General features: G+C 43.6%; 18 protein-coding genes across 26 annotated transcripts; 8 read left to right on the top strand and 10 right to left on the bottom strand.

Moving 5' to 3' along the window:
* The first annotated feature begins 276 nt into the window (after nucleotides 1-276).
* On the top strand, nucleotides 277-9,832 carry LOC6548540 (putative fatty acyl-CoA reductase CG8303). Of its 2 annotated transcripts, none has more exons than XM_026980632.1 (6): nucleotides 277-663; nucleotides 6,556-6,912; nucleotides 7,886-8,390; nucleotides 8,450-8,891; nucleotides 8,974-9,231; nucleotides 9,296-9,832. In XM_026980632.1, the coding sequence occupies exons 2-6, from the start codon at nucleotides 6,622-6,624 to the stop codon at nucleotides 9,426-9,428; spliced, it is 1,629 nt and encodes a 542-aa protein (XP_026836433.1). In that variant the 5' UTR covers nucleotides 277-663; nucleotides 6,556-6,621; the 3' UTR covers nucleotides 9,429-9,832. The 2 variants fall into 2 exon arrangements, with proteins under 2 accessions (XP_026836433.1, XP_026836434.1); XM_026980633.1 differs by lacking the exon at nucleotides 277-663 and adding an exon at nucleotides 670-1,058.
* On the bottom strand, nucleotides 4,392-6,111 carry LOC6548539. The gene has a single exon (XM_001975295.3). The coding sequence runs from the start codon at nucleotides 5,849-5,851 to the stop codon at nucleotides 4,556-4,558; it is 1,296 nt and encodes a 431-aa protein (XP_001975331.1). The 5' UTR covers nucleotides 5,852-6,111; the 3' UTR covers nucleotides 4,392-4,555.
* Nucleotides 9,833-10,648: 816 nt separating the features above from the next.
* Nucleotides 10,649-15,892, top strand: LOC6548541 (putative fatty acyl-CoA reductase CG8306). The gene is made up of 6 exons (XM_001975297.3): nucleotides 10,649-11,354; nucleotides 13,996-14,580; nucleotides 14,642-14,751; nucleotides 14,816-15,266; nucleotides 15,340-15,597; nucleotides 15,652-15,892. Exons 1-6 carry the CDS (start codon nucleotides 11,347-11,349, stop codon nucleotides 15,788-15,790), a joined length of 1,551 nt encoding a protein of 516 aa, XP_001975333.1. The 5' UTR covers nucleotides 10,649-11,346; the 3' UTR covers nucleotides 15,791-15,892.
* Nucleotides 15,893-16,098: 206 nt separating this feature from the next.
* LOC6548542 (dolichol kinase) lies at nucleotides 16,099-18,234 on the top strand. Its single transcript, XM_001975298.3, has 4 exons — nucleotides 16,099-16,477; nucleotides 16,559-17,045; nucleotides 17,116-17,767; nucleotides 17,856-18,234. The coding sequence occupies exons 1-4, from the start codon at nucleotides 16,326-16,328 to the stop codon at nucleotides 18,071-18,073; spliced, it is 1,509 nt and encodes a 502-aa protein (XP_001975334.1). The 5' UTR covers nucleotides 16,099-16,325; the 3' UTR covers nucleotides 18,074-18,234.
* A 500-nt stretch (nucleotides 18,235-18,734) lies between these two features.
* LOC6548424 (60S acidic ribosomal protein P2) lies at nucleotides 18,735-19,356 on the bottom strand. Its single transcript, XM_001975299.3, has one exon. The coding sequence runs from the start codon at nucleotides 19,236-19,238 to the stop codon at nucleotides 18,897-18,899; it is 342 nt and encodes a 113-aa protein (XP_001975335.1). The 5' UTR covers nucleotides 19,239-19,356; the 3' UTR covers nucleotides 18,735-18,896.
* Nucleotides 19,357-20,184: 828 nt separating this feature from the next.
* On the bottom strand, nucleotides 20,185-26,323 carry LOC6548425 (cyclin-dependent kinase 4). 5 transcript variants are annotated; one of them, XM_026980449.1, is made up of 7 exons: nucleotides 26,213-26,323; nucleotides 24,764-24,949; nucleotides 22,711-22,876; nucleotides 21,426-21,561; nucleotides 21,030-21,358; nucleotides 20,825-20,960; nucleotides 20,185-20,697 (listed from the first exon to the last, which is right to left on the bottom strand). In XM_026980449.1, exons 2-7 carry the CDS (start codon nucleotides 24,864-24,866, stop codon nucleotides 20,614-20,616), a joined length of 954 nt encoding a protein of 317 aa, XP_026836250.1. In that variant the 5' UTR covers nucleotides 24,867-24,949; nucleotides 26,213-26,323; the 3' UTR covers nucleotides 20,185-20,613. The 5 variants fall into 5 exon arrangements, with proteins under 5 accessions (XP_026836250.1, XP_026836251.1, XP_001975336.2 ...); XM_026980450.1 differs by having other exon boundaries at nucleotides 24,764-24,923; XM_001975300.3 differs by having other exon boundaries at nucleotides 25,854-26,321.
* A 2,668-nt stretch (nucleotides 26,324-28,991) lies between these two features.
* Nucleotides 28,992-30,991, top strand: LOC6548426. Its single transcript, XM_001975301.3, has 2 exons — nucleotides 28,992-29,340; nucleotides 30,275-30,991. The coding sequence occupies exons 1-2, from the start codon at nucleotides 29,320-29,322 to the stop codon at nucleotides 30,674-30,676; spliced, it is 423 nt and encodes a 140-aa protein (XP_001975337.1). The 5' UTR covers nucleotides 28,992-29,319; the 3' UTR covers nucleotides 30,677-30,991.
* A 496-nt stretch (nucleotides 30,992-31,487) lies between these two features.
* On the bottom strand, nucleotides 31,488-33,643 carry LOC6548427 (venom protease). Its single transcript, XM_001975302.2, has 3 exons — nucleotides 33,382-33,643; nucleotides 33,119-33,326; nucleotides 31,488-32,329 (listed from the first exon to the last, which is right to left on the bottom strand). The coding sequence occupies exons 1-3, from the start codon at nucleotides 33,641-33,643 to the stop codon at nucleotides 31,711-31,713; spliced, it is 1,089 nt and encodes a 362-aa protein (XP_001975338.1). The 3' UTR covers nucleotides 31,488-31,710.
* A 689-nt stretch (nucleotides 33,644-34,332) lies between these two features.
* Nucleotides 34,333-35,723, top strand: LOC6548428 (40S ribosomal protein S15). Its single transcript, XM_001975303.3, has 4 exons — nucleotides 34,333-34,443; nucleotides 34,624-34,712; nucleotides 34,780-35,002; nucleotides 35,526-35,723. The coding sequence occupies exons 1-4, from the start codon at nucleotides 34,435-34,437 to the stop codon at nucleotides 35,649-35,651; spliced, it is 447 nt and encodes a 148-aa protein (XP_001975339.1). The 5' UTR covers nucleotides 34,333-34,434; the 3' UTR covers nucleotides 35,652-35,723.
* A 53-nt stretch (nucleotides 35,724-35,776) lies between these two features.
* Nucleotides 35,777-40,251, bottom strand: LOC6548429 (serine/threonine-protein kinase meng-po). Its single transcript, XM_015156237.2, has 7 exons — nucleotides 40,128-40,251; nucleotides 39,281-39,527; nucleotides 38,198-38,459; nucleotides 38,033-38,132; nucleotides 37,770-37,952; nucleotides 37,210-37,696; nucleotides 35,777-36,735 (listed from the first exon to the last, which is right to left on the bottom strand). Exons 2-7 carry the CDS (start codon nucleotides 39,335-39,337, stop codon nucleotides 36,091-36,093), a joined length of 1,734 nt encoding a protein of 577 aa, XP_015011723.1. The 5' UTR covers nucleotides 39,338-39,527; nucleotides 40,128-40,251; the 3' UTR covers nucleotides 35,777-36,090.
* A 933-nt stretch (nucleotides 40,252-41,184) lies between these two features.
* On the top strand, nucleotides 41,185-47,851 carry LOC6548430 (sodium-dependent dopamine transporter). Its single transcript, XM_001975305.3, has 8 exons — nucleotides 41,185-41,436; nucleotides 42,433-42,686; nucleotides 45,055-45,189; nucleotides 45,250-45,404; nucleotides 45,463-45,635; nucleotides 45,694-46,071; nucleotides 46,133-46,370; nucleotides 46,428-47,851. Exons 2-8 carry the CDS (start codon nucleotides 42,500-42,502, stop codon nucleotides 47,055-47,057), a joined length of 1,896 nt encoding a protein of 631 aa, XP_001975341.1. The 5' UTR covers nucleotides 41,185-41,436; nucleotides 42,433-42,499; the 3' UTR covers nucleotides 47,058-47,851.
* Nucleotides 47,852-48,958: 1,107 nt separating this feature from the next.
* Nucleotides 48,959-54,108, bottom strand: LOC6548431 (gamma-1-syntrophin). Of its 2 annotated transcripts, XM_015156235.2 has the most exons (10): nucleotides 53,715-54,108; nucleotides 51,699-51,763; nucleotides 51,484-51,633; nucleotides 51,140-51,425; nucleotides 50,907-51,071; nucleotides 50,604-50,788; nucleotides 50,386-50,544; nucleotides 50,098-50,322; nucleotides 49,837-50,040; nucleotides 48,959-49,773 (listed from the first exon to the last, which is right to left on the bottom strand). In XM_015156235.2, exons 2-10 carry the CDS (start codon nucleotides 51,756-51,758, stop codon nucleotides 49,663-49,665), a joined length of 1,545 nt encoding a protein of 514 aa, XP_015011721.1. In that variant the 5' UTR covers nucleotides 51,759-51,763; nucleotides 53,715-54,108; the 3' UTR covers nucleotides 48,959-49,662. The 2 variants fall into 2 exon arrangements, with proteins under 2 accessions (XP_015011721.1, XP_001975342.2); XM_001975306.3 differs by lacking the exon at nucleotides 53,715-54,108 and having other exon boundaries at nucleotides 51,699-51,773.
* A 9,914-nt stretch (nucleotides 54,109-64,022) lies between these two features.
* On the bottom strand, nucleotides 64,023-66,009 carry LOC6548915 (cytosol aminopeptidase). The gene has a single exon (XM_026980311.1). The coding sequence runs from the start codon at nucleotides 65,780-65,782 to the stop codon at nucleotides 64,202-64,204; it is 1,581 nt and encodes a 526-aa protein (XP_026836112.1). The 5' UTR covers nucleotides 65,783-66,009; the 3' UTR covers nucleotides 64,023-64,201.
* Nucleotides 66,010-68,169: 2,160 nt separating this feature from the next.
* Nucleotides 68,170-100,697, bottom strand: LOC6548916 (semaphorin-2A). Of its 3 annotated transcripts, none has more exons than XM_001975308.3 (15): nucleotides 100,225-100,697; nucleotides 97,245-97,371; nucleotides 75,627-75,714; nucleotides 75,371-75,422; nucleotides 73,461-73,529; nucleotides 72,441-72,548; nucleotides 72,045-72,182; nucleotides 71,841-71,973; nucleotides 71,323-71,679; nucleotides 70,564-70,792; nucleotides 69,936-70,272; nucleotides 69,593-69,756; nucleotides 69,377-69,529; nucleotides 69,064-69,172; nucleotides 68,170-68,647 (listed from the first exon to the last, which is right to left on the bottom strand). In XM_001975308.3, exons 2-15 carry the CDS (start codon nucleotides 97,327-97,329, stop codon nucleotides 68,576-68,578), a joined length of 2,094 nt encoding a protein of 697 aa, XP_001975344.1. In that variant the 5' UTR covers nucleotides 97,330-97,371; nucleotides 100,225-100,697; the 3' UTR covers nucleotides 68,170-68,575. The 3 variants fall into 3 exon arrangements, with proteins under 3 accessions (XP_001975344.1, XP_015011720.1, XP_015011719.1); XM_015156234.2 differs by lacking the exons at nucleotides 97,245-97,371; nucleotides 100,225-100,697 and adding exons at nucleotides 83,908-84,292; nucleotides 84,951-85,112; XM_015156233.2 differs by lacking the exons at nucleotides 97,245-97,371; nucleotides 100,225-100,697 and adding exons at nucleotides 83,908-84,225; nucleotides 84,951-85,112.
* A 426-nt stretch (nucleotides 100,698-101,123) lies between these two features.
* Nucleotides 101,124-103,905, top strand: LOC6548918 (lens epithelium-derived growth factor). The gene is made up of 2 exons (XM_001975310.3): nucleotides 101,124-101,572; nucleotides 101,765-103,905. The coding sequence occupies exons 1-2, from the start codon at nucleotides 101,409-101,411 to the stop codon at nucleotides 103,812-103,814; spliced, it is 2,214 nt and encodes a 737-aa protein (XP_001975346.1). The 5' UTR covers nucleotides 101,124-101,408; the 3' UTR covers nucleotides 103,815-103,905.
* A 5,931-nt stretch (nucleotides 103,906-109,836) lies between these two features.
* On the bottom strand, nucleotides 109,837-111,966 carry LOC6548919 (cytosol aminopeptidase). Its single transcript, XM_001975311.3, has 2 exons — nucleotides 111,631-111,966; nucleotides 109,837-111,565 (listed from the first exon to the last, which is right to left on the bottom strand). Exons 1-2 carry the CDS (start codon nucleotides 111,730-111,732, stop codon nucleotides 110,063-110,065), a joined length of 1,605 nt encoding a protein of 534 aa, XP_001975347.1. The 5' UTR covers nucleotides 111,733-111,966; the 3' UTR covers nucleotides 109,837-110,062.
* A 2,223-nt stretch (nucleotides 111,967-114,189) lies between these two features.
* Nucleotides 114,190-115,259, bottom strand: LOC6548920 (serine protease grass). Its single transcript, XM_001975312.1, has 4 exons — nucleotides 115,043-115,259; nucleotides 114,917-114,959; nucleotides 114,660-114,835; nucleotides 114,190-114,599 (listed from the first exon to the last, which is right to left on the bottom strand). Exons 1-4 carry the CDS (start codon nucleotides 115,257-115,259, stop codon nucleotides 114,190-114,192), a joined length of 846 nt encoding a protein of 281 aa, XP_001975348.1.
* Nucleotides 115,260-116,344: 1,085 nt separating this feature from the next.
* On the top strand, nucleotides 116,345-117,051 carry LOC6548921. Its single transcript, XM_001975313.2, has 2 exons — nucleotides 116,345-116,881; nucleotides 116,938-117,051. Exons 1-2 carry the CDS (start codon nucleotides 116,351-116,353, stop codon nucleotides 117,049-117,051), a joined length of 645 nt encoding a protein of 214 aa, XP_001975349.1. The 5' UTR covers nucleotides 116,345-116,350.
* Nucleotides 117,052-118,489: the final 1,438 nt, after the last annotated feature.

Here is a 118,489-nt window from a genome sequence, read left to right as displayed (position 1 = left end):
GTGCAAACGAAGAAAATTACCGAGCACATAGATATTTTAAAAATATTTTTAAAAGTGATCGTACTAATTCATTTAACATGAAATTTTCTTAATTGTTCTATATCCATAGCATAGTATTTTTGGTTCCTTGAAGTACTTTTAGCCAGTATTTTCGCTCAAGTAGCGTAGCTCCACTCACTCCGAACCAAGTCGGCGAAGCAATGGCATTGCCAGATCCACTCAACAGATACCACGCACTCGTAATAGATCCAATTTGGAGAGCCAGCTTTCTCAGTTACCAAAAAGTCAGACATCGCTGGCCACTCAAAGCTCTCTCAGTCTTCTTTTATGAATATTTTTTTCGCTGGGTGCTGAGTTCGCGGGTTTTTGTTTCTCGAGCTGGCTCTTGATTATTTTCTGTTCCGATTTTCATTACGTGCCCCGAAGTCTTGGCGAACTGAACTCGGAAACGCTGAAACTCAGAAGCTCAGAAACTGTGAAACTCAGAAACTCAGGAACTGGCGAGTGAGTGCTTTTCAGCACTAGCTGCGATCGCATTACTTTCAGAGCCACCAATCAGTCTTAAGTGAGCGTGCGTCGGCATTGGCAGCAAGTTGGCTAAAAGCGGATCCTCCTCAGTGACCAACTTATCCCCCGATCTCTCTTTCGCCCCCGACACTATTGGTTAGTTTGCACTTCGCCTTAACATCTGCCTCAAGTCGTGCTCTGAAACTTTGAAATCAAGTGCAAAGTGAAACGCCCCACTGGGTGGTGCAATCAATAATATAAAATAATAATATTAATCGCGGTAATTCCAAATCATCGATTGCCAAACAATCCAAACGGAAGTGATGAAATAATTCTGATTTGTTAGAAAAGTGCGAAGTAAACCTTTGTTATTTTGTTGGACTCGGCTTGCGGAAAAACCATTGGAAAAGCTGCTGACTTAGCTCTTTGATTTTCACTTAAATGTTTGTTTTCATAGCTTTTCCAGTTTCCTCGCTCTCAGCCGTTCTCTTTGCGTGAGTTTACTTGTGTATGTGTTTCGAGTTGGTTTAGATTTTCGCGACACCGATTGAGTAAGTTTTTCCATGCGGTTTTTCCAGCGCTTGCTGGAAAATTCATGGGCAGCAAAACAAACAAAAATCTTTGTAATGGTTATGCGTTGAACAATTTAATTTGGTAAACGCAAGAAGATCTTATTAATGTTTAGTTTTAATGTCTCTGGATTTGACGCGTGGCTAATTTCAGCCAGGCACTTCTTTCATAATTTATTATGTTTTTTTTAGTGGCTGACATCGAATGTTTTGCCGCAAACCGGTTTCCCAAACTCCTGGAATCACAAATAATTTGTACAATAGTGGTGTAGAATTTCTTAATGGGCATAACAAATAAGACGAGCAAAATGTCAATTGTCCAAATTTGTAAGCAAAGTAACAAGCGCAGATGAAGTTCGTTTCTTCAGTCATTTGATTGAAAGTCTCCACGCATGTTCGTTTCTTCATTCTTTTGATTGATGCTCTACTCCCAAGTTCGTTGCTTGAATCTTTGGATTGCCTTTCATTGGAATTTCAATTTTTAAAATTATCTACCGAAAAGAGGTTCAATCAGCTTGCTTTGTTTCTGTTTATTTTGTGCAACTTTCAATGTTAAGGTCTACACAGCCATTTAATGCTAATGCCCAGCACAAGTGCGACTTGTTCGACGATTTTTTTTTATTCGGTTTTTTATGGCGCATTGAATGGAATTCCCGCGATCACTCCTCCGTCGCCAAATGTTCATGCCTAGCATAAACAAAACAGAATTATTGTTACACATTTGGTTGCCAAGGCGGAAATCAAATAAAGCAAAAAGGCTGTCAAATAAAATCGATTTGAATGGAATAAAATCATAACAGCACATGAAGAGAAATCAATGGCGCGAACCGAGATGAGAGAGATCTGTTCGTCGTAAAATAGAAAGTGACCAAAATGGATCTTAGCTCATAAACAAAACCCAAAAATTCGTCACAGTTAGAGGATACCCTCACATCAAAGCCAGAGTTGCTCAGCTAACTTGCCAAATTTATTATAGTTTGTTCATTAGGGCTTAGCTTAGTTTTTGTTTTAGCCTAGGGCTCGAAATTTGATATTTGCCATTTTAGGACTGAAAAAGAAATTGCCAAATATTTAATATGCAGAAACAGTTTGTATATACTGCGGCAAACACAGATACTCATCCATACGGGGGGAACTAAAGACCCAGCTGGGTTTCAGTCATTTGTCTAAACAGAAATTACGAACAAAGCAAAACGCAGACGTAGCAAAATTATGCAAATCTTAGGGCACATACAGCCACAGCTACCTCTGTAAATATTTATATATACTGTTTATCTATATATATAGTATTATCCATGTGCTTCTCCATCAAAAATGCAAAATAGGAAATGAGCAATGGGCAAACGCCATAACAACAAGCATTTTTCTAAGTGCCCTATTGCATTCTTCTTTGCGGATCCATACGGATGAGATAAAGAAAATACATATAAAAATGCAAAAATTAGTTAGTAAAGTTAATAACAACAAGGCGTACTTATTTAAATTTAATATAAATTCCAAATCATTGAACAATTTCTGGCTGTGCTTATTGGTGCGAATCATTTGTCTACAAGAATTATTGTTTTTAAGAGCATTATATATGAGAAGAAATACATTTTTTATTTACTAGCTATTTCATTTTTGTGTCACGGTAAGGTCTTGTTCAAGGTCCCAAAAACCTTTTTAAGATATATGTTCTTAACAAATTAGTTGTCCCATTTTATATAAGCCAAAAAAAAAATGTCAAGTTCAACGATCTGTTAGCCCTACCACAGACCATCAATAAATCAAGCCGTCAATCCCAAATGCACGATCTAAAAACCTGTTGGCCCAATCTAGCGAAGAACTTTAGGAAATCAAACAAAGGTTTTACCAATCAGCGTTGAAAATATGACAAAAATGTTGCTGGGCCAGGGCAAAAAAGCGATGAATCTCTGTGAGATTCATGGTTTCGAGGAAACCAAATGCAAATCATTCGGATGGGGGCCAGGCCAAGAGCAACCGAAACCAGTTAACTCCGATCAATTCAATGTTGGCCAAGCTGGCGGCATTCTGTCTCTGATCCGGAGAACTTAATTTGCATAATTCTGGGTTTCGGATCGGGCCACATGGCATAATGTTTTCGAAAGCGAAATGCCATTGAGCAAAATGTGTTGAGTCAGGAAAAGCCAGTGCGGATTTTTGGAGGTTGTCCGATCTGTCAGTTGGTCAATTACAAGCGAATCAATTAGCACCCGGGTGTTAGACGCCGAAAAACACTGAAATCGCGGCATTTTAACCACAGATACAAATCTGTATCCGAGAGATCTGTTCCATGTTCGATCCATTGGATTCATATGCATACGAAGACAATGCAGCACGACGATCTCTAGAGATCAACAGAGATTTGACCGTGACCGTGCATTTTGATTGAGCTGAGTTTTTTTGTTTAGCTGGCCAAACTCCGAATATTAATGGTATTTGTGGGCCTATAGATCTCCAGCTCCTAACCAGACAACACAACTCCACTCGAGATCTCCGCCTGGGCGGCCTTGACACAAATTTGGTATCGCACGAAAATGTTCGAAATTATCTCTCCGCCAACAAATTGTTACGCATTTCGTTAATTATGTTTTCCACCTGTACTCGCAGCTTGGGCAATGTGCCGTGTGAGATCTAACTACATCGGTTATACTCGTACCTTGGTTTGATTTCTTTTTAAACTTGTCGAGGCTTTTCGGTTTCTTTTTTTCGGATATACGCGTCATTTGCCATTAATTAGTCGAGCTATTGATGGTCTCGAATGGAGCGAACAAAAGGCGGCTTTGTGAATGGTTTTGCAGTTGGCCGGGAAAGTACAGTTAGCAGTGTTGGGCAACGGCCATGATTCCGATTGCGGTAGTGTGACAAGTCGAAAGTTTGGGGATATTAATTAACGTATGTTTAGCCACTCTAATCCAGTTGGTGATTAAAGTAAAAGGTTAATGGTGCTTAAGTGTGGGAAATTTGTAAGGTTAAATTAACCCACGAATTCTGCAGCTGGTTTTCTAGCCAGTGCTAGGCAACGTTGGAATATAAATGCTATAAATAACTCTTCAGAAGGATTGAAACCCCAATAAGACTATTTTAGCTTTTATCTCATGTTAAAAAACAGTTAGTTTGCTATTACTAGTCGGAATTAATTGCTTGATTTATAAGAGCAGGTTGCTTATATGTTTCATGTTGTCCATAGCACCTACTATTGCATTAATTGGTTTATTTAATGCGAAAATTAGTTTTTCTGTACATTCCCGAGTGTAATTTTCTTAGCAAACCAGTTTCATTACTTTAGCCACCCACCCAATTGTGATTCACTTATTCGGTTACAGAATTCATTCAACGTCAATTATATTAAATTTTACTATAATATCCCAGAACTCGGCCAGGAGCTCAGCAAGTATTCATTTTCAAAAAATTAACTCTGGATAAAAAGGCAATTCACAACGCTGTCCTAGCCTCCGGCCATTTAAAATGAGCTCCATTTAAGAGCTGCCGGCGCTGGAGAAGTTTCGCCAGGTTTCTCCCACAGATTTGCGAAGAGACCCCATGTAGGCACTGGGTCCGGCGATGGCGGGCGGGATTTCCATCAGTTTGGAGTCACTGAACACGGGAGTCGACGGGCGGTTAGCCGGAGCACGGGTTTTGACCACCATTCGGAAACGGGGCGGCTCCACGGACCGACGCTCCTCCTTCTTCTTGGTCTTCTTATCCTCCTTCTTGGGCAGCAGTCCTGGTTGCGCGTTGTCCTGGGGCTCGAGGAAGCCCTGTTGCCACAGAGCCGCCTGTTTCCTGGCAAACTTGTGGTACTGCTTATCGATGCCCGAGGGTCGCCGCTTTGGCAACAGCACTACCGTCTTGGCTTTCAGCGCATACGCAGGTGGCGATATCTGATGGTAGCCGCGTCGTTGGTAATCCCTTGGATATGCAGGTGGAATACCCACGACCTTCTTGCGCTTCAGGTGGGGTTTCACCTCTTCTGTGGTCTCCGATTCGCGCGAACACGGGCATGTTTGCCACGAATGCCAGTACTCTGCCTCGTTCTCCTCCTGACGCTTCCGTAACCACTCGGCAGAGGGACGATTAGGATCGTAGATCACTGTCTGGCTTTTTTGAGCTTCCTCCGATTTCTCCGGCTTGCGTCTCATGCGCTGGTAGTCCTCCGATTCCCTTTGCATTTTCTCCTCCATATACTTTTCCTTTCGTTTATCCGTACGATAGGTAATGCCCGTGGTATTAGTTTCCCTCCTAGATTCCGGGCGATTTAGCCACCTACGCCGATTCTGCTCGATGATCGCCTCCTGGCGCCTCTGGTGATCGGCCGGATCCTGAGAAATGGTACGCCGGCGCATTGTGTCCGGTTCCGCCTGACCGTCACCGAAGTGACTACTGATCCTTTTTTGGGCCTCCTTGCGACGCTCCTCACGTTCCAACTCATATTTTTGTTGCCTGTGACGGAATTTGTTCTTCGCTATATACAGGCGATCGTTGCAGTGAGACTCGTAGCCCAACTCATCCAAACGCTCGGGAAAATCGGGAGTCCACTCGCTGTCCCGCCAAGGAGACTCCTTGGGCACGTCAGCCATGTCCTTCATCTTATTGATGCCCTGTATTTGTGCCTGAGTCTGGTCGTCGAAGGTATATCGATCGGCGTAACGACGCTTTTGGCCGGAAACTGCAGGTAATCGTCGCAAACTGGAAAACTCACCCTTGGCTTTATTACTAACAAATCGCCAAGAATGATTCAGGCTCATTCGAGCCACTTTAAAAGTGGTATTCATCTTGCAATGGATTCGTCTATGATTGAACTCCCTTTTCAGAACTAATAATTTTGATGCGTGCACGAGATGATGTCTGAAAATAAAATTCCGGACTGAATTTTTGAATTTTCAATTTTGAAAGCTACAAATTTTCAACTCCGAAAATAAAAGACCAAAAATTTTGTGAACTGAACGCTTCGCAAACTGGGAATATTATGAGAACGCTAATGACTTTTCCCAGGAAGTAAAAGGCAATGCTGCCCCAGCTAAACACTAAATTCAAGCGGGTACTCATGGCCTACTTAGCGTTTAACGAAATAAACCTTTTTTTCCAAACAATCTTTGAAATGCACATAGGAAATGTGTGTTCATTTAGAAGTTCCCTGACCATGCAAGCGGTTAACCTTTGAAGTACCTATCCATTCGGTTTCACACCCAAATGGGAAAGTGTGGAGAGTTGAAATACTTAGCATTTGCCTTCGTTGAAGGTTGTCTGCCTTCCGCATCGTGCAGTCCACTTCCATCTTATTTTGATAACAGATTTATGATGCACATCCGCCGCATGCTAAACTTGACACACTGAGAAGTCCGTCTGGTTTCTGCTTTCTGGTTTTCGTTTTTCGATCGTCGTCTTTGGCTTCCTTATCGCACCGATCCAGTTGGACTAATGAACTTGAACTAACCGATGTCACGGCGCGTTTCCTTGTTTCATTCCTCTTTCACAGCTTGCCGCACCGACTTCGAATCTCAGCAGCAAATTGGCGCCGCCGACGAATCTTGAGCCCTACACCATGGCTGTCATCACGGAACATGGCGGCACCACCTCTCCCCCGGAAAACAACAACAGCATCGGCAACGGAAAACTCCGGGTCAACGGCCACCAGCTGAGCACCTCGCTGACCATACCGGAGTTCTTTGCCCACAAGAACATCTTCGTCACCGGTGGCACCGGATTTCTGGGCACCGTTCTCATCGAGGCTCTGCTGGACACACATCCCGACATTGGAACCATCTACGTGTTGGTCCGGGGCAAGCGCAAGTTCGATCCGAACGAGCGGATCCGTCGACTGCTCCAGAAGCCGGTAAGTCTGGTGGCATTTGCTTTAGATTGTTTGACCGCGCGTCGGGGTGCAGCACCCGGCCACGCCCCCTGACACGAACCTGCCCTCGACGCGCCGGCTGCAAGGTATATCATTAAAGCCAATTACGAGTCTCTTTATGGAGCGTTAATTTGTCAAAGTCGTAACCTAGCCGACCTCTTCCGCTTGGAGCCGCCATCCATGGGGCTTTCATTTTCTAGTTTTCATCATTTTATTTACTAGCAGTATGCAATACTCTTTTAGGAATTTGAAAAAATATGAAAATATTTTTCTATAATTAAAAAGTTTGGGAAAGCTTCATTTATTGTATTAAATTATCTGGTATTTTTTTTAACTGCAATATTGCATTTTTTTTAATTCAAAATAATTTGTCTAGCAGTCATACATTTTAATCATATAAATTATATTTAAAGAGTAATACATTTTCGGTCCAACAAAAAAGTGTTTAATTTTTCTTTGCTCTTTCTTTCTTTTTTTTTTGTTCGGGCCTCTACACATCTCGTAATTTTTTTATTTTTAAACTTATTTTTAATGGCCCAACAAAAAGCAGCTAACATGAAATGTGTTTTGCTTTAGAAATTGCTTACTTACGAGTGTTCCCCAAAAAAGTAAAAGTACCGAAAAAAGCACTCATCGCTAACAATCATAATTGTTTTTGGCCATAATGTGGGCGTGTATAGTTAGCAACCCGACCTCCAAACAGTAGTGAAATTAATTTTCAACATCCGTCTTTAGAGGGGAAGAAATGGGTCTCCTACTGGCTTAAAAATGTTAAGTAGTACATGTGTATATAAAACTTTGATCCGCTGCGATTGCAAGTCATAAAGCTTTTAATACTTCCAAATTATGACCCCCTGCTATTAGTTAGAGTTACGCTTCATAAAATTATGTTCGAAAAAATGTTCGTTTAATATTGCGAATATATATTTTTCAATTTATGGTATACTTTTTTCAGATTTTCGAGAAGTACTCGGAGAAGACTCTATCGAAGGTCGTCCCAGTAGTTGGCGAACTGAGCGAACCGAACTTCGGCTTTGACCCCGAACTCCTGCAGGAGCTGATCGAGCGGGTCAATGTGATCTACCACAGTGCGGCCACCATCAAGTTCAGCTCCCCGCTGCGCACCGCCATTCGCACCAATCTCACGGGAACGATGCGCACCATTGAGCTGGCCAAGCAATTGAAGCAACTGGCCGCCTACATCTATTGCTCCACGGCCTTCTGCAATAGCAACAATCGTGGTCTGATTGCCGAGGAGGTGTACAAGTCACAGTTCGACCCGTACGAGATGATGAAGATGGCCGAAGACGACGCCGCCTGGGAGGACTTCACCGATCAGAAGTGCAAGGGCTATATCCGGGATCATCCCAATACGTATACGTTCACCAAGAATCTGTCGGAGAATCTGCTGATGGCCGAAATGTCCGGACTGCCAGCAGCCATAGTTAGGCCATCGATTGGTGAGATTCCATTGGGAAAGCGACTGGAAAATGTCCTTTTAATTGCTTTTGGTTTCTAGTTTATGGAACCTTGGAGCACCCGATGAAGGGTTGGGTGGGCAATGCAAACTCTGGTCACCTGGGCTTTCTGGCCGGCTTCGTGAAGGGAATTTTCCGCACCATGTGCGGGAATGCTAGTGCTGTGATCGACATCATACCATGCGACTATGTGATCAACTCATCACTGGTTATGGGCTGGTATGTGGGCACCCGGAAGCTGGAGCAGCCGGAGATCATCCATTGCACCTCGGGAGAGGTTAATCCTCTGAATCTCGCCGAGTTCTGCACGATCATCAACGACAGTGTGGAGCGGCATCCACCAAATAGTTTTGTTTGGAAACCGGTGACAAAGTTGCGCAACGGATGGCGTTACAATCTGTTCTTCTATCTGTTTCATTTGCTGCCAGCGATGGTCTTCATCATACCAGAGAAGCTATTCGGAATCGGAATGCCCCAGCACACGTAAGTATCTTAAATGACGTTAAGTCTTCGCACAAAAAGCTGGGTCAACTTAGTTTCTAACCACAATATTTGTCTTCTGCAGAGCCTACGAGTACATGCGGGTGTTCCAAAAAGGAACCAAGGCCTTTGACTACTTCCTGGACAAGGACTTCCGCTACTCCTTGAAGAATGCGCTGCGTATATCAGCATTAATACCGGAGAGCGATCGGAGGCGCTATAACTTCGATGCCAGTCAGTGCGATTGGTCGGAGTTCATCGATCGGTGTCTGATCGGAATCCGGCGTTTCTACTTCAAGGAGTCGGCAGTGACCACGGAGTGGCATCGCAACTACTGGAAGGTGTAAGTGCCTGACACCACTGATCTAAAGCACGCGAATTCAATTTCATTTATACCCTGTCTTTAGCTTTAACTTCCTGTACTACGCGGGCTTTGTGGTCATCTTTGCCGTCCTGTACTTTGCCCTCACTTTAACGCTGGGCCTGCAGATCGGTCTTACGTTGGCGGTCCTGATCTGGGGATTCCTGGTTTGGTTGTAGCCTGTTTTCTGGATCGCAGACCGTGGGATTGTGCAATATTCCCGCCTCAAGTCCGGTCCTACCACACATGGTTGTTCGTTTCCATCCGTAGTTTGTTCTAGTAGGGTATCGTGTATTTTACTTTTAAGTCCTTTCACACAAGCCAAGTACAAGTCAGCGAAATGTATCATATGAATTAACAATCGAAGCAACACTAGACACGAATCTATTCACACAGCAATGCAAAAGTAACCCAAAACTTAGTCACTTTAAATAAACACGTAATGTAAAAGTAATGACAATTTTAGATTGTTGTAATAATCAACCGGTTTATAGTCAAATAGTCGAAGAATACGAGAACTAAACATTAATTGATTAAATATGTAACTATTATTCAAATAAATATGATTTTTATATTAAGGAAAGATAATGTGTTCTTATTAAGTGTATTAAAGTGGGGACGGATTTGGTATTTGAATTTTGGTCAAAAAAATTAAGAAATGTCCCAAGGCTGAAGTTCTATACTCCATAACTCAACTTACCTTAATCGGATTTTGATGTGGCATACCTCTAAATGTTTCTGGCGCAATTCTCTACAAATCTGCATTCAAATTTAGAAATATATTTTTTTTCAATTTTTTTTTAATTTTCTTGATTTTATGATGTTGCGGAAATTCAAAAAGTTAAAAAATGTCCCAAGGCTGAAGTTGTATACTCCATAACTCAACTTATCTTAATCGGATTTTGATGCGGCATACCTCTAAATGTTTCTGGAGCAATTCTCTACAAATCTGCTTTCAAATTTAGAAATATATTTTTTTTCAATTTTTTTTTAATTTTCTTGATGTTATGATCTTGCGGAAATTCAAAAAGTTAAAAAATGTCCCAAGGCTGAAGTTGTATACTCCATAACTCAACTTATCTTTATCGGATTTTGAAGTGGCATACCTCTAAACGTTTCTGGCGCAATTCTCTACAAATCTGCATTCAAACTTATATTTTTTTTTTTTAATTTTTTTGTAATTTATTTGATGTTTTAAGCGTTTTAAGCTCCATATCTTATCTTAATCGGATTTTGAAGTGGCATAATTCGTTTTGGACAATGTACAGTGGCGACACCTGCAACTATTTTTACATACAGTTTCTACATTGTATATAATAAATACATGCTTTGGTTCCGCAATATTCCGACAGGGGCGCTGTCTGACGAGAAGAGAAAACATATGCCGCTGAAATAATGAAATAAGTATCTGTAAGATAGCAAAAAATGTATCCGTAGAGCTCGCTCTCATTGTATCTGCTGTCTCGCAAACTCAGTGATTAAACCACATTGTATGTGATGAGATAAGAAGGTGAATATAGGGGGGCCAAGCCGAGCAAACACTCCCCATTGAGACGCCACTGGCTAACTGGTTTGGCCGACGATCGTGATCGCTATTATGACGATCCGCGGAGCGTAGTTAATGATCATCTACGATCCGTCGGCTTGCGGCCGAGCACATTTCGGTGGCCATTGACGGCATAAGATTCAGTTGAAGTTTTACTGTTGCCGGCTAACGTTCGAGAATCGGAGGATCGGAGAAACGCAGATAAAGATAAACTCGCCCATTCAGCTGCCTTGCTCACACTCACACTCGCGCACTCGCACACACCGACACACACACACACACACACACGTTCGTTGTGGCACACACGTGCAGTTGCACTGGTGTTGGTAATTTGTTTACAGTCGCATCGCAACAACAATAAAAGCAGTGGAGTAAAAGATAGAAAGACGAAATAAATGCGAAGAGGAGGGCGATAAAAAGAAAGAGAGCTACGTGGAAAAGAGAAATTTCGACGTTCTAAGCCGAGTTTTAGCCTTAAACAAATAATCAGAACGAGCGGATAGACTGCAACTGGCATTATTATTGGCAATTACCACAGCTGCTGAGAAACCATGGCCAGGTAAGTCCACCTCGATTTGGCTCTAAGCAACGGCTTCTGCTCAATTTTGGTCGTATTTAATTTTGGTAGCACGTTTGACAACTTTCGACCTGTTTTTGTCCCGCTTTCGAGCGCCTTTGTGAGGTTAGAAAGACGGAGCAAAGTTCGAAGTGCGACAAAAATCTGGTGTAAAGAACACAAGCCGAGCTAAAGATTTACTTAGCAAATAGGTGGAACCAAAATAGATATTTTAACTTTTATAGACAAAATCATCCATATAAGGCTGAAGCTCAGTAATGCACTCTAACATTAAATGCCAACTTCCCCAAACTTGAACTTCAAACTCTGCTCAGAGTAGATCATCATTAAAAGCACACTCATAATTTTCACTTTTAGTGGATAGGTTAAAATCCATGATCTGTAATCCCACATAGCCTTTGGATTTGGGACTCAATACAAATGTTTTTGGACATAATATAGTTGATGCTATTGAGGTCACACTGTACTATAATTAACACTTGCGTTGGCGGCTAATTCTACATCATTACGAACTGACAGTGGGTCATTTGGCCGGACACTTTCGCCAGCGAGAATCGAGAATCCATCACCTGAGAGTCACCTGCAATGGGAGAACAATAAAATTTTTCATTAACCTGTTAGAGGTGGCTGTGCACTATTAGCCAGATGAAGAGGGAAATGCGAACAGGGCTAGGCATTTCATTTAAACGCTGAATCTTTGACCTGTTTGAAAAGCCCTTTTGGAAATCGCAAGTTGCCTTTTCAGCCGCATGACGTCAATGTGCCGGAAATCAAGCGAAAATTACAGGTTTTAAAATCAAAGGGAACCGCAGGGAAACAAGATCATTACATATAGTGGCCACCGCATCCTGACAGGTTGCACAAAACGTTTTCGGGACGAATATTAATAATAATATGCCGGAGATTTATGGCCCATCACAAGGTTGACTGCAGTTGGCAGGGTCAGTTACCCAAAGTCGAGTGGCTTAATTGCCGAGGTGGGCATGGCAATCATTTAAGTTGATGTGCAAGCTAATGATATGGGGGTTCTTAACGCCAGTGTCCAAACGGAATGCGGTAAACTGTGGCAAATGCTTGCGTATTATGCAAGGCATTAGGGTACTAAGCTGGATTTTTCGAATAACACTACTTTATTACTTACTTCCTCACTTGTAGCTGCGTTCCATTAAATACAATATTCGTGTAGTTATCTCAATTCCAAGGCAAAGCAAAACCTTAATTTGAAACAAATTTCAAGTAGCACTGCCACCATAAATCGGCTTACTTAATTAACCCAGATAAGCAGCAAACTGGCCAACACAAAAATCTAATCTCAGAAGTTGATTTACAGCTGATAAGAAAGTTAATTTAAAAGAGTTGGCCAAAGAAAGGAGTGAATTGGAAACCCTAAGCAAAACGCTCCGTGAGTTATTAGCCATTTGTGTTGATTGGGTCACCTGTCCCTACCGTTTTCGCCCTTTTCCCCCCAAATTCGCTGGTCCACGAAGTGAAAGCTCAACTTGGCTTACAAGCGAGCGTTCAAACTGTGAGCCTGGTTGGGATGATGACTTGCCTTTTCGGGTGTGCAAATATGAGCACCTGCAAAGGCTTCAACTGCACTTTATTTACTTGCGACGGGTCTGCCATCTCGAGGGTCTCCTTTAATTGCTAAAAAGAAAATTTGCATATCGTTTTGTTTCTTTTTTTTGCCTATTCAAATATGGGAAATGTAAATGCAACACATATGCCGCCATCCAAATCACATTTGTTATGCAGAAATTATATCACGCATCGTTAGAGGGGAGTAAAAAGCAAAGAAATCATCTTCAATGTTCGTCATTATAAAATCATTTGGCCTAGCAAAAAAAGTGGAGACAGCACACTGCGATGGAGGTCATTAAAAGAGAAATGCGCCAGACTTGACTAATTGAATGAACGTGTTGCGTGTTTGCTGGAGCCCCAATACGTTTTGTAATTTGATCGAAATTGTTCAAAAATTAGTCGATAGCAAGCTGGAAATGGGAATTCCCCTAAGCTAAAGAGCTTGAGTAAACTGTTTTGCAGCGAAAACCACTTAAATGTATTGTTAAAAGGACCCTAAGCACTTTCGAGTTGCTTAGATATGGTTAATAGTTCGGCTATATGACTCGGACGAATAATAACGGGAAGAGTAGACTAATATGAAATTTATTGATAATTCGTGAGATACCGAAAACCATGTCAAACCATTTCATTTATCAGTTTGAACGCGCGACTACTTTCCATTCGATTGCCCATTTCGAAGTACCAAGAAAACAGCGACACCCACGAGATTGTTTTGCATTCCGGCATTGAACTGCCAGTCGACACCTGCTAGGTAATCATTAGCTAAACCAATATTAGAGGACATACAATGGGCACTTAGAACTCGGAGTCCATGAGAAAAACGGGTTTTTAGCGGGACAAAGAGCCAAGATGCCCTGCCTTGGAGGTTTTACGGGTGAACGAGTGTCGTAAGCAATGGTGGCTCCAGTCGACCGTTTGAATGGGCGGCGAGAGAAAGTTCGGTTCATCTTTTATGACGTCTGTATATTTGGTCGTAGCAGTCGTATTATATAAGCACTATAGACGCACCGAACTGATTGGTAAACCCCTAATGTTTCAGCTCGCCCGTCACAGACTTCTATGCGGGTCGCAATGTCTTCATCACGGGAGCCACGGGCTTCGTGGGCGTCACCATTGTGGAGAAACTGCTGCGCGATGTTCCCAACGTGGGCACACTGTACCTGCTGATGCGGGCCAAGAAGGGCAAGAATGTCCAGGAGCGGCTGGAGGAGCTGAAGAAGAACTCCGTGTTCGACAAGTTCAAGGAGCTGCAGCTGGAGGCGCGTCTCTCCAAGATCGTTCCCATCGAGGGCGATGTGGGCCTGGAGCATCTGGGCATCTCGCCAAAGGATCGCCAGATCCTGATCGACAACGTGAACGTCGTCTTTCACTCGGCTGCCACCTTGGACTTCTTCCAGTCCCTGAAGGAGACCACCAACATCAACTTGCGCGGCACTAGGCGAGTGATGGAGCTGTGCCAGCAGATAACGAACCTGGATGCTTTGGTCCATGTGTCCAGCGCCTATGTGAATGCCTATTTGACCAAGGTCGAGGAGAGGCTATATCCCTCGCCCGATGATCCCGAGAAGATCATCCAGCTCTCGGAGACCCTCAACGACGAGGCCCTCAAGGAACTGGAACCAAAGTGAGTGATCGTTATAAACTAATATGTTTGTGTTTATAAATAATGAATTATCATCATTCAGACTTCTGAAGGATCACCCCAACACCTATACCTTTACCAAGCATCTGGCGGAGCACGAGGTGGCCAATGTGGCCAGTAAATTCCCCTGCGGCATCGTCCGCCCCAGTATGAGTGAGTATTAAATTGTTAGTTAGCTATTTCGCAGAAACTAACGAATCATTTAAACATCATAAAGTCACTGCCGCTTGGAAGGAACCTCTTCCTGGATGGACCATTTCGAAGAACGGTCCCCAGGGCTTCTTCATGGGCGCCTCCAAGGGCGTGCTGCGTCGCCTTCCCCTGGATCCCAGCATCATCATGGACTACATACCCATCGATGTGGTGGTCAATGGCATCATAACCACTGGCTACTATGTGAACTCGCTGCAGGCGAAAAACGGAGGACGCCCAGCCGATCTGCAGATCTTCCACCTGACCTCCAGCACATACAAGCCCTTCCGATTCGAGCTGATGACGGACAAGATCAACAGCTACCTACACGACTATCCCCTGAACAGTGCCGTCTGGTATCCCAACCTGCGCCTGGTCAAGAGCCTCTGGGTCTTCCGGCTGAGCGCCATTCTGTTCCACTTCATACCTGCTATTATCCTGGATCTGGTCACCAAAATCGGAGGCGGCAGGCCCATGTAAGCATACATTGCTCTAACATATTGGTGAATCAGTTTCCTGATAACCTGCATAATTTCAATACATTTTCAGCTTGGTTCGTCTGCACAAGAACGTATGGAACTCACTGAATACCCTGGAAAAGTTCATCTTCACGGAGTGGCACTTTGACAGCAAGCGTCTATTGGCGCTGTCGAAAACCCAGAATCTAGTGGACAAAAAGAAGTTCTTCATCGACATCGGGGAGCTGACGTGGGATGAGTACTTCGCCAACACGATCCTGGGTGTGCGCCAGTACCTCAGCAAGGAGCCGCCCAAGAACCTGGAGAAGGCGCGCCGCAAGGACAAAATGTAAATATAAATATATAAATGTAAAAGTGCCATACTTACCCTTGTCCATTCCAGTCTCCTGGGACTTCATGTGGCGCTGCAGCTCTCATTCTGGTACGGAGTCTTCAAGTTGATCGTGTGCCTCACCGGAATCTCGTCGGCTAAAGCAGCTCTGGTCCTGCCCGTCCTTTACTACCTGTTTGGACTGCTTTAAGAAGCTGAGCAATTTCCCCCGTAGCTCAACATTTTCTCAATGTTATTTATGCTTAATGCACTTTGTATGAGGTTTGGTTTTACAATATAAATACAAAAACAACAGGCACATTTTTGATTTGAGCGCTACTCCGCCACCGAGAAATCTGATCTAGAATTAGAATTACCCTGAGTTGAGGATCTTTTTTTAAATAACTAAAATATTTTGCTTTTAAGCGTGTTAAATAATGAAGAAATTAAAGCTTTTAAGTTTTTGACTTCCCACCGAACTGCCTAAGAGACCTGGTCACATCGACTCTCGCGTTTAGTGTGACCACAGCAATGGACGCCTGGAAATACCCAAGTGCATCTCAAACCCGAATCAACAGTTCCCCAACAAAAACAAGAGCGCGACCAGCTGGTCCAGTGCATCCAAAACACCTCCAATTGGCCGAAGTGTGCAGGAAAAGCGAGGGCTTTTCTCCGCACCCTGACCCATTTGCGGACACACAAACGCTTTCCCAGTGCAGAGAAGTCATGTATTGAGCCGCCCGAGAATGCGGAGCCCAGAAACGGACAGTGAGCACTCGGAATCGGACTCCGTCGCCTGCTCCACGGACAGCCAGTCCAGCGGATTGGGGGCGGTGCGCCATCAGCGACGGAGCACCCATCGTACGGATGCCCTCAGCCTCAAGGCCATGGCGCCTAGGTGAGTCAGTGGCTGAGTATGAGTCTGGAAGGAGAGTCCAAAGTGCCAGCTTATCAGTAATCTAATCTGACCCTTCTGAAGGCCCAATGCCGGACCCGGCGGCTGGTTATGTCTACTGCTGCCGCTGGCCTTCAGCGTGCGCCTGTTGCACGCTACGCCGGAATGCAAGGAGCAGGAGAGGATGCAGTGGCTCCTCACCGTGGCCGCCGGCGGGATGGCCATCGAAACTCTGTGTTTCTTCATCTACGCCTTTGTGAAGACGGGCATCCTGGTTAAGTGCCTGGTGAGCCTCCTGCCCGGAGTGGCCACCAGCTTGGGCTTCTATCTGCTGGTGGACACCTCGCTGACCTTCGCCATAGTCGTCGGATTCGTGATGACCTCTACGTATCAGCAAATCTACATTTATACGCTGCGTGGCTTCCAGCGTTCCTTCACCTACGGAGAAGCCTCCGTTTTTGTCCAGGGGCTGGTGCTCTTCGCTTTGAGCGCCATCCACCGCCTGGGTGGATTCTTCTGCGGCGGTTCCTGGCCAAGCGATGAATTCGAGACGCTCGACATGATCATGGTGGTATGCAAGGCTATGAGTGTTAAACAGAATGCACTTAACTTTCATTAACCCGCTTGTCTTTGATCTACAGAATGCCCTATTTTGCCTGCTGCTGTTCTGCGTGGCACTCATCCTGTTTCCATCGCTGAGGAAGCCGCTCCGCTTCTACATGTGGACGGCGGTGCTCCTTTTGGCCGTCACCTGTATGCCGGTGACGCGACCTCTTCCTCTGCTAGCACTCGTGCAGTTCCTGCTCCGGGATCGCGAAAGACTGGCCATCCTGGTCTTCTATATGCTGCTGGTTGTGCTCACCTGCCTCACTGTCGCCTGGCAAATTGGAAGCTCCGCGAAGGCCAATACACGAGTGCGCAAGATCTTCCACCTGCTGATTGTCATGGTCTATATCCCCGGCCTGGTCTTCGAGTGCGCCCTACTCTACTTGGCCACTGGCGTGGCATTGGCCGCTTTTGTGGTCCTGGAGCTGGTGCGTCTGCTGAAGATTCCGCCATTCGCCGACAGACTGGCTGTGGCTTTCAGCACATTCAAGGACGAAAAGGACGCCGGAGAGCTGGCTTTGACTCCGTTCTGCTTGCTCATCGGCTGCTCAATGCCCATTTGGATGACCCCATGTCCGTGCTCCGGCGGCAATACCCTGGCCTTGCTTTCGGGGATCCTAGCAGTCGGCGTAGGAGACACTGCTGCCAGTGTACTGGGTTCAAAGCTGGGACGCCACAAGTGGGCAAGTAAGTAAACCTTTGAGATACGCCGACCTTCCAACAGGTTCATCCGCATATATAAGATTCTATTTTAATACATGTGTCATACCCTTAGGATCTTCCCGATCCCTGGAGGGCACCATTGCTTTCGTCGTCTCCATTCTAACAGCCGTCTGGCTGCTGGAGGCTACCGGCTTGGTGGCCATGAGCCAGGCCAAGTGGTTCGCCACCATTTTCGCAGCACTGAACTCGGCTCTGTTGGAAGCATTCACCGACCAGGTGGACAACCTGGTGCTGCCCCTGATATTCTATACCATTGTGGGCCTGGCCTAATTGGATGCATATGGATACAAATTAGTTCTAATGCTTGCATTCCTCGGTGTATTTATTTATAAAATTGCGCGGTTTAACCAAGTGTAGAGAGCCCATTGGTTCAGTAAGAACCAATCAAATTGTTTAATAAGAAAGTTTATAAAACTATATTCCTTATCACATTTCGCGGTCCTTTTTTATGGGATTGAGAAATTAATTATTTGAATATGCCTGTACACCTTTCTAATCGAACACATTAGCAATAAGGGATTAGCAATAAAAGGTCTTAGATTGATTTTAGAATTCGAGATTTGTATTATCGGGCAGCAGGTGAGATTAATTTATATATTACTTATATGTTCATCCATGCCACTTGACATCTCTTACTCTTGAATGGTAAAGTTACTAATTTTTAATAATTATATACTTTTGAAGTCCGACATCTATTTTGTTTACTTACAAGGACTAAAACTTATTTTGCGTTTTCTAGTAAGTTTGATCGCATGAATCCAATAAGAATGCGCTGGCTTAACAGGGCACCCCGACGGCTGTTATGTTAACATAATCCACTCCGCGGCCGTCTAGCAGAATGTTAGCCAACACGTGGGGCCACTGTTATGGGGAAAAGCTGAACAAAAACTATGAAAATAACCGCGCAAACGGCTCATAAACAGAATTCCACTTGGTTTATATAAAGTGCAAACACTGCAGATTTTTATTACGTAGAAAAGATCAACGGATGGCTGCTGCTAGACTAGTGTGTAGACCGTCCGTGCTGCTCCAGAACGACGCTGCTTTCCCGCCTCGCAAGTGTGTTGCACAGAATATTCGTCCATTCAACCGCTTATTCGAAGAGAGCGAAGCCCATGTCGTCATCCTCGGACTCGGACTCCTCCTTCTTCTCCTCCTTCTTGGCCTCCTTCTTGTCGCCACCGGCGGCGGCAGCGGGTGCGGCTTCGGCGGCTGCGACGGCGCCACCGCCGCCCACCGGCATCGAGGAGAGCTTCTCGCGTCCCTCCTTGATGAGGTCCTCGATGCTCTTGCCAGCCAGCTCCTTGATGACCTTGGTCAGGCGCTCGGTGTCGACCTCGATGCCCACAGAGCTGAGGATCTTCTCCAGGTCGGCGTTGGCGGGGGAGTCCTTGCCACCGAGGACGGCCAGAAGGTAAGCAGCCACGTAACGCATGTTTAAGTCTTGGGTTCTTGACACGAAACGTGAATTGGCAAAATGTACGAAAAACACAACTTTCCTTTGCAAGTTGTCGTCGAAAAAGAGGCGGAAGTCAGTGTGGCCGCGCGCTCAAGGCTCGAAAATACCAGCTGAGGCGTAAATACCAAAATATACCATGTCGCATGCTCGCAATACCCCTAACGAACCATTTATCGATAAGTAATTATCATTTTTGCCTTTTATTTTTATTTGTATTTACAAGTTATAGCAACGCAATTTGGTTGAAATATTTTTGTGCTGTTTTCTTGATACTTATAAAACCAAAAAGTGTTTGTATTACCAAAAGAATGTGACCGTTTTCACAGCATGGGAATCCTATCATTTGCAACCGTGGGTTTGTAACTTGGATATCGTAACAGTGGGATTCGCTTCTCGTTTACAGTTTGCTTAACAAAAATGTATCTAAGCAATAACTCGTTGTCTAAATAAATTACAATAAATCAAAATAATAAATAAAATAAATTAATCACAATAAATAATTAAAGATTTTAATGTTACTTCCAAGGCGGTTTATGTTACATTTAGCCGCGACTCACACCGGTTGAATCGGTTAACTGTTAAGTGCGGGAAAGAGAGCACGATGAGAGATCGCAAGTTAAGAGACGGAACTAAGGATGCGCAAGACTTAACATGGTGCGATCTGGTGTAATCGATAGTTAACATTACGAAGTTCTTAACAGCAGATTTTAGCTGTAATTTATATACATACATATAACTATCAAAAAATTCGAATAGTTTGAAGCTAGAAAACTGTCTAATAAAAAGTTTAAATTTAATTACTTCTCGAGATATCAATCATTCTTAAATATTCAAATGTTAACAAATATCAATTACTCTTTAAGAGCCCTTTAAATTAAAGTCGCACCCCCGAATAAATTGCAGAAATAAAATTAAACACCACTCTATTTGTATGCTGTATATATAATTGCATATATAAATGATTGTTGTTGTACAAAATTTTGAAATTGTATAATGCATTCCTGAACTTTGTGTATCACATTTCGATTTTGAGGGCCTCAAAACGCCTTCAAGAATCGTTTCACATGTAATGGTCATCAGTTAGTTGATCGGCAGTATTGATTTTTACACTTAGCTTACGACTACAAACATATTAAGGTATTCTTTACTCCGGATCCGGATTCGGTTCCTTATCCGTATCCGACAAAATAACTGGACTGTCGCGAAAAAATAAACAAAGTGCTTCACTACACTTAAAGGAACATTGTAACAAGAACGAAGCGCGGCCGCAATGATCAGTCCACTTCCACTATCCATTCTCCACTCTCCACTATCCTTTATCCTTTATCCATTATCCTTGGGGGTTCCAGGACTATAGGGGTTCCTGCTGGAAGTAGTCGTGCTCCAAGCAGGCCAAAGCGGATGGTCGCAGATGGAGGTCGTAGGAAAGCATTTTCTGGGGAGGAACGGAGGGTATGCGTTAGTTAAATTAAATTCTATTTTTGGGGCGGGGAGAGAGCAATTATTGCCGCCACCAAGAAGTGGCTGAATACTTCACCAGGCTGTCGCCCCTGCATACTCACATTCAACAGATCATCGGCGTACTTGCACAGGTGCGGGCAAAAGTCTTTTGGTCTCTTTGGATGCCGCTGGGGAAAGTGTTCCAGGGCCACGGAAATGGTCTGTGGCCACTGCTGCTCGGTGGGTCTGCCAGTGAGTCTGCGAGAGATCCAAATAAATATAATCAGAATTCAGGTTTCAATGGGCGGAAGAGGAAGGAGCACCCACTCGAAGATGCGGTCCAGCTGATTCTTCTCGGAGGTGCCCGGAAACAGAGCGCGGCGGTTGAACATCTCGAAGATGATGCAGGCGGCGCTCCAGATGTCCACGGTGCTGTTGTAGGGCTGGGCGAGGAGAACTTCGGGTGCGCGGTACCACAAGGTGACCACCACGGAGGTGAGCTTCATCTCCGATCCGTAGGTCTTGGCCAGGCCAAAGTCGGCGATCTTGAGGTGGCCCTGCGAGGAGACCAGCAGGTTCTGCGGCTTCAGATCCCGATGGATGATGCGATGTGAGTGTAAAAAGTCCACACCGGTCAGCAGTTCCCTCGAAAGGCGCTGCAAGAATAACAAGTTGTGCATTTTATACCATCATTATACTTTTATACTCATCATTGGGACGCACCTGAATTGTGGGTAGCGACATGCCCGATTTGGGCAGCCTATCTATCAGATCCGACAGATCCTGCTCCACATGCTCGAAAACCAGCAGAATCAGCAGTTGGCCATCGCGCTCCAGGAACTGGCATACTTCGTACAGTCTGAAAAGGAGGGGAAGAGCATTTGTATGTATGGACTGTGTGCGACAGAGGCAGATGGCTGAGGGGAAATGTTGAGGTATAGACAAAGTGATATAAAATGCTGCTGGCTCGGTGGCGTCATCGGCCATGCTTTGTTCGTTTCGGGAACTATGCGAAGCACTCAAAAAACACATGCGCACACTTACGATATAGCAATCGAAGAGCCAAAGAGAGTGCAGTAAGAGTGAGAGAGGCTGTAGATCATTTTCTGTCAGAGGCATAACGTAAAAGTTAGCAGAGCAGTTAGCAGCCAGTTAGCAGAGCAGTTAGCATTATGTTAAAGCATTTCGGGCAGTTATTTTAACATTGCCTTTGAATTGCTTAAAACTGCGCACTTTTATTAAAACCTTCGACAGCTACACTTTCTGCACCAACTGGCACGCTGGACTTGATAAATTCAGTTGAATACAAGAAGGTAATTTTACCACTAAGTTCTTTGTTTTTGCCAGTCTCTTCCCCTGCAACCGCTGAAAAATACTTTCAGCTCCAAGCAAAATAACAGCTGCAACATTGTAGGCGTCTGCAACTTAACGTAACATTCTGTTGCGCGAGATCTCTCTCTCTCTCTCTGTCTCTGTCTTGGACATACGACATTCGGATCACTGTCGCTCCCCAGCTGCTAAAGCGCTCTCCCGCTGCTAACTGCGGCGCACATCGAGAGCGCACATCGATAACGGCGACAGCAACATGTGGTTATCGACCTGTTAACCCCGCGCTCTGTTAATTCAAATTGCTTACGGCCCCCGCAAATAACTGCATGCCAATAGAAAATCGTCGAGTTCGCGGACTGCAGTGTCGCCGGCGTTATCAGCGGGAGCAGAGTGGCGCCGCTCCAGAATTGATTGATTGGCATATGCCAGAAACGGCCCCCGCTTCGCCCGGCAAATCGGCGAAATATAGCGGCTATAGCGTGCAAAGATAAACAGAGGCGGCTCGTTCTAAATTACTTTGGCAAGCAGTCGGGGCGCCACTTGGTCCCAATGGCGCGTGATAACACACCACGAACACCCCCTATATATAGCAATATGCATGCAATCTGATCTACAACAAGTACAAGCTCCATGGCACGCCCAAAGCCCATTGCCCTTGGGGCAACTCACTCATACTCACTTGACAATATTCGCATGATTGCTGGCATTCAGCTGCTTCAGCAGCGAGATTTCCCGCAGCGTGGACATGGGCACTCCGTTCTCGTTCAGGGATATCCGCACCTTCTTCAGCGCCACAATGTTGCCGGTGATCACGTCCCGGGCTCTGTAGACCGTTCCATAGGCACCTGATGAGTACACAAAGACCGGATCAGAATCGAAGGGAATCGGACGCGAATCGAGGGCCAAAAACGGAGGAAGAGAAACGCACAAGCGGGGCCAAATAACAGCACCTAAAACCTGGCGAAGATTCGCACAAAACAAAATTCCTACGAAATAAAAGACTAGGCAGCCGGCCTAAGTCAGCTGTGCCGATAAGGCTGGTGAAATGCCAGAAGTGCTGGCTGATTGGAGATATCTGGCCACTAATCTGATAGCAGAAATCAGAGAGGAACTTGTGTCGTCAATTTGGCCTCGATTGGCATAACCAAGGAGCCACCACTTAGTTACGACATATCACTGTGACATATTTATACTTATGCCATTCATCATCGTATTTTTAGCCTTACGATCGAAGCGGTTTGTATGCGGTGATAGCTGATTAACTCCACCAAATACACCATCATGCCTTCATATTATGACCCATAGACTGCATAAGCAAAAGCATTTTGCCTCAGCAATGGGTGCTAATATGGTGGCACTGCATGCATAAACTAGGAGGCTATATCTATATGCCCTCAAAATGAGTCAAAATATTGCTCGAAATTCAGACTACTTATCTCATAAAAGATGCGTGTGCATGTGACACGAAATACTGCTGTTATGTTATGCCATGTACAAAGTGATCTTTATTTTCTCCAAGTGCACGGGAGGAGAAAGGCAGAATCAAATGCCAGCGACTAAATGTTGCCACCGGAAATTTATCACCCGTGCGGACAGAAAGACGGACGGAGACGTGTGTGGGGGAGAAAAGCGAGAAGACTATTTGGCTATTTCGGTTGACACTGACATACAGATACAGATACAGCAGATACGTATGCAGATACCTGAAATAAATGGAACTGGAGAGGTGGGGAGGTGGCAGGTGGGCGGTGGGAGGCTTCCCTGGGGTCTCTGGCTCCAGACCACCTGGCTTGTGAACTGTGCCGCTGTTGCGACAACCGCGCACAAGGCCGAGAGCTCGACTTTGCGATCGACTCGTTTTGACGTCGGCTACCCAGTACCTCCAGTTCCCCCAGTACCTCCAGTTCCCCCAGTAGCTCTGCATTTGGAATTGTCAAAAAACACACAAATGTAAACGAAGAATTGCGCACTGAAAACAACAATGAGAGCTTGGAGCGAAAGCGAATGGCGTTCATTGAATGAATGTGCCCAGAAGCGGACAGCCGAAAGTGCGAGTGTGCGTGTGTTGTATAACAGATGAAATCGCTTTGTTCGCCCGGAGGGGCGGGTAGGGTGAAGGGCCTTCCGGCATTTAGCTCCCCCCCAAAACAACGCCTCTGCCTGAGCCCATGACTCGCGTTAATACCAAACCATTAACAATAACCATCATTAGCATTCGCTCGGTGACGTAATTGATTGGGGCTTCACTTACAGAAAACAAGCCACCGTAATTGCTGGCCAAAAAGACCATGGACCACTTGTCAGATCATCGATCTGGGTCTGGGATTGATTTCCCCACATGATGGTGCAGAAACACGTGGTCCGCCGAGTGGGAACCCAAAAGTATGCAGGGAAAAGGTGAAAGGGCTACAACTGGAAAGTTTTTCATGGTGACATCCGATATTGCCCCTTTTTACCGATTTTCCACGCTCAATTTAACTTTGCTTCAAAAGCGTTCGGTCAAGTGCGCTTCGGTCAATGCGCTACGAACAATCAGCTAACATGATTGTTTTAGCCTCATAATAAGGTCGGCACTCCGAATAGGTCATAAATAAATGTGAGGAGTAGTAAAACCAAATAGCCCAAGGTTTGTAAGCAAATTAAAGTGAAATCGTTAACTAGCCGCCAGCACGGAGCCGACGTATCCCAACAAGAAGCATCCACTACCACAAAACACTGGGAAAACCGCTCACCTTCGCCGATGATGTTCAGCTCCTGGTAGTTGAACGGATCGCCATCGCCGAACTTCTTCCCCTGGGACATTTTCTGCCGCTTCAGCTGGCGTGAAAGTGACATGTAGCTGGTTTTCCACGGGTAATTCCGTATGGCTGTGATATTCCGGTTATGTGACACCTATGGTTCACCGTTAATTGCACCTACTGTGAGTTATCGATTCTTTGGTTATCGATCTGTGCGGCGCGTATCGATATGTTCTTGTGCACCGAGCGATAGTTCACACAGGGAAAGAGCGAGACAGGGAGAGGGTGCGAGCGATAAGGAGCGAGTGCCTTACCTGATTCCATACCTGTTCCTTTTTTCTAGATAGCCCCAAAACTGGCGATAAAGACTGGTGTGACAGGTGCTAATGGGCCCGAAGAAAAAAAAACAAAAAAACAACAAAAAGTCTGGCTATATGCTCTGCTATGCTTTTCTATCTCCGAGAACCGAGAACCAAGAACCCAGAACCGAAATCCGAAAACCGAGTAGCGACAAACATGGACAACTATGTGTGAATGTAGATGGAGGCGGTCGTTGAACCGCGTTGTATGTTTTTGTTCATTTGTACACACTGTAGTTTAATGTGTAACCAATCGCAGAACACCAACACTAGCACTAGTTATGGTTTATTCATGTTCGCCTCTCTTCGTGCTGCTGCTCGCCGTCTCCCCTTTGCGGCTTCGTTCGTGCATCCTGTTACTCTTGCTTGCTTGGGGATGACGGTGAAGGCCGAACTGCTGCCGGTGCTACCACTTTTCTCCAAGTGCACCTTTCTGCCCGTATCGGACAAGTATTGGCACCGCAAAAAAGAACCGGAATATTTTGGTGCTGCTATTTGCCAATTAATTCTAATCGCGAGACAGGCGAAGCAACGAAACTGAAAAAAGTTATGGCACTTATTAAGAGAGTGGGTAGATTTCGAGGAAAACATCGGAATTGGAATTACATATGAGGTTTATAATCTGAAATGGTTATTGTTGCACTAGTCTTCGCCCCCTCTCTCTCGCTCTCCCTCTCCATCACTCGTTCACTGTGTGCATTCTGCTGAAAAAGGCTTCACTTTACGTTTTTTTCCGGTGTACTCAATGCCAATGTTGCCGTTTTTCCGTCGGCCTTTGTGCAAAATATTAGTTAAATATTAAAAAATGTGTTTTTTATTTGCCCAGAGACTCGCACACACACGCACACGCCGCTAAGTGATCTTCACACACACGCACACACACACCGGGTGGTACACACACAGACGCAGCTCTATTATGCATATACAATTTTTATTGGCCTTGACGAAATTTTGACATTTGTTGATAATCCACAAATTGTTGATAATCAGAGCACCGTGACACGAATTTCTGTGCGAGCACGGTCAGTTGCGCACCAGCTGCACTGTAATTAAGTTTTTAAAGCAGCGTTTTATAAAATTTTACCAATAGTCGTAAGAACCGAGTGGCTTTTGCTTCAAAACAGTTTTAGCGATTACGATATTCACAGCGGCCTAACAGCGGTTTCTCTTCGCCTGCTATCGCCCGCTGTTTGGACAACAGACGGCGGCTAACAGTGGTGTAGCCGCAGATCTGTTAACCGTTAAATTCGAAATTGTTAGCGACCGCTGTTCAATCAAATTGTTGCAATCATTTTGTTCATCTCGAAATGTTGTTTCATTGTGGACAACTACTGTTATTGAGATCTGGTAGCATGGCCATTCTTTTGATTTTCAGGTGAATGAAAAATAAATACAAAATTTGTGTCATATTTTTTATTTATAGAAAATTGTCATTTATTATGAAGAAATCTTTAAGGAATACATTTAGGTAACACTAAACGTGTGTGTCATTGACTTCTAACTGTTTTTATTATTTCTGTTGGTTTGGTAAACTTCAATTCTGATTACCTTGCAAAATATTAAAATATTCTGAAATTAAGTGCAGTTTGGCAGCATAAATTAATTTGTCACTCAACCCGGCGATAAAGTACCTCTTTGAATGTATAATTTATTGACATTAGTTGAATGTCGAAAGTTACTCAAGCTGCTTGAGTGAAAGCGTTGGCAATGAATTCCAGCAGTCTGGCAGCGCCGCGAGTTTCGAGTTCGAATAAAGCTCGATCGGTGGCCCGCGTAAATTTGAAAACAATGTTGCGAAAAACTTTGTAAAACTCACAACCGCATTTAACACCGCCTATCAATAATGCTACCAATTGGATTGGCGAAAATTTCCATGGTTTTGGGGAAAAAGCGGCATTAATTAGTGGCTAAATCAAATTAGAGCACAGTGACGAAGTCAGACAAGTGTTAATTACCACCAGCGAGTATCAGGCACCTAAATTATGCATGACGTACGCCAGTCCGGCTCAAAGTGAAAGGGCAAACAGCGAATGCGAATTCGAATGCGAATGCTCAGGATGGACGTCGTGGCTGGTGGGAAATGGAAATATCACTTTCCCAAGCAGGCGGAACGTGCCCCTTTCTCACCTTTGGAGGCGCCAGTCGGCGATTGGGATTGTGGATGGTGATTCAATTGCTGCAGCCCATCTTGGCCACTTAGCACCTCGATGAGTCGTGCTCCTCCGCGGAAGTCAACGCCCAGCCGTGGAACATAGCTCTCCCAATTAGAACACCTGCATTTCCGAATCGAGCCCAGCTGATTCATTCGCCTTTCCCAGAAAACATGGATATACAATGTTTTTTCATGAATGAATAATTAATGCTATGGGGGTTTCGGGGAATCATAATCATCTTTGATTTTCAGCCACTTAACAACTAATTCTCGAGGAAGCTGCCGTCGGATTGGCTAGCTAATCTGCATAAGTTTTGCGTACGGAACGTTGCCGGAATAATGGGATTATGTGTACCGTTAGGATCCGGTCGGATCCGAAATGCACCAATTACCGAATAGACGCAAGTCGCTGATAAGTATTTTTATTTTGTTTTTCACTCTCTGACATTTTGTCGGCCCGTGACTACGGCGCTTATCGGCTGTCGATTAATCTTATTGCGTTTCAAACCGGCTGGGAGCCAAGAAACTAATTAAATGATATTTATTGTACAAATATTATGGGCAAAATGGTTTGGTTCTGGCTAAAAATACGCAAGAAAATGCCAAATCGTAAGCTGAAAACAAACAAAGAGCCGAAAAGAACGTCGTTCTGAGCCCGTTTTTCGGGGGTGTTGACGGGCAATTTGGCTAAATGTTAGCCAATTGAATAAATCAGCCAGCAGTCTGCCGAAGCAACCGGTTGGCCATTGACACGGCCAAGACGGGTCTTGAAATCGAAAGCTAATGCCACTTGGCCAACAACGTCACTGGCTCTTCGAACCGAGCAGTCCAAAACCGAACACCATCGATCGGAGATGAAGATGGAGATGGAGATCTGAGATCTGAGATCTGAGATCTGAAATCCAAGATCTGATCTACTGATCACGTGCGGCAAGAAGGGGCTTTGGGGGGTATCCGGAGATCCGATCCAGTCGAGCGCCGCTCATTACCATTGGCATTAAACAAGAACCATCGGCCTTGGGATTACGGGTTCCCCTCAAGCATGAAAGCCAAGCTCAAGTGCCTCGCCGTTTGGCGCTGGGTTGACAGTTTTCCAAGCATCCAAGCATCCAAACATGCGTCACCGCCCAGCGATTTGCATAACTTGGCCGCATAATGATCTCCAAATTGGTTCCGATCCGATACGATGCCGTGATCTCTGTGAGGGATCTCGCGATCTTTGGAGCTATAGAGCTATAGATCTCGAAAAAGTTTACGACCAGCCAGCGGCTTCCGTGTCTGAGGCGCCAGTTCCTCATCCTGTAATGCCTGTCCGATGTTTATCCGATCTCCGGGGGATTAGTGTCTTCTTGATTAGTAAGTGCGTCATGGAAAAAGTTTAATTAGTTCCCGCAGAAGATCGGAGATCGTATTTTGTAGATCGCTTGATGCCAAACGCAAACAAACACGGCTTATGTGACGCATATGTGATTCGATTCGATTTGATACCCCTGGGAGGCGCAGAAGCGTTAATTACGTGGCCAGCTGGAGCGGCCAAGATGCAGCCAGTGCCAGTTGCCAATTTGGCAACTTGGCAACTTGGCCACAAAGCCCTCGAACTGGACCCCCGATTTTTGGCGGCAGGGGGCTACGCACGCCGCGATATCGGCAATATTTAGCGAAACCCGGGTCCAAACCTGTTCGGCTGGCGAAGGCGTCGACCGGGCCGTATAAAAGTGAATTGTGACAAAAATTCTGAACAGTTGAGGCGTACGCTCAGCGGCGACAGCATCGAGAATCAGAGCCACAAAAGCACATCCAAGCCCCGGGGGCCAACAAGGTGTTAAGCGATCGCTGATAACAAGCTAACGATCGATAAGAACGGTTTCGACTTTCGCGAGTGCGCACAGCCAACAAATTGATCAGATACAAATTGATTCGATCTGCAATCGGAATCGGAATCGGAACAAGTGACAAGTGCAAGCAGACTCCAAACAGGATACTCCACTTACTCCAATTAGGCAATTAAACGCAACCCGAATACCGCATACCCATCGAAGATGTTTGCGTACACTTGGCAAGTAAGTATTTCAATCAATTTGTCAGCCAAACAGCACACAGGCCAACAAAGAAACGTGTTTCGCCGATTAACATTAACATTTCCAACCAAAAATTCACAAATTAAGGCTGCAAACGGACAGCGTACTCTGATTTTTTCGCCGCCGGACAAGGTCGAACGCATTATCGAATCAAGTTATTCTATTTCTATTCCTATTTCTTTATCAAATTCCATCGTGACTCGATCTTGTGATCATCTTGATGAGGAAGTGTCGTAAACAGAGTGGGCACCTTGATCTTGGGCTCATCCGCAGATCATCCATCCTGCTGGGAGCCTTGATACCGTTTACAAAGTCGAGCTCTTAGCCCTGAACCACATGAGACGCAACCGGTTACAGTCGCAGTCGCAGTCTCGATCTCGATCACCATCTCCATTTCCATCTCCATCTCCACCTTAATCTTCTCCTTCAGCCCACTGCTGATTGTAATTAATTTGTTTTGACTGCGGTTAAGGTTTTACATAATTCAAAAACCAGCGAAAACATAGCACAATTACTTAGCCAATCGGGTGATTCAGAGGTGGGCTTTCCAGGAATAGTTATGAAAACTCCTCTACTATATTGTGGATTGTGGGCAGCAATGCATCCGGTTGGATGGCGCCTAGCGATCAGCTGGACTCGAATTCATGCTGGATGACGCCTACCAAACTCGAGACGTGCTCATGAATATTTTACGTGCGAGACTATAAATTAGATTTGATTGCGGTTATATCATTGATCCCATCCCCTTCTCCGCCAGTTGGTTAATTTAAATTAATTATTGTATGCTAATTCACAGCATAAGCGCTAAGAGCAGACAGGTTCTGGTTCTCTGGCACCGCTTGGCCCAGCCACTGGCCTCCACCAGCCATTCACACCTTTGACTGATCGGTGCCCTTCCTTCCTTGTTCCCTTGCAGCTTGCTCCACTGGCCACCCTGGTTATCCTGGCGGCGACGACGATGACGACGATGGCCGCGCCCCAGCAGCAGGAGGTGCCCCACGCCCTGCTGGACATCGAGACGCCCAACCAGTTCAACTACAGTCCATCGCCACTGGCCCAGCCGGACAGCCTGCGCTCCAAGCCGTACTTCGACTTCCTGAGCACTCTGTACGCCCACGACACGGCCAAGTCGAACCTGTTCCGGCCGTACTCGGTGCGCCAGCGCAGGGATGCGGGTGCCCAGGTGCTGAGTCGTCCTCGCAGGGCCATCGTCTTCCGGCCCCTGTTCGTGTACAAGCAGCAGGAGATCCGCAAGCAGGAGATCAAGGACAGGAACGCACAGAGGCGCCACGATCTGAACCGTCTGCAGCGGCTGTAGTACCGAAGCCCCATCCCAGCCAGTCCAAGCCAGTCCAATCCAGTCCAGTGTCTATCCAGCCAGCCCGGGACGGGTTGGCCTTCTACAGGGTCCTCTAGCACTTAGCCACTTAGCCACTTTCGATGCGTCCTAGCCCTAAGTCAAATGCACTGCAGCACGAAGAGAGAGCACTCATCTATATAATATTATATAATAATTACCCATTCGCACCGCCACCACAGCACACCACCCACATCCCCGTAGAATAAGCCCAAATGTTTGTTATGCCACCTGTTATCGCGACGTTTGATTAAAGCTAACAAATCGGATATGAAAGTGCAGGTGCTTCTTCCTTTCTTTGTGGGCGTGCTGTTATCAGAATCAGCGAATCACCGAATCAGCGAATCACAGACTAAATGAACCCATGTGACCGGCTGGGTATCTAGTTTTGGTGCGAAGGTACTTGAAAGGCTATTAACCGGATCTTCAGTGGCTCTTAATCACGCTGCTCGTTCAGGTTTTAGTTTATGAATTCATTTAGCATATGAAACTGGCACTCTTGATGTCATAAGTTTTTCAATCCTTTGATATATTGGGGGCTTTCGCTTTGCTGTTGTTGATCATTGCAACTAGTGAATAAAACAGTACAAATCGAAATCATGCAGTACATGTTGAGTTGTGGCAACTAATGGCGAAATAGATGGACAGATCCGATAAAAGGTTTTGTTGTTCTGGTAGCCAAAGTTTATAATTATGCACTTCAAAGCCGAAGCAAAAGTATTTTGTCGAATAAAACACGGAAGTGAGTTGTGAGCTGCCACATGGCACAGCCATAACTCACCATAAATATTTATGATCCAATGATCCACACGTTTACTTGCAACCAATCACTGCATATCTTGATTGAATGTCTGGGCAAATTAGCAGGCGACTGGCTAGAATGTATATTCATTAAATATCTTCATTCGCATCGAATCTCCATTAAGTAGAAGTCCAAACAGAAGTTGGCACCTGTCAGTGGAAGCTGCGAATGAGCTGCGCAAACATTTGGCCGCCTACTCGCCCCACACGATGTTCTCGATCCAGTCGGTGTACAGATGGACCTTGGTGTACACACTGGGCAATCCCTGGACGCCGCAGACCCGTCCATACGAGGTGATGCCAATCACCTGCTTCAGGCAGGAGTATGTGGGGTGCTGCACGAAGACCGGGCCGCCCGAGTCGCCATAACAAGTATCCGCACTGGTGTTCCGCGATCCCGCGCACAGCTGGGTGCGCACGTCGATCTTGAGCTCCAGCCGCTGGCTGCATTGGGGCACGTCGAATCTCTGCAGGATCACCTTGAGCAGATGCGACGAGGAGTGTCCTGCCTCCGAGGTGGCGCCCCATCCGGCGGCTGTCACCTGCAGGTGCTCATTTCCGCCGTCGAGGGGCAGGCAGGCAGGCGCCACATACTCGCTGAAGGTCGCCTCCCTCTCCAGCTCCACCACGGCAATGTCGTTCCTGCGACTGCCCGTGTCATCGTCCTCGCCGTACGCCGGATGCACCACATAGTTGACCACCCGGAAGTCCTGCGGCTGTGCGTCATCCGTGGTGCTCAGGTAGTCCAGTTCGCCCACTCTAACCACGTACTTGGGGCAATCGTAGTTGGGATCCAGACGCTGCTCCTTGGTCCTAGAGTTCATCAGCAAAAGGTATTAATATTGGAAGAAACTAAAAGTAGATGGGGAAGTCGCTGATTTTGTATACATTTGATTGATAAAGTGTCAAAACTTGATTATTCCGCAATCCGATTTCCACGTAGGAAAGATTTTGGGAAATAGTATGTTTAAAACATGATGCTGTGATAAAATATTTAGACAATACCATTATACAAATTAATTTATGCCGCAAACGCATTAGCAGTGACGAATAGATTGGCTAATAAGATGCGAACTTATGCTGATTTTTGTTTTTCTGAACTAAATTCCAAGCAACAAATCAAAGGCAGCTCTAAATAAATTAGGTGTATATGCTTGGCTACTTGTACAAATTAGTTAGGAAATTCAACTAAAGGGGTCAAGCCTTAAATTATTAAAGGTTGATATCTGAAAGTGATTGTATTTTAGAGTTCTTACAAATTGTAAAACATATCAGTCACAAGTTATTCACATATCATAAATATGTTGAAACATTAAACATTTCATTAATTATTTAGAGCATATAAACGTTCGAAGCAATGTTCCTAAGTATAAAAGAGTTGGAACTATTCAACTATTTACTTTTGCTTTGATGCTTCTAGTTTGGTTTGGCTACATGTTTTGATTACACTGTTGTTTTTAGCAAACTTCCTATCACTTGGAAGTTGAATTACTATTTGAATACAGCTTGATGCTTCTAGCTTTGATTACACTGTTGTTTTTAGCAAACTGCCAAGTGATGAGACATGGTTCTGGTTGCTGGGGCATTTGGAATTCCACTTACTCGCTGGTTTCCAGGCAGTGGGCGGCGGTCAGCACGAACTTGGGATGGATGATGGTGGCCCCGCAGTCCCACTCGATTTGGGAGGAGCTCTTCCCACGCTGACCCAGCAGCGCCATGAAGGGGAATTCCCGGCCAGCGGCCTTGGCTCCACCCACAATGAAGGGGGTGGCGCGGCAGGAAGCTCTTATCTCGTTGTAGCGACGGCATTCTGTGGGATGCACATGTTTCTTAGTTCACGGTTTGCAGTGCAGCCCGAAACCGACCCTTTTCGAATCTCCTGAGGCCCGTATCTGCGGAGAACTGCTGCGATTGAGCTTGCCTATCGAGGGGCAGGGGACAGCAAACAACGTCGTTGAACTCGTCGCAAAATTTCACAAGTCTTCCGATCAGGGCCAGGTTGAAGAACACCGCCGGGCAGTCAGTGGCACTCAGATCCTTGCACTCCCCAGTTCCATTATCGCAGAATTCGGATGCAACACTGCGTGGTGCTGCCCAGATCAGCAGGATCCAAAACTTCACTTGCATTGCAGCCGCCGACTAATTCGAAACTGAGCTTCGAAAATATATAGTTCGGAAGTAACTGATAAGCGGAAAAGTGCTTATAAGACTTGGGAATCGAGACTTGGGAATGCTATTTTTTGTTTGTGTAGAGATTAATTTGTTCAGTTTTATGTTTAATCTTTTTACTGAATTAAAAATCAGCTAATGCAATAATATAGATATTAAAGAAGCAAGAAATATATATTTCAATTTAAATAGTGTTAAGATAATTTATTCAAAGCTGATACGTTGTCTGTGAGTAAGTATTCAATGTTTTATTACTATTATTATTGCTGTGTTATTTGGCAATTTAAAAATATGTTCAAACTTTTTCGTTAGCGAATTCAGACTCCTTATCAGTGATGCCACCTTTCTGCCTTGCCAGCCGAATGGTTGGAAACATCGATAACATTGAACGCATACATTTTTGGTCCACCCTACCCTAACATTAGGCAGACCGTTTGTGGCACATTTAAAAATTTGCGATAAATATACAATATCTAGAAGACATTCGAGCAGCGCTAGAAATCTTGGTTATTAATTAGGTGATCACCCAATATGATCGGTTTTTGTATTTTATTTGATAAAACTATTTAATAAATTTGTAAATGAACAAACAGTCTTAATTGTATGTAGTCGGTATGCTTGGTATGAATGTTTAATATATGCTGGTATATAAAGTATATTTCTTGCTTGTCCAGCCGGTATTTTTTGCGTACGTTTGCGCGGTCACACTGCCTTAAATCTCTTTCCGTTTTTGTGCGCAACCAAAAAAGATGGCCGATGTAAATATCTGTTCAAAATCCAATGAAAAACTCGGCATCCGTGCGGGAATCGAACAAAATGCCATGCGAAACACAACTAAAAGACATTGCCGCACGGCTGCTGATGTTATTCCGGAGTTTCCCAGCGAGATTTTCCGGCTAAATGGAAACTAATGTCGGTGTTTTTCTCGTTTTATTCAGCAAGTCGATGAAAATCTGAAGAAGAAGCGTACCTTCAAGAAGTTCACCTACCGTGGTGTCGACTTGGACCAGCTTCTGGACATGCCCAAGTGAGTTGGATAGCCCCACATCCCCCAGTGCAATCCCCAATAAACGTGATTTTTCCGCCCAAAATAGCAACCAGCTGGTGGAGCTGATGCACAGCCGTGCCCGCAGGCGTTTCTCCCGCGGATTGAAGCGCAAGCCAATGGCCCTGATCAAGAAGCTGCGCAAGGCCAAGAAGGAGGCGCCTCCAAATGAGAAGCCCGAGATTGTCAAGACCCACCTGAGGAACATGATCATCGTCCCCGAGATGACCGGCTCCATCATTGGCGTCTACAACGGCAAGGACTTCGGACAGGTAAGCACCACACGGAGGAGGACCTGTTTGTGGAACAGTAGTGTGTCAATCCCTAGTCAGTGAAGTGGACATAGATCGCTGCTTTCACCAAGTTGCTCGAGTCTTTATCAACGAGCTCCTTTACGAAACCCATTATTCTGAAGAATAGAGAGCATAAAGATTATCATTTGAAAGTTGAAAAAACCAGTGAAAAGCGCGCCTTACTATTTATTGTACTTAAATGTCCTCATAGAGGGAAGTCTAACAAAGCCTTCAGCTTAAGATCTATCAATAGTATTCCTTGAACTTAGATATAGTATGAAACTACATTCCATAAAATCTTAAAGTGGATGAAGTCCATGTTAAAAATATCTCAATTGATTCTGGTTGTTGCCATTTAGATTTTTGTTCAAGTCAAGTGGTTTTCACAGACTAGGATTATTAGACTAGTGATTGACAAACTAGGTAGCCAGGTCTGAAACAGTCCTCCCCTCAATGTCCCCATCTAGATCCACACAACTAACTCCATGATCCCCTTCCACAGGTGGAGGTCAAGCCCGAGATGATCGGTCACTACCTGGGCGAGTTCGCTCTGACCTACAAGCCCGTCAAGCACGGTCGTCCCGGTATCGGTGCCACCCACAGCTCCCGTTTCATTCCTCTGAAGTGAGCGTTGCTCGTCTTCTGGGCTGTTGAGATGATGCGTGAATAAATGAAACGTACTTTTATAAGAACACCCGGCTGCATTGCGTTTTCCCTCTAATCCTGTACCAAAAGTAAAGGAGTGGTCGCCACTTAAGAAATGTACGTTAACTATTTATTGGAACTTTTAAATCAGTGGCTGCTTGCTGTTCCCCCTGGGGAGCTATCTGCGCTGTCGCCGGGCGATGTTGTGGCTGCTGGAGCTGGTGGTGCGATCGTAGGCGGTGTCCTTCATCAGCGAGGGACTCCTGCTGGACGCCGCCATCTCGCTGACATCGACCGATCCGTAGGCACTGTCTTTAACTTGAGAAGCATATGGGAGATTAGCGTAGCTCGAGTGCCGGGCATCGCGAAGCTCTGAAAGTGCGGCAAGGATGACTATTAGTGACAATTAGTCGGCGGTGTTGTCATCGCCGGAAGAAGGAGCTCTTGCTGGGAGTTAGGCCCGTGGATGTTTGGAGGTGTTGGTTCAGCTGCTGCAGGCTGTGGCTCTGGCCGTGGTTAAAAGCGCCCAAAGCGGGATAAGCGGCGGTGGCTATGGAGGATTTGAGGATGCTGCGGCTGGAGCCGCGGGTGCCCACTCCAATCGAGTTCTTGGCGGCGGGATTGGTGTTCACATCGAAGGTGGTTAGCAGGGGATTGTTGCTCTGGGTGCGCTGGTTCAGCCGAGGATCAGCCTCACCTAGACGATTCAGTTCGGTCTCCATGGAGGTGTACATGGTCAGGTTGCTGGCCAGCAGATCCTGCCGCGAGCCCAGCGTCAGCAGGCTGTCTGCGTTGTTCAGTGTGGACGCTGTGGTGCTGTAGTTGGAGGCGGGACTGGCCGACTTGGAATACGCCATGGCCACCTGACCCATCTCGCTGGGTCCCTGCTGCAGTGCCCCCGTGCGCGGATCGAAGTGCTTCTGGGTGGCGTCCTTCAGGGTGCTGTTGATCTCCTTGGCGCTTTCCGCCGGACTTGTGGGCTTGCGCAGCGAGGATATGTGCCCGGGAAGCGGCTCCCGCGAGACCGACGAGGATGGGGATGCCGAGTTGGTCTCCTCGTTCTCCTCCTGCAACCAAGTTGGCAGCCATTAGCATTGATCTAATTGGTTTGCTATAATACTTAGTATCAAGGGTTGTGATCTGTTTACTGTGGGCAATGTATGTCAATAAAGTTTTTGGTTAATCCGAGAACAATTTAGTTGTTCTTAAGACAATTAAATTTCACTTGGCGGTTTGCCAGCAAATTAAAATGAAGGTATTTCTGCCAAGGCTTCAAGAACAATTGCCTATAAAATACAAAAGAGGCTCTCAAGGAAATGATGGTTTATTATGAGATTATGTTGTGTTTCTTTTGGTTTTTCCTATAAGTACGATTAGTAAGTAAGATTGGTTTCAAGGTACTTGCTGAGGTTAGAAGAAACCTTTAGTATAAGAACTATGAATACCTGTGTGGTTCTGAATATAAAATATATTTTGGTCTGCGGATTCATTAGTTTGTTCCTCTCCCCAATGAGAAACCCATTTCCTTTGCCAACTCTCACCTCGTCCTCCTCCGTAATGATGGACGACTCAATCCAGTCTTTGATGCGGTTCTTCTTCTGCTGCCGGTCCACGTTGGTCTCGATTCCGCAGTCGGCCAAGGTGTAGAGCAGCTTGTTCTTCTCATCCGGGCTGCTGTGGAAGGAGTACATGGAGGGGCACAGCTCGTCGGTCTCGTACTCGGCCATCTCCTTCTGGGCGGTCTTGGCCAGCCAGCGGTCGTCTAGGAACTTGGTAACGTCGGCCAGGCTCTTCGGGCGATTGGAGATCCTGGCAAAGAAACGCTTGAACATCCGCTGCGCATTCGAAGTGAGCAGCTTGAAGAGTCGTGGAGTTCGCCGCAGAGGCATCATCATAAGTCCGCCCTGCCAGGCCAAATAGCGCACATAGCGCGGATCATCGGAGGCAGCTTTCTGCCAGGGCAAACAGCCAGTTAGACACACAAAGATCACAATGCCAAACTGCCAAACATCGTGGCTCGGATCGGCTCTGCAAATGGGTAAATATGTGTTAATACGTATAATATTTGTCGAAACATTTTTGAAAAGATTGTGGTTATTACTTGTAACTGCCCTCTGGCTTGATTTCTAATACTTCTGGCGGACTGTAGGGCAACCACTCGTTGCGTCGCTCTACAGTGGAGCCTGTGGGAAAGGACTCGCCGAAATCGCAGAGCTTGATGCGCTGGAAGTCCGAGCGATAGATGAGCACATTGTCCAACTTTATGTCCCGATGCACTATGTCTCTGTGGAATGGTGCATTTTATTAGCGTTATATGATGCTTAAGGAGGAGGGTAAAGTGGGACTTTAAGCAGTAATACTTACTTTGAATGCATGTAGTCAATGGCCGAGGCCAACTGTTTCGCCACCCGCTTGCTATAAACTTCGCCCACACCCGAATCGGTCACGTTCGATGTGAGATCCCCTGCAATTTAGAGATATCAGATGTTAGATACACTACATATTAGATTAGGGTTTTAGGACACCCACCTAGTGGAGCATATTCTTGGGTAAAAACGTAGAAGCCCGCCGTCTCAAAGGCCACATCATAGGTGGTCACAATGTGTCGGTGAACGCCGAGGTGGAGTCCGTAGTGGAATTCCCGGTAGAAGTCGCGCAGGGTCACATATGGTTTGGGTACAGCTTTAAGGACCATCTCCGTCTGGGATCCGCGATGCTCCACCAGTAAAATCTTCCCGAACCATCCTTCGCCAACGATCTGTATGATATCAAACTCGTCCACAAGCTGGATCTATATATAGATGGCATATTAAAACAGCTGCGATTGCAAGGGGAACTGTGCATAGATGTATTCAATGTGGGTAAAGAAACTTCTCGGAACCATTAAATCTTTTTAATTGAAGAGAAAATATATTGCACACATAGTTTGTGATAGAAAATTGGTTTTGTAAAAGATATACATATATACCAAATTATAACCTTTAAATACTCAAAAACTTTACAAATTCAGTTCCAGAACTCGAAGTCTATGTACTAGATTACATGAGTTTGTCGACTTCTGACTGCGACACGTGTTCCTAAACGGATCTCCATTAATAACGAACTAATTGAGTCACCTATAATTTGCTTTCTATGCGGAAAAATCAAAGAAAGCTTCTTGTGAAGTGTAACGCCTCGTTAAAGACCCACCTCAACTATATCTGAACAATTAAATGTGCAAATTCACTGGGCGACATGTGTGTACATAGTATATAAAGTATGCGTTACCTAGACCTATTAAACATTACTGTATTCGAGATCGAGATCGAGACGCTGCCCAGTGCTGTTTGTGTTTAATGATCAGAAATCTAATCGTTAACATGGCATTTTCCCAGTTGTGTTGTAGACGATTTCCCGGGAAGAGACAATTGGCAGATTGCCCATCATTCCTATAAAGACGCGACTGGGCCAAGTCGAACTCTTAATACCTTTCTCTATCTGCATATTTGTTTATGGCTGCCGGTTGAACCATAAAATAATAATGGATCACAAGTCGCGCCGAAAGTAATGAGTATTGTATTTATATTACGATCCGATATCCGATTACGGACTGAATCAATTCCGATCACTCACCTTCTCCAATTCGAACTCTCGTATCTTGTGAATGTTTCCACGTGGTTTCTTAGACATTTTGGCTGTTTACATAGGCGATTTTTGGCTTCGAAAATGTGGTTGCAACTCAGTTTTTATTTACTGAACAGTTCATAGCACTTGATTCACTTTCAATTCTGCGCAGCTTTGTCCATGAGCGGGCCAATAAGACAATTGAAACAGTTTATGTACGCGAATGTATCTACCAGATTGTATCTACATATTTACACTTTGTATACAAGGCGGGCGTTGTAAATATTTATAGCGACAGCAGCAGAAACAGCAACAGAAACACCAAATGAACACATTTCTACATCTGTGCGATTCCTTTATTTTATACACGCTAGTATCTGCATTTATGTATCTTTTGTTGCTGTTCCTGCACGCGGCTAAAGTAAATTAAGAGATTAATTGATCGGCTGAATTGGGATTTGTATATTCGCTTCCTGGTAAACGGACATATGTAAATATGTATAGGGACTGTGCCTGGTGGAAATTCACCAAACAAATAATCCGAGGAGCGTGTGCGCGTATAAATATTTTGACACGTACACACACGAGCGGAATTTGAGGAAAAAAGATTTTAGAACCAGGCCGTAGAATTCTTCTCGCCACTCTCCCGGCTTCGCTGATTCTATTCTGTTTTGATGTTTGTTTTCTCTCTTCGCTTTATGCATAATATCAACAGCTAAATTAAAAATAATGCCCGCTTGCCTATTATATAAAAACCTCTGCGATAGTGTCGGAATTTTTCTCGCCACCGTAGATTCGCGTAGAATTTGTCCAGCGAAACGTAGCCACACGCACTTTCGCAAAAATCCTTAAGTACCCTGGCTTTCCACATACATATGTAACTTTCTATGTATGTATTTATACCGCTGCACTTTTAGACTAGATACGCGGATTGGTGCTTCACGCATCCGTAGTACACGACCGCTCGTTGCCAACTGCTCTCGGTTGGGATTTAAAAAAAGATATTCTGAGCAATGCACGCGAGCGTTTTCGAAAAGTTTTCGAAATATGTTTGCGAGTCAGATGTGGGAATATTGGGAAAGAGTGTGAACCAGAGAAGGGGATTGCACAAGATGAATGCCAAAGTAGAGTACGCCCAACAGAAGCGGTCCTAACAGTGCTTAACCCTCTGGTTGCCCTTGGAAAAGTCGTACCCGAAAAGATATTTATTTTACTCAAAAGCAAACTTGGATATTTTTGTGGTTACATATTATACGCTTTTTTACAACGAAGAATGTTAACTTGAAGTCATAATTTGTTGTAATTACTTAAATAGTTACGATAGTCCATGTCTACAAATATGAACCTTTATGAAAACGGATTTAGGAAGCCTGTTAGCCTTTTCAGACAGAAAAAAATAATATGTAATTACCTTATAAGAATTAAAAAGGCTCGCAACCAACCTTGTTCAACAATTCAAAGTAAGCAACGGGTTAACATCGCCGTGCAGAAAAGTCTTCAAGTTAACAGCAGCACCCCCAGTTAACAGCGCACACGTACAGTGAGCGCTCTCGCACACAGAGACAGGCTGCACCAGTACACGCACATCGCGTATACGCCACGTTGTCGATGTATATATAAGGCAACTCTAATTGGTCACTTCCGTTCCGGTTCCGTCGACGTTTCCTTGGCGCATGCGACTTCTGGCTTTCAGAATTCGGATTTCAGCTCTAGAGGTTCAACTTCACCGCTGCGCTTGACACACACACAAAACTTTTCCGCACATAAGTGGGGCTGGTATGTGTGTTGGCGAGTGTTGGGGTGTGTGCGGCTGTGTGCGGGTGTGTATTTGTGTGTGTGTGATAAGAGATGCAGCCGACGTAATGGTAACCACTTGTCGCGGGCTATAAAAGCAGCCGCTGGCCAGCAGCCACTTGCAAACGCTCGCATGTCACCGAAGGCGCAACAACTCCGATTTTGAAATTCCCAACACGGCCCTCAAGTTGAAAGTTTTCCAAAAATTTATAACGCATCCGCCCATGTATGTGAAGTGAAATTCGGGTTTGGCATTCGGCATTGGTTGTGTGGAGCTTTTTTCTAAGTTTTCTGGATATTTTTCAAAAGTCTCAAGGATTATTTTACAATGGATTGGAGCAACTACATGATTTGAGCTTGGTATTTGTTAGGTAAGTAAGCATAAAAACCAGTTTTTAGTTATATATACAAAAACCTACGATAGAAATTATTAAATCGAACGAAGTGAATAACTGAATAATTCAAAGCGAGCGACAAATAAACAACATAATATCTTTAAGAACCAAGTTTTCAAGTGCAGCTGGCTTAAACAGATTGAAAATTAAGTATTTATTAGCTGAATCATATTAATAAAAAATCGTTGTAAAATGAAAAATTTAAAAGGTGAAAGATTACAGATGAAAATACTGACATCATTCAATTGTGTTGAAATCAAACAAATGTGTTGTAAGTTTGATAAGAAAGCCATAAAGAACGAGTGTTATATCATACGTGCATTTAAAGTAGTTCATGTAGTAGTTCATATTGAAATAAAAACGATTATTATTTTTTGTTACTTATACAAAATTCTGTCTTTCTGATATTCTGTAATACTTTGTAATCTGGCCAACTTTGGTTGCCATCAAATCTGAAATAAAAAGATAGATAAATTCTGGATATAAATAAGCCCAGCGCAGTTCCGAGCACTTTAAACACTCAATCTGCATTTCGCTTAATTGATCGCAACTCAGGGCAATTAAAGTCAGTGGGGAGGCATAAAGTAGATCAGATTAATTGCTTGACGTGTTTGTGGTTTCATTACACGCAAAGATACCCGAGAGTTGGGCACATATATGGGGATTTATGTGCCTGTTCTGTGGTGTGGATGGTCAAGTGTTTGCTGCCCAGTGTGTTTGAACATGCCACCTGTCGTATGCGTAATGTGCCAACGAGCTCTTCAAGGGCTGGGTAAGCACATGTCGTTGCCAAACAGGTTTCAAGTGCCCTGGACACCCACTCATTGAAGCCCATTGATTGGTGAAGGGTTTTGAATTTGGAGGGAATGGAAATGGGACTTAAATCATTGAATATGGTTCATATTTCTTGCATACGAGTGTATGCACATCTGAGCTCTGAGTTGACCCATTGAAGTGCTACGATTTTCACAGATTTCAAAGTGCGGCGGCGGGATCTCCACATTTTGGGTCAAGGACACGACGGGTTATATAGTCGCAGATGTCACCAACCGGACATATATCCAAATCAAAGACGCCCACGCCACACGATAACGATAACAATAGCATCAGCGACGAGCGCGAAACATGGAGCGGCAAAGTGGATTTTTTATTATCGGTTATTGGATTCGCCGTCGATTTAGCAAACGTCTGGAGATTTCCCTATTTGTGCTACAAAAATGGCGGTGGTAAGTCGGTTCTTTTAGATCCTACATCATTATTTTACACAAACAATAATGGTCTCCAAAAGTATGCACTAATATTTCTAGGTTTTCTACGATAATCTTGAAATTCCTTTTAAATCCAAATAGATACTTCCAGTAGAGATACTTTCGATGGCCAATGCTGGTGATTTTTCTCCGTGTGAACTGGCCAATTAGGGGATAAAGACATTTCGTCAATCGCTCTGGCTGAGTGAAAATAATTTATATGGCTTTACACATCATTGGGCTCGCCACAGAACCCGTCGCTTTCCGCTTTCCGCGTTCCTCTTTCCGCTTCTGAATTTCCCTTTCGGCCTTGTTAACACTTTGTCAAAGTGGTGCGAAGTGCTGTCGGTGCGAGGAGAAGGGGCGGGAATGGTTCCTTTGTCAAATTGCAGGGCTTTCCCCGCTAAAAGAGCGGCAAAGGACACACACTCGAACACTTACTTCGCTTCCTGATCCTCATCGCCAACGCCATCATTCAAAACAATTCCAAAAGTTAAGTGCTTCTGTATGACAACTAAATCTGGCAGTCATAATCGCATTTGGCCTGCTTACCCTCTGTCACTCTTTTCACCCCCTTTCTGGGCAATATGTCAGCCTGCTTTTGTGGAGTTCTCTAGGCTTTTGTTGCTGGAGCACTTTCCACCATTTCCACGCATTGTGGGAAATTCATGTGCGAAACATGTCTCCATCTCCATCGCCATCTCCATCTCCACCTCCTTGCCCCCATTTTCCCTCTGATTGCGGCACTTTCCCGCTGATGCCTCGTGAATGGATGTGGCTCACAAGGCCTTCGATATAGTTATTACTATTTTATGAGTTTTTTCCTCCTGCTCCCGCTCCCGCTCGCTGCTGCTTTAAAATCATAATAATAAATTGTTATATTTATACGCTTCATTGCGTTCAATCAGTGGTTCCCAGCTCCATCTGCAGCTTAGGTTCCACTTTATGTCCGTTGCCAGGGGCAGCAACTCGCTCAGGTTGCGATTATTACCACAGCTTAGTCGGTATTATTTATTCTGTTTCCCATTTTCCTGCTGCCTGCAACTCGGAAGTGGAAGCTTTGGTGGCAGCAACAGGCTGTGCCATCCACATTGTCCTGGATTAGGGCTAAAGCCCAAGGAGCTGCCTCCTTTCGCGCTAAGATCGCGCATACGCGCCGCGTGATTGTACTTAAGTTAACAATGCATTTCGTTAAAGTATACACTTGATTCCTAAACTTTTTCAAGATATCTAGATTCCTATTAAACGAAGTTCATAGTTTGTATGTATCGAAAGTTATGCTTTGTGAAAATCAACTTATTGTATAACTGCAGTGAAATCATCCCAGGGATACTATGCTAATAATGGGCATATTTTCTTTGTTAATTGCACATTTGAAATGCTCTTATCTTCAAGCATTTAAGTAGGCATAACTTTCAATAATTCAATATAACATCAATTTGCTAGTCAAGCCCTAATCAACACTTGGCGTCTAAAATTGGACAAGTTTTGACCGAATTAGGGAATGGGAATCGAATTAGAGGCACATATTTCCACAGTGTCCCTGACGAGCTGTTGGAAAATGGGGGAAATGCACTTGAAGCAACGGAAATTATGGCTTCAACAACAGTGACGGCCGTCAGGGATGCTCCGACTTTATTTTAGACGGTTTTGTTTTAAATTTCCGACATAATTGACACGCCAGAAGGAAGCACCGTAGCTGGCAGACCCTTTGTAGATACACTTTGCATATAGACCCACCCACCCACCGACCAACCGAACGCCCTTGCATACAGTGGGTATATGTAGGTTTTGGCCCTAGACGACTTTGTCGGCCACTTTGCCTGCTAATAGACATAATCAAATCATAGAACATCATCCCCTGCCACTCGACAAAGTATCGATGGCACTCTACCAATTGTCTGGCCCAAAAGGGGGTGTAACTTTGGCTCGGCTTTTCCGGAGGTGACGTAGATGATGGAGATGACTGCAGGAGACAGCCGCGCCGGGCTTTCCCCGCTTTCCCCGCTTTTCCGCCTTGCCCCCGCCAGCTTGCTGCTGCTGTTAATGTTTTTAAAATGTCCTTAGAGTGGCACTTGTAAAACAATTTGATTTTGTGTGCCATCGAACATACATAAAGGTCGGGTGTCTACGTAGCAAGTGTGTGTGTAATTATGTTTGTCGACGGGGGCAGGGCGAACAATGCAGAGATTGTGACACGGGTCAGTCTCAATATGTGGCGGTTATGCAATCATTATCACACCAACTATATTGATCGTTTCTATAGCTGAAACATAAGTTGGCAAAGAGTTGGCCCAGTTCCTGAGCCCAGTGTTGACTGCAAAATATTTCAACTCCGCAATTTTAGGCGCTTTTCTTGTGCCCTACGGCATTATGTTGGTGGTCGGTGGCATTCCCCTCTTCTATATGGAATTGGCCCTGGGTCAGCACAATCGTAAGGGAGCCATAACCTGCTGGGGTCGCCTGGTGCCACTCTTCAAAGGTAATTACTAAATTACACTACTCCAAGAATTTCATGGCACCCAAGCACTTTGACTTCCAGGAATTGGATATGCCGTGGTGCTGATTGCCTTCTATGTGGACTTCTACTACAATGTGATTATTGCCTGGTCGTTGCGCTTCTTTTTTGCATCCTTCACCAGCTCGTTGCCTTGGACGTCGTGCAATAATATTTGGAACACCCCGAACTGCAGACCGGTAACTTGAGATTTAACCAATCATTTCAACTTTATCAAAAACTATAACTTCCTATCAGTTCGAGAGCCAAAATGCATCTCGTGTTCCGGTTATTGGTAGCTATAGTGACTTGTATGTCCTGGGAAATCAAAGCCTGCTCTACAATGAGACTTATTTGAATGGTTCAAGCTTGGATACGTCGGCTGTTGGCCATGTGGAGGGTTTCCAGTCCGCAGCATCAGAATATTTTAAGTGAGTTTTCTGTATACTAATCATCAGGACATGTAGTTACATTTAATTTCCCGTGCAGCCGCTACATTTTGGAGCTGAACCGCAGCGAGGGAATCCATGACTTGGGCGCCATCAAGTGGGACATGGCGCTGTGCCTTCTGATTGTCTACTTAATCTGCTACTTCTCCCTGTGGAAGGGCATCAGCACTTCGGGCAAAGTGGTGTGGTTTACTGCCCTCTTCCCCTATGCCGTGCTGCTGATTCTCCTGATCAGGGGTCTCACACTGCCCGGATCTTTTCTGGGCATTCAGTATTATCTCACGCCCAACTTCAGTGCCATCTATAAGGCTGAGGTTTGGGTGGATGCCGCCACCCAGGTGTTTTTCTCCTTGGGCCCAGGATTCGGAGTGCTGCTGGCCTATGCATCGTATAATAAATACCATAATAATGTATACAAGTAGGTTGCAACTCGTATTCTTCTAAAGTCCCTAATTAAATCCTTGGCTAACTTGTTACAGGGATGCTTTGTTAACCAGTTTCATCAACTCGGCTACCAGCTTCATAGCCGGCTTTGTGATATTCTCCGTGCTGGGTTACATGGCCCACACCTTGGGTGTAAGAATTGAAGATGTTGCCACAGAAGGACCTGGTCTGGTTTTCGTAGTCTATCCAGCTGCCATTGCCACCATGCCGGCCAGCACTTTCTGGGCCCTAATATTCTTCATGATGCTGCTCACTTTGGGCTTGGATAGTTCGGTAGGTATTGCCTATACGCGATATGAAAGATAACACCTAAGTGTTCCATTCCTTCAGTTTGGCGGTTCAGAGGCTATAATCACGGCTTTGAGCGACGAGTTTCCCAAGATCAAAAGGAACCGGGAGCTGTTTGTAGCTGGACTGTTTTCGCTGTACTTTGTGGTCGGCTTGGCCAGTTGCACCCAAGGTGGCTTCTACTTTTTCCATCTGCTGGATCGTTACGCAGCTGGCTACTCGATTCTCGTAGCCGTCTTCTTCGAGGCGATCGCGGTGTCCTGGATCTACGGAACCAATCGATTTAGCGAGGACATAAGAGACATGATTGGCTTTCCACCCGGAAGATACTGGCAGGTGTGCTGGCGCTTTGTGGCACCGATTTTCCTGCTCTTCATCACGGTGTACGGTCTGATCGGCTACGAGCCATTGACTTATGCCGACTACGTGTATCCCAGTTGGGCCAATGCCCTGGGATGGTGCATAGCTGGGTCCTCGGTTGTGATGATTCCTGCCGTGGCGATATTCAAACTCCTTTCCACGCCGGGCAGTCTGCGCCAGCGGTTCACCATTTTGACCACACCCTGGCGGGATCAGCAATCGATGGCAATGGTGCTGAACGGGGTCACCACCGAGGTCACCGTGGTGCGCCTAACCGATACGGAAACCGCCAAGGAACCCGTCGATGTCTGAGTTCGACCAGTGGCCCGTTTTCAAATTTACTACGTTTAGATTTGGAAATTTACCAACAACCGATGTTCACGTACATTTGTAATTGCGGCATTGCAGGAGACTTTGTGTTTTTGGTTAGACATTTGGCGCAGGTCCTGGAGGATCGGCAAATTTCGCAAACAACGTACTTAGGTTTCGGCACCGAAAGATAAAACCAAACAGGCAAACGCAGCTTCAAACCATAAGTTCTAAGTTAAGATTAGCTTGTAGTTCGTATGGTTAATGCCAGTTATAGCATACTCATATATACGATGCTGTGTAGATAATACCAAGTCCGAAAGTGCGAAACACTCGTCAGTTAATCCACCAAGAACTCCTTGAAAGAATGTTTGCATATGCCAATGGAATTAACGACACGATCGCGGCTCAAATTGGGCACAGAATCTGTACATACACAAGTCGATGATGTAAAAGCTTTAAACACGTTATAGGATATCTCATGGAACTGAAGCAAAAGCTGCCAGAGTTGAACTACAAAATCCCCTCAAACAGCCATGGGGGGATTTTGTCATATGCAAAGGTTTGTTCTAGACTAATTTACCCCGTCCACAAAAACTACGATTGCTTGCTTAAAGCAGTCATTTTAAGCAATCAATGGGCAGTTATCGACCGCATTCCCTTTTATAAACTGATTTCTGTATATAGATATATGATATTTTAGATTGTTTTAAGAGTTTCTTTCACGCTGAAGCAGAACTAACAGCCATGAGTTCTGTTTCAATTGGTTGAAATAAATTATTATACTTTCAGTTACTAAGAAAGCAAAGTTTAATTGGCTAACTGGCTTGTGGGTGGAAAAAACTCTAACTATATTGGTCTGAAAACAAAGAAGTTGAACTCAAGCACAGCTTGGTATTCTTGATTAGATATTCAGATTTTATTCCAATTCGAATGCTTTGGTTTTCTTTGGTTTACAATAATTTCAATTAGCAACGCATAAAAGTAAAGAGGGAATCATAACTAAATGGTTTTAAAGATCTGAATCATTGAATATTATCAAGTAGCGCAGTTCCGGATAAATATTGAACTTTATTACAGAATCGCAGTTTTTGAGTAGTATCCTTAGTTCGGGGAACATATGTATGTGTGTGGCATATATATATTTGTATGTCGTGTACCTCATACAGCACTATGTAAGCTTCGCATTAAAAATATATGTATGGTATGTAGGTTAGTTTTGATGAGGGAGCTCTAACTTCCTGGTAATTGATACTCGTACTCGTATAACATGTTGCGGTGTTTGCAGATTACGTATGTTGGTCGGGTTTTGGGTTAGGATTGCGATTAGGGTGCATCTAGGTTCGGTTTGTCGTGTGGACTGTATGCAAATATTATTTCAGCGGCTATGGCATATGGCTTATATGGTATATACTTTCTGGAGCTAGGAGCGGACTCTAACCCAATACAGCTAAGCATATGTACAGTAAATACTTTTGAATCTGTTATCAGCTTTGGTATGTGGATTATAGATATATTCATATTTTTAGAGATATTCGGTTTATGCTTCTGGGGATTTTGCGTATGCGCCAACTTGATATTTGTGTGTGTACTCGTACATATATGATCTTTTGTGCTCGTCGATGATTCGCTAACTAATTCGATAATATGTAGATGTGTAGATGTATGTTGTGCAATAACGCCTAAAATCAATAAGTACAATGCAATATGCTAGCAACAAATACGATCTTGCCACCGAAAGACACTTTCTGAATTGACAAATGAGCTAAGTGAGTGTCCGATGAAATCACTTAACTGGCTCTGAGTAAATGTATAACAGTTATAAAATCTAGTTCATGTTACGTCTGTGCATTGAGATTTGTTCGGTGGATGTTATATATATTTTATAAGGTATTTATATATATATATAATATATATATATATATTATGACATCAGCTATTACTTCAGTAGAAAATAACAGTTAATCCGACCTTAAAGCATTCGTTTTTCGAAAATTAAATTTTCATTAGAGCGCACACAAAACCAGGTTTTCATATTTCGATCAATTTTCGTTAAACCTTCGGAGAAATATTTCTAGAGGATACAGCACGGGATCAAGCCTTTAAGGCCACTCATTATAATCCTTTCGGTTCATAGCAAAGCGATTAGTTTCTGACATTCAGAATCGGCAGACCTATGTGGTTATAACAATCCGTAAGTAAGGTAAGGGTAAGTAATTTAACTTTAAAGGCTAAATTTGGAAACGATCGATTACAAACAATATAAATTTGTTGTCAATTTGTAAGTACCAAGTCTACGTAATAGGAAAAATGCCTAAAGTAATTGCCTTATGTATGCTTAAAATTTACTGTAATGCACCAAGAGATTTCACTTTCAGTTTTATCAGCGCTATAAATATACCCATATCCAAGTATCCAAGTATCCAATTACAATCATTCAGATCAACATACATATTTTCGCGTACTTGCTTATAATAACACCAAGCAGACAATCATGTATGCGATACCTAGTCCAACATTCATATTCGAATTATTTGCTATGCACTTTACGAATATTCTATATATCATTTGGGTGTGAGTCCATGTGAATTCTTGTCCATATTTTGATTTAGGTCTGCTGGATTGAGCTCAAAAATGCTGGATCCACCGATGCCACCTTCGCTGTGAGAAAGGCGTGCATGCAGAACAGCAGACTTTGCAGTACCTGGCATTCCAGTTCCTGCAGGACATTCAATGTGATATATTATATAATTTTCCAAAGTGCATATTGTATCATATATACCTTGGTTTCTATTGCACGACTATCGTGGTCCTGAAAATGCAGCTTCAGCTTCGATTTACCATCATCACTGGAGCCCCTCAGCTGGGAGAATTTATACTGCCAAATTGTAGCGGACTCGGCTCCTTCAGTTAGTGAAAATCCAGCCTGCCAGTCCAGCGTGAGTCCACCGCTTTTCCCATGGTGCGACACGGCAAAGGTCTTACGCTGAGGAAAACGACATACTTATAGAGCCATTATATTTAGGATGCGAGTGAGACCTACGCCCAGCTTGATGACACTTGTCACTATGGCCGCGTTCCAGCTGTTTTCGATCCTCAAGAGCTCCTGACGGGTTTCCACGCTCAAATAGCGCGGTTCATGGCCCGAACTTTGCAGCAGGAAACAATGCTGGCGACTATCCACGGTCTCGGATTCCTTGACAATGCGGAACATGGTCTGGTACACCTTGTAGACCACCAAAGCCTTGCTAATGCCAGCCACATTCAGCTATTAATTTGGTAAGGAAAACTTATAGACAAGTGGAATATATCGTTATTTATTTCAACTCACTGGTGGCGTCTCGAAGAGCATCACTTCGGTGCCCTTGAGCAGCAGAAACCTGGGCTTGTAACTCTGCCACGATATGTTGTTGTTTATGACACCTTCATTCACCCAGCCCATGTATTCAATGCGCTCGCCCACAGCAAAGTTTCTATTGTACAGCTTCATCTATTAGGTAAGCAAATTATTAGCAAATTAAACAAATGATGTGCATTTAACTACCCTACCTGCAAGTGCGTTAGGCCCACAACATTGTCTGTTATCAACTTCAGCCACTGACTAAGTATGGCCAGTTCGTCGCAGTGTATGACACCTGTGGAAATGCCATTCAAGCCCCGAACTTCGAAGGCATTTTGGCGCAGCTTGTCAGTGCCATAGATGTACCTCGTCACATATGCCATCATTAGAGGTACTGCAAGAAAAACATATCCATTCATTAGGGTTTCCGTGCAGGAGTTTTTCGATGCACATCTGTTGTCTTGGGATAAATCAAAGAACAATTTGTTAACCTATTTATAAAATGGGCTCACCCGCAACCACGTCGGTCCAACGCTTCTCGGGCTCCGAGCAAATCGACATGGGGCGACTACAACTGCGACTGATGGTTCCACTATTGACGGATGACTTGTAGCCCTCGTCAGCCTTCAGTTCGGCACACGTGACATCGTTGTCAGAGTCGGGCGTGTCCTTGGTCACTGGGATGAAGAGGGTTATTCAATCCCTATTTATTTCCCTTACCGAGGTGTGTAATCCCACTACTCACGTTGCTTTTGGAGGAAAGGCGTGGCTGCGCGATAATGCTTGACCGTGAGCACAACTATATCTCCGGCGTTTCTCAATATGTTGACGGCATCATCGTGAGGACATGCCGTGATGTACTCTCCATTGACCTTGATGATGGCATCGCCCACAAATAGCTGGCCCGTAATGTCCGCAGCTTGGTCCTTATAGATGCGCGATATCAAGATGGGTAGCTTGTGCTCGGCCCCGCCTTTTATGCTCAGTCCTAGGCCGCCTTGTTTTTGGCGCGTTATTTGAACCATGCGTTCCTGAAAGATTCATTATTTTATCTATGAGCTAAATGCTGTGGGGGATAATGTAACAAACCTTTGATTCCATGGGTGGTCCGTTGGGATGGCAACTAGTTGGGGTAACCACTTCCAGCTTCTGCAGCGAAAGCAGCTCCATAGTAAGATTAAGTCGTAGGGGTTCTGGTCTACTCTTGCCATCGCTCACGTGGACCATGCCAGTTCGCACCTGAAATAATTAAGTTTAATCTCTTACAGTCGCACATTAATAAATATGGAGTATCTTTGCGTTACCTTCAGGTTCTGATCGAGTTTTTCTTCTATAGGCGTGGCCATGGTGTCAGAGAGCTTCATAATTCCTAAAATCATTTAGAGAAGAGGGATCTTGCATGTGATTTACGATCTTAAATGGGGATGGTGCTTAAAGTTGTGGGACTTTGAAGTGAATTATGAACCATAATAATATCTAATCCAGGGGCTCTTGAGATTAGTATGCTGTCTTAAAAACGAAATGTACCTACAACATATACATATTTAATAACTTGGAGCTTTGTCAATATTTTTAGAAGCGTTAAATTAGATGCGCTGATTGATTTCTGGGAATGAATAATTCGGAGCAAAAGGTCTGAAAAGGTTGAAGTGTTGCCTGATGTGTGGCAATAACGGGATGTCTACCCTTGTTACCAAATCGGCTGGCCGCCAATCAAGTAGGCCCAGTAAACAGGCGATTCTGAGAACTTTGACTATTTTTTTTTAACATAATCGTGGCCATGGCAATGGACTGTGAAACAACTGCAATCAAATCGGGAAGTCGGCTCCACGGCCCTTATCGATTGCCATTTTATTTTTCCAGGCAGCAGACAGCAGTAAGGCGAAACCAGCGAATTACGTTCGCACACTGGCCCACCGATGGTTCATCGATAGTTCAAGGTGAACTGTGCAATTGCCTTAATTAAATTACACATGCAATTAGAAACAATTAAGCGTAATCAGTCAGCGCAAAGTGTAATAGAAGGCATCTAGATGGCAGCGATCCATGGGCATACCTTAGCCAAGTGCGTTTTCCACGAACTGATGCCTTGGCATATGTTTTCCATTAAAGTGGAAAATAAATATGCTACCGGAAAACTAGATATGAGTGAAAACACATTGAAGTGTGCCCCATCTGCAGACGTTGTTTGTGGTTTTCCTGGTGCTGAGTGCCGAAGTGTGGCCCCAACTGCTCCGCGGGAATGGGAGGGCGCAATATGTATTTTGGATAACCACTTGTGCTCCATAAATAGGTGTTTTGCCTGGGGGGTTGAGAGTTATTGGAGGGGGTTCGATTTGAGCGCCAAATATGTGCATATGGTGCCAGCTGAATTGCCATCTGAGATTGAGAAATTCCTAATTCGAAGGGAAACACTTTCACTTCGATCGTGATTCATTGTCAAAGTTAATTCAATTGCCATGATTGTTAATGTCAGCAAAATAAAGAAAATATTTATATTTGACAGAACAATGTTCTATTAAAATAATATTATTGTGCACGGAATACTTTGAGGGTTGAGTTAATGTGTCAACAACAAGGACTTTTCGAAATTAGTGTAAAAAAAAAGAGCAATCTTAGTTACTTCACTTATAGCAACATAAAGTAATAGAATATCTATTCTCGCCACCAATATTTATAGAAGGAATGGGAATAACATTTGTGCAACCCAGAATGTTCCGTGCCTGCAATAGTTTCTCAAAGTGCAAAAGTGTCGAGTATGCGGCCCATCAATCCCTGAATCCTTGGCATTCCGCGTGTCGTAGCAATTAGCTGCTGGTCAGGCCACCGACCTGGCGGAACACGCATACGCTCCGTTGTCCCGGGTTACCTTTGATTATGGCTCCATTATTACGTGTGCACGCTGCGCTGCCCTTTTGGGTGCGTGCTTCAGAGCCGTAAAACCGTAATGCCTGGCCCAGAGTACTCTGGTTTTTTCGGTGGGCGGTTGGGGGGCTGGCGGCTGGGCTTGGAGAAGTGCAGGTCCTCGGCTTCAAACCAAACAAGCCAACATGTTCGGCGTGGGGCCTTGGACAATCAGCTGTGCCTCGAAAAAGAGCAGCAGCAGCAGGCGGAGCGTTTCGGGCTGTGGGCTGTTTTGCCTGAAGTATCAGCGATTGAACTTTTTTGCAGCTCTGGCAGTGGAGTTAAACAAACACACGCACACCCGCTCGCATAACCGATACTTTGTGCCCGAGGCACAAAAACGTTGATTATTAATTTATGTGTGTTTGCTAAACAACTCTACCGCACCCAGTATATCGGATCGACTTGGGAATTACCTTCTTGTATTGACAGATGTACTTATGCTCGCTAGCCCATGTATGTGTGTACAAATATGTGCAGTTTATGTGTAGCTGCGACCCGTTTTCGCGTTTTCAATTGGGTCACATTTTCACATATTCGATTTTCTGAATAGAGGCGCTTGAACTCGCGATTTGCCCAAATTGTCACTCACAAAAGTATGCTAACTTTCCGTTCTGTTTGTCACACTTTTGCCCACTTCAGGCCAAATGTACATGTACATGTATGTATATATATAAACTGGCTGGCTGTACTGCCAGCGTGGAGCTGCTCCTTCGGCGGTCCAGAGCACAACGTTCCCAGAGCCTGAGCGCGAGCGAACTGAGAGTTCCGTTATAAACACTTCGCCAGCGGACAACAAACAGCGAAGCGGTACGCAGTTTCCTCTCGCCGCGCTCTCAGCAGCGCAGCTTTGTGCAGCCTGGCGGGACATATGTTTTGGGTCGCAGGGTTGCCCCAGATGGGGAGCTTCAGCCGCTGCCTCGTTCTTTCCAAGTTCCAACCCAAAAGCTTTGTGCAACCCTCTTGTGGGAATGCTCTGTGTTAGTCACGCTTATGTGTTCCAGGTGGCGCTCGCTTGCGGGTTGATAGCTCATAGTTCTCACAGCAGACGTATACTTGATGTGTGGCGCCTGATGTAGAATTGTTGTAAAATTATCTAGAACACATTGCAGTACTTATTATATAATATAAACAAGGAGTATTAAATTCAGCGCAAACGTGGCATGGTTCAAAACAGAAAAGAGTATCCATCCTTTGAAAAATGGTAGTCCGGTAAATCCCATTTCCTTTGTTGAATCTTCTTACATAATACAAATTGTATATATATAATATTATTTCTTGAAACAGCTGAGAATAAAATTGTATGTCAAGAATCCAAAGGCGATTATAAGCCGGAAGTCTATGTAAGGTATAGACGAGAATCATTAGTTTGTTGTCAAACAAATAATTCAGCCAAAAATGATCTCATAAATCTAGCAAATGGACGCCAAAATTGAATAATTCCCAGGAGCCTCGCATTCAGCACAAAATCTGTTGCTTCACCTGCAAATAGTATGAAGTAAGGTCGACGTATTAAGTCCCATTTCTGTGAAAGTGGGACGGAGTGCTCGTTAAATGTTAATTAGAACGCTGAATCAGCGGCGTTAGCTCATTAAAAGTTTTGCGCGCCCATTTTTGTTGTGATTGTTAACCAAAATACATGGGGTCAGGGTAACGTTTGAGTATTTGTTTTTCACCCCCACCCTTCGCCTGGCTCAATGATAAGCCCACGAATAAGTGGTGTTCAAACACAATGGTCGGAGGTAAAGTTAATTAATGTATTAGCCAAGTTAAAGCAGCGCTGGATAGTTCTTACGAGATGCCCTCGATGCCCTTAATTTGCCTTGGCTTTAAGTTGAAGTTACTAATACATCTATTAATTTCGATTTATTATCATCCGGCTCATAGGACCAAACATTACATTGGCCCCCAGTTTCTGAAAATTCTGGCAAATTAACATTTCCATTTAAATAGCTGTTATAAAAACGTTTTACATAAAGAAGTATTTTAATCTTTATTCGCTAATATGGTTTTTCAAAATGGCGAGTTCTTCCGCTTCTCATCCGCGTATTTCCGACTCCAGACAGAGAGGCTGATTGTATAACTGGTTTCCAAGGCGAAAGGTGAGGCAGCTGCACCGGATCATTCGCTGTTGGCCAGGTAGTGTCTAAGCCACGACCCCAAACCACCGATTGTCACTGCCACTCAGCACAATCAGTTGGGACTTAAGACATTGGAGGCGATGGCAACTGCAATAAGAAAGGCAGCCGGGACAACAAGGAAAACTGAGGCCACAACAACGTCGTCGGCATTATTGACAAAAGTTTTCTGTTTGTTTTTGGCGCTTTTCCACAGTTTCCATCTTGCTCGCTCTGCGGTTGCGGGAAAGGGGCAGCAAGCACATTTTTGTTAGCTGATTGAAATTAGTTGATGCATAAAAAAGTTTGTTTGCTAACAATTTCGTTCGAAAATATTTCGGTTCTAAAGTAAAATTATGACTGCTTTGCATATTTTTCGGTTACCAATGTAAAACTTTAGACCCCGGCCCCAACTTATTGGCATTGGCGAATGTTGGGAATTTATGGCCTGTGCAAATGTTGGTCTACCATTCACAATTTTGCCAAGAGTTTGCCCTTTTCGTTCTGCGAATATCCGCCTGGATTCCTGTAATTGCATTAGCCGTTTGCTTGTTGATTTTGGTCGTAGCGATTACGTTCCTAGGCGTCTTACGGAATTTCCTTTTTTTTTTGTTTAAACTCAACCGAAATCAACAAGCAACTACGTATAATTGAATAATTATGTTATTGTGTGGCTGAATGAACTTGCGAGATTTCCGTCTGACAGCTGCCACGACTGGCCAGATTGAGCGTGGTATCTGCAAGATACTTGTACACGATACAGATACAAGATGTGCGCGTCTGCCAGAGCCTTAAGGCTACACATACACACAATCTACTGAAGCGGCAGCAACACAAAAATTTAATTAAGCCTGATTCTGGTCTTAGCACCTCCGGAACATTAGCAAATCAATTGAGTTAGGCGAAGGCAAGTCTCATAGTATGTGCACGTAGAAAAAAGTCGCACCAAAGAGTTATCAATAGAGTTTGAGATTATTTCATTTATTATTGATTGCAATCTCAGTTTTCTTAGTTTGCAGATAGATGATTTGATAGTTTCCCCATGCATGAATACTTATAGCCATGCAGATTGTACTTGGTTTTGCCAGGTGTACGCATAAATGACATGTCTGTATGTTGCGATTGATTGGATGGTTGTCACCTACAGGATAACCAATTTTAATGCAGTTTCACACTCTGCGCGGCGATGAGATGAGCTGAGCTGAGCTGAGCTGAGCAAGCAAACAAATCGCACAGCCTGCTGGCGCCAAGGATAAGGAGGCCGAGGATCTGCGGAGGGCGTGGCAGGGGGCGTGGCAGAGGCACTGCCATTGGATGCAGACCACGCATGCAACACGCCAGCGACAACTTCCGTTCTTTCTCCGGTTTCTGCAAAAATGCATTTTTTGTTGTTGTTGTTGTTGTTTTTTGCTGCTGGCAACCGAGATTCACGGCACGGAAAATGCTTTCAATTTAGCAACGAGCACGATTCGGTCGAATGCATGGCAATCAAAATGCGGTTAGTTGCGTGTGGCAGCAGCAACATCGCGGGCTGGGAAAAAGCTGGGGAGAAGCTGGGGAAAAGCCTGGCGAAAATACGACAGTGGGCGGCTTGAGCCGCAACAACCGCGGTAACAATGCTGACAACACAATGACAACAACAGCAATGCGAAAAAAAATGACAATTGTCAACAATTTTAATTTTCATATGCACGCAATCGCAACAAGGACCTCTACAACAGCAGCAACAACAAGCATTAAAATACAACGTCCCACACCGGAAATGAACTCACACTCACACTGACAGACACGGACACACACGCACACAAATAGAGTTGTGCTTCGGTGTTTGTGCAGCATGTTTGCATTTGTATTGCTAATAAAGAGTGGACAACCAATGCCACGCCCACCGCACAGTGGCGGTCGGAATATTGTTAAGACTCGCTTATGAAAGAAATTAGATTCTGTTTGCATATATTGGGCATTTGCACAACGCTGCGGTTTGCTAATAAAACATGAATATTGACTATACATTTCATTTCAGAATATATTTTAACGTCAATTCGATCGGAATAATCAGGGTTTAATAATTTCGCTACATTTTACTACAATCTACTATTTAACTACAATCATATTGCCATCACTTATAGTGCAAGTACCGCACCCAATGTAATTTTTATCCAGAGCAGTGTTAAATCAATTATCAGTTGAGTTGAATGCATTTATCTTGGAAAGATTTAATTGAATATGCCCACTTACACTGGCACCCAGCCTGATTTACGATCCATAGAAATAGTTTCTGTAATAAGCACTGAAAAAGGTTATTATTACAGCAGGCATCCATCGCCAATTGATTTACGCACTTTGCCATTAAACAGCATTTTGGGCTTCCCGCCACTCCAGAGCAAAGCTTATAAATTAATTAAAAAATCAGTATAAATACATAAATCAATTACCCGCCTCAATGAGACGCGCAGCACTCTTTGGCGTTGGGAAAATTACTTGGCAGCTGCAATGACAAGAGGTCCTGAAAGGCGGCAGGGAGCACAAGGCACAAGGACGAGGAAGGATGAGAAGAACCACAGCGATAAAAACGGCAACATGGCGTTCAAAGTGCACAAAATGGCGGTAATTCGCGCTTTGGTGCTGTGCTTCAACGACTCAGCTTACAGTGAAAAATATTTAATTAGTAAATATAGATAATTGATAATTAGGGTATAGCTTTACTTTACTTTACGAAGTATTATTTTCAATGACCAAGCCTATCACACCTCCCAAATAATCATATAGTTCCTTAACTTACCAGATTTAAACCTGATTTTTCCTCAGTGTAGCTGCCTACACAGTGCCATGCAATGCAAGCATAACCACAACAAGAGCGCGAAAAGGAGCGAGCAAAAAATGGAAAAAGGCAAACAAGAACGCTGCTAATAAGAGCGCGGGCGGTGGCTAGTCAGAGGGACGGGGGCGAGGGGGCGGTTAGGTTGGGCGGATGCTGCTGCTGCACTTGCCGAAGAAAATTTATTGTTCAGCTTAATTTCCTCCTTGCACTTGCACTTCCAACCGACTAAACTTTGTTCTCTTCTTGGTAGCAAAAGCGTGAATTGTTCATAAAATGCGATGCAAGGCGGCGACTCCCAATCCTCCCATTTGCAGCACCCCCTCGACCACCGCGGCGGTATGTCATTAATGATTTCCTTTCATGCGGCCAATGCAATTACGTTCTATTCCCCATCGCACCGATGAATTGATGGCAAGTCGGAGAGTTCGCTAAAGTTAGCATAAAGTTCCTCTTATTGTCCGGGATTCCCTCATTATCTAACTTTCTCATAAGTTTGCCCAGGAATTATGATGCCGCAGTCCGAGAGACATATGGACGTTTGTCTAACTATGACAATTTGATTAAATATTGCTAATCAAATAATGTAAGCAAAAGGAAGCGCCAGACCACTCGGTCTAAGTGTATAAAAACTCTGACAAATAGATGTTCACATTGCCACATTTTATAGCAGGGAGTTCATCCACTGACCGCAGGAAAAGTGGACAGTATGTCGAGATGGAAAATAAACTTTTCCGTTGGACCATCAAAATCATGAAGTACCATATGCCCCGAGATGTACGAACATCGTTATGGGAATTGCAACTACTACCGGGGGGCGTCGGTGGCACCAGCTGGCCGAGTGGGCGTGGCAGGCAGTGAGCGATCCTTTGGCCAACCGAGTGTCCGACGATTTGCCGCATTCGTGATAACTGAAAGTGTGATAACACAGACACTTGGCCAGAGTGTTTTGAGTGTCTAGATGGGTGAAAACCTTAATGACTGGAGGTATTTTCCAGTTAAAGGCAATCTCGGGTTTGGCCGTTATGGTTTGTTTAACTAATTTTATTATATGTGTTAGAACAAATTTCTACATTTCCTTTATGATTATTTTTAAAGTGAAAGTTACGCATATTGTCGCATATTTGACTAGATAAGAGCCAATGGGTAGCTTACAGTAGCATTTGACTAATTTCCAGTTTACTGATATCTGACACCATCTTCTTAACTAACCGACTAAAGGCTTAATGGAATTCCACAAATCAGCTTGGGGCGAGGCAAACGTGGAGTCCTCTGGATTTCGGCCTGCTCCTCGAGTGGCTCCTACCAACTTTTCAATTACTGCTGGCCGGGCGAAAGTAATGGCTGAAACTGAAACAGGGGCGAGCAACAACAACCACTGCCAGCTGGCAAATGGCACATTTTGTGCTTAATTTCATTTCCGTTTAGGTGCCGCTCCAAATGCCATTCGTTTTGCACGGGCGAGATGGGGAGATGAGGAGAGACAGGGACAGGGACAGGGACAGGAAACGCGGTCCATACTGCGCAACAATGAAGCGCTTGGGTAACGCTAAATTTCATTTTAAAAGCATTTTCATTTACATTTTGTCCATTTGATTTTGCCATTGAAATTTCGAAGCGAAAAACTTTTCCGCCGGCAAATTTTATTGTTTCGCCATTATTACAGGTGCGAGTGTGTCTGTGTGCGGACCCCCAAACAGTTTTATGACCCCAACGGTAGGGCAATCCGCCCAGGATTCTCCGTCTCGGCTCCTGATGGGTTTCCTAATCCGTTTGTGCTTTTAGTGGCGGCCAAATTTTAACGACGCATCTTCGGAATTTGTTTAAGAAATCTATAAGAGCGCAGCGCATTTTCTTATTGCTTTTGGGCTGCCCTTTACAGCCATTCGAGTGCACCGTACAAAATTAGTGATCATTGCTGCCTAAAATAATACACAGATGCAAACTTTCTTGGATGGGAGTTCCACTTTGTAGGTGTCCTAAGTAATGCAACTCAAACCCCCTGCCCATATCAAATGTGTAGCATACTTTTTTAGGTTTATGTATGAAGATATAAAATCTACAGGTATTCAAGCTATTTAAAATAATATTTTAACTGGCTTGGAATAAAGATAATAGAAAGTGTATCTGTCAGTGGAATTATTTAAAAATAACTGCCTGGGAAAACTTTTTTATCTCAGAATATTCAAAATAACATTTGTTATTTTCTGTAGTCAGAATGTTTTATAGTATTATTGTTTGAAGAGTTCAGGCATATAAAATGTATGAACATTTATAATATACTCGTATATTATTTTTTCCAGTGCCAGTGATTTTTCACTTTGTCTGCAGCCATTGTTTGTGTTTCGTTTTGCCAGTTTGTTGGTGTTGGTGTTGCCTTTCTTTTTCGGTTTTTATGCGCGACGCTGGTTGAACGCTTCGCTGCTTTGATTTGCCTTGCTTAGCCGACTAATACTCCCCTTTCCGCCGGGAACGGGATCCCCTGACCTTTATCTTGGCCACTGCAGGACACTCCAACCAGAGTCGTTGGAGTTGGCAGAGAAGGCTAACTGAAACTGAAGCAGAAACAGAAACAGGAACAGAAACAGGAGCAGCACTCGTGCGCACTTCGTGCTACAAAGCAACAAATCGAGTTTGCGAATAAATGAAATTACTTTTCGGTCTAATGACCATCATCTGCTGATTTTATTAGATTTGTTTCCTTTGGCCCTGTGTTTGTTTACGGCTTCTGCTGCCGTTTCTCCAGCATTTTCCCGCCACTGTTGCAGCATCGAACTGTTTGGCAAACTTTAAATGACTTTTGTGCCCAATCGCAGTGAGCGAAATGTTTGATAAGAGACGTGTTACCTTTCGAATGGCAGCTATCCCCAAAATGTATTTAGGTATAAGTCATAAGTAGACTGGCCCCATCGTCTCGGTGTGGCTCATTCTTGGGTCCTTGGAATTTCTTATCTTTGTGTTTCGTTGCACAGAAGTAAAATATGAACTGAACATCCTTTTAGTATTTTTCGGATTTTTATACCTTACTTTGACAAACAAATGCAAAATTAAACATATATTTCTTTTATACAAGTATTTATTTTTTAATGTTTAATAAACTTTCAAGCTTTATCTTTTAATTTCACTGTGGGTATAGATGCGTTTTTTATTCATATTTTATGTTACTTTTTAGTAATAATAGGAAGTACTGTCTAAATTTGTTCCAAGTGTTCAATTTGAATACGGCATATTTTCGTGAGGTTCGGCAGCATACTTTCCCTACCCTGTCACCTGTTGTTGTTGATGATTTCCCTGCTGTGCTGGGCCTCGGCTTTCCCCACTTTTATTTCGCCTTAGCTTCCCCCAAAACTGACATTTCATTTTTATGAAACATCTTATTTTTCTAATTTGCAACAGCAGGTGTCGCCATTTTCTGCAATTTCGTGTTTATATGAGAAAAGTGCTGCTGCCTTTCCAGCTTTCCCAGCTTTTCCGCCACACCCACGACCTGATGTTCAGCGGGCGTAAATTCAGTTTACTGTAAAATTTAATAGAAAGCGAATTTTTCCCCACAACAGCTGCGTATGTGTGAGTTGGGGGCCAACAGTGCGTATGTGTGTGCGTGCAAATTGGGGTCCTTTGTTTATAGTGTTTCACATGTTTGCATATAAAGTGAGAATTCCTGCAAAGCATGCTGTAAAAATACGTTTAATAAGCTACAAGACGGCTTGTATTATCCCACTCGCATTATGTTTTCGAGTTCCGGGTGTTTAAGGGGTATAGACTAGGTGGTACAGCGACTTCTCACCGACCTGACGTCTTTATTAATTCATAAAACGACAAACGCCAGGTGCCGTTGACGATATGTCTGAGCTTGGGATTTCTTTTTTATGTTCTTCAAAGTCAAGCAGCGAAATTTGAAATTTCGAAATTTTTGCCCCAAATTACCAATAAAAACAATAGCAGAGCAGAAAAACGCACACACACAAAGCCAAATGCATATGTATATGTGTATGCAGGGAAAAGTCCCTCCACCTAGGATAATTCGTTATCTCTGGGGCGTATCAAAATCACGCTTGATTAACTTTTTCGAGCCATTTAACAAATAAGCAATAAAATCCGTGCATTTCCTTAGTCTGTGTCCAAGTCCTTGCCCCGCCCATTTAACCCCCGGCCGCCCACGGGGGCAGCCTTTTCTGTGTTGTCTTGAGCAAATTGCCATTTTGTGTTCAAATGAGACGTTTATGTTTTTTAATTTTTTTCTGCTCCCGATAATGGCCAATGTCAATGGGTTCAGCTGAGGGCAATCTGGCCATCTGGGACTTGGAGCTGGATGGCACTGAATGGCTTTTGTTTTCATGGGGGAATTGCGAAATCAGATGTCCTTTTATTGGCTTAAAACAAATACTTTTGGCATGTTAATTGCAGGCAAATTAAATGCATATTGAAAGCAACTAACGGTGAAACAACCACTTCATTTTATTAATTTATTTCGCGTAACATTTAAATGGGGCAAACATAAATTAGTTGCATATTATATGCGATTTCTTAATACTTTTTTAAAGCCATTACATTTGTAAGCTTTGTGTTCAGAACAATTAGAAATTAAGTGAAATAATTAGAATTAAAATAATGGCGTAAATATACTAAAAATCGCAATATTAAAATAAACATGAATGAAATTATTTGTGCAATATTTTCATAATAATTTATCTGTTTAATGTGCGGTGAATCCACAGATTTTATAAAATATTTGCCCACCTAACTGAATACGGAATTCAATCGCGTTTCGGCATTACATTTGCTGCACACAATCAGCACTTCAAACACAAATACAAGCCGAGGCATAAATAAACAAGCAGAGGAAATTGCAAATCCCCAAATTAGCATTAGCTAATCAAGGTAACAAATGGCAAGAAGAAGGGCCAAGACGGGGCAGGTGGGTGGGGCAAATCCTTGGGCAAATAGGACATTGTGCGCAGCTGTATGCGTTAAGTGCAGTGCTAAGGTTCTGAACCGAGGCCCCAGGGACACTGTGTGTGTGTGTGTGTGTGTGCGTGTGTGTGTAATATATAATCCAGAAGTATGCCATTCCGCATTCGAGGGGGCAAAATTAAATTTGACTGGCCAAACGCCCGCAAACAATCCGAGTCAAAGGCACAAACACACACACGCATAAAACAGCATCGTTTTGCCAACATTTGCCAACTGCAGTTACATGGCTTGCAGTCAAATGCTCATGTTCACCTGGTCCTTGGCAGGACGAAAAGGACGCCGTTGAGCATCTAATCCTGGCAGGGACCAATTAAATATTGAGAGACACATTTGCCATTTCGTTCTCCGTTTGCAATTAGCAATAACATGTTGCCGGATAAATGCTGGCACGTAAGTGCTTCGTGCAACCGTATGAATAAGTATATGTGGACAATCAAGTCAACCTCATAATGCCATTTGCCGAATTCCATTGATTGGCACCCCCGCACCTCAGACTTCAAAGGCAATTTTCCCGTCACTCCAGTCAAAAGGTAAATATTTTATAGTCAACATAATAACATCGCACATCAAAGCCAGGAAAATCCGCAATGCTGCCATCAATCGAGTTGGAAAATCAGACCATATTTATGCGATTGGAAATCAAATTTCGATTCGACAGGTTCCAAAGGTAGCTGCTCGAAACCGACGTCAAATTACTCAAGTTTCAATATTTGCTTGATTAAATACTTTAGTCGGAGAATTGAGTTTAGGCATCTAGCATCTTGCATATTTGGTACTACGTTATAATTTTTTATATCAAATACCTAATTTACAACTTGAAATTCTCATAGTTTATACAATTTATTGCCAACGATATTAAAGTGCACATTTACGAGGATGCCTCATCCAGGCTAGGATGTGTTTCTGTGCAAACACTGTACCAAAGAATCAAATATCGAATACATGGGCCCACATGCAGGCCCACAAGCAAGGTGTCCACATGGCAAGGATTCTACTAGCCAGAGCAGGCCATCTGGTACATGAACTGGATAACTGTGCGCGTCGGGCGTCCGGTCATCGAGTCCTTCAGGAGGTACGGCCTGGTGTTAATCCTGGTGAGCATGCCGGTGCCACGGATGTCCAGATGGGCCCACTCGGCGCAGGGTACCAGGGTGTGCAGGATGGCGGCCGCCAAGCAGGAGCTGGCAGGACCTCTGCCCGTGTTGCACAGATCGTAGGTGATGTTCTTGTTCACGATCTGCTTGTAGTACTTGAACAGCGGGAAACGCCAGACGCGATCGCCAGTGAGACCGCCGGACTTGCGGAAGTTTTGCCACACCGACTTGGAGGTGGTCCACAAGCCGCTGGCGCCGCCGCCGACGGCATAGTTAACACCCATGGCCACGGTGCCGATATCGATGACCAGTTTGGGCTTGTACGTCGCCTGGGCGTAGAGCAGCGGATCGGCCAGTTGCACCACCGGTGCCTTGTCCACGTTCTTGATGCCCATTGTGGTGCCATTGAGCAGGGTCACCACATCGCCGCACTTCACGGCCATTCCAGAGGGCATGTGCTCGCAGAGCGGCATCACGGCCGTGATGTTCATCGGGAGCGACAGGGCGGCGGCGGCACGGAGAACACCCACACAAACAGCAGCTCCGGCCATGGCACCGCGATACTGGTCCATACCCTTCTTGGGCTTCAGGCACAAGCCACCACTGTGGAAGGTCAGACCCTGGCCGAGCAGCAAAACGGGTCGGTCCTCGGGCGTGGTGCCGCAGTAGCTGCACTCCAGCAGCAGAGGTGGCTCACACGATCCCTTGGCGATCATCAGGAAGGAGTTGAGGTTCATGTCCTCGATCCAGTCCATGGAACGCACCTCCACGGAAACACCGCAGGGGCACAGGGCGTCCACGGCGGCCTGTGCGAATATCGAGGGCGTCATCATGTTGGCAGGCGTGTCGGACAAACGCCTGGCCAGATTCTGCGATTCCGCTTTGAACAGGCCACGCACCCAGGCATCCCGGTCGCCCTTGCCGTACATATCCAGCTTGGGGGTCTGAATGCGGTTCTTCTTCCTCTTGTTGGCATTGTAGCGCCACACGGCCAGCGCGGCTCCCTCGGCCGCCTGCTCCGGATAGTCCATGGCGTCCACGTGGACCTCGTACATGCCCTGGAGCTGCAGGGCCCGGGCTCCAGTGCCCGCCGCCACTCGCACATTCTCCATGCCCTCGTCCAGCTCCTCGTTTTCGTTGTACGCTGCTCCCTGTTTGCCAACTCCGACGACGGCAACCGCCTGGTATTCGCCCTCGAAGCCACTGAAGAGCAGCCCCTTTCCGGGAGTTCCGTCCATTCCACGTTCGCGGATCAGGGTCAACAGCTTGCCACCCAGCGCATCGTCCAAGGACACTGCATTTGCGGTGGTCTTCGGTGGCTTGTCGCCATCCTTGGAGTAAACTCCCACCACAACGCCCTTGGGACTCTTGCAGGAAGTCGCATAGCGGCGATATGCCGGTACCACAGATTTGCCACAACCATTTTGACCCACCAGCCGCAGGCCAGCGCGCACCAAAGACATATCCTTGTACGAAGGCATTCTTCAGTATCAATCAAATTGAGAATTATAATGGAACACGGGAGAGAATTTTGTCCAACTCGCAATGTTTCTATGATTTTTGGTCACCGAGCCACGTAACTTCAAAATTTTGGTCACGCGTATTTTTCTACGATTTTTTGTTAACACTGAGAATTTTGTTTCGTATTTCTATTGCCAGCTCATCTGTGACCCGTACGACATGCTAAATTAAACTGAACTTTTCCTAGAACCGAGCCCGTGACTTGGATTGACAGCTCCTTAGCCGGAAATCATGGATTACCTAGATCGGTTATTTTCATGTATTCGTATAAAAGGTAAATTTGCGAACAAGCTGGCTTTGGAATTCAGGAGAGTCCCGTGAATTTAAAAATTTAATTAATTACTGCTGCATCATTACCACTAGCTCTTAACATGTGGAATACAAAAATTAAAAGTTCTGTTATAAAAAATAGTTTTTCTAGTTTCTTAAGTATTTATCGTATTTTTGATGAATGAGGGGTCATAGTTCAACTTGAAGTATGCTTAGTTTTGTTTAAGCTGGGGTAATATAATTTAATTTCATCTCGCCGTTAAATGGCTCAACCGAAGCCCACTAATATGCATTAATTTCATTTAAACAACAGACCCAAGCAGCGAGTTTGAGCCTCGCAAGGAATCCTGTCAACGACCACCAGCGACCAGCGACCAACGACCCCAACTCCCAGCGTTCTGGCCAGGATTATAGCACCCTCAACGCTATTTAAATGATAATGACAAAAGTGGAGGAGAGTGCAAAGCAAAAAAAGGAAAAAATCATATGAATTTCAATTAAGTAGTCAACAAGCGGGTCCGGAAGCTGGGCCCTGATGCTTCGGCCAAGTGCACAGCGATAATAATAACGGCGAGTGGAAATAATTAATTTTCCAAACCAGTGAGTCAACGCTAATTAAGCTTAATTTTTGGTGCTGCATAACTAATTAAGGTGCGAACAGTCGCCGGCAGCAGGCGCATTTTACAAGCAAGATATTATGCAAAAATGTTGCACTTTAATTCTATTTGTCTGCGGGCAGGCCATCTATAATTGGAAAGTATGCTCACGCTTATCTCTCGACTATTTGAATATGGAATTCAATTTAATGTTGCCCCGGCGCAGAAATATGCAAATCTTTTCCCTGCCAACACACACACACACACACAGCTCAAATGTTTGCCTTTTGGCTTTCAGCAAGGTGAACCGAAGGGTCGGCAAACACACAGCCCGAAAACCAAATTGGAAATTTGGTTATTTCTCGCCTTTGCGCTTGACCTGACCGAAAGGCCGAAGTCCCAAGCACGACAAACTTTGTCTCCAACAACCTGGCTAACAACACACAGATACTCCCACACACACATACACACACACGCAGACGGGGGCGGCTAACTTTGCCCGATGTCCGGCTTGGGTGTCCTCGTTATAAAATATTTGTCCAAGTTGAATAGTTCAAAGTATTTGATTTAAAATTAACATTTGTCTTTGCGCACTCGGCTGGAATTATGCAATGTGTTCAGAGATAAGCTGAAATGCAATGAAATTGAAATTATTATTTGGACAGGACTTCTCACACCTTTGATTCACATTCTATTATTCCTAAGTGTTTGCATACCTGCCTATCATGTCCTTACATAAGGACAGCCAATGATAGCATAGGTTTAAGATTTGAAAAAAAATGTAAAGCAATAGAAAAAAACATCTATGCAGTAAATAACACGAACATTGTTTTTAATTTTAGATATTTTTTATTAAAATGGTTTTTGTCTCATTTTATTATAACTAAACGCTTAAGAACTAAAGATTTTGCAGATTACCTTAAGTACATTTAGTCTGAAGAGAGTGCAAGTCACTAAAAATCATAATCGAAATACTTTTTTCCATCGAAATTGTTTTGTGGGCAAGATGGGAATGGGTTTTACAATAATATAAACTGGCATTTGAGTACACATACATATTACATATAACTGAACACTGTTAGATATCGTGTAGTATATAAGCTATGGACCGATTCGAGTTATTTATGTAGATGCACGTTAGGCGAGTATTGCTTGTGATTGAGGTTTATCTAAGGATCGCTCCTGTAAGTTTAGAATTAGATTCGATTTAGGGCTGATTCATATATCCGTATGGGGTGCATGCATGTGTACAATCTTTATAATTGCGTCGCTATAGTACATTTAAACCGAGTTCATCGCGATTATGTAGTTAGGCTGTTAATAAATTTATCAAAACTTAACATCACATTGCTTCTTCGATTACATTTAGGTTGCCATATTTATAAGTAAGCCTTGAAAGTTCAAAGTTTGGATATATGCTTATATACGTTGTTATGCTGAAACTGATCAAAGTCTAGATTCAATTAACGATATGAATGTGCGATTCTGCGGCAGTTGTTTAAGTATCTCCATTGTTCAATTGTCGTAACTAACTATGGGTCGTGGCTTTTGTTATTGTATTTAATGCGAATGGATTTAGGTCGGTCAATTGCACCGTATGGGAGGAGCTGTGTCATGCGATAATACCCTAATGTCTAAGTCTAAGTCAATGGATGCATTGAAAATGCCTCGGTAAATGCATAATCCTTTAGGAAGAGTTTTCTGTTCATTGCTGAAGAAAGTATGTCTATGATGATGTCGCTGATAATAATGATTATAATGAGTTCTTCTCGTCCTTTCTCCCTGCTGGACTTCCTATTCCGCACTGTAATTATCCTCTTCGCTTTTGATTTACTAAAACTGATTGGACGATGACGGCATTTTGAGGGCGATACTCTGTTCGTGATATCAGACATTGGGCTTGCGGAAAATCTCATTCGGATGCTGATTGCTGCTGAAGTTCTGCCGTGTCGAGCATTGCTGGAAGGGATCGTAAAAAGAAGGACATAAGACACACACAATTAGTAAATATGATTGCGAGGGTACTTATACACCCCAAAGTGATTGCATTTTAATTACATTTCCATTGCATCTCCCACCCAGGTGGGCAATTACCTTGCATTTGGGTCACACCACAGGTGGGCTCCTTGGATAATGACAACTTAACTACCTTACACCGCTTTTATTATTATTTTCCCTTTGATTTGACGCTGCGGTGTCAGCTTGGACAGCCGCCCGGCTCGAAGGCTATTAAAATAATTGCCATTCAAATCGTTTATTATGGTGTGTGTCTGCCCCGGCCCACCGGAACCACCAACACCACCATTCCACCATTACACCAACCTCATTTTACCACAAATCCACCCCATAGGGTGTTGGCCCTCATTATCACTTACCGCTTGCTTCTTTTCCCAGGACTTCATTGCTGTTTTGTACTTTTCGAACTCGTGGCACCAGTCCGAGTAGATTTTCTGATAGTCATTACTCTTGTTCGGCGGAGTGCATCTGTTCCAAAATAAAACATTGTTTCCGAGTTATTATTATCTATGTGTAATTGAGTAGTAGTGGGTTCACTATGCTAATCAATAAAGCTAAATGCATTAAACTTGTATTCACTGAAACTGTAGCTCAGGCAATAAAACGCCTTAGAGTAATATAGTGTGGTGGTTGTGAGTTAGACTTTAATATCAACAGAGTGTATTGGCTTACCTGTGGGCATCCACCGTAATATTGTAGCTGCACAAAAGCGAGCCGCCCAAATGGCAATCGTACCGACCACCATCGGCTTCGTTTACGGAAACCACAACCAGGCCACGTTCGGTGGTCTCAATGTACTTGGTCGGCGAGTAACGAATCTCGTAGCTGTTAAAGAAATACAGGCGATTGGTTGTCGGTGAATCAAAGCAAATAATAAATTCCACTCACCGTCCCTTGTCCTTGGAGTGATGGTACCAGGTCACCTGTTCATTCTTCAGCACTTCGGGGATTTTGACGAAACAGCCCAGATGAACACTCTGGCCATAGGTCACCACAATCTTCTTTTTCAGCACACTCGAATCGCAAATGTCGCTCGTTTCATTGGCCACATCCTGCAGATGGAAAAGTGAAATTAGTCCATCCGTTTCAGCTTTGATTTTGAGTCAATTGAAATAATATGGAGATGGGTTTGTGGTATCCTTACATATTAAGTTGATATGGAAGCCTTGGCTTGCCACTTGTTTGCTGAACTTAATAGCATACACTCGTGTGTTGGCTTTAAATCACCCACCTGCAGTAAATCCAGCTCGTATGGTCGGCACGTATTGGCCTCCTTATCCCAGCCGCAGTAGGGATCACGGACGCAGCGGAAGCAGTTGTCGTAACGGCGATTGCACATGGCCAGGTCGATTTGCTTGATGCGATGATCGGTGCCAATGTAGAGGCTCTTACGTGTCTGGCTGATTTCCATCACTTGGATGGCCTCGTTGGGAGCCACCTCGAAGATATCCAGCAGCTTGGACAGCGACTCTCCGTTGCGGTAATACTGTACGATTTTGTAAATGCGACCCAGATTGGTGCCCACATAGTACACAATGTATTCCTGATTGAGGATGTCAATGCGGATTCTGAAAAAGGATGTTTAATATGCATATGAGGAGGCTTGAATTAACCTTGTATTTTAAAAGCGGATTACGTGATAAAGTAGAATGTTTTCATTATAAATGCATTCTTTTTAATGAGCTTACAATTTGCATCTGTGGTACTAAATGTCATTTAAAAGTTGAATTGAATTGGGGAATATTCCGCCAAAATGTTACTATATTTTTCTCGCTTACATTTCTGAATTACGAACGGATTAAACTAGTAAAACAAACAGTCACACGTGCAAATAGAAAATATATTTGTTTCCAACTCACTTGTCAACGACGAGCTTGGTGAAGACCAAATCCCTTTTATAATATACTGGATTGTTGTGCTCGTGATTTACGGCTTTGTCCATAAGTGGATGGGATCTGATGAAATTCAGCACGGTATCGGGCAGGTTTGATGTATCGTTGACACATGTACCCGGCCGTGGTTCCGGCACCCGGGAGTTAAGCACCGGCAGCCATGCGGAATTCGATGAAGATTGCTCCTTGAATTTGCCTGTGCGCGCGGGATAAAAAGTAAAAGAGCACAAAAACAATTGCTCATATGAGATGGCAGGGAATGGAAAAAAGTTTATCAAGCTCTCGGTGCTGAGCTGCAATTGAAGACTTAAATCTACGACCAAAGGTGTCAGCTGGTTCTCCTCTAAGCTGTCAGCCGGTGGAAAATAAAAAGAGCCACCAAGTAAGTGTGAGTGTGTGTGGCCATAATCCATTCAAATGGATTTTCTAATGCGATTTATGTTGCGCACGGCAACGAATCGAACGGAACCCAACTGAACTGAACTGAACTGGACTGAAATTACAAAACACTCAACACACAGTGGGGCAGCGAACTATCGAATGGATAAAACAAATGTATAGGTAGCAAATAAAATTTGCCAATAAGTTGCATGCGCCATTTCCATTCTCGTTTCCGTTTCCAATTTCAAGTCAGTGCCACCCAATCCACTTGGGGGACAATGGACGAGCACGGAAAATTGCATGTCAACGGGATGTGCGGATCGCCCCGAAAGGCGGCGGGCTTACCATTGAAGGCAGCCTGAATCTCGTTAATGTGGAAACTGCATACGGCAGATCCAATCAGGCCATTAGTGCTCGTCGTGAATGTGGCGAAGAATCGGCTCTTATCGGAGGGCAGCTGGTAGACCGATTGGATCTCGTTGAAATAGAACGGAAATTCGCCGGAGATGCTGCAATTGAGTCTGGCCTTCAGGTAGGTGGCCCAGTTGTGGGCTAGCAGATTCTTTCCACCCACATCCTTCTTGCACACTCGTGCAATGCGTGAATAGACGGCCTTGCCGCAGTTGATGTATTCCACAGCGGTTTCTCTGAAAAAGAAGTACACGTACTCCCCGATGTCGAAGGACCCGACAAAGTTTGGTTCTGTGAAATGGAAAAACGAAAATTGAACGTTAGCGAGGACTAATAAATAGGAGTAAATAAAATTCTTTCGAATCGTTTAATGTGCTTAGCCCATTACTTACATCTCCATAAAAGTGCAAAAGTAAATTGTACTCAGAAGAATATGCTTATTTCATACTTACTGTCCAACCACTTGGAGTCGTATTTCAGAGTCCTCTTGAATTTATATTCCAAGCGTTTAGCCGAAGTATTATACAGATCAGTGCGGAAAATAACCGTATCCGCCTTGGTGAACTCCGCATTGGTGCCGGAGTACTGCGGAGGAGCAATTTACAGCCTCAGTTAAGGTCCGAGAAAGTTTTAGTTTATGCGAGCAATTTGCTTACCAGGCCGGGCAGACCACCCGGATTGCCATTCTCCACATAAATCGCAGTTGAGTTGTCGAGGGGATCGTAGGGGCACTTGGCAATGCCCAGACCCACGCCAATCACATATTCCGAGCGCGGCAGGTGGGTAAGATTCGCCTTAAGGATGGAGAAAAGGGTGAATAAGTGAAATGCTGAGCACAAAAGATTCCCCTTCGAGTGTTTGACTTTAGTTTAGGTGCTTTATCTATGAACAGATGTCAAAGGCTGAATGAGCAACTGTTGATTGGCATCTAAAGTCAACTGTCGGTGGCAATCTTTTCATGGGCGACATGAATGGTGGATGGCAATGGTAAATGGCAAAAGGCATATGGCGTATGGCGAATGGCGAATGGCTTCCCAATCTGGCCAACTTACGTAGATAACATAATCCTTGGGATTGTGGGCGTTGGTGCCGCACACATAGAGCCTATCCCCCTGGTCCATTGACTGGATGACACGCACATGGTTCTTGCAGTCGAATATCTGCAAAAACACATATCGATTATAGAGGCGAAGATACATGAAAAACAAAAGAACGCCGGGATGACAATGTTGTGGTCGTTCTTTTTCCATTTATGGTACTGCGAACGGCATCATCTGTTTTGCTCCCCAAACACAGCGAAATCGAAATAGTTTCGAGTGTGTTCCGTAATGCTGCAGCGAATTTGTGGCAGAAATGTGGACAAATTGCAATAGCACGCGTCGCTGCCGAAGCTAAATCAATTGGCAACAATGCAACGAAACGCTGCAGAAATTACTGCCAGCGCACCAGTGGCACACAGGCAGCTTTATGATGACTTAAGCAGGATGCCCATGTGGCCCCCATGTTGCTCGTGTGTGTGCAACATGCAACATGCTGCTGCTGCTGCTGCTGCTGCTCCTGCCACGAATAACTTGAAATTGATTTCGAATGAAAGGATTTGCTGTCACATTATAAACGAGTTGCAACAGAAGCGTCTGCCACATTGCCAGTCGATGGGATTTTCTTGGTTTTAAACTGCAATCGAGTTACTGAAATACCTCCACAGGGATGTGATTTATTTGAGAGTATATATGTAGAATACATAAAGTAGTTGCAGATGCACAGAGGAATTTAACAGGAGAAGGTAAAACAATTGTGGGTAAGATATTCGGAAAATTTATTATGAAATCAGGATAAAAAAAAAGCGTTTTTATGAATTTCATCTGCCACTGAAGTACATTGGGTAAGTGGGTCTAAATTTCGGGTGAAAATAATTTAAGAATTGTTGTTTGAAAACTTAGTGAGTTGCAAGACAACAATTTAAGGAATCTCCTTTGGAATTTTGTGTACAAAAATCGATAAAGGATGCTTGTAATAAGGTTTCCTTTTGGAGAATTAATATATAAAATTTAAGTTTTAAGTTTTGTACTCACCTGACTTTTTCCTTTGGAGACGCAGCTAACCACATCATCCCGTGTTGGCTCCAAGTTGATCACATCCCGCTGGAAGGAAGAGAACACCCAGGATAAATTAGCTAAATATATACCAAATCAAAACGCGTGCACCTGGCAACCATTAACCATTAGGTTAAAAGCTCACGTGCCGTGGCTTCTATCAATTCAAAAATTCAATTTACTCAAAAAAGCCGAAATACAAAAATTGTATATTGCAAATGCTGAAGGGAGAGGCTGCGTCTGCCGCATGCGGCATAAACTACAACTAGCGTTCGTCCGTGGCACCTTCAGAATGCTTTCAACTAAATTTATTTATAAATCACGTAATGTTACCCAAGCACACACGAAATATTTTCACGCACCAACCTCCATTGCTCCATTGCCGTCGCAGCCACCCACAGGCCACCACCCACCCAGCAGCCAAGCCACCTTCACCAAACGGGCTTCCAACCCAACCACCCAGCCACCCAACCACCTACCCCCGCCCACCTGGGAGGCAGGCAGTCGCAGCAGAGCGTTCATATAAAACCAAAATCATGTATTATTTAGCTGAATTTGCATTTGGCGCATAAAGCAGCGGGAGCAGTGCTACGAGGAGCAGAGACGCCGGAGGAGGAACAGGTGGAGGAGTTGGGAGCGAACGAGGCGCACGGATGCACTGCGCCAAAATCAAGAAGGTTAAACTATGAGAAACTAAATAAGGAAGAAATTGATAAAGTATCCCTATATGAACATATAGCAAGTTCGGGTATTTAACTATTGACTATTGATGGAGCTTCCAGTCTCAAAGCTTTCTTGCCCGCATTTTGCACAGTGTAGCTCCATGTGTATAGGCCAGAACCAAATGATGCCCACGGCGAATGTATTCGCACTTAACCGCATAAAATATATTGACGTATCCTGGCTGGCGAGCATGCTACAAGATAATATAACCTCTTAGACTTTTACGATTCGGCTCGGAGATGCGTTGCAGGGCTGGAAATGGAATGGAAATGGTATGGTGTGCAATAGAGGACGCGTCCTGTGAGGAGCACACCAAGTCAGGTGTGTGGCGCTCATAAAACAAACTTTTGCAAGTCATAAATTCATAAACAGCCCAGAACCGAGCCCGAGACTGAGGCCGAGCCCAAGCTGGAAACCCAAGACACGGGGTAGCACTTCCTGTAATCGAATTGCCTCGCAAATGTTGTGGCAAGTTCGCGTATGTGGCGCCTCCCAAAAATTTATATCTGGGCAACGCATAAACCTGAGCCTGCAGATTCGAACCAGTTCGGGGAATACGCCAGGACCATAATGTCCGGACAAGAGAGTGCATATTAAATATGCTTTTTGGCCCCTTTTTTTGTCGTGCTGGAAGTTTGGCGGGGGCAGAACCTTTGGGTTAACTAAAATAAACATTTTTTTTCAGCCGCTGCGCCGTGGGAATCGAAGATTTGTGGCTGTCGACGTCGTTGTTGCCATTTGAAGTGCGCCTAAAAGGCTGCTAAGCCGGTGTATTGTGCTGACAACGTTTAGATGGCGCTTTATGGCCACAAAAGGCTGCAAGAAGCTTAGCGGCCATTTGGAAACTATGGCAAACACATACACAACAACACCCCACCGCTCGCACCACTGGCAACGTGGCGTATAATGAATTTTTAACAATATGCCACAGAGCACCAACAGCAACGGCCGCAAGCAAAGTTGTTTAGCCCAAAAGCTTTTCACGATTTTTTCCCCTTACTGTCAGCTAGATTTGTGGCCCGACTCTGGACAACCAGCCACATTCTCCTCCATCCCCATTGGCGACCTTTGGCGACGAAAGGACTTAGCCTAAAAGCGTGCTCTAGGATTATCATATTTAAGGCATTTAGCACATCCAGAGCCGAAGTCCTGGCAGCCATACTTACATTACAATTGGATGAGGAGATATTCTGCAGGCTAACACGGAATACGCGATCCCTGAAATACGAAAGTATTTAATTTATTGTTATTCTGTTGATGGGCATTATTGAGTTACAGCTAAGAGGATGTGTTTCTAACAGGAATTGTGTTAGTGTAATAATTTTCAATCAAAATCCTTTTTCATGAAGTTGAATTGTAACTCCGTGTTAATATAAGAATCACAGAACTAAATGCCAACATATATGTTTGATATGTACTTACATGGCTCCCACATAGAGCGTATCTCGATCTTCGTTCATATGGAATGTACGGTAGTACAGCTTGCCGCAGTTGAACTCCCGCACATGATCTGAAAAGGAAAATATTTCCGTTAAGTAAACTCAATATTTGCACAAGAAATTTTCCCTAAGTGAACCGAGTTGCAGACGCCGGACATAGCGTCTAGATAGTGTCAACAAAGTTTCCATTCCCGCACAGAATGGCGGACAGTTTTGGCCAACGGACAAACAGGAGCACGAAGCCCAGTCGGGGACCCAAAGATACAGATACAGATATCCCATTTCAATCAAACGGCGTTTTTGTGCAAAAAAAGAAAGAGACGGCGCTTGAAAATGGTCCTGTTTATTTACATTAAAGTTTTCCGCGTGGCAAAGCAGAAAATAAGGAGGGTTTAGGACACGAAATGCCTTTCCAAAGCTCCACGACAAACAAGAGTCATTAATTATAAGTATTGTATTATGTTAATTTCAGTGACGTCGCTTTGTCTGCAAATTGTTTGCCCAGCGGGATGATGTGTATGTACATGTGTGGTTACTATGTGGCTATTGCTAAATGCTGAGCACACAATTCTTTAATTAAACTAATTTGTATTTGCCGGCTGTCACTCATCACTGCTTCAATAACATCAGCAATTAATTTTGCCGCCAAGGAGCTGCTGATGGGAATTATGAATTGCAAGGGGACGGGAAGCTGTGGCAGCCAAAAGTGTCAAATGTCGTTCAAGTAATATGGATGACCGAGGCATTATCCCCCTCAGCAGAAGCCGGACAATGGGCAAAAGTATGACAGAGGTCAGCAATGTGGCAAACAAAGGACAGGTCACCCAAAACTCAAACTCGGGTCCAGGCCCAACCAACCCAAACAAAACCCAAACTGGCATCCGATTTATGCTCATGCTCAACAATGGGATATGTAAATACGGAAAGGAAACCGAAGACCCCACCGGCAGAAATGTAGCTATTTTTGATTTCCGATTTCCAGAGAACATTTTTTTGGGGAAAGGGGGGAAAACAACGAGCAACCTATTGGGCCAACTACAATAGAAGTGCGCAGATACACACACTCACGCGTATACTTGTTTGCATGCACATTTCGAATAGAATGTCCTTGCCAAACAGGAAGTCGACTTGTGTACGCTTGAAATGCTTTTGTACATATTTTTATTGTGAATGCCTGTCGAACTTTCCTGCTTTTTCTTCGAGTTTTCCCTTTGCCTTTTTTTTTTGGCACAGCCTTTAGAAAGTTTTTTTTTTCTCGCATCTTCAAGCGAGAAAAACATACTCTTTAAGGCTCAGAAAGAACGGGTAGAATTAACTAATAAATAATTTGCATATACGCCACTTAATTGACCGCATTGATTTGCGAGCTCTGGAGTCCATATTCGATATTTGGCCTTTGAGCCAGAGCCAGAAAACTATAAATGTTTCATGGAGTCTGCGGAAATGGTTAAATCTCTCCGGCGCACAGCCATTTGCGAAATTGTTTATGGGGCCAATTGTCATCGGCAGCCAGTAAAAACATATTGCCACCATTTCATGACTGGATTAAGCCAATAAAAATATGGCAAATATTAACATAAAATTGATGGCACTAAAGAACTCGAGCGAAACGAGGTCGTCCAATTCGTTTTTGCACTTTGTCTGACTGGGTGAAGAAAGCCTTTTAAGTTGTTGGTAAAAATAAATGGAAATTTGCATTTTAAGTTGCGTTTACTAATGTTCCGAATATCAAGATAACAGTCTCTATATCCACACAATTTACACTAAGTAGCTGATTCTAAAAATTTCTTTATACGACTTTTGTAAAATATATCACCATATTTGTAACTCGAAATTCCCCACCGTTTTGGCTAAAGTTTACCCAGAGGCAACTGTAAAATCCTTTTCAAATTTGACATTTAAGATGTGAACTTTATTTGCTTTTAATCCAAGTCCAATCAAAATCAAATTGCATTTACGAGCTGCCTTTGAGTAACGTAAAAAAAAATAACAACAAACGGCAAATTTTATATTCCTTTTTTTTAGCTTGGCAATTTTCTTTGGGGATTTTCACTGGGCGGAGTAGGAGAGTGCTTATGGGTATGAGCATTTATGACTCCGCCATATATGTCAATAATTTTTATGCTCTTCATAAATATGCGTTTGGCTTTTACGACCAACCCCACGTGGCAAAACGGATCGAAAAGCGCCAAGATGAGGCAGTCAAATCAATTTCTGGAAGGGAGAAAATGACATTTCCGAAAACGTTATTATCAAATCAAATGCGAGTGCTGGCCACGAGGGGAAGTCGAAGGGATTGCAATGAGCATATTGTACATTTAATGTTGTGCCACCCACTCAAGCCGCCCATTTGACCGTGCCCCGGGCAGATGTAGGTACCACATATGCAAACGTATAGGTACATATATACATAGAGTATACGCAAATATACACGGCATGTCAGTTGCAGGTGCACGGGCCCCTGGCTGACATTTACCTTTGAAATGTTAAGGTATATTCCAAATTTGTCGCAAAAGATGACACACAAACTGGAAAGTGTACTCAAGGCTTTCATGTCGAATCAATGCCCTGCAGCTGCTTTTAAGTTCATCCAGCTGGCTATGCAAATGGCCTTTAAACTAGCAAAACCCAAATTTCCTTTGATAATTCTCAGCTCTTTTTCAGCTAAGCATTCCAAGAAGAGTCTAGACAATAAAGAGATTGCAAGGATGTGAGAAAAAGGGGAGAGCACATTAATCGGCAGAAATGGAAATAAAAAATAAAGAAGACGTCTACTGGGAGTTGGTCCCCGAAAAATTAAGTTCGTAGAATAAAAGCCAAATGTAGAAAACTTAGCTTAAGGAATACCATCAAGACACTCTTGAAATAAATATATTTTATATTTATTTTGAGTAAAATAAAAGCAAACCACTCAGTTAATTTCCCTGCTTGCAATGCCCATCCAGAATTTCCCTCGCGAAAATTCCCAGTTATTTCAGTGCTCTGCTAATTATGAGAAATTCACGTCGGCTCTAAGCACTCGAAAGCCGTCTAGACGTCTGCACCTGTGCTGCAAACTGAATGTGAAAAGGGCGGCAGGGGGTGTGGCTGAGAAAGCCAAAGAAGAATAGGAAGTGCATGGTGGAGCATGGCAGGGGAGTGGAGTGTGGGGAGTAAGCCAAAATGCTTAGCCAAAGCGGTTACCATTTCATTTGCACAAGACAACACAATGGCCCCACACCCAGAGGTTGTCTCCTTTTGATTGTGTTTGTGTGTGTGGGTGTGTGTGTGTATAATTAAAACGCATATGCATGGTAAATACACTTATTGTCAGCACTGTAAGCCGTCTGAATGCCCCGGGGCATCGGGATGCAGCTTTAATTCCACACTGTAGCCATGAAATGCAGGGATGGTTTAGACCGTAGAGGAAGTTCGGAACGGAGGCGGGGCGGTGTGCAAAACATTTTCAACTCAATTTAGTTCATTTTATGGCAGTAGCAATGCGCTGCGCAAGTTCATTTTGTTGCAAAATAGCGAAATACAAAAAACCCGAGAGCGCACTCATAAAAAAGCATCAAAAGAGCAGTCAAAACACCACTAGACGGACGAGCACAAACTGCAATGGCAACATCCGAGCATCCTTGCATCCGAATATCCGAATATCCTAGTCACATGGCCTGGACATTGCCCAAAAGCTGCCAGCAAAAACGCAACAAAATGCGGATGCGGTAACTGTTTCATTTTTGGTTAACAACGAGGTGGAAGTAGAGGTAGTTCCCCAGTGCAACTTCATTTGATGGCTCATGTGTGAGTGCGCCACATAAACGCTCCAAATAGTTTTAAGCCCCCACTTTTTATACCCTTGCACAGGCTACATTTTCATATTCAACTGAAGTTTAATGAGCGTATAAAAGTGGGCAGGTGAAACAAAACAACTGAATAAATAAGTGGGTATTTAATAAAATATCGTAATCGAACACCAAGCCGTATAGAAAATTGTTTTTATTGACTGATAATATCTGCCATTTCCATTTTTATCGTAATAAAAATGTTTGGCTTTTATAAAAGATGAAAAAGATATTCGGATGAAAAAGATTTATTTGTAAACTGCCAAACACCAGGATCTGATTATATTTCCTTTATTATAAGTGTACAATTACGTAAGAGTATTTACAGCTCTATTAACGTCAGCCATTTTTCCCAGTAGGTATCTAAATTTTCTTGTTTTTTTTTAACCACCTTCATGGGAAGAGTGCCCAGAAACTAAAACATTCTGCGGCTCGCTTAATTTTCCATGAATTCACAAAGTCCAGCTGCACGTCTTGTTGCCACTTAATTGCGCACAAAGCCGCAAGTTCCTTCCCATATGCAACATATTTTGGCCAGACAAAAGGGAATGCAAATCCTGGCCTTTAGCTTGCTTAGCCTGAGTCAATTAGGCCAGCACAAATACGAACTAGCACACATACGAACGGCAGCAAGGCAATGAATGAAAATTTAATTAAATTTCACCTTAAAATGATGGGCAAATTGAAATTAACGTTAAGCGAGTTGTTTGCATCAATTTAAGGTGATTGAATTATGGCTAACGACAAAATCTGTGGCCTAACTGCATTTGCAGTTGATTGATTGCATTTGGCCCGTTGCCTGTGCTAATTGCTTTTGCAACATTTTGCGACACTTTGCTATCGGCCACAGTTTGCCTTTCCCGCTACTCTCCTATCTTTTCTCTCTGTTCTCGGCGTTTTTCCATCACCCTGCCAGCGATAAGCGCACTTCCTTAGCTGTAATCGGCAACGCCTACATTAAGTGGGTTCTATCAATCGGATGTTACATAACTATGCACATATTTGCCAGGGCACTGCGACAAAAAATGCGAACCTATATTTTGTTATTCATTGATTGGGTGGGTACCTAGAAAAGCTGTTTATATAAGCAAATAAATATGAAATAAATAAAGAACTTAAAAACCCTTGGTGCCTCCTCTATGTACTCAAGTAGCTTAATTTTAATTACCTAAAAGTATCTCAGAAATAACGTAGAGCACGCTTACTTGTACTTCTCACACTTAACATTAAATATTAATAATTACATTCGGGGCACTCGTTTGCTGACTATAAAAAGTTTTTATTTCAGATTCTATTCTATTCCATTCTATTTCCAGAATGCCCCTTTCTCCAAGTGGACTTGGCAAAGTTGTCCAAGGCGAAACGTGATTTTCTCTCCGTTCTCGCTGGCCAACTAAAACTTGGCCAAAAGGGTCCGCTTTAAACACACTTTTAATGATGTTGCTGCCGCCGCTTGTAGCTTGGCAATGCCAACGTTTCGATCCCCTTTCGCAGGCAAGCAATATTAAGCCGCACTTGCAACTGGAGGTGTCGGGAACTGCACTGCACTGCACTGCACTGCACTGTGTTGCATTGAAATTCAATTTCGCGGCAAAGTTTCCATTGTGAGCAGCTCCTCGGTGCTCGGTGCTCCCGTGCTGACATGCTTTGGGTGGTGCCCCGGTGCCCGGTGCTCGGTGCTCGGCTAGATTCCCATTCCCGGCACCAAACCAAGCCAGGTAAATCCCCACCCACCAAACCATCCAGCCGGCTCAACAGGAAAGGGGTGGACTCCATGGTACCCGCTATGTGAACAGCTTTTGACATTGCCGTCATGATGAAGTGGAACGCACAGCTGAAGCCCCACCCCAGCTACTGGCTGTGAAGGAAAGAAAGAAATATAAAAGCCGGGGGCAAGAACTCGGCTATCCCTTTATCGCTTTTGTCGTTTTAATGGGTCAGCAGTGTGCCTACAGTTTGACAAAAACCACGAGCGAGTGCGAAGCTCTTAAAGCTGTTGCATTTGGTTGGGAATCAGACAATGCGGAAGCCATTACTCCCACACTCCATACTCTATATTTGTGGCAATAAAAAATTAGACCGAGTTGAAAATAAACAAGAAATGACTGCTATAATTCTAAACTGTCTCACTGGGCCATTCGCTGCTAAGTTTTATTTGCTGCGCTTTTTGCTGGGCTAAGAGCTAATAGCAAATGAGTTCATTACTCTGGCTTTGTATATTTGATTTGTGTTTTGAACATATAGCAAACTATTTAAAGTATTGCTTGCAATGCGTTTGCGATTTCTTTCGAAAGGATGCATTACAATCTAGTGCATATTCTACAGCGTTACTTGGTTGTAACTGGATTAAATACCCATAATTGCTGTGATATGTGTGAATGTAGCAGCCAGTTACTATTTTCCCTCCACTTTTTTGTCAGTCGCATCGGTAAAAATTGTTCTTGTAGCCGTTAAGAGCTCAACCTTTGGCTACCTGCCGGTCAAATGAGTCCGTAATCAGGGGTTTGGCCTTAATAATGAAGTTGTAGCACCTTATGTGAGACAGCAGGCCAACTTTGTATCTTTTGAGTGAGAAAACAAGGGAAGAGCTATCCGGCAGACACAGCGCCAACGTATAAATAGCATTTAAGGGAGTGGAGTGGTGGAAACATCTGTCAAACCGCTGAGTCAACCAATTGAAGTGGCGGAGGTGGCGAAAGAGGACGGCGCGGCAGTGGGACTGAGAAATGCCATAGAGAGTCATAAATTGTGTATTCCCCCGAAAATAAAGTGCAATTAATTTCATTTAATCAATGAAAATAGTGCTTTTCCATTTACGGACGAGTAAAAAAACATGCAATAAATATTCCGCATCAACGGGGGAATTTATAGTTGACATTTTAGAGTTTTGTTGTTATTCAGTTCGGTGGCTTTTGTGGTTTAGGTATGTACATATGTACCTTAATTTATGGCCCGCCGATCAGTTTATATAGTGCATCTGGTGCACTGACCAACCTTCAAACTTTGTAGCTCTTTCTGCATGTATTTCGGATTTTTCGCATATAGATTTTTCTATATAACTCCTGGAAAAGTATGCGCGAGCAGCTTAAACGAAACGATTCCCTAATCGTCTCACGTTTTCCTTTAGGGCAAGTGCTTAGGTATTGAGTTTACAGCGCAACATGCGGCAAGGACCAAAAGTTGTTGTCGGCACGTGAAGTTTTATGCTGCACTTATGGCTTATAGTTAAAGATATAGTGGAGACAAGGGGGCACATGCCCGGCATTCCGGAACGTGGACTATTAGAAAATGTTTACTGGTCTTGACCCGAAGTTGTTGTTGGCCCGCCTGGCTAAATGAGATTTAAATTTTTTATACAACATTTTCTGCGTTCTTTTCTTGATGGCTTTCTGCTGTAACCTCATTCAATGGATTCTGTGGAACTTTTCAATCAACCGCACGATGATAAATTAATGCTGCCCAAAATTATTAGGCAAAATCCAACATGGCTCGGTCGTTATGAAGTGAATAACCAGTTTTTGGCCGCTCATAGCTGAATTTTAAATACTTTTAGGCCTTAATGACTCAATAAAGCTGGCCAAGACTTCGAAACAGAGAGCTTGGGAAAAAATGCAGAGGGAAATCAAGGTAGATGGAACATTTAAATGGTAAAGTATTCGCATTCTTTTGGGAGCGGGAATTAAGGGAACCGAGTCAATTATATATCATTCAGGATTTATCTCTGTGGATTATGGGGCTGCATATGGTTAAAATATGATTACATTATTGGTATTTGTTTAAACATGAAATATGCATATGAATAGCAACAATTCACAATTGCACGGACCAGCAATATTCACTATGAATGCAACGCATTAATATGCAAATTATAAAAAACAACAACAATAACAATGCTCCGAGCCAGAAATGGAAAATGGCCCAAGCGGACACAAAAAAATATAGTTGCAATTGAAATCGAACCAATCGAGATAAATAATAAAGGCACAAAGAACATGTGCGAATATTATGGCAAATAAATTACAAATTTGTTGTTGCCTGAAAGATTGAAAAATAATATTGGCCGCAGTTAAAAAACGGAAAGGCTGTCTTGTTCATGTAAGCCGAAGCTTTGAATACTCTATACCCAAAAGAAAGATAATGCTTGTGCCAATTAGCAATACTTTTCAGTTTAGAGTGTCATTATATAATAATACAAACTAAAAATAAAAAATAAATAAATCTGGATACCAACATCAAATAATTTTGTATTCTTCAGATTCAAGTGTGTATAACATTAACATTCATTTCCCAAAAACTTTACGTAGGTGTTAGTTATTTGTTAATTTTTGTAGATCTTTTAAGCATTCTGAGAAAGAGCCACAAAAAGTGAAAATTGATGTAACAAGTGTGTTTTAATCCATGTTTCGGCTCTTTTTATCCCGTTAGTTGGCTAGTTACCTGCGCCGTGCTTCCCATAATTGTTGTTTCCCTGATCGTTTCCAGTGCAACAGGGACGTTCGTAGTAGAAGTTCCAGGTGTTCTCGTAGTCCGCGGCCGTCTCGCTCACGCTGCTGGAGAGCAGTAGCAGGAGTGCGAGGAGAGGCGATATCTGCAGAAGCGGCATTGCGAGGGCGGTGCGAGAGAGAGGTGGACTGGCGGGGCGAAAGCGACCCTCCAACCTCAATTGGATTAAAGTGCAAGTGCGAGCGAGAGGCGATTGCTTGTTGATTTTACCGTTTGTTGAATAAAAACCGGGACGTTTTTTCCCACGAATAACTGTTAACACATTTAACTTGTATTATTTTTACACACTTTTGCGGCAATTGCAATGGAATTGATTTCACTGGCAAATGGATTTTAAAATAAACTTCTTTCCTCGGGCGATTTATAGCACCCCCCTGCTATTTTTTTCCCGTGTTTTTCGTTTTATTTTTTGGACCCGCAGTCGTAGTGCCAATTTCGTTTCGGATTAATTATGTATGCGTTGCAGGCGCATAAAGGCGTAATGCATTTTACACAGTTCTGTGTTCAATTCGGTTTTCGATTCGATTTCAACGCATTTAGCCATCGGAAAGCATGTGCGATATAAAGATAAAGGCAAAAGGAAACTTTAAACTGGTTTGTTATATGCCCACGCATCAAAAAAAATAACAAAAATAATTGGGAAACAATGAAAATCCCGCAACTCTAGAGAGTATGTAAGGTACATGAAACGTTTTTTCAAAGTTTAAACAATTTACAAGGCGCTGCCTCAATAAATAAATGATTAATCTGCAAATATTTCCTTTCTTTCAATTCAAAATTTGCCTTTAACCTACACACACACTTGCTCACGCACTCACACACACATACACATGCACAACAACAAAGCCAGAGATACACACTTGAGTTGTTGTTGGGAGTTTTGGTTTATTGGAATTTCGAAAATCGAACTCCGAATTGAATGAACTGCAAAACGCCAATTAGATAGTTGCGAGCACTGTGCATTGTAAATATTTTACCGATGCGAAACAAGTTTCGCCCCGAAAGTGAACACTTGTAAAATGCCCAAGAATCTCGAGCGGAAACACCAAACACAAACGAACACCGACAACAAGTAGAAGCGAGAAAAACAACAACAATGCGCGATCGCTCCGATCACGAAGATGTGAGAAACGCACTAGCGCGTTTAAGGCGCGCGAGTGTCGCATTCACAGTTTTGGTATTTAGTATATACCAACAGTGATGATCGTTTTGAAAATATATATTCATCTACAAAATATGTGAGTTTAATTAAAAATTTAATGCTGAATAGGAAACCGAATAGGAAATGCATTTCTTACAACATCAAAACATGCATACTAATTTTGTGTCCTTTATACCCGCATGCATATTAATTCATTTCATTGAATTAAAAAATATTTTCCTTGACTTATCCAAGCCGAATTTTCGTTAACCATTTGCTAAGTACCTCCGACGAAAAGGTCAAAACCATTGACACAAAACTTTGTTTAATATTCGAGGAGCGTCGTGGATTTTCCTTTTTCGAAATAATCCTTGCTCCTTGCCACAAAATGCCGTTGCAGAGTGGCGGCATTCAATTTTCCTACTTCACCGTGCGGAAGCAACAAAGTGATTTTTAGCAAGGACAACGACAATTTTGGCAATAGGCAAACATTTGCCGAGCCAGACAAACAAAACGGGCGGCAGGATGGATGGATGGCAGGTATGCAGACGAATCCTTGCATTTAGCAGCCTCGAGCGGCAATTAAACGCAGTTTGCTAGTGTCTCTGGCATTTGAGTGTCTGCTTGGCAAAATATTTAATTAAAAAGCAAGTCGGTTATGTTTTCGCATCTCCTTGATATTTTCTATTGTATGGGTGCCACCTGTGCGTGCTCTCCGTTCCATCAGCGGCGTACGGAGGGGATTTTGGTAATTTACTCAGCATAGATGTTAATGATGATTGTTTGACGTACTGATCGGCGAAGTTGGTACGTGCTCATCGAAAGGATATGTCTTGCTGTTTGCAATAAAATAAACATTGATATCATCTCAAGTTTAGAAAATTCTATATAACTAAGTGAAAAGCGAAGGGTATTTAAACATGTTAGCCTCTGGGAAAATGCCATTAGTAAAGGTATTTTGTGTTGTACGACCCCCTTAAGAAATCCTTGCGCACGCCACTGGTTGATTGTCTGCCTAGCCTCTTCACTCTGTTTGCCTGCTAATGAGTTTTCGCAGAATCAGCACACTAGTCGTATCCCTCGCACACAGCCGTGCGCCCAAAAGAGTGCTTGCATCATGATACTGTTGAAAATTTTTGACACATGTTCACTCACTCCAACCCCCCCTTTCCTCCTCACTCTTTTTCTATCCCGCATTGTTGTTGCCGCTTTGTAGTTGCTTTGATGCTGGGTGCCATTTTTGGGTTTTTTCCCCTTTTTCCGGGGGATAGCCTTTCAAGTGCAGCAGCGACAACGTGGCCATTGTCATTTGTTTTCGCAAACGTTTCTTTCACACAATGTCAACTTTCAACAAAGGACTTTAATTAAGTCCTTAATGACAGCTTAATTTAGCGCACTTTGCACAGCGCGTATGCCCCAACACGTACACAAACAAAGGCACAACGCACACACACGTAGCACACACCCACACACGGCAGTGTGCGAAAGGGATGGGGTGTGTTGTGTTTAGTTCTTGCGCTTTCTTCATCTCGGGATCCTTTAGTTGCGGTCCATTAAACAATAATTGAAAATCGGGAAAGGACATTTTATTCATTAAAAAGTCAGAATATTAATTGTAAGGAAAAAACGAAATTCGAGTAAAATGAAAGAGCTGCCGATTTTGATAAATAAATCATATGAAATCCATAATTATTACTGCATTTCGATGTTCCAGAAATGTAATAACTAATATTATTTTCTCTTATTAATTTGTGATGCAATTTATTACCAAATATGTAGTAGTACTAAGGAGGAGGGTTGACAGCGTGGGAGAGTGCCTAAATAGCATTTTGATTATGCCAAATAATACATAGAACTTGTCTCGCCAAACATTGTTGGTCGCTCAACTTGTCAGCGGCCGGCAACTTTCAAGCATTATATAAAAAGTTGGCCAAATAACCAGCAGCGAACCACGCCAACACACACACACATACACAGCTTGGGAAAGCGATAAAAACCATTTGTTGTGAATGTCCTGTTTTGTTATTTGTTATTCTGCTGCTTGTCCTTTGTTGTGTTGTTGTCGTCCCAAGTTGGCTTACTCAAGTTACTTACAAAGATTTCAATGCACTTTCTTCCTACCAACTTGTTCGCGCAGAAAGCCAAAAAGCCAAAAGAAAAATAAAAACTGGACTGACCGACAAGAGCAGCAACAACACCTACAGTGGAACAGGCCTATCGAGGAAATAGTAATTTTCATTTGAAATCTTATTAGTTTTTTAGTCTTTGAAATCCAGTGAATTGGCTCGTATGTTCTAGCATAAAACTGAAACCAATTTGGAGATGCATTTTTAGTGAGAAACGGATTTTTGGTTCAAGCATTGAGGGTGTCCTTTTATTAACTTCAGAACATTTGCCGTCTACGTAGGTGCTCGTGCCAAAGGGCAACCTGGTTTCTGTTAACGTGTTTTGACTGTGCAAAGGCAGTGGCATCGGCGACCAACAAGAACAAGAACGATTTGACTTCTGGAAACTGTCAGAGCAAGCAAATGGCACTAAATATTAAGTTTGCCGTTGGAACTTGACCAGAAAAAGTAAACTACGAGGAAAACTTGGCCGGCCAGAACTAATGAAAGCTTTCTGCAAGTGTGAGGCGTGATGGTGTGTGTGTGTGTGTGTGTGTGGGCTAAAAGTTTTTGCCTTTTGGCTCGACCACAGAATTTCTCATGAGTTGGCGCTGCGGCTGCGGCTGCACTTGTTTCAAGTTCAATTAATTTTAAGTGCGGCAGCAATTGTGTTGCACATTGTTGTGCCTCCACTCGTTTGTTTACAGCGACTCTGCACTCGGTGTGTTTTTCCTGCCTTGGGCCAAGTTGCAGTTTTTGCCTTTTTACGGCATTCGGATTCAACTTTTGGCCTGACATGCAATGTCAGCGCCTGTGTTTATACCATAAATAATGCAGCATATTTTGCATAATGACAAGTTATCGCACACAAAACATAATTGCATGTATTCGTATCGCAGACATTATGACGTCACCCTAACAATGGCGGACAGGCTTTTCCTTTTGCCCTTGTTGATCGCAAATGTATCTACAAGTAGCACACTTTGTATCTTCAAGATGTTCTCGGCGCCATCTTACCTAAGCTCGAACGTAGATCCCTTGAATCAGATCACATACCTTGCAAGTAGGTGCCGCAGAAGTCAGCTGGGATTTTCCGGGATTAGTGTCACATCAAACAGACAGATTGCGGCAAAATGCAGCAACAAGAGTTGCAGAGCAAGTGGAGAAAGAGCCAGATAAACAAATCTGGTCTAGCCGGAGCAAGTCAGCGGGATAAGGGAGTGGGAATGGGGCATATGGGCGGTATCAGTGGCAGTAGTGCTACCAGGATGGAGGACGACGACGAGGATAAGAGCCAGGGACAGACTTCAGACTAGTCAGGAAGTTGGCTTGGCAGCTTCAAAGTCTAACTCGTCGGCAAACAAAACTTGCCGGCAGTTTTTGCTGCTCCGTTCTCCGTTTGTCTCCCTTCCATGTGCATAATTAAAAAAGCATTTTGGTCGCCAGCGAGACGGGGTTCAACTACTTTCGGATTTATATTGTGTCACTCAATGCGACTGCGAAGTACGACTGCGAAATGCGAATGCGAATGCAAATGCGAATGCAGCAGACGGTGCAGAATTCGTTGCATTTTGAATTGGGGAAAACAAAGCGGGAAGCCTTTTGATCGCGTGCAACAGACTAGAAGAAGTGCTTGCCGAACTGGGGACGAAATTAAGCACTTTAAAGTGTGGCCACACCTACACTTTGACCCCCTCCCCCACCCCACACCTCTCTTCACAAGCAATGCACAAAAAGAAAAACTTCATCAAAATAGTTAACTACCAAAAACTGGACAGACTGCGGAGCAAGTTATTCCCTGCATGAGCTGGGTTGTCATACTAAAATTGTATCTATTGGCATTTATAAATACTTTTTTAGTCAAAAAGGAAACGCAACTACTTCAAGTTAATTTTGCAAGTGCTGTGCGATGTCAGCTGCCATTTGTCGGGGGCAAAAGGCTTAAAAAAGGTGGATAATTTTATCGCTTAGCTACGGTGAGACCGCAGCAAAGCTGAGTTTTCTGATGGGTCAGAAGCCGCAGCTTCCAGCCGCATGTCAGCAAAGTCTGGGAAAATCCGGCTCGAAGTTTTCCCCCCCACCGCACCGCAACGCACTCGCTGTCAGCTCTTTTGGCCCAGAGTTTTCCACCGCCCTTTCTCGTTGGCGACATCAGGTGCAGAACCACACAACAATTAACAGACTTTTGGATGGGGAACTGGCTTTTGATTCGGCTGGAGCGGATTGCAGCCGCCCGCCCATCGAAGGCACGGGAGGCATAAGTCGGCTCGTCGAGGAGAAATTTTAATTCCAGCTGTCGGTTGGAAACATCACAAAGCCCTGTCGATGCCACACAGATGAAGCACATGCAGCACATGCAGCACATGGAGCTTCAGTTATGGCAACTCTTTTCCGATTGCCACTCGTTTGTCATTGGAGGCTTTCTGATTTTTTCTCCAGCCTTTTCGGCTGACCTCAGGAAAATGCTTGGCAAATGTGCTTGTCAGAATCGGGATAATTGAATTTCAAAAGTTGCCACTGCTGTGGGGCAGAGGGCAAAACAACATGGCAACAACTGGAAAATGTCAGTTTAATAATTTATCAATGTCGCAAGTTTATTGAAATAGATTTCCGCCCTTGTGAGACATTTGCATTTCCTGTTTCCGCTGAGCCATTGTTGTTCATGTTTGCCTGGATTGCATGTGCAGTAGTTGCATTTATGCAAATCTATTCGAAATACATATTCCAGCATGCATACTTAAGTTTATTACATTTGCGTGCACAGAACGAAATTGAGGTTTTCCTTACACTTGGCGCTCATATAACATGGAGAATTTAATGAAGATTTTTTTGCTGTGCAGCCCACCCAAGCCCGATCCCTAATTGATTGAGATGAATCTACCATTTCTGCAGCTAACTCCTCACCCACTTCATTTTCATTATGTCAGATTAGAGCAAAAGTTAAACATCTCCACATTTCCAGCTACGAGCTGCACATTTGTATTAGCCAAGAATTGAGTTTAGTTTTGCATATTTGAGATGCTCTCAACTAGATAACTGACCATTGTCTGCCCCCATTCGCCCACCTCATTAAGGGAAAAAGTCGGAAAATGATGAAAAGTCCTTGCATAAATTTGGGGGGCAGAGGCGATGGCGCTTCCTTTCAGACTTGCCATTATTAATTGCACAAACACAAATACTAAGTGCAAACAGGCTGTGATTCAGACCCAGAGGAGTTCCTTCGCCGACTGTTATTGTTGGTGCTAGACTGAATGCTGCCACGCCCCCTGCGCCCGTCTGATTGCGCCTTTGAACAAACAAAGGATTGCTCCTTTGTTGCCATTAAGTAAGTAGGCTTACTAAGTTGCAGCCACTGCCATCTCGCAGCATTTGGTCCTTTTGTTCAAAATTAAGCGCATTAGAATTGGTTCGATGTGAAGGTGGGATTTTGGCTGCCAAAGACAAAGAACGCACTTTCAGCCCCAAGTGCAGCCAGTATTTGATCTCGAATGGAAGAAAACTCCTAAGCCCACATTTTTGTAGACTGCTTGTAAAACAATATTGACAACCATCTTGGCAAATACTTTTTTAAGGAAGAGGGTAGGTAATATGATATTTGCGGATATTTTTGACAACAGTTTGTATATTTTTCACAACACATATTTAAAGATAAGCTCATGTAATCGTAATCGTGCCATTCATGCCGCACTTTATACCAGCAGAGGTTAAAAATGCAATTTTAAACGATGTTGCGTGCCTCAAGTGGCTGTACTGCTCGACACTACTGCTTGCCACTGCAAAGTCAAGTGCAAATAAGCAAGTGGATGGGGTGCAAACTGGGGGCATGCTGGGGGTGATGGGGAAAGGGGGAAATGCGCTGCACGTTAAGTATTATCAATTTACAGCTAACATCGCCTGATTGCCGAACAGCACACAAAAGGTGAGAGGCAAGGCAACGCAAGGTGCAACCTGAATCGAAAATGGAACTCAACTCCCTGGGAAGGACACACTTGGTCCAATTGGCCACTTGAGCTGCCGTTTGCCAGGATCTTTTTTCCGGCTCATTGCATTCGCATATACGTTTGTATACGTCCAACGTCTGTTTGCTCAGTTGTTTGGCTGTGTGCTGTGCATTTTTCATATATGTAATTCAGCTTGCAAAGGCACAGCAAAAAACTATACTATATAAACAAATGAATAAATTAGGGCACGCATTACATGCTGATAACTGATTAATATTTTCACAAGCATCGCATTTATTTTGTTTGTTTTGTGCATATTATAAAGTATAGTAGTATAGTTGTTTTACACAGCTAAACTTTTAGAACCTCTTGATGATGGTATACAAAATATTGATATGCAATAATGGGCCTTTCTAACAATTTAATAATGTTTGTTTTGGGAGCCCTATGGTGCCATTGTTCACTGTGCACAAATCCCATGCTTTGAAGTTGAAGTTCGAGACCGGGCTTTTGGCTTTTCCTCTTCCTTTTGCTTTTCCGGCTGGCAAGGCCACTTGGGAGCGCATATCCACATGCCACATGCAATTGACGTGCTAAGTAACTGTGTCTATGCCACCCAGTTGCCACCCAGTTGCCACCCCCACCCTTGCATCCCAATATATCCCCATATCCTCTACGTGTCTCTGGCTCATTTGCCTCCGCTTTCGGAGCTCCTCTAATTTTGCAAAGCTATAGTACACACTTCTTTCCTTTTTCGGATGTCTCTCAAACGAAAAGACATATGCACTTGTCGGCCGTATCTGTGTGTGTTGTTTGCTTTGGTGTTGATTCCCAAAAGTATTTTGTATTTTCCATTGTTGCTGGCTTGTTCTTGCCTAACAATTTCCATCAAACTGTCTGTGTCTCTGTCTCTGTCCCCGTTTCCCGCTCTTCCCCATTCTCACAATTTTCCCCATTTTCCCCATCCCAAGTGGCTTTCTGCAGCCTTTGTTTATTTGGAGTATTTGTTACCAGTACAAAACCTCTTTTGGGGAGAGGGCGCACTTCTGCTTCAGTTTTAGAATGCTTAAGAGGAGAAATGTGTCCTGCAATAAGAATTTTGATTTCAAGGCATTTTCCCGAAAACGAATCTTTGAGATTTATGCGCTATTCGCAATCAGAAATCACTGCCTATAGCCAGTCTACTATCCAGAAGTCCAACTGAGTAAATTCATAGAGAGTTGCTGAAAACGATTTTTAAAATCGCTTTAAAATTTAAAATCCTTTTGGCGTGGGAGTTTTTATTAAAACAATGCATATAACCGTTGATTATCAACTATGAATAATTATGAACCCGCAGTGAGGAGGAACCAAAATCAAAATAATTATTATTTCGGCCTGGCCTGGAGCATTTCCAAAGTTCAAATTGAAATCCAGCTGGGTTCGCTTTGAAGTGCAAGGGCAAAAGCCTGAGGAGCTGGGAAAAACTTTTTACTCGCTCGTTTCTACCGGAAATTTCAAGCCTCCGGGCGTAGCTCAAATGACTCATTAAATTCTGGCTTTTTTTCCAGCGTATTTTTTTTCTGAAACACTTTTCTCTATGCAAAAATGTTCACTTTATTTCGCTTTCAATTTATTTCCTTGCACGGGACAGATGCCAGCGACAATTTAAAGGACTGTGGGCACCGGAAAAGCCGAGTGGGGTGGGGGTGGGGGTGGGAAAACCAGTGGGGCGGCGGGGGTTAGGGTTTACGGTGGTCCAGGCACTCCGTGCCGTAATAAAACGCTCACTAACACAATTAAACGGGCTTTGCCGGGGTAAAAATGAATGTTAAGCAAACATGACAAGGCTTTTAAGTTTATGGAGCTACCCACCATAGAGCCCAGCCATTTCCATCTGTGGGGTAGACTAACATGCTCTCGTTTTTCCTGTGGAAAACTGCTGCACTTACTGTCACTTTTCATATGCAAAGCGCTGAACGTCTGCCGTTAATTTAATAACATGTAACATTTTGCCAGGATCAGGTCCTGAGTTGGTCTACAAAGTGCCCAATTAGGGGGCGGAGTTTGGGGCTGTGTGTTGATGTTTTACCCCAGTCTGGTTTAGCCCCCACCCCTTCCACGACGCTTTTACAGTCACTGCATTTTGCAATAAATATCCAAAATTGCAATTGGCAAACACACATACACGGATGCGAACGATTTGGCAAGCATTTTTGGCTTTTGCGGAAGTTCGGCGAAAAATCGTTGACAAGCGACAAAACACTTGACAACGTCAGCAGAGCCAACAAAATAAAAAAGTGCGAGAAAGTGGGAAAAAAGGTGGAAAATCGGGGAAAGGTGGGCTAGAAAATACCAACAACAAATAGAATCACAGCTTCCAACAGGAGAAACACCAAGAGAAGTTAAATCGAAACAAAAGATAAACACGCAAGGAAAGTTTTCGCTGATCAAAACTTTAATACCCCTCCAACTGGGATTTGTGGTTTATGGCTTGGAGATTATTTTTAAACTTAGAGAAAGTTGGCAAGTGTGGGCATAAAATATTTTCTTAGAAATTAGTGTGTTCTATCTTCAGACACCTCGAAAAGAAAAACTCCAAATGAGTTGCGAGTTATACAAAACAACAGCCATTGCGGCAGCTTAAATTTTTATTTCAAGTGGTATGATGTTGCCCCGTAGCTTGATGCTATTACCATTTCCTAACGTATATACTAACAATATACCCGAAATGCGACAGGGTAGCGACACGTTCGAAATTTTGTGGTGCAAGCAAGCCCGAGTGCAAAAAGTGGGAAAAGCTGGACCGATGGCAAATAAAAAACAAACAACAAAAATGTGTAAATGTGCAATCAAATGAAAGAAAACCAATAATCGAAAAATGCCAATGCAGCGTACACACACAAAGCGCCAACAAAAAAAGAGGGAAGATGGAGCGGATGGCCTGGGAATTATTGGCTCAGGTGGAGGGGTACAGGTGTAACTGGGGGGCTGGGAGGCGGCAGTGGAAAATGCACTAAATAAAACATGAAATTGCGAAAAATTCGACCATGTGAGCGGCACAAGGATGTCAGGTGCCGGCCCAGCCCACCTCGCCGATTTTCCGCCCTCAATCTTGCTAGCCAAGAATTTGCAGCTATAAATTGTTGTCGCAAAATAAACAAAAAAAAGGGCAAAGGGGAGAGGGAAGTGTATAGAAGACTTCCAACCGGGAATAATTGTGCACACAATAAATCAACTTGAGCAGCGGCAAATGGCGAACAAAAGGATTTTTTCAATTTGCTAACGAAACATCAGAGCACAGCGCAGAAAATAAATGATAATAGCCCGGCCAACTATTGTTGGCCAAGTGTTTTTGCGACAGCGAAAGCCGCAAGCCAAAAGACCAAAATGTCAAAATACTAAATATTAATCATCATTATTTCAATCAACATTTATTAACATGGACTTTGCATTAGCACATAATGTATTTTTGACCTTTTGTCATTCTGCTCCAGAGGGTTATATCCCTTGCACAATCCACACCCGAGCCACAACGCACAGACCACATTTTCAATTTTGACACAAGGGTCAGAAGTAAAAGGAGCCAAGTTTGCGTCACAAAGGCCAGGATCCATTCGTTTGTCTTTGCGGCCTGTCCATGTGCGTGTGTGTGTGTGTGTGTGTTTGCCCCCTTGGCACTTGTTTGTAAGCCCACTCCCCCAACCCCCATCAGCCATAACCAACCGATGCCAACCCGAAAGGCCCCACACTCCAGCGAAACCATTCCAGAGTCATTTCAAACTCGATTTCAGTCATTTGTCTTTTGTCATATTAATAATTCCCTTTTATTATTGCCACCGTGATAATAAGCTGTCTGCTATGACCGCTCCACTCGAGCAGCCCCATCATCCCGAAACATTTTCCATTATCCCCGACTTTTATAATTTCCCATTGCTGCAAAAAGGTGCGCGTTCACCTTTTTTGCCCCGCTCATTAATAATAATATAAGGGAAATGGCTGGGGGATGCGTATATACCCTTTCCCAATTGGGAGATGTTCGAGTGCTGCATTGTCCACTGGAACAAAACTCGCAGTCCCTTTCTACACTGCGAAAAATGCACCCTTTCATTTCTTTGGGTTTTCCCATTCATTCTTGAAACTTTCTAGTTGTCAAGGAAAAAGCGAAAAAACGAATTCATTTAATCTGCCATAATTTTGTTTTACAAAAGCCAAATGTGCCATCATTAATCAGCTTATGTAATTAATGTAGCAACCTATTTTTGCGCAGTGCATGGCCCTTCACTTGCTCTCTTTAAGTCATTAATTTTCATCTGTTGTTTCTGGTGCTGCCCTGCGCTGCGTGCATCCCTCTTTTTGCAGGCAAATAATCTTAAGTATTTGCTCGTTGCGGTTCGCTTTGTAATAGATCATTAATAAGGAGTAAAAAATTCCACAAATGCTGGCAAAGTAATATTAATGCAGTCAAGTGAGTTATTTACTAATTTGATAGATAACCGCAAAACTTCTGAACGAAAGAAGCGCTCACAACTTCTAACACCGCATTCAATGTTCAGTTTTCTGTTTGCGGAGTGTGTGGAGTGTGTGGTGTGTGTGGGTTTTTGGTTGTGAGCTGAGCACAAAGGTGTAGAACTCCAAGTTGTCAGCTTGTTAGGGCGAGTTCTAAGCCTTTGCTGGCTAAGACAAAAAGTGCTTGTTTGCAGGCTGAATGTGAAAATCCAAACAAAGTGCGAAAGTTGAGAGTTCGGAGCACAGAATGTGCGTGTGTGCTTGTGATTCGATTAGCTTTGGGGTTAAGGCAAGTTGGCTCCATTCAAATCAAAACCAAAAACCTCAAAATATCAAGTGCCAGACGAGATGGAACCTAACTTGATTTGCAATTATTATTGTTTAACAAGAAGCATAAGCCGACACTTATCCCGACTCACAGCCACACTCGCCCAAGCCGACAGCTTTGTTATTGTTGATACAAGAAGCCCTTCCGAGTAAGGAACATTTTCAAATATTCGAAAGCCTTCATCTGCATCTTCAGATACAGATCCGTATCCACACACACACACCAACACCCACACACAATTGTTGCTCCACTCCTGGAAAACTCGGTGGGAAATGGGGGGTTCATAAATCCAATGACAGAGCCAGACCAATGTCATCTTATTTTAGGCAAATGATAAATTGACAAATTTATTTGGGTCACAGCCAGGGCGCATTCATCATCATTTGCAGGAGGATTTCCATCGGGCCACGGGGAAATTGAAAATTTCTCTCTGTCGTTCGTTTATTATTTTGTTTTCATTTTCGTTTTCATTTTGGTTTAGCTGTGGACTGTTATTTTTTTTTTTTTTTGGATTCCCAGGGACTACTCCACTCATAATGGAGCTGCTGGGCAACAACAACTGACACTTTTGCCTAATGCTAATGCAGTTATAATGAGCTCTAAGCCAATTGGATTGGATTGGATGTCCCTGATTTGGGTTGGGCTTGGGCCCCCAAAGTCGAACTCAAAGTCAGAAGACGCTTCGGACATTTGCATAATTAAAATTGATGTTCATGCTGCCAGTGAAGACCGTACTTGTGTACTTGCAGTTCCATCGAAAGGGCTGTCCGACTTGTCCATTGTTTATTTATAATCCCAGCAACTAGTGCGCTGATTGAGTTGCCCAAGTTGAGGAGCGCATAAATTTGCATTATAGATCGACACACAGGCATCGAAGGACCGAGTGAGTGAGGACTTACACTGGTAGAAACAACTGAGCAAGAACTAAGGAGGTAGCCCTCTGGATTTTCATAGGAAAATCACTTTCGCAATGGTTTAGTTTTCGAAAAGAATTACCTCGAAACAATAAAAATCAATTGAATCGTTCTTTTAATACAAATGAAATGAAGTGGAAATCCCTAAATATTTCTTCACTGTGTAAATACATAGAAGGTGGTCCGTTGTTTTGACCTACTGTTCATCTGCATGCTACATTCGTGCTGCAATTTCTTTTTGCATAATGCAGGAGACTGTTCAACTTGTGCTCAGACGGCAAAGCTGGTTTAATCAGCCCATCAGTTAAACGAAAACATTGGAATACTCTATTTCTGCCCGGTCGGGAAACTCACCTGGAGAAAGTTCTTCGGTGACTGCCTCTATTTGCGAAATCATCACGAGGCAACTGCCAAACAGAAGCCATTGCACCCGGTTCATTGTGGCAACACTTTCGGGGTTCGAGCTCTTTCTTTATTAAATCTGGAAGGATAAACAAGAAAATGCATTTTTTAATACGTTGGTAGGTTGAGTATAGGCTACGGTTTAGGTAAGAAATCCAGTTGTACCGCTTACTCTAAAAGTTCATTGAAAGTTTATTGAAATATATATAGCATGCGTAATTGTGGCAATTGTGCGCGGTGTATTTACGTATGTACAGGTATATAGCTACAGCTCAGCAATTTGCCATTAAGATTTCCACCATCGACAGGCGGCAGTGGCGACGCACATTATTCACTGGGCGTTCGCGCCGCAAAGTATGCAACGTCATGCGGTGTGGCAGTGAGATGGCGCTGACGATGGAGCTCTGGAGGTCGGAAAATGGGTGGAAAACTACGGAAAGGCGACGCCAAGGGCGAAGGCCACCGATTGGGGGGCGTGCCCTGAGCCACACGTCAAACACATTCATCACGAGTGCCAGAGTGACAGATGGCAAATGCGCCTACGGTCTCGTTTGTCCCCGCTTCTGGAGAGGAATCCATGATCCTTGGTCCAGCTTGGCCATGACAACGGACGGCTCCGTGCCCGGGCAAGGGCAAAAAAGGACAAATGGAAATTTTTCCAATTATTGCCGCAGGCAACAGCAGCATTGGCGTCAACAGAAAAAGAACATTTAACGCTTTAAAGTGCGACAATGCTCATATTTCATTCATGGTGCCGTTCAGGCACCGAGATTCCCCGAATCATCAATAACTAATTGCAAAATTTTGAGTGACGTCGTCGTCAGTTGATCAAAAACTCATTCTGTCAGCCGCATGTGGACACGAATCCAATAAAGAACGCCAACGCTACGGAAAATATATATAAATTCTAAGTAGTGCAATATGTAATGTGGTCACATCTGCAACTGACATGATTTTGGCATTAAACCGAAAGTCATTTTTCGGGCGGTCCTCTGTGTAAGAGCCCTTTCAGTTTTTGGCTTATTTAAGGTCTGTACATCTTTGGTTGGCAAAATTCACTTTTATTTTAGACTGACAGCAGCTGCTGAATAATTACGTATACACAAAAGGTAGCGGACAGGCTAGGGTTTGGAGAACTGTGCGGTACATAAGTTTATCAACCGTGTGATTGAATATTCTCGTTATATGCCATTGAGCCACACATATTGCAAATGTTTCTTTTCTATACTTGAGCTTTTATCAGTATACCGATAACAACTTCAGGCGGTGTCATAAAAATCCCTACATTTTATTATTGGAAAACATATTTTCTAGTCTACGATAACTATAAAACTGGAGATACGAATCAGGGGATTTTAAGAACGCCTGTGTTTGCCATTATTTCTGAACGAAGGGGATTAACAAAGTGCTTAAATGATTTTTACATTAGTTTACAGCCTTGTCCCTATGATTGATTAAGCCCTGTGAACATTCAGTTGCGGAACGGACTGTACATAAGCACCATATGCTAGCATATGACCCAAGACGCGGCTCAGTGGCTCCCATCAACACTTTCAATTTCAAAAGGAAACTTTTGGGCCACCTACACCACACACACACACACACATACACATGGGCGGTGGAGGAAAGGGGGTCGAGTGGGTGGCGCTTTTGGGGGACTGGCGGATTGGCAAGGTTTTACGAGGTCCTGTTAACCGCGGGTATTTACACTAAGTCTAATGAAATGTTTAACAAGCACTTTGCTCTGCGCAAATCCCAATGACCCATAATATTAGCATAAAATCACTTGGCCCAGTGGAAAAGGGGGTAGGATCCTGGCAACCTGCACCGCTCGTAACCCCTAGCCCCTTCATAAATAAGTAGTTCTGGGTGTGTTTTGGGGTGTGTGTAACTACTTGCTAGTCAGCCTGCGTGGCTTGACACGCTCTACGCTCTGCGCTCTACGGAAAATGCGGCCTCAGCTCGGGAAATTTTCATTTAAATTGCACACTTTAAAAGTTTTCCCCAGCCCAAAGAGCAAGGGGAAATGCGAGAAGAAGGGCTTAACAAAGCACCGACATGGCCTATGGCAGGCTGTGTATACATATATATTTTGCCATTACGCTGCATATAAATTTTTATGTTGGTCCATACTTTATTTGTTTTTGGCCTCCGTTTGGTTTTCTGCCAGTTGGCCCTGCCCCTTTGCTACCAAAAATAAATTACATTAAAATTCTAAGCCATCAGCCGGCGAGCTTTGGAAATTTATTTTTCCACATTATTCGCCGCTTGCCGCAAAACTCTATTTTCTTCGTGGGGTTAAGAGTTGGGATCTGGGCTTAGTCCCGGCAAAGTTGTAAAGTATCATTCGAGTCAATTAGTTCATTTGCAGAATTTCATTTCGGTCAGAGGGAATTTTGATGAGTTTCATTAAGTTTTGAAATAAATTTGAGCCGAAAAGTGGGTGAGTGTTACTATGACCACTGGGCTTATGGCCATTATTTTGCTCTTACTTTTTATGTGATTACTTTTTTCCCTAAGTTGTTATTTGATAACATAAAAACATATTGAAGTTATTGAATACAGTATTTTATATATTATTTCCTGTGCAGAAAAATTCTTTATATTTAAATAACTTAAATTTAAAGTCTATAAACGTATTTTTTTTTAACTATCTCAGCCGCTTAAACATATTTATTTATTCTGATTAAGAATTACAATGTCTATTTTCGGGCTTGTATTTATTTTCTTATCTTTATCCAGTTGAGGCCTGCCCACATAGAATCCTTGGCCCAGCTTGCACAGGTATGTCCTTTTCTACACATACTTACATAGATGCGATTGTGTACATGTACACGCGCAAACAATCACATACACGATGAATTCTATTTATATTTCATGGGAACATAGGATTTCATAAAACACGGGAGTTATATCTAAGTAGCCAACTTACTTGGTATTTATATTGTGCCAGTCCTGGAAATATGTTTTTAAACCATGTATTCTATTGTTTAGTTGTTGGTTGGGATGAATTGAAAAAATGTAAACACACTTTTGTATGGTACACACAAACACGCGAAAAGGAACATGAACACAGAAGACTTGACTATGGGCTTATTTGTGTTTATAACGGGGCGCCAACGTAATCACAACCATTTTTCACTATTTAGATTCTTAAATCTTAAGTTTCACTCGAGTTTTAAATGTTTTAAATGCGAAAACACAGAAAAATAGGCATACAAATTTACAGACGCTCGAATTTTGCTGTCAAACGGAGCACACAATCTCTCGCTCTCTCGCTCGCCGTTCCTCTTCCATTGCGTTTCGTCCTGCGAGAGCGAGGCAGCTGTTCGAGTCGTATAGGGAAAGGTCCTTTTTGGTGGTGAGAGGACATTCGCAACTGTCAAAATGACAGCGAAACATTCGCAGAGCGCAGGCGCTTGTTTCGTTTCGTTCCAAATCGCCCAAAGGAGCATATCCTGCGATTCCAGCAGGGGTTGCGATTCGCACACCCTCTCCCGCACAATGATTCTCTAGAGAAAGAGAGTAGAGAGAGAGCGAGAGAGAGAGAGAGAGCAGGCTACAATTACCTGGAGAATTGGCATTAGCCCATTTTCGTTGCGTTATAAATTGCGTTTGTCACTTTGGAGCATTCGCAGACTGGAGGTCCCAAACACACACGCATATCCTGGGTGTGATTTTACATTTCCACCCCCTCCACCCACCTGACAACGCCACCCAAAACACCCCATCTCCATGCAATTACATTTAACTTTCCTTGAGCAGTCTGCTAGGTTGGAATTAATTTTCGATTTTATTGTCAGTTAGTCAAACCCACTTGCTTGGCTGTCGCTGCGCCTGACTCTGATTTAATTGAAACTGCATGAATATGCAATTTCGGGCTATAAATTGAAATCTCGATTTCTCCGAACGACCCGACCCCACTTTTTATAGCCTTTTTGGAATTTTCACTTTTAATGGCTCTCAGTTGGCCCCTTAGGAGTTTTCATCACACACACGCACTCAAATATTTGTACAACCTATAGAACAGACTGGAGGCCAATGTGAACACACCTGAACATACATATACAAAAAAATATAAAAATATTCAACCGAGGCTGCTGAAGAAATCAAAGGATGTGGGAGAGGCTGGTGAACTGCATCAAGAGTAATGGTGGCAATGGTGGGGCCAAAAAGACAAGCTGCCAAGTTGTCCAACTGGCGGATCTGATGAAGCAGGTGCCGCCCAACCAGTTGCCGAAGTTCCAGATGTTTGCCAAGAAGCACGAGGAGTACAAGGAGTAAGATGGGGTTACCAAATACAGTGTATTGGGGTGATCAGCTAGAGAAATTAGGGAGAGTGAATTAAACCTGCCTTAGAAGGCCAGGACCGTCAAAAAAAGGCATATGATATATTATTATTTAAGGCAACAGCTTATTTTTCTTTAAATATAACAAATTTTTTTTTTATTTTTAAATCATATATTTCCCAGTCGCGTTCGTAAGTATCCAGAATCGATGCCGACAATTGACTGGGAGTACTACCGTCAGAATGTGCGAGAAGAGTTCGTGGATTGGGTGAAGGGGTACGAGACCAAGTATGATAAACTACATTCCGTGTTTGAGAATCGACATGCCATAGTAGATCACAAGCGGTACTTTGATCTCGTAGATAAGGAAAAGGAGGAGGTAATAAAATCTATTAGCGATTACAAGGCTGAGTCCGACAAAAGAATCAAAGAGCTTACCGAAAAGTTGGAGTGTATGAAGTCCATGCGGCCCTACGACGAAATGACCATGGAGGAATTTTGTTTTGCCCGTCCGCATTTGGCACCCGATTTCATCAACAAACCCACTTTCTGGCCACACACTCCCGAAGAGCAAAAGCCAGGTCCTTCGGATCCAGAGGCAGCAGCTGCTTTACATCACGACGAAGAACCCGAACCGCCAAAGAAATCAGCTCCCGAAAAGCCTCCAGAGAAACCAACTGGGGATGCAAAAGCTGAGGCAGCTGCGGCTCCCAAGAAGCCAACAGAGCCAACAGAGCCTCTTGTGGATACCACTCAGGTGGCCGAAAAGGCCACTCAACTCGCCAAAGATTTGGTGGCCAAAGCTATTGTTCTTTTCAACAGTCTTAAGGAGAAAATGTCTGGCCTGGCCAAGAATGTTCAGAAAAAGGCAGAGGCCGCCAAAGCAGCCCGTTCCGAATCCGCTGGCAAATCCGTAACGCCTACAGCCGCACCAACAAAGTCACTGGACAGCATTTCGGAACGGGAGAGTGGACCAAACATATGCAACCAAACTATTATACGCAGCGAGGAGGCGGAGGCCAATCCGGAGGTTAAGGCCAGGCATGCCAACCTCTCCATCGAGGCGGATCCCTGCGAAGCGCAGGAGGAGCGAGCCAGGGAGATAGCTAGGACATTGGAGCGCAAGAGGCAATTAAAAGAGGCTGAGGAATGGGAGAAATACAAGACCAAGAAACATCCTTGTGATTCCGAAGAGGAGCCGGATCCCTGCAAGCCCAAGGAGGAGGAAGCCATTTGCAAGCCCGATCCTTGCCAAGCGAAAGATGAAGAAGCTGTCTGTGAGCCTGATCCTTGCCAGCAGAAAGAGAAAGAAGCTGACACTTGCAAGGTCGATCCTTGTAAGCCGAAGGACGAAGAAGGCACCTGTGAAGACGAGGAAGATCCTTGCAAGAAGAAGCCGAAATGCGATGATAATTTCCAATTCGGTGGAGACAATGATGGCGATTCGACAAAATCCAAGCAGCAGGACCAGGTCTTCATCAACATATCCGAGTGCAGCAAAAACCTCGCCAAGCAGGAAGAAAAGAAATCCGGGGACCCTGGAAAGCCCAAGGAAAAGGCATCACTGACAGAAATACCACAGGGGTCACATCAAAAGCCCGTGCTTGGCATGCAGATTTCAGAATCCAAGGATTCCAAACGGGATAACAAAGCTAGTATTGAAGGTGCAAACGAAGTTGGTCCGGTGTACACCGATCCCAATCAACTTGCTGAATTGCTTACCAAGGAGAAGGAACCAAAAGTTATAATCGAAGAAGCCCAGAAACCCGTTGATGATAAACCAGTAACCATATATCCCAAGCTTGAGATATCAGCCAAACCGAAAGGCGATCAAGTCGATCCGGACGATGAGACCAAGAAGTCGCCCAAGGTTATGGCCAAACAGGTGTTCACAATGGCCTCAGGAGCTGCTACTCTGCTGACAGAAGCCACCAACACACTGGAGGACATGAAGAAGAAGAAGGAGGCACGTCTGGAGGCTCTGGAACAGGCCTACACTTCGGCCCAAAGACAGGCCGAAGGAGCTCTAGCCGAGGCGTCGAAAGCCGTGGAAGCCGCCAACAATTTGGCCCAGAGATCTGCCCAGCAAACCGGCGAAATGAGCAGTCGCGACCGCGAGGCCTTGGACATGGCCGAAAAGCATGCCATTTTGGCTAAAATGCTGGCCGGCCGTGCGGTGGCCTTGAAGGACGAAATCGCTCGAGTTCTCAACGATCTCAAAAAGAAAGAGTAATCAGTACAAACACATTTCCTAATGATTTTCTACCACTTTTTGTTAGTTTTTTTTTTTCTATTAAATTTAATGTTATATTTGTTTCCCGTTCAAAGTTTCGCTTTCATTTGATTTCGAATCGTTACTTTTGTTTTTATGCTAATTTTTCCCACCCAGCTTTGCTGACCAAAAGCTGCCGGTGGGCAATAAATTTATTCTTTTCCACCAGCTTCGGTTTGCTGCTACGGCTAAAAAGTTTTCTATTTGGAATTCGCCAGCGAACTGTGTGTGAGGCGTTCGTAGATTGCATAATTATGCTAATTTTGTTGTTTATCCACCCACCAAGTGTAAAAGGGTATACTGTGTGGATATGAAAAGGCGAGTTTACAGAATTATTGAACATGTTTTTACATTTTTAACAAGTATCTGTTTACTGAACAGTGCATTTGGATTAATTGTTATACAGCGACTGAAGGTTAGTTTTAGAGGGTATAAAAAGGTTCAATGCAACTTCAAGAGTATAGAGGTTGTGTTCCTACCTCATTCCGATCTTACCTCTGAGAAAGTAGGGTATAACCCAGTCAAACCAGTCCGCTTTTTAGTTTCTCCTTCTTGTTTGGCATTCAAAGCAGCCGTTCGAAAAGTGTTGCCTACATTTTGGCGCAGGGTTTTCGCAATCAAACACATTTGCATAATTAGCTTGTCCTGCTTGTGTGAGTGCGTGTACTGCTAGTGTTGGTGCGTGTTTAATTCCAGTTTGATAGTTTGTTATAACCTTTAAGCTGAAACATTCCTTTTGTTCGCACATAACAATGGTTTGGTCTGCTTTTTGGCGGGCAATGTAAACATTTCGCTTAAGCCCTGCTTTTATTTATGTGTATTCATCGGCCAATATAGCTAGGTATATAAATGCATACCTATATATTTGTTAACTTAAGCGGCGTTAAACAAGCCATATAAATTCAATTTGAAAGCGCTTTGTCTGCCGCTTTTTGTGAGCTTTCATTGTATCCACCTTATCGCTTAATCGATTACGTAGGTGACAAAACCCATTTTGCCAAGTGCGACGGGAAGTTCGGGGTAAGCGGGGTTTTCAGGGTCTAATGTACCTTTTGGGACACCTTTTCTGGCCCCTTGCGGAATTTGCATATTTATTTGGATTTTCAAACTGATTTTAACCCCTGCAAAGGTTAGTCGATTAAGCTGAAAGGGATTATTCATGAGCTACAAAGTGCCGGTGGGGCACGGCTTAAAGTCAGAGCCGAGCCAACTTCGATGGAATTGGCCATTTGGCAGGATCTGGACATATCGCGTTTAAGTGGGCGTGGCAAAAGGATTTTTGGCAAATCTATTGAAATATACAAGGTATATAAAAAAGTGAAAAAATATCACAACATTTTTCAAAACAGTTTTCTCGGTTTGTGGGCGTGCAAAAAGTTTTTTGGCTCTCCTCTGCGCTTCTCAAACGGGCTACCTAAGCTGCCATTGAACGCACCTATTTTTCGAAGAGCCCTTCTATGCGCTTCTCAAATGTGCTACCTAAGCTGCCATTGAACGCACCTAGTTTTCGAAGAGCGCTTCTAATCAGCGACCTAATCAGCTGCAGAACTTCGAGTTTTGGAAGAGCCCTCCTCTGCGCTTCTCAAATGGGCTACCTAAGCTGCCATTGAACGCACCTATTTTTCGAAGAGCCCTTCTCTGCGCTTCTCAAATGGGCTACCTAAGCTGCTGCAGAACTTCGAGTTTTGGAAGAGCCCTCCTCTGCGCTTCTCAAATGAGCTACCTAAGCTGCCATTGAACGCACCTAGTTTTCGAAGAGCCCTTCTCTGCGCTTCTCAAATGGGGGACCTAATCAGCTGCAGAACTTCGAGTTTTGGAAGAGCCCTCCTCTGCGCTTCTCAAACGGGCTACCTAAGCTGCCATCAAACCTTCCGTTTCCGCAGTGTTTCGTCGCCCAGGGCTTCCAATTCGTCCGGATCGGCACCGCATTTCCACGATTCCTGAACACCAAAGTGATATATGGTAATAAAGATCCCCCGGATTGAAGGTGATGCGTGGAAGATCCGGCTGATGCTAGAGGTAAAGTACTTCAAAATCTAATTAGGATAAGTTGAATTATGGATGTAAGAACTTCTGCCTTGGGAAATTTTTTTAATTTTTTATAATTTGTACATTATACAACCGAAAAATTACAAAAAAAAATTAAATTACAAAAATTGTATAGATTTGAATGCAGATTTTAAAAAAATGCGTCAGAAATATTTAGAGGAATTCCATTTAAAAATCCGATTAAGATAAGTTGAGTTATGCAGAATTGGCATATTTTTTTGTATTTTCAAACTGATTTTAACCCTGCAAAGGTTAGTCAATTAAGCTGAAAGGGATTATTCATGAGCTACAAAGTGCCGGTGGGGCACCGTTTAAAGTCAGAGCCGAGACAACTTCGATGGAATTGGCCATTTGGCAGGATCTGGACATATCGCGTTTAAGTGGGCGTGGCAAAAGGATTTTTGGCAAATCTATTGAAATATACAAGGTATATAAAAAAGTGAAAAATATCACATTTTTCAAAACAGTTTTCTCGGTTTGTGGGCGTGCAAAAAGTTTTTTGGCTCTCCTCTGCGCTTCTCAAACGGGCTACCTAAGCTGCCATTGAACGCACCTATTTTTCGAAGAGCCCTTCTATGCGCTTCTCAAATGTGCTACCTAAGCTGCCATTGAACGCACCTATATTTCGAAGAGCCCTTCTATGCGCTTCTCAAATGTGCTACCTAAGCTGCCATTGAACGCACCTAGTTTTCGAAGAGCGCTTCTCAAATGGGCGACATAATCAGCTGCAGAACTTCGAGTTTTGGAAGAGCCCTCCTCTGCGCTTCTCAAATGGGCTACCTAAGCTGCCATTGAACGCACCTAGTTTTCGAAGAGCCCTTCTCTGCGCTTCTCAAATGAGGGACTTAATCAGCTGCAGAACTTCGAGTCTTGGAAGAGCCCTCCTCTGCGCTTCTCAAACGGGCTACCTAAGCTGCCATCAAACCTTCCGTTTCCGCAGTGTTTCGTCGCCCAGGGCTTCCAATTCGTCCGGATCGGCACCGCATTTCCACGATTCCTGAACACCAAAGTGATATATGGTAATAAAGATCCCCCGGATTGAAGGTGATGCGTGGAAGATCCGGCTGATGCTAGAGGTAAAGTACTTCAAAATCTAATTAGGTTGAATTAAGTTGATTAAGTTGAATTATGGATGTAAGAACTTCTGCCTTGGGAAATTTTTTTAATTTTTTATAATTTGTACATTATACAACCGAAAAATTACAAAAAAAAATTAAATTGCAAAAATTGTATAGATTTGAATGCAGATTTTAAAAAATTGCGTCAGAAATATTTAGAGGAATTCCATTTAAAAATCCGATTAAGATAAGTTGAGTTATGCAGAATTGGCATATTTTTTTGTATTTTCAAACTGATTTTAACCCTGCAAAGGTTAGTCAATAAAGCTGAAAGGGATTATTCATGAGCTACAAAGTGCCGGTGGGGGCACGGCTTAAAGTCAGAGCCGAGCCAACTTCGATGGAATTGGCCATTTGGCAGGATCTGGACATTTCGTCCCTCCTCCCCCCTACACATTGTACCGCCAGCTAAACTTTTGCTGACTAGTTTCATGTGCTCGTTGACAATTTCACGCTGTTTCTTGTTACGGAAATATAAAATATTGCGATTATGTTTATTGTTTTCTGTCTCTGGCAATTTTCAATCGAAATAGATTCTTTTGGCAAGCGCGTTCGCATGCGAGTTCAACTGGCACTGACCCAAACATAATTAGAAATCCTAGCGCCCGTCCGCGATTTTCCGGCAGACGGCCAATAACTTTTCCTTACGGGCATTACGAGTGTTTTTATTGCCCCCCCACCATCCTATTCGGTATGTGCAGCTGATTAACGGTTGGCTTTTATGGCTAGCACAGTTTTTAATAGCCCGGCCAGGAATGCGCACAAAAGGGCCTAATTAGCGGCATTTAACTAAGCCTCATGTTTTGGCGACGTGATCCTGATTATTACACCAACATGAAGGACCCGACTTCACCTGAGTGCCCGCAACCCGGGACTTCGAAAATGTAAATTTTCAGCTCGCTCGCAGCGGGAAGGCAATATAGCTGGCAAGCTTGATTAGTATATGCCACCGACTCCGGCTCCGGTTCTCCGACTCTCCAGCACTGCGGCATCCCGTGTCCGGATCCGTATCCGTATCCGAGTCCTGGTCTCGGCGCGTGTCCCTCCACAAACACTGGCAAACACACCAGCTCACTCGTACCCCCACTTAACGACGTAGTTAGCGTTAGTTAACGTATGTACGTGATATCGTTAAACTTGGTCTAACGTTACCAGACCGCCATCGCATAATAAGTGTCTTATTAGTTATACCGTTCTACAGTTTGGCAAATTTGGTAAGTGACAAATATTTTAAAACCTTACAAATGCATGATCAATCAAAATATTCTGCAATAGGGAATATAACGGATAACATTTTAAATTTCAATCCTAGAAAAGTGGTAGATATTTGTGGTAGTATATTTTAAATTATTTTAAGAAAATCTGCTAAAAGCCTATATTATGATCCGAAGATATTGTCACTCATAAAGTCTTAAAAATTCGTCTTTCCCGCAGACTTCGTAGAATCAAAATTGTTTTAATTTTTTCCAGTGGAGGCAGGGCATCCTGGGCATCCTAGCCAAAGGACACGCACCCCTAGATTGGGGGACACTTTCCATGGCCAGGGGCAAGCCGAAACTTGGTCTCCCGACGGGCGTCTCATCAATGGCCAAATTCTGTTTGCTTGGCTCAACTGTTGCCCTGAATTTCAATTTGTATTTTGCCCCCGCGTGTGTGCACTAATATGTGTGTTCGGTTTGCTGCAGGAATATTCCTCATCCTTGCAATTCGCTTCAATTAGCCAATTGCTGATGGTCCTTCTTCTGCGGCTGCTGCCAATTCGTGGGCATTGTCGATGGGTTTTAATTAATTCAAGGCAAATACTGAGCCCAGCCAGGCGGTTGTAAAGTTTACAGCGCGGGAAATTCTTACGCAAGCTGGTCCTAAAATAACAAACAACCTGAAAATCTATTTCCAAGATAAAATTAACGCTCTTCTTGCGTAGTCAGGAGGGTGGGGAAATGAAAATTAAATTCCAAACAGCCGGTGGGCCTCTGTAGGTGGGTGGGGGTGTAATTTGCCACCCAAAAGCGGTGGTTCTTGTTCAGGTGGGTGGGTGGTGGTGCTGTCCAGGTAATCGCCAGCGTGTAGTATTTGCTTTTGGCGCTGCTTGTTTATTTTTTAATTTCCTTCCAATTAAGCAACAAACAAGATACCAAAAACGAAACTGAGACTCGAACTCAGTCCACAGTTGTTGCGATAAAAACGCGCACGAATCAGCAAAAGAAAAAGGGAGGAAGCCACCCGAGATAAAATTAAATCAATTCGCAAGGACCATGCTGGAAAATTCATTAAAAATGCTGAAGCAAGACCGTTCTATTTGAGGTGGTTCTTTTCTACTTTGTGTAATTTGGCAGGGCCATTTTATCAGATAAACCGGAGAGTGATGGAACTGTATCACTGGACTTTAGGTATTGGAATATTGTTAGCACAGGCGGCTAAATACGTAAATACTCTTACTAAAATTAAAATTCCCCCTAGACTAAGAATGTATAAATAGATGAGGTTTCAAGTTGGTGGGGCATATACGAGTATTAGCCTGCCATGATGTGCGGAATATTGAGGTAGAACCTTCGTCACGCTTTCCATTGCCCATGCAAAACATGTGCGCATTAATAAGGAATGTGCGCTAGGCCTCACATCTCTTTTCGTCACGTACGTCTCCAGTGTTTTCTTGGAGCAATTAGGCCCGTGCCGAAATACCCGAATATGCTTTCTTCTACGGCACTAATTAGGCATATGTAAGCGCGTTCTGACGGTCAGCACTTAGTCCGGGCTAATGGAGGTCCATAAAGGTGGCCAGGAGCCAAATGGGGACCTTTAAAAGAAACATTCGGTTTGCTACCTGAATTTCATTCTATTTAAGTTTACAACCACATTGATACCACGGAATACATCTTTAAGGTACAGGCTTATCACCATACCGACTAGAAACTAACCCAAACATGGGGACGTCAAATGGATAATATAGAACAAGTGGCCGAGCACATAAAGGACACTGAATTTGCAGATACGTGTATCGGGATGCCACGGATCCCTCGTCAAGTACAAATTAAAGATGCATCATTTGCAGGCCATCTGATAGAGGAACTGGATGATCGAACGGGTCGGACGGCCAGTCATGCAATCCTTGAGCAAATACGGAGGAACTCCGTGCTTGGCCAGCATTCCGGTGCCGTGGGTATCCAGGTGCACCCAGTCGGAGCAGGGAACCAGTTCGTAAAGGATAGCAGCCGCCAAACAGGAAGATGCGTGTCCCTCTCCCGTGTTGCATATATCGTAGGACGCACGGGGCGCCACCAGTTTGCTGAAGTACCTCCACAGGGGCATGCGCCACAGTCGATCGCCGGTGAGAGCACCGGCCTTTTGGAAATTCTTCCAGAGGAAGGAGTTATTGGTCCACAAGCCGGTGGCCGAGGCTCCCAGTCCTTTGCGTATGCCACTGGCCATCGAGCCCACCTCCACCACCAGCTTGGGCTTGAAAGTCGACTGGGCATAGAGCAGGGGATCAGCCAGCAGCACTGTGCCGGCCAGTGAGATATCCTTGATGCGCATAGTCTTGCCGTTCAGTAGTGTGACCACATCGCCCGGCTTGGTGGCCATTCCCGATGGCATATTCTCACACAGCGGCAACACGGCGGATACGTTGATAGGCAGCGACAGAGCAGCTGCGGCTCGAATGGCCGCCACGCATACTGCGGCTCCGGAAACTGCTCCGCGGTACTCATCCATTCCCCTCTTGGGATGCAGACACAGGCCGCCGCTGTTGAAGGTCAGGCCCTTGCCGAGCATGAGAATGGGTCGCTCCTCCGGCGAGGTGCCGCAATAGCTGACCTCCAGGATAATGGGTGGCTCGCACGAGCCCTTCGCCACCATGAGAAAGGAGTTGAGGTTCTGCATCTCGATCCAATCCATCGATCGCACCTCGACTGAAACGCCACAGGGACACAATGCATCCACGGTGGCCTGGGCGAATATAGAGGGCGTCATCTGGTTGGCTGGTGTGTCCGCCAAACGGCGGGCCAAATTCTGGGATTCGGCCTTGAACAGCCCCCTTGTCCAGGCATCCTGGTCTGTGGATCCGTACAGCTCAAGTTTCGGTATGGCAATGCGGTTCTTCTTGCGCTTGTTCACATTGTAACGCCACACGGCCATGGCGGCGCCTTCGGCAGCCTGTTCCGGATACTCCATGCCATCCACATGGCAGGTGGTGCAGCCCTGCAGCTGAAGAGCTCGGGCACCCACGGCAGCGCACACCCTCACATTCTCCATGCCTTCATCGATGACTTCCTCCGCATTGAAGCCAGCCCCTTCCTTGCCCAGGCCCACAACCGCCACGGCCCAGTACTCCTTATCGATGTTCTGGTACAGTCGACCCACTCCAAGCTCCCCATTGAGTCCAGATTCCTTGATTAGTTCCGTGATCTTGCCGCCGACACGGTCGTCGAACTTCTCGCCTCCCGGGGACAACTTGAGGCCTTTATCACCATCCTTGGCATACAGGCCAACCACCACACCCTGCAAGTTGCAGGTGTTGCAGCTGCCATCCTCACTCTTGCATCTCACCTGTGGGCATTTCCAGAGCATATAAATATAATATAATACATAAATGTATGTTGCATGTTTCTCACCTGCTGAATAGCTGGAACTCTGGCAAAAATGAGCGCCTTGTGGCACCTGAATAAGCCCAGTGTAGAACGACGCAGGCTGGAGATCATCTGCGATCGAGTCATTTTGCGTAGCAATTTGGGTAAACTTTGCTAAAGATTTTCACTGATTACAGACTAGTTTCCGAATACTATACAACAATTTAGAAAAGCGACCGAGTGGGAAACACTAACCAAAATGACAGCTAAACACTGAAATGAAAAATACAAAAATTGTGTTTATTATTTAAAAAAAAAAACAGTGTTAGCTTCGTTGAGCTGGAATCGAGAAACTGAACTGATCCGATATGCTAAACCACTGACATATTGTCAATTTTAGTAGAAGTTTACTGGGATCACAATTATTTGCTTGATAGAAAAACGAGAACTCTTAACCGAATGGTAAAATACTTTTCAACTGTCAGCGGTGGGTTATTTATTTATTAACCCACGAATAACCTGGCGCACTTGAAACTTTATGTGATGATTAAATTTGCAATTATCGGCAACAACAAGTGCATTTCTGCAGGCGACATAATGAAAAAGCGAATTGCAGCAGGGGTAAATATATAAAAATTGCAACCAAGCCGCAGACGAAACACGTAAAAGCAATAAAGCAATAAATTGCCCAATTTGAAGCACTATTGTAGCCAATAATTTGCACAGCCACTTGGCCGCTTTTCTGGTGCAGGACCCCTTCCGCCAGCACCCGTCCACCGCCCACCGCCCAATGACCACCGCCCACCGCCCACCACCCACCGCATATAATTTTCAACAAAAATATTCACATTTGTCAATGTCGCGTGATTGATGTGGTCGACGCATTTCCGCCGAGTCGAGCGGGCCAACCAACGTGCTGATGGGGCCAAATAAAAAACAGTCAACACACAGTCACAGACGCAGAAATACACTGAATCAAAAATGGAGATGGCATATCGCTTTTGATTTCAAGAACTCCCATTTAGTAGTGAAATCTTATTTCCGACCCCAACTCTCGTGATTTAAAAGAACGAACCAATTCAGTTTTTAAATATCTATTTGGAAGCCTTGAAAGTATATCACTGTGCGAGCTTCTCCATATAGCATACACATAGAAAATGATCCCATCAATATTATGTTACTTAGTTATAGGACAATAATTAATTTCGCTCAGTGCTGGCACAGTCACACACATGAGTACACTGCCAAGTAGGCGGCGCATAAAAACAAGCAAAAACATTCATTTTTTGTATACAAATGAGCGCGCAAGAAGGATGTTGAGGCGAGGGACGTGGCCATTGCCATGGTTATACGTACATATGTGCGACTTTATGTAGCCATGGCCATGGCGGTGAATCTGGATACGGATTGTGGATGTGGCCAAGGGTATGGGCGTGTTGGCGACATTACGCGATTTCACGCATGATTTCAAATTAATGACAGCCGAGCGCGCACTGTACACCTTTAAGCCAGATGCGAGGGTAGCGAAATTTAAAATGTCCACCCGCACAGGATGTTTAATTTCCTAAATGCATAAATCTCACTAATACGCACAACAAACGCCAAATCCAAATCCAAATCTAATGCGGTTAACGCTTTTTGCCGTGTGCGTGCGGCATCCGAAAATCATAAACAAACTTCAAAAGAGGACAATGGCCAAAAAGACGGGGCCCAAAAGCGTTTTGCAGCTTATTACGCACGGTAGCCAGTTAACTGGTTAAACTGGCAACCCGGCAACCCGGCAACCGCAGCAATTCAACTCTGCAGGACCTGATGGCCCCATGGGTGGTGCGATTCGTTACGAATGGAGGCCTCTAGTCGACTTTTGGGCTCTCCCCAAAAAACATACGTAACGTGTTCGTTGCCATTGCCATTGCCATTTCCGTTTTTTTGTCCTCAATAGCAGCAAATGCCCCGCAAAACACACGTAACTTGGCCGGCCTCGTCCTGGGCGGAAGATCCTTTTACAATCTAACACACACCTTCGGCTCGGTTATTTGTTTGCTTTTGCCACAGAATATTGCCAATTGTTGCAGCACTGATACTGATGCAAATTTATTGCCTGCCTTCTGCCTTTTGTGCGGCTTTTCAGATTAAAAGAGATTCGAAAACTGATTTGGGATTTTAACATAAATTCTTAAGAACTAGGTTCCAGTAGAAAGTACATAGGAAAGTTGAAGAATTCAGCAAACACGGAATGTACTTCATCATGAGGATCGAAATTGCAACTGTGAGAAGTCTTAGTTTCTAAGAAACAACACGTCCTTATCAGTTCTTTCGGAAGATCATTGGGTTTTTTTAATGATCCGTTCTCAGCGCCAGCCAGATTATAAGGAATACAGGTTCTAGGAATTGTATACCCTTGCAAAGGGCTTAAGGTTATCAGCATGAAACTTAATAAAAGCCTTTCTCCTACTGAAGGTAGTGTATAAGTCGGAAACGTCCGATTCGCACAGTTTTAGTTCCCGAGATCAGAGCGTTCATACATTTGTTCCGATCTTCTTCTAGTGTTAATTATATTTTGTTGTCGAGTTAAGTAGAAGTTTATTTCGGTTGCTTGCGTGTTTATAAAAATCTATTCGTTTTTACGGTTCGATGGATCCAATTTGAGTAGCTCAAGATATTCGTAAATACGGAAACACCTTGGAAGGGGTGACGTAGATGGCTAACAATTCCAAATTGATAGAATCGCTTGAGATGATCGCGTTCCAACATGCTTCCCAGCGGACCTCCAGAATCGCCTACGCCCACATAATGTTTACTTTCTCCAGCACAAATGTGGGTTAGATCAACATTATATCCATACAAGACGTGACAGGAGATCCGATCGACTTGTGGTATAAATGTATGCTGCAGCTTTTCGCTTACATTGACTGTATTGGTGGCACCCCAGCCAAATATAGTGAAATATTTAATGGTGTCCACATATCCCTGCCAGTGCGGATCCAGCATCAAGCAAATCGGCCGTATGCTATCTGACATAATCATATTGTTAGGTATTATTCATACCGCTAAAGCTTTGTCAATTAATTTACCACTGTATTCAACATATCGGCTAAGTTTCACCAGAGCAATATCGTGGTGGTGGGCAGTTCTGTATAAAGGGTAGATAAACTGTTGCTGAATCAAATATTCAGAGTATGGGCTTGCACACTCGAGCTTATTGCAATCTATAAACTGGCTCGCATCGCTCTCTCCCAATCGAACCAATCTGTAATAATATTAATAAGCATATAGGTATTGTGCATTTAATTTACCGTACTAAATTATTACTTACATCATACTCACATACTCTTCCGCATTATAAAAGCAATGGGCAGCTGTCAGCACAAACACTAAAAAAAGCGTGAATAGCTCATAAAATCGATGGAGTCGAAAACCTACCTCCAGTTAAATAATTCATATATTTGGTACTTACAACGGTTAAGAAGCGTGCCACCACAAATGAATTTGGAGTTTAAATGAAAATAGGCCATCCATGGGGCGAGCAGCGGGGCAGTATTTCTGCCGCCACTTATGCGGTAGGAATATTTCGGAGCGCCGCAGTCGCGTTCCAGAAGATACGAATATCCTATAGATATTCTGTGTACCAGGATCAGACAAGCAAGCAGAACACAAATAAGTGTTTGCTTCATCTTGAAGCTACCGAATGAAACTGACCAATGATTAAAGTGCAGTAAATAATATTCTGCAGTAATAACGATTTACTTATCAGGAATATACGAGTACCTATGAGTAAGCTCTTTGTTGTGAGTCAAAGGTTTAACTGAAAGTTCATTTGCTGTCGTAGTGACATTCACTTACGCACTTATAGCTGGAATTATCTTTTATATCTATAAATAGAGTGCTCAGATATGTTTATGCAATAACTTATTGTTTAATATGTAGGAATGGTTCTTATACAAAGCAGTGCAAACATAAATTTAAGCAATTAATTATTATCTACATTAGCCTTCGCTTTAATAAATTGTGTGGCCACGCAAATGTTTTGTGGCTTGCTTGAATGAAGTCTGGTTTTCTTCGGTTCGAGGTGGTGGGTGGATAGGCATAGCATTCTCAGAGGGCTCGTAAATTTGCCGAATGCATAAATCACGCAATTGAATTCTAATTTTTCGACTTCTGCAGTCAACAGAACAATGTACGAGTATTCGGCTTGTGTTGTCTGGGACTGGGACTGGGATAGGAAATGCATTCCGAGCCTGAATCAATCATTATTTTTAATGCACAAATGGGAGCAATTACAGTCAGTTTGGGCCAGACAAAAGAATGTCTCACTTGATTTATCGAGGTTTGGCCAATGTTTGTTGGCCATGCATCTTGTTTATCATGTGCGAAGTCGCTGCTTTGAATACTGGCTACAGATGGTGGTTTGTGTTTGTTTCTGTTATTCCCAGTAAGAGTGAAAGCAAAAGTGTGCAGTGAGGAAAATAATGATAATAATGATTCATTAATTTATATTCGCGCAATATATTTCATTCAAGATGAAGAAACGATGTAGAAAAGAAAGCCATCTAGTTTTATGAGATGTGATATTACAAAATACAAAAAAATATGAAATGTTCGGAGAGATTTTTCGGCTGTGTAAAAGTTTTTTGCGGTCCAAATAGTTGATGAGACTGGTTGACAATTAGCACCTGGCACACCCCCGCCGCCAAAGACAGTGGTAAATATTGTACCCTCAAAAGTATAAAAGGCTTGGCGCTACCAAAACTCTAAGAGTCTCATAATGGCTTTCTCCACCTCCGTATCGGTAATGCTTTTGATCTCAGCAATTAGCTGCTGGAGCACAGCCGTTGGCGGCCTGCGAGAAGATCTCAAGGATTTCGTAGCCTTGGTTCCCCGTCGCAGAATTGGTTTTATTGCCGCCAGATACTACATCTTCGATCCCAAGTTTCGCCAGGCGGTGGAGTTTGTGCGCAGCGATGAGTTCATAACCACCTGGCAGCAAGTGCGTGCCGCTCCAGATTTTGTGAATATTATTAACTATGTGACTGATTACGGCTCGGGCTACGATATAACCACACTGGTGGACAGTTTGCCAACTCGATTGCGGGCCTATCAGCTGGCGCGCACTGTACCCGTGGAACTGATGCTGCGACGCGATTTGACCACCTTCCTCTGGGACGTTCTACAAACTTTGCCCAGGACCAGAATCTATTCCTTGATGGCACAGAAATCGCGGCAGAGCGCTGAATTCGCCAAGCTCTACACAGCTTTGAGGGCTAAGGAGTTTAAGGAGCTGGTGCAGCGGGCCAGAGTAAGGTTTCAAATGGTTCCCAGTCGAATTTTGAATAACGCTCCTCTTTATCTTAGCATTCCAGACAACTGCAGGCCCCCATTAAGAAATTGAGTCAGAAGAGCATCAACGTGGATGAAATACTTAAAATCGTGTTTGAGGTAATCAGTTGGGGTCCCCAGACATCCTAGACTCTATAAATTCATGTCATATCAGTTTGAACAACACATTGTTCAATGTTAATAAAAATATCATTATTTATTTTATATATTAGTTCTCACTTATCTCACAGAACCTGCGGACAAAATTAAAATTTTTTTGATGTGATGATGTTGTAGAAAATCAAGAAAATTAAGATATGTCCCAAGGCTGAAGTTCTAAACTCCATAACTCAACTTATCCTAATCGGATTTTGAAGTGACATACCTCTAAATGTTTCTAGCGGAATTCTCTAAAAATCTGCATTTAAATTTAGAAAATAAATTTTTAAAAAATTTTTTGGCATTTTTTTGTTGCTATGATGTTGTAGAAGTTCAAAAAGTTTAACAATGTCCCAAGGCTGAAGTTCTAAACTCCATAACTCAACTTATCTTAATCGGATTTTGATGTGGCATACCTCTAAATGTTTCTGGCGCGATTCTCTAATAATCTGCATTTAAATTTAGAAAATAAATTTTTAAAAAAATTTGTTGAATTTTTTGTTGCTATGATGTTGTAGAAGTTCAAAAAGTTGAACAATGTCCCAAGGCTGAAGTTCTAAACTCCATAACTCAACTTATCTTAATCGGATTTTGAAGTGGCATACCTCTAAATGTTTCTGGAGCAATTCTCTAAAAATCTGCATTTAAATTTAGAAAATAAATTTTTAACAAATTTTTTGGAATTTTTTTGTTATGATGTTGTAGAAATCCAAAAAAATTAAGAAATGTCCAAAGGCTGAAGTTCTAAACTCCATAACTCAACTTATCTTAATTGGATTTTGAAGTGGCATACCTCTAAATGTTTCTGGCGCGATTCTCTAATAATCTGCATTTAAATTTAGAAAATAAATTTTTAAAAAAATTTTTTGAATTTTTTTGTTGCTATGATGTTGTAGAAGTTCAAAAAGTTGAACAATGTCCCAAGGCTGAAGTTCTAAACTCCATAACTCAACTTATCTTAATCGGATTTTGAAGTGGCATACCTCTAAATGTTTCTGGAGCAATTCTCTAAAAATCTGCATTTAAATTTAGAAAATAAATTAAAAAAAAAATTTTTGAAATTTTTTTGTTGCTATGATGTTGTAGAAGTTCAAAAAGTTGAACAATGTCCCAAGGCCGAAGTTCTAAACTCCATAACTCAACTTATCTTAATCGGATTTTGAAGTGGCATACCTCTAAATGTTTCTGGCGCGATTCTCTAATAATCTGCATTTAAATTTAGAAAATAAATTTTTAAAAAAATTTTTTGAATTTTTTTGTTGCTATGATGTTGTAGAAGTTCAAAAAGTTGAACAATGTCCCAAGGCTGAAGTTCTAAACTCCATAACTCAACTTATCTTAATCGGATTTTGAAGTGGGATACCTCTAAATGTTTCTGGAGCAATTCTTTAATAATCTGCATTTAAATTTAGAAAATAAATTTTAAAAA

Source organism: Drosophila erecta, unplaced genomic scaffold, assembly GCF_003286155.1.
Source record: "Drosophila erecta strain 14021-0224.00,06,07 unplaced genomic scaffold, DereRS2 tig00000092-arrow-pilon, whole genome shotgun sequence".
Lineage (NCBI taxonomy): Eukaryota > Metazoa > Arthropoda > Insecta > Diptera > Drosophilidae > Drosophila > Drosophila erecta.
Note: the sequence above shows the minus strand (reverse complement) of the source record. Positions and strands in the feature narration are given on the sequence as shown.

Bases quoted from the DNA above. Each gene is read 5' to 3' on its own strand.
- LOC6548916 (XM_015156234.2), bottom strand. From the start codon at position 84,073: ATGCCGCTTCTGCAGATATCGCCTCTCCTCGCACTCCTGCTACTGCTC. The intron at 70,793-71,322 runs GTAAGCCCGCCG...CCGCGCGCACAG, and splicing joins GATTCAGGCTGCCTTCAATG to GCAAATTCAAGGAGCAATCT. The intron at 69,757-69,935 runs GTGGGTGATTTA...TTCCATCTGCAG, and splicing joins ACGAGCTGGATTTACTGCAG to GATGTGGCCAATGAAACGAG.
- LOC6548540 (XM_026980632.1), top strand. From the start codon at position 6,622: ATGGCTGTCATCACGGAACATGGCGGCACCACCTCTCCCCCGGAAAAC. The intron at 6,913-7,885 runs GTAAGTCTGGTG...TACTTTTTTCAG, and splicing joins GTCGACTGCTCCAGAAGCCG to ATTTTCGAGAAGTACTCGGA. The intron at 8,892-8,973 runs GTAAGTATCTTA...TGTCTTCTGCAG, and splicing joins ATCGGAATGCCCCAGCACAC to AGCCTACGAGTACATGCGGG.
- LOC6548918 (XM_001975310.3), top strand. From the start codon at position 101,409: ATGTGGGAGAGGCTGGTGAACTGCATCAAGAGTAATGGTGGCAATGGT. The intron at 101,573-101,764 runs GTAAGATGGGGT...TATATTTCCCAG, and splicing joins AAGCACGAGGAGTACAAGGA to TCGCGTTCGTAAGTATCCAG.
- LOC6548915 (XM_026980311.1), bottom strand. From the start codon at position 65,782: ATGCCTTCGTACAAGGATATGTCTTTGGTGCGCGCTGGCCTGCGGCTG.
- LOC6548542 (XM_001975298.3), top strand. From the start codon at position 16,326: ATGCGGAGCCCAGAAACGGACAGTGAGCACTCGGAATCGGACTCCGTC. The intron at 16,478-16,558 runs GTGAGTCAGTGG...ACCCTTCTGAAG, and splicing joins CTCAAGGCCATGGCGCCTAG to GCCCAATGCCGGACCCGGCG. The intron at 17,768-17,855 runs GTAAGTAAACCT...TCATACCCTTAG, and splicing joins GGGACGCCACAAGTGGGCAA to GATCTTCCCGATCCCTGGAG.
- LOC6548424 (XM_001975299.3), bottom strand. From the start codon at position 19,238: ATGCGTTACGTGGCTGCTTACCTTCTGGCCGTCCTCGGTGGCAAGGAC.
- LOC6548919 (XM_001975311.3), bottom strand. From the start codon at position 111,732: ATGACTCGATCGCAGATGATCTCCAGCCTGCGTCGTTCTACACTGGGC. The intron at 111,566-111,630 runs GTGAGAAACATG...AAATGCCCACAG, and splicing joins GAGTTCCAGCTATTCAGCAG to GTGAGATGCAAGAGTGAGGA.
- LOC6548541 (XM_001975297.3), top strand. The intron at 14,581-14,641 runs GTGAGTGATCGT...ATCATCATTCAG, and splicing joins CTCAAGGAACTGGAACCAAA to ACTTCTGAAGGATCACCCCA. The intron at 15,598-15,651 runs GTAAATATAAAT...TGTCCATTCCAG, and splicing joins GCGCGCCGCAAGGACAAAAT to TCTCCTGGGACTTCATGTGG.
- LOC6548920 (XM_001975312.1), bottom strand. From the start codon at position 115,259: ATGAAGCAAACACTTATTTGTGTTCTGCTTGCTTGTCTGATCCTGGTA. The intron at 114,836-114,916 runs GTATGTGAGTAT...ATATTATTACAG, and splicing joins TGCTTTTATAATGCGGAAGA to ATTGGTTCGATTGGGAGAGA. The intron at 114,600-114,659 runs GTAAATTAATTG...TGATTATGTCAG, and splicing joins CCGATATGTTGAATACAGTG to ATAGCATACGGCCGATTTGC.
- LOC6548426 (XM_001975301.3), top strand. From the start codon at position 29,320: ATGTTTGCGTACACTTGGCAA. The intron at 29,341-30,274 runs GTAAGTATTTCA...GTTCCCTTGCAG, and splicing joins TGTTTGCGTACACTTGGCAA to CTTGCTCCACTGGCCACCCT.
- LOC6548425 (XM_026980449.1), bottom strand. From the start codon at position 24,866: ATGTCACTTTCACGCCAGCTGAAGCGGCAGAAAATGTCCCAGGGGAAG. The intron at 22,877-24,763 runs GTGAGCGGTTTT...TGTACTCATCAG, and splicing joins GCTGAACATCATCGGCGAAG to GTGCCTATGGAACGGTCTAC. The intron at 20,698-20,824 runs GTGAGTATGCAG...GTTCCTCCCCAG, and splicing joins ACGCCGATGATCTGTTGAAT to AAAATGCTTTCCTACGACCT.
- LOC6548921 (XM_001975313.2), top strand. From the start codon at position 116,351: ATGGCTTTCTCCACCTCCGTATCGGTAATGCTTTTGATCTCAGCAATT. The intron at 116,882-116,937 runs GTAAGGTTTCAA...TCTTTATCTTAG, and splicing joins AGCTGGTGCAGCGGGCCAGA to CATTCCAGACAACTGCAGGC.
- LOC6548427 (XM_001975302.2), bottom strand. From the start codon at position 33,643: ATGCAAGTGAAGTTTTGGATCCTGCTGATCTGGGCAGCACCACGCAGT. The intron at 33,327-33,381 runs GTCGGTTTCGGG...TGCATCCCACAG, and splicing joins CCTCAGGAGATTCGAAAAGG to AATGCCGTCGCTACAACGAG. The intron at 32,330-33,118 runs GTAAGTGGAATT...GATGAACTCTAG, and splicing joins CACTGCCTGGAAACCAGCGA to GACCAAGGAGCAGCGTCTGG.
- LOC6548429 (XM_015156237.2), bottom strand. From the start codon at position 39,337: ATGTCTAAGAAACCACGTGGAAACATTCACAAGATACGAGAGTTCGAA. The intron at 38,460-39,280 runs GTGAGTGATCGG...ATCTATATATAG, and splicing joins GAGAGTTCGAATTGGAGAAG to ATCCAGCTTGTGGACGAGTT. The intron at 38,133-38,197 runs GTGGGTGTCCTA...TCTAAATTGCAG, and splicing joins CCAAGAATATGCTCCACTAG to GGGATCTCACATCGAACGTG.
- LOC6548430 (XM_001975305.3), top strand. From the start codon at position 42,500: ATGTCACCAACCGGACATATATCCAAATCAAAGACGCCCACGCCACAC. The intron at 46,072-46,132 runs GTAGGTTGCAAC...AACTTGTTACAG, and splicing joins TACCATAATAATGTATACAA to GGATGCTTTGTTAACCAGTT. The intron at 46,371-46,427 runs GTAGGTATTGCC...CCATTCCTTCAG, and splicing joins CTTTGGGCTTGGATAGTTCG to TTTGGCGGTTCAGAGGCTAT.
- LOC6548431 (XM_001975306.3), bottom strand. From the start codon at position 51,773: ATGATTTTAGGAATTATGAAGCTCTCTGACACCATGGCCACGCCTATA. The intron at 51,072-51,139 runs GTGAGTAGTGGG...TCTTCATCCCAG, and splicing joins GCCTTTCCTCCAAAAGCAAC to TGACCAAGGACACGCCCGAC. The intron at 49,774-49,836 runs GTATATATGATA...AATGTCCTGCAG, and splicing joins GTCGTGCAATAGAAACCAAG to GAACTGGAATGCCAGGTACT.
- LOC6548539 (XM_001975295.3), bottom strand. From the start codon at position 5,851: ATGAATACCACTTTTAAAGTGGCTCGAATGAGCCTGAATCATTCTTGG.
- LOC6548428 (XM_001975303.3), top strand. The intron at 34,713-34,779 runs GTGAGTTGGATA...CGCCCAAAATAG, and splicing joins CAGCTTCTGGACATGCCCAA to CAACCAGCTGGTGGAGCTGA. The intron at 35,003-35,525 runs GTAAGCACCACA...CCCCTTCCACAG, and splicing joins ACGGCAAGGACTTCGGACAG to GTGGAGGTCAAGCCCGAGAT.